The sequence below is a fragment of the Malus sylvestris genome, chromosome 5, assembly GCF_916048215.2.
Source record: "Malus sylvestris chromosome 5, drMalSylv7.2, whole genome shotgun sequence".
NCBI classification, from domain to species: domain Eukaryota; kingdom Viridiplantae; phylum Streptophyta; class Magnoliopsida; order Rosales; family Rosaceae; genus Malus; species Malus sylvestris.
This window is the reverse complement of record NC_062264.1, coordinates 8,415,636-8,558,960: the sequence shown is the minus strand read 5'-3', so window position 1 is coordinate 8,558,960 and position 143,325 is coordinate 8,415,636. Positions and strand designations below refer to the sequence as shown.

The 143,325-nt window shown below is 38.2% G+C and overlaps 9 protein-coding genes, 1 long non-coding RNA gene and 1 pseudogene across 16 annotated transcripts; 4 read left to right on the top strand and 7 right to left on the bottom strand.

Moving 5' to 3' along the window:
- Positions 1-16,463: 16,463 nt before the first annotated feature.
- LOC126621255 (GATA transcription factor 24-like) lies at positions 16,464-29,649 on the bottom strand. 2 transcript variants are annotated; one of them, XM_050289655.1, is made up of 7 exons: positions 29,146-29,649; positions 28,400-28,483; positions 28,161-28,294; positions 18,826-18,936; positions 18,452-18,557; positions 16,965-17,036; positions 16,464-16,859 (listed from the first exon to the last, which is right to left on the bottom strand). In XM_050289655.1, exons 1-7 carry the CDS (start codon positions 29,413-29,415, stop codon positions 16,752-16,754), a joined length of 885 nt encoding a protein of 294 aa, XP_050145612.1. In that variant the 5' UTR covers positions 29,416-29,649; the 3' UTR covers positions 16,464-16,751. The 2 variants fall into 2 exon arrangements, with proteins under 2 accessions (XP_050145612.1, XP_050145613.1); XM_050289656.1 differs by having other exon boundaries at positions 16,464-16,841.
- A 5,919-nt stretch (positions 29,650-35,568) lies between these two features.
- Positions 35,569-37,195, top strand: LOC126621256 (costars family protein). Its single transcript, XM_050289657.1, has 2 exons — positions 35,569-35,797; positions 36,854-37,195. The coding sequence occupies exons 1-2, from the start codon at positions 35,717-35,719 to the stop codon at positions 37,058-37,060; spliced, it is 288 nt and encodes a 95-aa protein (XP_050145614.1). The 5' UTR covers positions 35,569-35,716; the 3' UTR covers positions 37,061-37,195.
- Positions 37,196-37,583: 388 nt separating this feature from the next.
- On the bottom strand, positions 37,584-44,693 carry LOC126621254 (KH domain-containing protein HEN4). 2 transcript variants are annotated; one of them, XM_050289653.1, is made up of 7 exons: positions 43,879-44,693; positions 40,304-40,735; positions 39,920-40,195; positions 39,469-39,774; positions 39,312-39,376; positions 38,519-38,633; positions 37,584-38,022 (listed from the first exon to the last, which is right to left on the bottom strand). In XM_050289653.1, the coding sequence occupies exons 1-7, from the start codon at positions 44,515-44,517 to the stop codon at positions 37,882-37,884; spliced, it is 1,974 nt and encodes a 657-aa protein (XP_050145610.1). In that variant the 5' UTR covers positions 44,518-44,693; the 3' UTR covers positions 37,584-37,881. The 2 variants fall into 2 exon arrangements, with proteins under 2 accessions (XP_050145610.1, XP_050145611.1); XM_050289654.1 differs by having other exon boundaries at positions 38,519-38,630.
- Positions 44,694-46,838: 2,145 nt separating this feature from the next.
- On the top strand, positions 46,839-48,694 carry LOC126620702 (uncharacterized). Its single transcript, XR_007622605.1, has 3 exons — positions 46,839-47,084; positions 47,778-47,840; positions 48,618-48,694. It is a non-coding gene; the product is annotated as an uncharacterized LOC126620702 (long non-coding RNA).
- Positions 48,695-62,213: 13,519 nt separating this feature from the next.
- Positions 62,214-65,349, bottom strand: LOC126624039 (fructose-1,6-bisphosphatase, cytosolic). The gene is made up of 3 exons (XM_050293034.1): positions 64,731-65,349; positions 63,338-63,734; positions 62,214-62,910 (listed from the first exon to the last, which is right to left on the bottom strand). Exons 1-3 carry the CDS (start codon positions 65,181-65,183, stop codon positions 62,510-62,512), a joined length of 1,251 nt encoding a protein of 416 aa, XP_050148991.1. The 5' UTR covers positions 65,184-65,349; the 3' UTR covers positions 62,214-62,509.
- A 13,608-nt stretch (positions 65,350-78,957) lies between these two features.
- Positions 78,958-89,117, bottom strand: LOC126623613 (protein EXECUTER 1, chloroplastic-like). The gene is made up of 12 exons (XM_050292562.1): positions 88,605-89,117; positions 87,898-88,014; positions 87,735-87,800; positions 87,460-87,566; positions 85,069-85,150; positions 82,049-82,768; positions 81,823-81,946; positions 80,880-81,049; positions 80,556-80,630; positions 80,322-80,414; positions 80,061-80,208; positions 78,958-79,329 (listed from the first exon to the last, which is right to left on the bottom strand). The coding sequence occupies exons 1-11, from the start codon at positions 88,983-88,985 to the stop codon at positions 80,116-80,118; spliced, it is 2,028 nt and encodes a 675-aa protein (XP_050148519.1). The 5' UTR covers positions 88,986-89,117; the 3' UTR covers positions 78,958-79,329; positions 80,061-80,115.
- A 5,533-nt stretch (positions 89,118-94,650) lies between these two features.
- Positions 94,651-102,641, bottom strand: LOC126623786 (beta-ureidopropionase-like; annotated as a pseudogene).
- A 4,640-nt stretch (positions 102,642-107,281) lies between these two features.
- On the bottom strand, positions 107,282-118,050 carry LOC126620897 (probable DNA helicase MCM9). 3 transcript variants are annotated; one of them, XM_050289206.1, is made up of 20 exons: positions 117,709-118,050; positions 117,529-117,631; positions 117,333-117,432; positions 117,080-117,221; positions 116,605-116,671; positions 116,038-116,212; positions 114,368-114,467; positions 113,954-114,051; positions 113,721-113,786; positions 113,436-113,528; positions 112,746-112,862; positions 112,223-112,295; positions 111,131-111,197; positions 110,083-110,164; positions 109,636-109,757; positions 109,465-109,532; positions 108,554-108,663; positions 108,416-108,463; positions 108,179-108,331; positions 107,282-107,510 (listed from the first exon to the last, which is right to left on the bottom strand). In XM_050289206.1, exons 1-20 carry the CDS (start codon positions 117,843-117,845, stop codon positions 107,434-107,436), a joined length of 1,998 nt encoding a protein of 665 aa, XP_050145163.1. In that variant the 5' UTR covers positions 117,846-118,050; the 3' UTR covers positions 107,282-107,433. The 3 variants fall into 3 exon arrangements, with proteins under 3 accessions (XP_050145163.1, XP_050145164.1, XP_050145165.1); XM_050289207.1 differs by having other exon boundaries at positions 117,080-117,218; XM_050289208.1 differs by lacking the exon at positions 107,282-107,510 and having other exon boundaries at positions 108,240-108,331; positions 108,574-108,663.
- Positions 118,051-124,074: 6,024 nt separating this feature from the next.
- On the top strand, positions 124,075-127,075 carry LOC126624023 (uncharacterized). The gene is made up of 6 exons (XM_050293019.1): positions 124,075-124,417; positions 124,566-124,661; positions 125,447-125,487; positions 125,818-125,935; positions 126,552-126,632; positions 126,765-127,075. The coding sequence occupies exons 1-6, from the start codon at positions 124,214-124,216 to the stop codon at positions 126,819-126,821; spliced, it is 597 nt and encodes a 198-aa protein (XP_050148976.1). The 5' UTR covers positions 124,075-124,213; the 3' UTR covers positions 126,822-127,075.
- Positions 127,076-134,974: 7,899 nt separating this feature from the next.
- Positions 134,975-139,536, top strand: LOC126620665 (uncharacterized protein At4g38062-like). 3 transcript variants are annotated; one of them, XM_050288888.1, is made up of 3 exons: positions 134,975-135,118; positions 135,810-138,715; positions 139,269-139,536. In XM_050288888.1, the coding sequence occupies exon 2, from the start codon at positions 135,855-135,857 to the stop codon at positions 138,669-138,671; it is 2,817 nt and encodes a 938-aa protein (XP_050144845.1). In that variant the 5' UTR covers positions 134,975-135,118; positions 135,810-135,854; the 3' UTR covers positions 138,672-138,715; positions 139,269-139,536. The 3 variants fall into 3 exon arrangements, with proteins under 3 accessions (XP_050144845.1, XP_050144846.1, XP_050144844.1); XM_050288889.1 differs by lacking the exon at positions 134,975-135,118 and adding an exon at positions 135,141-135,400 and having other exon boundaries at positions 139,274-139,536; XM_050288887.1 differs by lacking the exon at positions 134,975-135,118 and adding an exon at positions 135,141-135,400.
- Positions 139,537-140,095: 559 nt separating this feature from the next.
- Positions 140,096-142,470, bottom strand: LOC126620653 (uncharacterized). The gene is made up of 4 exons (XM_050288869.1): positions 142,304-142,470; positions 141,461-141,632; positions 141,213-141,329; positions 140,096-140,484 (listed from the first exon to the last, which is right to left on the bottom strand). The coding sequence occupies exons 1-4, from the start codon at positions 142,411-142,413 to the stop codon at positions 140,305-140,307; spliced, it is 579 nt and encodes a 192-aa protein (XP_050144826.1). The 5' UTR covers positions 142,414-142,470; the 3' UTR covers positions 140,096-140,304.
- Between the last annotated feature and the right edge of the window lie 855 nt (positions 142,471-143,325).

Here is a 143,325-nt window from a genome sequence, read left to right as displayed (position 1 = left end):
TTTTTCATTTATGTCGGTAGCTACCATATAAGTGAAAACATCATCAATGGTAATCTCATTTCAATTCCATTTAGCTTATCTAGACTAGTATACTGGACTAAGAACTTCAAGTCTCGGGTGTAATCCAGATTAATCTCATGAGATGGAAATGATTTGAGACAGTGATCAAGTATGGATTCATTATTGTGCTCTGTCTTCCTCTTCTAGGGAAATGAATCCTACGAATCGAGTGATCTTTCGTGCTCCAGGCCAAGACAGATTGATTGGCTATCCGCTGATGTACCAGACCGTCCAACAGGGGCGGCATACTCTCCAAGGATATTGACTCGACGTCAGTTAAGTACGTGTATCCTTGCAGGCATGTTTGTAGCTGGTATATGATCTCGTCACTTTAGCTAGATCAAAGGAATGGGTCTAGAGCAACATTCTGAATTCTAGAATTCATCGCACTTGCTTATCACACTTGTGCGGTATGGGGATCGAGATGAGACATAGTGGGCAATGTCCACGCAAATTCGCGATGTTCTCTAGGAACATTGACGTTCTTATCTCCCCCTAATGGTTGAAAGATTGTCTCATTAAAGTGACAACCTGCAAACAAGAGGTAAAGAGATCACGTCTAAGGGCTCGAAGAAAGCTAGTGTGAAGGAGAATCATAATCGACAAAGATTCACATAATTCTTTGAGAACCCATGTTGGTACGTTGCGACGGCGCAACTTGGCACATGGAATGCTCACCCAAATGCGTAAATACGAAAATCGTCAAGTTCGTACCCAGTAATCAACTGTAACATCATATAGGTTAAGTGGCAATAAGCCTCAAGGTAGACTAACATAATTGCATAGCCCTAGGCAGAAACCGAAAACTTGGTACATTTACCAAAATCCGGGCGATCATTTAAATTGCACTTTATGATCACTAGGCGAGGCTATTTGGGGTGAACATGAGAATTCGATGTTCAATTATAAACCCAAAACACATGCAATACTTTATTGGAAACTGTCGATATAAACTTTCCGGCATTATCCAATCTCCAGGACCTTAAGGGATAAGTAGGGTGGTGAGCCCTTAATCGGCCTGGAGGTTTAGCAGCAATGTGAGTGGACAAACATGTGACTAGTTTGTCGATTCATCAACCAAAACCATAAGTATTTATATGGTCCAGATTTTGGTTGGATTAGTTCACATATATTCCCTTGAATCCACTGTGAAAATGGGTGATTTCGTATCGATGAATGATTTAGAAGATAAATTTCCCTAATGAGCAAGCTTGGAAAAGTGTGTTTGTAGGCACAAGATCCTTACTTCGGGTAAGAAGATGCGTCCTAGCATCATTATTCGACCTAAGTGTCCCAAAAGGTCATGCCAAAGAAAGTAAAATGCTCAATCACTAGTCTCCAAGCCGGCCACATATGGTGTGTTCCTAATTGGGAGACAACCCATTGACCCTAAATCAAAGTTTCAGGCTCATTCTTGGAGGTGGTGCAAAGATATTTCACTTTATTTTCTTTAGTGGTTTCATTTATGATCATTGTTCTCTCGAATATCCTTAAAAATTCAATCATAGGGAGAATTTAAGGTCCCTTAAATGGTGATGCAGTACCATTCATACAATGAGGAGCATGCCAATGCTTTTAATCAGGTTGGATAGACCTGAAGTCATTGTTAAAGATGTGATTTAGGTGTAAAGTTAGTGTGCGTAGCATCACATTCATCCATACAACTAAATTTCCCACATTCCAACCTAATCACGTGTTTAATTGAATTGGGCCACATGTATTAAGAAACATGATTCAATTAACTCATATTAGAGGACAATATCAATAAGTAAAACATATGCCAAACTTGAATATAAGAACATGGAAAAATGTTCACAAAGTAAATGGTTTACTAAGGGGATTCGGCCAACAAGGCCATCGATGTCAAAATTATGCTGTTTTGGTGGAGCAAAATTAATCTCACATATTGACTATGAGAATGTTACTCCTCAACAACATTGGTAGGGGCACAAATAGGTGCATAACTAATAATCTATTCCATCGAGACAGAAGTAGATTCTACAGGGTTGAGGTTTGAGAATACTATCCCTTATTCTTGAAGTTTTAGGTCTTAGATGCCAATGATCATGCTTAAGGCATGATGCCACACATTGGCAGGCCCTGATTCTACCATATGTTTTGGTAGTAATCAGATCCAAGAATTTGGTAAACTTCCGCTTTCTACACTATTGCTTCAAGGGCGAGTTAGAAACATGGAAGGACAAGAAAAGTATTCTCCAGTTAAAATTCGATCGGATTTATAAATTTTAGAATTGTACTCATTCATGGTGTGCTTCAGGTAATATTTTTCATGATTAGACGGTCTGTAGGAGCGAGCCAAAGAGCCATGAAATCCTTGTTCGGGAGGTAATTCCGTTTGTAATGCTTCGAGCATAAGTCTTCAAATGAAGATCATGGCGGAAGCTTATTAAGCTCTTCCATGCCATTGTTGGCGTCAATGGTTTCTCAGCTTCTTGATTGACAAATGGAGATTCATGTCTTGTACCCCACATAAAGTGGTTTCTCTTAGAAACGTCCAAATCAGGAAAATCGAATTTGTGACGCTTCGACAATTCAATGAATTAGAGGGAACAAGATTATGATTAGTGTTATGGGAATGAAACATCCATATGCATCAAAGTTAGAACATTTGAGTACTAAGACATGGTTTTCATGAAAAACGTCGGGCTTTCATGGGTGTATTGTTTTATGAAATCTTCGGGTTTCAAAGGCACTAAATTTGAAACAACAGGTTCAATTTTAGTTTATGAACGTTTAGTTCATAAAAGAGAGGTTCCCACAAGAACACAGAATGGAATATGCTGATTTAAGTGTAATGGATTTGGGTTGCTTCAGGAACTCAAGTGTGAGCGCTTCGGGACTACGAAAGTGAGTCAACGGTTCAAAGAAGAGAAATAAATTATTGAATCGTTAATGTCCAAAAGTGATCTTCAGGTTAATAATTTTGGATTCATTATCAGATTAATGGACTGTAGGTCACTTTTAATTAATTCAATAGATCAGGACCATTCATGGTAGATCGTATGAGCAAAATAATGACATTCGGGTCTTATTAGCTTCAATTGGCTTCGTGCCAAGTGATAACGAAATATAGCCTAATGTGGCTTTAACCAAAAATGTCCCAAAAATATTTGGGTATGGTTAAGAAGCGGGGAAACCAAAAAATTGGCATCGGGTAAAAAAAAAGAGGCCAAAATTGGCTTTGGGCTGTGTGAGGCTGCTGCAGGCAGCCCAATAACAAGTAAAGCAAGTCTGCATGCTTGCTGTGATGTTACGGGCCAAAGAAAAAGGGCGCATGGGTTAACAAGCCCAGCTTGTGCTAGCGTGGGCTGGTGCTCAACGAAGCCCAGAATGAGCTGGCTTCAAGTTTTAGGTTGGAGTGAGGTGAGCCCAGCAGCTTAGGTTCTGCTGTAGGCGGGCCATGACATGTGGTAAGGCCTAGCAAGCATCAGGCTTGCAAGAGTGGGCCAGAGTGGAATGGGTAAAGTCCAACAAGCAGCAGGCTTGCTTACTTGGGTCAGGGTGATAGGAGCATATTTATACGACTTTGTTAGCTTGTTTCTTTGCATTTAGTGAATTAGTTTCTATTTATTATAGTGATTTAAGCTATTTTCGTGTGTTTGTTGGTCCAATTGGCGAAGGTGACACGAAAGAGCAATTTAGAGCATTTTAGAGCAGTTGTGGGCTTGGAATGGATAGCATATGAATGGAGTGAGGTGGATGGACGTTTTTGAAGATCAAAAGAGGCTGGGAATGTGCTTAAGAATTGAAGGAATTAATTTAAGACATAGAAGATAAGGAATCAGCTAAAAAGAAGGAACATTATCTTAACCAACCTTATCTTATCCAACATTATCCAAACTAACATTATCTTATCTTATCCTATCCTAATCCTATTCTACCTAAATTCCAGTTGCAAGGGGGAATTATTTTCAAATTAGGACACCTAAAAACCTGATTTCTAGAAGGCCTTACCTTCTCCTAAAAGGGTGCCGCATACCCTATCCCTTTCCCCCTATGAATCTGTTGTGCCTATCCTTCTCCAAAACAACTTTTACGTCGTGCCCTAGCCCTATAAATACACCCATGCCGCACTATTCAGAACCACCACGCACAAGAGCCTAAAATCAGAAAAACGCACTTATGTTACAACTTTGCAATGAAGGAGAAGAAGAAGCTTGGAGTTGTGCCTGCCATTCAAGACCTTTGAATTGTTGGAGCATTTCTAGTTGTATTCTATCTTTTGTTTTCAATGTTTAATTTTAATTGTCTTTGTTTAATTACAAACATGTGGAACTAATTTTGTTTTCGCTAGAGGTGAATTCAAAGACACGAACATATGTGTGATATGAATTAATTACATCCAGTTATTGTTTCGTAAAACATGAATGCAATTTACTTAACTGTTTGATTGATAACTTATTCTTGTGTGTTGATTAAGGAGGCCTACTTAGTTTGCATGCAGGGATTTGATGCTAAATAATAAGGGAGTTTCACCTAATAGTTATGAACTTATATTTCTAAGTAGTGGAGGTTACTAGTCACGATCACATTAAGTAAATTCTTGGCAGGAGTATCATGCAGTTCATAGTTACGCATGCCTTGTCAATGCTTATGATTTTCATAGAACTTAATGATCTTTGATATGTATCTCTATTATGCAGTTCATGTAGGGAACTTGATAAGAATAATTTGGTTGTGTCGCTGAGTCCAATTCAATGAATTTAGGGAAATCTGATGGTTAATTTGTGCATTTCACGGTTAACTTAGGGCATTGTCGTTCATGGTTTATAGGAAGAATAACTGGAAATATGCATATGTGTCGTGTGTGGAGAATGACCCTCTAGCTAGCCTTTCACCCCCTTAATTCACCCAATTTCGTACCCTTTAGTTTGTTTCTGCATGTTTGTTTGTTTAAGTCTTAAATTCGTCAAAACAACCCTCATTTAGTGTTCTGAGTCTTTTTAGTTTAATTTTCGTCCAAATCACCCTTTAGTTCCTGTTTTGAGTCAATTTAACTTAGTTTGTGTGTTTTGAGTCAGTTTAGCTTATTTTGAGTAGTTTAAGTTCAGTTTTCTGTTTTTGAGTCTAGTTTAGTGATTTAGAGTTTAATTTGTGTAGATTAGCAGCCCTCATAATTCCCGACCTAGAACGATCCCTACTTACACATACTATAACTATCAAAAAGAGGGTTTAAGTTTGTGTGCTATTTTATATCACATCATAGGGACGCATGGACAAGATCCTACATGGCTGGAGGCCTGCTAGAGTTAGGCTAGGGGCTGTAGGCCCTTGTAGAACCCTTCTCAGGCCAAAGCGTGGTTGTCATGCGCACGCAGCAAGCCCAAAAAAAGGTTGCTGCCGTGGTGGTCCAGATGTCAAACGACATCATCCCAAGGTTACACAATGCGGCTTAATCCTTTTTTTTTTTTTACTTACAGTTTGAAAAAAAAAAACCTAATTACTTCTAATTTCTTTTGATTCTTTGACTCACATATTCCACATAGCATAATTGCGTATTGTATGAACAAATATATATATTGATAAAATATATGAAACATACACAATATATATATATATATCGGAAGGTAAATATAAATGTAGGGGGTTCATGTCGCAGCCCGTCCCGAATATTTAATTTTTGACGATGTGAAATGACAGTTATACCCTTGGACGTGAGTATTGTGGTGTGTGTTATACATGTTAAAGGGGTTCAAACTTGCATTATTCCTCTATTATTGGACCCAATTATAAAAAATGTGTTTCTTTTGTTTTGGTTGGTTGGACAAGTTTGGGTCACACACACACACCCCCACATCACCCGTGTACCCTCTTTCTCTCCTCTCTCTCGAGTTTTCTGCCATTGTCCATACAACCATACAGATAACTCTCAAACACCATCTACCATTCACAAATCGAGGGATTTAAGGCCACTATCGTCTTCCTGGTGACTTAACGAGTCGAGTGGTACCTGTAGTTCGAGGAGAAGTTCACGGAAACTCGAGGAACCAGAAGCTCCGGTGTGAGGTACAGTACCTTGATTTTGATCATGGTTGTTTTAACGTGTTCTAATTCTTAAGAAAAGTTCTGAACAACTTTATTTAAGTTTTTGAGAAGTTTTGAGGTGATTTGGACGTAGAGAACCCGAGAAACCATAACCCCGATCTTGAGTACTGTTCATGCACTAATTGATGCGTGGTTTTAGGAGTTTTTAAGCTCATAAAGAGCTTTAGGAAGTCCTAAAGAGGCTCGGAATGGTTCGTTGGATGAATTTGGACGTCAGAAAGCCGTAATTCGAAGAGTTGCAGAGGTGGTCAGAAATTCGAGCTTTCTCCGACGAGATCTCGTGGGTTTTAGGACTCAACTCAGGTATAACGTTGTTCCACTCATCGAGAGTTTTCATTTGGTTCAAGTTTCTTGCATTTTGGGTTAAAAATGGCCGAGATATCAAGGTTTCAAATTTTCCCAGTTTTCCGACGCTGGCGACGGTCGCCGGAGTTTTGAGGTAGGAGACGACGAAATATTCCATCAAGTCTGACAAAATATTCCGACGCCGTCAGTTAGTTTGGATGGATTCTGTTAGGACTTAACGGAATATTCTTGGTATATACCTGACGGCGTTGACTGACGCCGTCAGTATGCATGTCACGTGGCCGTGCGTGAAGGCGCGTAGGGCTGTGCCCTTGCCGGCGCGTGAGGGGTCCAAAAATTTGGGGATGATCCTGAGGTTGTGTAGGTCACTGTGGTATATTCATATACCCAATTTGAGCTATGTATGAGAAGTTATTAGCTAGTTTTGTCTATATGCTCTAAAATAACGTTTTTATAGTTAATTCGCATATAGGTGAGACTTATCCCGAGGACGAGCGTATCCAAGGGCGACTCAGGGGCTACGACCCTTCGACATACTAGTGAGTAGGTTTTGGTTTTCAATATATATTTATATACTTGATATTTTCCCAAAAATATGTGTTTAAATGATAGTATGCCCTAAATGCCATGCATATAAGTTTATAATTCATATATGAATTGGTATGTGATGCTTTATATATAATTGTGGTGCTATGGACGCTCAGGTAAGCTCAGTTAAGTTATGTTTGGTTATGTGAATCATCGATGATGTGATATGTGATTGAATAATGTTGAGCTCATAAGACTGAACTTAGGGTGATTGTGATTTAGCCAGAGTTATGGCACAGGCCTGTTTATTATGTCACCTCCCGCACCATATGCTCATATTGGATCCAATTTAGATGCACAGTCCTGTCGTATAGACCATCTTAGGTGGTTCCGACTCGTAGGTGACTAGCGATTTATCGCCCAGCTATTATGTGAGAGTAGTATTGAGCATGATTATATTACACCTATTATTGTCGTACAGACCTTTTCATTTGGTTCCGACTCTTGTGCAATATAGTGCCGTATAGGTCATTGTACTGACTCCGGCTAGATTGACTTTTGAGCTATGAATTCAGCCGTATAGACTACCACAGGGGTTCCGGCTAACATGTTATATTTATATGAAATTATTCTTACCTGAATTGCTTACTCTGTTATATCTTGGCATGGCATACATATGAATATGATTATGTGAAGCATGATTTGAATTGATATATTTATGTATATGCTTATATCTTGATTCTGGGAAAAATTATACATGTTTTACAGCGAGGGGTTATATATGTTGATAAATGAAATGGTTTTGTAAAACATTTGTTTTTGCCCACTCACATTTTCTGTTTTGCACCCCTCCAAGTTTTAGGTAAGTTTGTAGTTGCTGAGTGCGAGGACTTCAGCGGTTCTGACATATCTAAATAATTGTAGGATATCTTATGGTACTGTATAACTAGTCCTTGTCCTACTGGACTACACCTAGACTTTCTATGCTCTGATTAGGAATGTTTACTTCTGTATATTACTCCTAACACTTCCTGTTCAGTAGTGCACTCTAGTAGTTCGGTTTTTAATTATTCATATATTTCTTATCATTATTGCTTCTGCACTGTGCATATGGCTACATCACTCTCATGTGATGGCCAGCATGCCTTGATCTCGGTCGGGGTGTGTCAGTTCATGCATCATGGGGAATGTTAGATGGCACGACATGACGATTAACCTCGAATAATGTGCATGCCTCAAATGACATTTTTGTAAAATCCTTTATTAAAACTTTAAAAACTCTTAAAATCAGGGACGGGTTGTCACAAACATGAATATAAGTGATTAATTCGATACATAATAATAAGGCAGCATCACTAGAAAAACACAAAAAAAAAAAAAAAAAAAGCTAAAAGACTGGCAAATTGGAAACGTTTACTATTACTTTAATCAGACGTTCCTAACTCAGCCTGATAAATAACATAATCAATTATCCTAACAGCCTCATAGGAGGAGAGTTACAGAATACTACTTTCTGTTTCCAACCAAATTGGTCAGGAAAATCCTACCACTAATTAATTTAGACATTTAAAAGCAACATTAAGTTTATACTAAAAGAATAAAAATTAGGGGATAGTTTAGTTGCGGTCCCTAGTTACTAATTGTTAATTGTTATAGACTCAAACCTTATGCATTTTTGGTTTTTGATCGAAATTCCTCTCTTGCCACATATATAACATAATAATAAAAGAGATGCAATAATACCAACGAAGGCTCAACCGTTTTTTTTGCTTTCATTTACATTACCAATTCAATTTTTCAAAATTGGCATTCTAGATATATAAAAAAATAAAAAATAAACTGGGATTTTATTTTATTTTTATAAAATATGAGTACATTTATATAGTAAAATTTGGCTACATTTTACATATAAAAATTTGGTACATTTATATAAAAATGTGGGTACATTTTACGTACAAAAAATTGATACACTTTATACAAAAAAGGGGAAAGTTTTATATAACAAAAAATGGGTACATTTTATATTAAAAAAAATGGTACATTTTAGATTAAAAATAAATAAATAGATTTTACGTTAAAAAATGGGTACATTTTACCTAAAAAATGGTACCTACAATAAAAAAAATGATACATTTTACATATAACAAAATGGTACATTTGTAAAGAGAAATGGGTACATTATAAATAAATTATGGGTACAAATAAAAAGTTAAAAAAAATTATGAGTACAAATAAAAGTTTAAAAAATAAGGGACAAAAAGAAATTAATATATGGGTACAAATTAAACTTTAAAAGAAAATTGGTACAATTTTTAAAAAGGTTGCAAATTAAAAATGGGTTCAAACCCCACTGGTGACTAATCTAACATTTAATCAAACAAAATCTATCATTTGACCAAAAAAAAAAACACTAAATGAATATATTTAGAAATAAAATTTAATTATCTTGACATGTAAGAAAAAAATATTTTTGAAATAATTAATGACATTTATTAAAACCCAATGACCTTGAGAACCTAATTTCTCCAAAAATTAGTGTAGAATATGACTTATGTTATAAACATTCCTAGTTTAAATGTGATTGTGTAAATCCTAGATAAGATTTGATTCTAGTTATTCTTTCCTATATGGACTTGTATTCCTTGGGGATGAAGGATTTCTTCTCCCTCTTATTACTATAAATAAAGACACTACGTAGGAGGGAATAACACACACATTCCTCTACACAATTCTACAAACACATCTCTCTCTCTTCTCTCTATGCCGCCGGCCCCCTTTCCTTTGTCAAATAAAATAGGCCACAACACGTTATCAGCACGCTATTACCGCTACATTTAGGAATCTAACGTGGAAGTTTTCTGCATCAAACCAGTTCATCCATATCATCACACAATCAGGTTCTTCCAAAACAATAATTTTTATCTCGATATTTTTGCAGCCTTGATAGCATGATCCAACTTTACATTTTTCGAATTTTAGATTCTACATAAATTGTGTTTGCATTATATTCATAATTGTTGAATTATGTGAATTTGATATTGTCATGAATTGCATCAAATATATATCCATGCATTAAAATATTTGAATTGAATATGCATGCAAATTGAATAATTGAATTAAATTCCATAATATGGAATGTGATTTGGACAAAACTCATCGTTTTCATCAATGATCTTTGAAATTCCAAAAGAATTTCGTGAGTTTTTAATCAGATTCAATCGAATCCCTTCAGTTCTCACCCCCCCCCCCCCCGACATCAATTTTTCACCTCTGTCGTCCAATTTTGGTTTTCCGATGAACAAACACCGCTTGAAGAGGCGTTGTCGACCAGCTCCAGCGAATCCCCACATCCAGCACCGCTAGGGTGGCTTAAAGATCTAACCCGAGCCCTAATGGGCCTCGGATTCCCTTTGGTCCATTCGCACATCACCCTTGTTTTTGGGCCTGCTTGTGCCAAAAGCCTTGACTCATATCACCAACCTCTTGGGCTTTGGTGATGACACGGCCCGAGAACCAGTTGAGCCATTTTGGGCTTATGCCGTTTCTCCCAAGCTCTCGTGTTTGCATCACAGTTGATCTATGCCCTTCATGGGCCCCTAATGTCTGCATCACAGTTGATATGTGCCCTTCATGGGCCCCTAATTTGGGCTTGCGCATGCAACCCACTTATTTTGTGATGTTGAGCTAACCTGCATGCTCGGCTCGAGAACAAACTTACGCAATATTTGTGCTTGAGACGCATGTCACCTATTTAATTAGCCCACCCGTAGACTTTGGCCTACTATTTTGGGCCCCGAGTGTAATTGCCTAATTATTTTTAGGCTCAATGGGTTTTATATATTTTCACCCACCCTTTAAATTTGGCCCGAAGTCCAAATAATTAATTCAATTATAATTCTAGACTTGAAGTTCTATTTGCATATTTTCTTGTTGCATATTTATGTGTATATATTTACGTTTGTCTGCAGGAACTTGTGAACCTAAAGTTTATAATTATTTTGAAATTTGAAGTTTCTATAAACATGCCTTGTTTGAAAACCTAAAATTTTCGTTAAAAACATCACCCATGAAAACCCAAAGCTTTTTCATTTGAATTTTAACCAATACATGTCTATTAAAACTTGAATGTTCTACTCCTATGTGAATGGATTGATTTTCTTTCTCCATTACACTAATCACATCTTGTCCTTTATTTTGTGATAGGAACATGTCAAATTTGAACAAACTCGACTTCACCACTTTAGAGGTCTCTGGAATGAACTACCTCAAATGGGTCCAAAATGTGAAGCTCCACCTCACTGCAAAGAATTTGCATCCCTCCATTGAAGATGAGATGGACAACCCGGTTGGCGAAGCTGAGAAAGCCATTTCCATGATCTTCATCCGAAGATATATTCATGATGCATTGCAAATCGAGTACCTTGTTGAGGAAGATCCATGAGCACTATGGATCGCTTTGGCTAATCGCTTTGATCACCAAAAAGATATCTTCTTGCTTGAAGCAAGACATGACTGGCAGCATTTGTGCTTCCAAGACTTTAAGTCTGTGAATGAATATAATTCTGAAGTTTGTCGAATCCAATCACTTCTCAAGTTTTGTAACGAGACTTTGACCGAAGAGGATCTCCTAGAGAAGACCTATTCGACCTTTTCTGCTACTAATATTGTCCTACAGCAACAATATAGAGCTCAGAAGTTCACCAAGTTTTCAGATTTGATCTCTGTTTTATTTCTCTCTAAAAAGCAGAATCAGCTGTTGATGAAAAATCATCAAGCTCAACCTACTGGGGTAACTGTTGTGCCTGAAGCACACTATAGCATGAACCAATGCCCAAAACGCCAAAAGAGTCGTGGTAGGTGTGGCCAGAATCTACCCCGTAAAGGTCAACAGAGTTAAGGCCCATCTAAAGGAGGAAACAAAGCCTAGAAGTGCCCTAACCTCGCTCCCAAGGCCCCAAACTTCAAGAATAAGGGCAAAGCACCCGAAACCATGGATGCAAACATGTGATATCGCTATGGTTTAAAGGCCATTGCTCCCATGTTTACCATGCTCCTTAAAAGGTTGTAGCTGAATATTATTCTCGTCTTAAGAAGTTTGAATCAAACTTTGTGCAAGTGGATGAACCAGAGATTACCAAGATGGAGGTTTCTGACTTTCAGGAGTGTACCACCCCTATGGAAGATTAGAATCTTAGATATAAACTATTTTTTAGTTGAAATAAGACATAGGGGCCAAATTCCACAGTAGCGGCCGAACCCCCTCTTATTTTTGGTTAATTTTGAACAATTTTCCTTTATGTTTGGATTATTTGTTGGTGATTTGTTTTTTGGAGATTAAGTTTTTAATTAATTTATGTCCTTGACTACTTAAAATTATTTTGAATGGATATTTATTTTTTTAGAACTTTTATGCATGTGACCAATTCAAATTAATCTTTCATTCTAGGTATGACTAGTGGGGAAGTTAGTTGTCAGGCAGATAGTGCAACCACACACACCGTTTTGCGTGAATGCATCTATTTCACTAACTTCATACCTTGAATGCATCTCTGACAACCCTCTCAAGCCCATCTAACTTGATCGAAGGTTACGGTAAGGCACGTATAATGTTGTCAAATGGCACAATTTTGACCATTGATGAGGCACTTTATTCTCCGTGTTCCGGAAGAACGTTATTGATTTTTAATGACATTAGAGATAACAATTACCACGCTGAAACCCACGTAGAAAACGGAGTTGAATTTATGTGCATAACTTCCTATGAATATAGCCAGAAGCGTATTCTATAGAAGATGAAGCGTATCCCGAATGATCTGTATACTATGACCATACGTCCCATAGAGAGCCATTATGTGGTCTGCCTTACCTCTAGGATCGCACACGAGATTACACTTTGGAATGATCGTTTGGGACATCTTAGACGAATAGCGGTGCGCCGTATCCTCAAATCATCACACATGCATCCACTAACCCGAAGTTTAGGTTCGATTCAAGGAATAGCATGTCAAACATGTTCAATGGGAAAACTTATTACTAAGCCTTCTTATAAAAAAGATTCGTTCGAATCCTCCCATTTTTTCTACAAAGGATTCAGGGGGACATTTGTGGATCAATTCACCCTCCATGCGGACCATTTAGATATTTTATGGTTTTGGTTGACGCCTCCACACATTGTCCACAAGGAACACTGCATTCTTCAAACTGTTGGCTTAGGTTATTAAGTCCTCGAGTGTTTGGTTGTGTTGCTTACGTTCATATCCATAAGATTCATCGTAGTAAATTGGATCCTTGTGCTTTTCGGTGTGTTTTTCTTGGCTTTGCATCCCAACAAAAAGGTTATAAATGCTATCACCCTGAAATCCGCCACATGTATGTCACCATGGATGTGACTTTCTCTGAATCCAAGTATTTTTATACTCTCGTATTCTCACCTTCCAATCCCAAGGGGGAGAGTGTTGTTTGTGATCTTGATGGTGTGTTTGGGTGGTTGGATGTCCAAGATGTGCGTCCTTCAGGGGAAGATGACAATATTGAACTAAGAAAGGAAGCAGGGTCTCGGTTACTTCATGCCAAAGATGATATAGATGGGCAGCCACTGATTGCCGCCGAGGAAATTTGTACCGAGAGTCCTTGTGTTGCAGGTGGTGTTGAGCCAGCTGCTACCAATGCCGAGCTAGCCTCACTGTAAGCATCTGCCGAAGCTAACAGCCTGAGATTTGTGCCAAAGTTTCCCCCCTCTCTCTAGCTCGATCGTGCCATCGTCCAATAAGTCTTCTCTAAATATCCCTGAGGTAAGTAGTAGTGATGCTCATGTAACTAATGATGTTATAAGTACATATAAACTTCCACCAAGGCAAAATCGTGGTGTACCTCCTGACAGGTTCTCTCCAAAAAGAAAAGTATCCCATAGCAAATTATGTGTCGTGTGAAAACCTTTCACCTGGACATCAAGCTTGGGTGAACAATGTGGAGTCAATTCAAGTGCCAACTCGAGTAGAGGAAGCTTTGAAGAGTCAAGAATGGGTGGAAGCAATGGATGAAGAAATGAAGGCACTACAGAAAAATAATACATGGGAAGTAGTGGAGTTACCGAAAGGGAAGAAGTCAATTGGGTGCCAATGGGTTTTTACAGTTAAATAAAAAGCTGGCGGTTCACTCGACAGGTATAAGGCGCGGTTGGTAGCAAAAGGATATACTCAAACGTATGGTGTTGATTACCAGGAAACTTTTTTTCCAGTAGCTAAGATGAATATGGTACGAGTTCTTATCTCATTAGCTGCAAATTTGAATTGGTCATTGAAACAGTTTGATGTAAAAAAAATGCGTTTCTTCATGGACATTTGGATGAGGAAGTGTATATGGATTTTCCTCAAGGATATGATAATGGAGGAAAAACGGGAGTGTGCCGATTGCGGAAGTCTCTTTATGGGCTAAAGCAGTCACCTCGTGCATGATTTGGAAGATTCACTCAGACCATGAGAAAGAATGGGTATTAACATAGTCATTTTGATCATACTCTATTTGCGGCGAGTTCAAGATGAAGAGTTTGGGTGACTTAAAGTATTTTTGGGAGTTGAGGTTGCTCGTTCGTCCAAAGGTATTTTCTTGTCTCAGATGAAGTATGTTCTTGATTTGTTAAAGGAAATAGGTATGTTTGGGTGTAAACCTGTGGATACGCCTATTGTGGAGAAACATCACTTGGGGATTTATTCGGATCAAGAACTAGTGGATAAAGGCAGATATCAGAGGTTGGTAGGAAAACTAATTTATTTAGCTCATATACGTCCAGATATAGCCTATGCAGTGAGTGTGGTGAGTCAATTTATGCACTCACCAAGTGTGGATCATATGGCTATTGTTATGAGTATCTTGGCGTATTTAAAGTCGGCCCTAGGAAATGAATCTTGTATAGAAATTCTGGTCATCTAAAAATTGAGGGGTTCACTGATGATGATTGGGCAGGTGATGTGACTGATAGGCGTTCTACTTCTGGATATTTTACATTCGTTGATGGAAATTTGGTTACTTGGAGAAGCAAGAAACAGAATGTAGTGTTTAGGTCTTCTGCGGAGGCCGAATTCAAAGGTATGGCGCATGGAGTGTGTGAAGTTCTTTGGTTACGTAGGTTGCTTTGGGGTCTCGGTTTCAAACCAAATGAGGCTATAAAGTTGTATTGTGACAATAAGTCGGCACGAGAAATTGCAGAGAATCCGGTTCAACATGACAGAACGAAGCATGTGAAGGTTGATCGACATTTCATTAAGGAGAAGCTCGAGAAGAAGATTGTGTCAGTACCATTTGTGAACTCAGAAAAGCAGCTTGCCGATATCCTCACTCATGCCGTGTGTAGTAGAGTTTTTGTTGACTCACTTGTCAAGTTGGGCAAGTGTGACATCTATGCTCCAACTTGAGGGGGAGTGTTGCGTGAGTTAGTTTAGAATAGGAATGTAAATATTATAGTCCTTTATTAGGAAGATATTTCTTATGTCCTTTTTTAGTTTACCTTGGAGAACAAGGATTGTATGTATTATATTCCCAATTATGCAATACATGAAAATTAAGCCGTAAAATTCAATTAACAAACAAATGATCGCTACGAAACTACAAGTATTATTTATAACAAAGAATGTCGAGACGGCTATATGACTACATCTTCTCTGACTTGTCCACAAGTGAATAACAAGTATCATATTTATAATAAACTAATCTTTAATCTCTAAACGAAAACCTAATCCTAACCGGCTGGACCCAAATCCTAAATTAAACTTATTATTTTCCAACAATAAATACCAAACAAATCTAAAAGAGTATAGGGTAATTACGAGATGATTTGAGATTGAGGTACTTTTAAAAAATCAGCTTATTAAAAAATCTGGAACAACAGATGTGTTTAGTAAAACAAAAAAAAAGCGCTTTTTTTTTTTTAAGAATTGTTGTCAATGATGGGAAAAACATAAAAAAGTAGAAGCACAGTCTACCATGCTTCTAAAAAAATATTTTTTTTTTCAAAGCATAGTGATCAGTGTATGTTTAATGATATTTTCAAATAGCAAGTATACTCCCATATATTTTATAAAATTACAAACTTTACCCCAACATTATTTTCTTTGGCAATTATTATATCACGTTAAATACCACATATTTTTTAGTTATTTAACATATTTACAACAATTTTATATAAAAGTTTACAAAAGCCTAGGCGTAATTTTTATTTTTATTTTTTTGTTAAAAGCACGTTTACAAAAAAAAAATGTTTACCAAACACTCAGTAACTTTATTTTTTTTAGCTGTTTATTCTTACAATACAGCAGAAAAAGTTTTTTTTTAAAAGACACAGCAATAGCAAACTAGCCGAGGATATAAATTGGCAAAGTAACTGAAATACGTAGAGTGTTAGAACTGAATTCGAATTCCAAACTCAAAGAATTTAGTAAAAGCTACCGCATGCTATTTCTTACTCCATGCAACAAAACTACAAATGATTACATCGATTACAATGATCATTTGACGAACCAAAAAGAAAAGATTGCATTGATCACTATAAATCAACGTTCTCGATTATATGCTCTAGACAAGGAAGAACTGCTGCTACTGCAAATGCTACAATGCCATGAGCTTCTAAATTTGGTTCCAATACTTAAAATTACACAAAATAAAAGAGTTTTCAAACCAATTTATTTATAGCTCCAAGTCCCTAAACCGTATGTACTTTCGATAACATACTTCTTCAATCTATTTGACATCCTCTGTAATAATACAGCAAACGGAAAACCACCAGGCCACAGGGGACTTCACAATTTCCTGTCTACGGTCATGGCTGAATTATCGCCATTAGCTGAGGAAGGGGCAATGTTGGCACCCATGGCTACAACATCGGAATCCTGAACTCCACCATCAATCTGATTTAAAACAAAAACAAAATGAACCCATGAAGGAATTCCAGGCATAAAAAAAATAACAAGAACTTTCTTTATCTTCTTTCAGGGGTGCTTGGGGTGGTGTACCTGTTCAATTCCCTTTAAAGAAGGATCCTGGATACCGACATTTAGAACCTTAGGAACACCTGTTAGAGATCCCTGCAAAATGTTGAGCATACAGTGTAAGATGAGCAAATAATTACCAGCAATTACTTCCCATAAAGTTTTAGCATCCACCACCACAGAGGTGTCAAACACCATCATAAATATATACTACACAAATGAGATGCAAAGTGGCTGAAATGGTCTTAGCCTAAGGATTAGTAAACATATAACTTTTCAAGAACATTTAAATGGATTCAAAAACATTGTTTGACAATGCATTTTTTATAGAGGATAATTCATCTGCATGTCATGTTCAGTTTCGCTGTACACGATCTAATTAATTCACATGCTTATCTCTATCTATCCACACATTAGGGATGGAGTGAAAACATGAAGTCCCACATTGGGACATTCTAAACCCCTTCATTTCAGTATGTAACATTGAAAGTCTCTCCACTTATTGGTAATTGCTTTTGGGTCGGATGCTCTAACTTTAACTGGTTACGTATTTTATTAAGGTATCTACTAGGCCCTAAACCATGGAATAACAACAGAGTAGCAAGTTCATCCTATGTTTCCTACTAACCATTTGGATTTTCATCCAACAAATTCAACTATGAATGTTGTATTTATGTGTCTTAAGTGTTTTATTAAAGTATCTACTAGGCTCTAAACCATGGAATGATGTGTCTAAGATTTGAAAAACTCCTATGTACATATATGCATACACCCACAAACAGTTCTTGCAAGTAACGAAATTAGTAGCCAATCAAAACTGATATATCCATGATTACAATATACCCATCAGAAATTGCCAGCCAGCTCTTTCCTTTCCAGACTGAGACTTTGTAAGCTGACAGGAATTTTTGTTCTGACCTTGGACAACTTGTCTACTATTTAAAGAAAAACATTCCCACTGCAAGGCGTTTTTACAACAGTGGAATAAAATCTAGAGGAAAAATGGTTACTTATTTCAACTAAGAACTCGTAGACCAAATAGTTGCTCTCTGCTAAGGTCCCCAACAGGAAGTTCTTGGATTTGATATAAATGACTGAAATGCATTAAGATGCAATAACCAATCGTGTATTTAAGCCATCCATAAAAGAATCCAACACTTCTACCGAGGAAAAGTGACATAAGCAGTGAAGAAGAAAATAGAATTTAACCTCAACCTCTCAAAACACTTGTAAGTGAAACAAAAGAATGCAGAAGTGGAGATCATGGAGAGAGTCAATTTCTTATTGTGCTTTCATTACTTAATGTTTCATGTGTGGCTATAGGTATATTCTCTCACAATTAGATGGATCTGTTTTTCTCTCATTTACGTGATTGAATATTCCAAAAGACAGTTATGACAGCGCAAACAATATAATGTCTCATTGGCACTCATATATAACTTTTTAATTATGCATACATCGTAAAGAGGATCAAAAGACAAAATAACTAAGGATTTATAAATCCCACAAACCTTGTTGGCCCACTTCAGCCCACATGCATTACATAGTGTCCTTGGGCCTGCTGGCCCACGACGCATCATTGGAGTTGACTTTGAGCTTATCCCACAATGTGTACACCTGAAAAGGCATTAAGCATTATGTTTCAGAACACAGAGAATGTTAGTATTTATCTTGAAATAACAAAAATACACAATTTAGAGTACAAAACCTGCATCTCAATGTCAAAACAGCATCTCTTTGACTCTTTCAAGGAGAACGAAGAATAGACCGGAAATTCAAAAAAATTATATAACGGCCCTGAACCTTATGACCTATCCTAATAAAATAAAAATCTAATTGTACTCAAAGCATAATCAACAATATATGAAGATGGATTGACACTTACGAAGTTTCCTGCATGCTCTCATCTTGTCCAGAGCCCTGTGTTGATGAAGCAGGGCCTCCATCATCAGAACTAGCCTTGGACGATGTAAATTGACCCTTCTTACGCTGCATTCTGAAATATGTACACATCGTATATTATAAGATGGCCAGGACAAAAAGGATTCGGGAATAACACAAATGTCAATTCATTAAAAAAAAGCATAGGACTGAGTGACAAGTCCTATTCCATTAATGTTTTCCTTAAAAAGAGCTGTCCTTCAGGTCTATGATAACTACAGAAATCCTGACCTTCAATTTCGTTTCATATCCATGCCATTTGCACTGTGGTATAGAAACGCTTTATGAATGAGATAACCTTTACATTTCACTTTAAAAGTACTCGACTGAAGCAAGAAAAAACTTGTAAAAAAAGTTTCATATACAAAAGATCCACTAGAATTTCCAAATAGAAGACCAGTCTTTTGCAAACACATTCATATGCGCTACGAGCTTATGGTAATGTCCTGACACAATGTTATCTATTTATTTCCTCAATGTCCTATTGCTTTAGATTTGTGTATGAAGTTGTGTTTAGGAAAGGACTGAGGTGGTAATTCCAGCTGATCGTGTATCTATTTTCTGGGAGAAAATTAACTCTTTGGGGAAGGAAAAAAGGTAAAGGTTACATGGATCCATGCACTGTTGGCAGTGATCTAGTTTGGGTTGGAGAGAAGAAACATAAGAAATTTTTAAAATTATAGAGAAGCGGTGGAGGTTTTCTGGGATGAAGTAGGTTTTGATCCTTTGAGCTTCAGTTTCTACTGAGTTCTGGGAACTATTGTCTTTCATTTTATTTTTCAGACTAGACGGCCGTTTTTAATTAATTTTAGGAATGCTTTTTTTTTTTTTTTTTTTTTTTTTTTTTTTTTTTTTTTTCCTCTCTTACTTAATTTAACTCCGCCGTGTAAGTTTATCTTACATTGCCGGTCCCAAGCCCGGATAAAGAAGGAGGGGGAGGGCGTCAGGTAGTCGACAGCCGGCACTCCATGATCACGTCGAATCCTTATGAAAATGAATCCAGAACGAAATCGCGCTAAAGCTAGGGCGTCACCCGTAAGTGGCGCGCTGTATGGCCCGAGCACAGTGATAAGTGAGCAAGGGTCGCTGTATCTCCATCGGCACCCGGATGCAGTGTTAAATGAGCAAGGGGGCTATAGAAACTTCTTTTCGAACGACTCCACTCAAAGTTGTTTGGGAGCATATGCTCCTATCAACTTTACACGGGACACACAAAAGAAGTACTTTGATCCTATTAGAAGGGGAAGGGTGAAGAAGCTAGGACAGAAGGGTAGAGTTCAAGAGAGCAAAATGCGTTTAGGAACGTGGAATATAGGAACCTTGACGGGAAAATCTATGGAAGTAGTAGAAGTTATGGTGAGGAGAAGGATAAATATTATGTGCCTACAAGAAACTAAGTGGGTTGGGCGTAAGGCAAAGGATCTAGAAAACTCAGGGTTTAAACTATGGTATTCGGGCACAAATAGAACGAGAAACGGTGTTGGCATCATCGTGGACAAGACCTTGACACAAGATGTTGTAGATGTCAAGAGGGTAGGAGATAGAATCATGGCAATCAAGATTGTAATAGGACAAGAACTTATCAATGTGATTAGTGCGTACGCACTTCAAGTAGGGTTGGATACGAGTTCGAAGGAGAAATTTTGGGAAGACCTTGGAGACTTGGTGCAAGGAATTAATCAGACGGAGAAGTTATTTATAGGAGGAGATTTAAATGGACACGTGGGCAGGGAGACAGGCAACTATGGAGGTTTTCATGGTGGCCATGGTTTTGGGGAGAGAAACGAGGATGGGGAAGCTATCTTGGATTTTGCAATGGCATATGATCTCTTCTTAGCCAACACCTTCTTTAAGAAGCGGGAAGAACATGTGATCACCTACAAGAGTGGGTCGTCAAAAACACAAATAGATTTTCTTCTAATGAGGAAAAGGGATCGTATAACTTGTAAGGATTGCAAAGTTATACCAGGAGAGAGCGTGGCTAATCAACATCGCTTGTTGGTGATGGATGTACATATCAAAAGAGTGAGAAAAAAGAACAAGACTTGGAAGTGCCCAAGGACTAGATGGTGGAATCTAAAAGAAGAAAAACAAGCCATTTTCAAAGAGAAAATAACCACCCAGTGTGTGTGGGATAGAGAGGGGGAAGCTAACCAAATGTGGGATTCCATGGCTAGTTGTATCCGAAAAGTAGCAAAAGAGGTATTAGGAGAGTCCAAGGGCTTTGCCCCACACCAAAAGGAATCTTGGTGGTGGAATGAGGAGGTACAAACAAAGGTGAAGGCTAAGAAGGAATGTTGTAAAGCCTTATACAAGGATAGGACCGATGAAAATAGTGAAAGGTATAGAAAAGCGAAGCAAGAGGCGAAGAAAGCTGTGAGAGAAGCTAAGTTAGCGGCTTATGACGATATGTATAAACGACTAGATACCAACGAAGGAGAGTTGGATATCTATAAACTAGCTAGAGCAAGGGAAAAGAAGACAAGGGACCTAAACCAAGTGAGGTGCATCAAGGATGAGGATGGAAAGGTTCTTGCTACAGAGAACGCGGTTAAAGACAGATGGAAAGGTTATTTTCATAATCTTTTCAATGAAGGACATGAAAGGAGTGCTTCTTTAGGGGAGTTGAGTAACTCAGAAGAGTGTAGAAACTACTCTTTTTATCGTAGAATCCGGAAGGAAGAAGTGGTTGTAGCTTTGAAGAAGATGAAGCATAGAAAAGCAGTAGGCCCAGACGATATACCAATCGAAGTGTGGAAAGTTTTGGGAGAGACGGGTATAACATGGCTCACTGACCTTTTCAATAGGATTTTGAAAACGAAGAAGATGCCAAATGAGTGGCGAACGAGCACTTTGGTGCCTATCTACAAGAATAAGGGCGATGTACAAAATTGCATGAACTATAGGGGTATTAAGCTAATGAGTCATACAATGAAGCTCTGGGAGAGAGTCATTGAGCATAGATTGAGGCAAGAGACACGGGTTTCGGACAACCAATTCAGGTTCATGCCAGGGCGCTCAACCATGGAGGCAATCTATCTCTTACGAAGATTGATGGAAAGATATAGAGATGGGAAAAAGGATTTACACATGATCTTTATAGATTTGGAAAAAGCGTATGATAGGGTCCCAAGAGACATTCTTTGGAGGATTTTAGAGAAGAAAGGAGTACGAGTAGCATATATCCAAGCTATACAGGATATGTATGAAGGAGCAAAGACTGCCGTAAGAACTCATGAAGGACAAACTGAAAGCTTTCCCATAACTGTAGGATTACATCAAGGCTCATCCTTAAGTCCTTACCTTTTTGCGTTGGTAATGGATGAGTTAACAGGACATATTCAAGATGATATTCCTTGGTGTATGCTTTTCGCAGACGATATAGTGTTGATAGATGAAACTCAAGAAGGGGTAAATGCAAAGCTTAACCTTTGGAGAGAAGTGTTGGAATCTAAAGGTCTTCGCCTAAGCCGATCAAAGACAGAATATATGGAATGCAAGTTCAGTGCAAATGGAGGCCAAAACGAGTTAGGGGTGAGGGTCGGAGATCAAGAAATACCAAAGAGCGACCGTTTTCGTTATCTAGGATCTATCTTGCAAAAGAACGGAGAATTAGATGGAGATCTCAACCATAGAATACAAGCTGGATGGAGGAAGTGGAAGAGTGCATCCGGCGTGTTGTGTGACCGCCGTATGCCACTGAAGCTCAAGGGAAAATTTTATAGGACGGCAATAAGGCCGGCGATGCTGTATGGCACAGAATGTTGGGCGGTGAAGCATCAACACGTACACAAAATGGGTGTAGCGGAGATGAGGATGCTTCGTTGGATGTGTGGGCACACGAGAAAGGATAAGATTAGGAATGAGGATATCCGGGGTAAAGTAGGAGTAGCCGAAATTGAAGAAAAGATGAGAGAAAATCGGTTACGGTGGTTTGGACATGTGCAAAGAAGGCCTACTGACGCTCCGATTAGAAGATGCGACTATGGGACAGAGGTTCAGGGCCGAAGGGGTAGAGGAAGACCTAGGAAAACTTTGAGAGAGACCCTAAGAAAAGACTTAGAGTACTTGGATCTAACGGAGGACATGACACAGGACAGAACACAATGGCGTTCTAAAATTCATATAGCCGATCCCACTCAGTGACTTGGATTTTCCAAGTCTCCAACCGAGAAGTTGTCCTCGCTCGGGAAATTAAGGGAACACTACCTCAACCTACATGCTCCACTCACAAAGCTCCAACATACAAGCTTCAACAAAAGAAAATTCAAAGAACTTAGCGAAGAAGGCTTTGGTGATTTAACACAATACGTTGAAATGAAGGAAAGCTTATTTATTGATATCCCCGATAAATTACAAATATGTACATATACTTGAGTCAAAATAAACAAACAAGAGGGAGCCTTCACAAAGGTTGCTTAGGAGAAGTCTCGGCAGTCGGTAGAGCCCCAGAAAGAGAAGGCACCGGAGGGGGATCACTCGGAGCCTCAGTACTGGACAGAACCCTAGAAGGAGGAGGCATCAGAGGTTGATCATTTGGAGCTTCATTACGCGGTACAGCCTCAGAAGACGAAGGCAATAAATGCCTTTGGAACAAACCCACAAATCTCTGATGATCAAGTAAAACCTGACCATCAGATTCCTTCATCTGGTCAAGCTTCCTCTTCATGTTTGTAGCATAGTCATGTGCGAGCCGGTGCAACTGTTTATTCTCATGCTTGAGCCCTCTAATCTCCTGTTTGAGACTCATCACTTCAGCCGCCAATGATTCAACTTGGCGGGTTCGAGCAAATAGGCGTTGGGCCATATTAGACACAGAACCTGCACACTGAACACTAAGAGCCAGAGAATCCTTAACAGCCAACTCATCAGACCGTTTGGAAAGTAGTCTGTTATCTTTGGGAGTGAGAAGGTTCCTGGCCACTACCGCAGCGGTCATATCATTCTTCATCACGGAATCCCCAACGGTAAGAGGACCAGTAGGGGAGACGAAGGATGGGCGCCATATGTTGTCTGGAGAAGGCGGGGCTGCCTCTTCAACAAGGTTCAAGTCAAAACGACGGTCAGAGGGGCCAGACATTTTCAAAGGTGTAGAAAAGAGAAGAGGTCGGACAAATCAAGATCTTAGAAGTGCAAGAATGGAGCTTCTACTGGTGGATATTCAAGTGTGCTTTGGAACTTAATGTCAGCCTCTATAAAAATCTGCACTCGACGAAGCTTCAGAAATCGAAGAGGCGTTTGCTTTCTCAAAAGCTGGGCTGCTCAGAGACCACGAGGGTCGATCTCAGAAATCGAAGAGGCGTTTGCTTTCTCAAAAGCTGGGCTGCTCAAAGACCACGAAGGCCGATCTCAGAAATCGAAGAGGTTTGCTTTCTCAAAAGCTGGGCTGCTCAGAGACCACGAGGGCCGATCTCAGAAATCGAAGAGGTTTGCTTTCTCAAAAGCTGGGCTGCTCAGAGACCACGAGAGCCGATCTCAGAAATCGAAGAGGTTTGCTTTCTCAAAAGCTGGGCTGCTCAGAGACCACGAGGGTCGATCTCAGAAATCGAAGAGGCACCTACTTTTCCAGCCTTGTCAGCATCTGTCACACGCACACTCAGCTTTGCGGAAATTATGGGCATTCTGTCGAAGATTTCTGGCGAAGTAGAAAGCACATGAATCGTACTGTTCAATCACCCACTTCCCACACGCAACAGTAGCTCATGGGTACCACATATAACTTTGCCAAAGTCCTCTGACAAAGTTGAGACTACTTTTCCAGCCTTGTCAGCACCTGTCACACGCACACTCAGCTTTGCGGAAATTATGGGCATTCTGTCGAAGATTTCTGGCGAAGTAGAAAGCACATGAATCGTACTGTTCAATCACCCACTTCCCACACGCAACAGTAGCTCATGGGTACCACATATAACTTTGCCAAAGTTCTCTGACAAAGTCGAGACACGTGAAGCTTGCAACTCTCACTACATCGCTCTGACCAAGAAGGGTAAAAGAATAGCAAAGAAACAACACTAACAAAGTTTAGACACATAAATTTTGACGGCCTAGCTACCATATTATTACCCACAAGGGTAAAGGAACAGTACCACTGCTGGATAATTGGAAAGTCCCGGTGTGTCAACCTCTGTGCTTCATGGCAAGGTAGACTAGCAAACATGCCCAACCTTTACTCACATTCGAGAAAACACTCCCAACAAGATTGCTTGCCCCAAAATCGAAGAGGCATCGCCCTCCGAATCTCAAGAGCCAGACTCCCAACATGATTACTTTCTCAAAAATCGAAGAGAGGGTAAAGGAACAGTACCACTGCTGGATAATTTGAAAGTCCCTGTGTGTCATCCTCTGTGCTTCGTGGCAAGGTAGACTAGCAAACATGCCCAACCTTTACTCACATTCGAGAAAACACCCTAACAAGATTGCTTGCTCCAAAATCGAAGAGGCACCGCCCTCCGAATCTCGAGAGCCAGACTCCTAACATGATTACTTTCTCAAAAATCGAAGAGAGGGTAAAGGAACAGTACCACTGCTGGATAATTGGAAAGTCCCTGTGTGTCAACCTCTGTGCTTCGTGGCAAGGTAGACTAGCAAACATGCCCAACCTTTACTCATATTCGAGAAAACACTCCCAACTCCCAACATGATTACTTTCTCAAAAATCGAAGACACCGCTCTCCGAATCTCGAGAGCCAGACCCCCAGCATGATTGCTTTCTCAAAAATCGAAGAGGCATCGTTCTCCGAATCTCGAGAGCCAGATCCCCGACAGGATTGCTTGTTCGAAAACCGAAGAGGCACCACTTTCCCAACTTCAAGAGTCGGATCTCCTTGGATAAAGCTTGTCTGTAATCTTCACACGCAACATCAGCTTTCCAGATACCACAGACCACTTTTTCAAAGTGCTCTGACAGAGTTAAAACTTGTGAAGCTGGCAGCTCCCACTACCGTGCTATGACCAAGCAGGGTAAAGGAATAGCATTATTACTTGATGTTAGGGAGACTCCTATATATGTCGACCTCCATTCCCAACGGACAGGCAGACCTGCAAAAATGCTCAACCCTTCCTCTTATCTGAGAGGGCACTCCCAACGAAGCCTTTCGAAATATTCAGCTTTCTTTCCCCCCGATAATACCTCTGTAAACAAGCTATACTAGAGCAAGAATATCTCATATCATCAGGGTTAAAAGCAAGAGTATCCCATATCATGCTTTTTCCCTGTCTTTTCCTTTGGCCTTGTTCTTACCTGCAAGACAAGGAGAAAGAGAGCAATCAGTCAGCACTTGGAATCAAGCTTCCAGCCAGGAACTGACTGCCTGGAACCCCTTACCTGATTACTTACTTGCCATTGCTCTCGAGTACTCATCTTCAACATCTTATGCTTCCAAGGAAGATACCGCATCTGCCTGAGGAACAGATAGGGCAAGTGAGAAGGATACAAGGAAGCATGTGGAGACAAGCGTAACAGCACACGTGCCGATACATCCACTACTCTGTCAAAAGCAAAAGTATCCCATATCAGCAGGGTCGAACGTACGCTAGATTTGATGGACTTGTTTTGACCCTCAAATTCTTCAGTCGGCCTTATACTTTGGAGGAAACTTGAAAACCCTCCAGCCCAGTTCAAGAATAAGCCTGTGGAAAGTTACTTCTTCAAAAGCAAAAGTATCCCATATCATCTCTTCTCATTTTTCTTCTCTTTATCCTTCATGCTGCCTGCAAGATAGGGAGAATGTGAACAATCAGCCGGAGCTCTGATTGCTTACCTTGTCTGTTACCTCTTTCAGCAGATCCCCTAGCTCGGCGACTTGGGGGACTCCTACTACATGGTTCGTATCGCGCTTGACCAAGCCTGAAACTACAAGTAAGCTTCAAGTGACATTGATACATTACCTTGTGCATCTCCACCAGTTACAGATACCACCCCTGGATGGAGGAAGAGTACTTCCAGAGAAGATTCCACATCTACCTATGAGACAGATAAGGAAAGTCAAGCCGATACCACACTCCGGGACTTCGAAGTTTCGTGGTTACGAGATCATTCTCCCACAATATTTCCTAATGTCATTTGTACTAAATCATTCACTTGTACTCCCTAAAGGAGAGCTTGAACCTATGTACTTGTGTAAACCCTTCACAATTAATGAGAACTCCTCTATTCCGTGGACGTAGCCAATCTGGGTGAATCACGTACATCTTGTGTTTGCTTTCCTATCTCTATCCATTTATATACTTATCCACACTAATGACCGGAGCAATCTAGCGAAGATCACAAAAAGTGACCGTTTTCGCTACCTAGGATCTATCTTGCAAGAGAACGGAGAATTAGATGGAGATCTCAACCATAGAATACAAGTTGGATGGATGAAGTGTAAGAGTGTATCCGGCGTGTTGTGTGATCGTCGTAGGCCACTGAAGCTCAAGGGAAAATTTTATAGGACGGCAATAAGGCCAACGATGTTGTATGGCACAGAATGTTGGGCGGTGAAGCATCAACACGTACACAAAATGGGTGTAGCGGAGATGAGGATGCTTCGTGGGATGTATGGGCACACGAGAAAGGATAAGATTGGGAATGAGGATATCCAAGGTAAAGTAGGAGTAGCCAAAATTGAAGGAAATATGAGAGAAAATCGGTTCCGGTGGTTTGGACATGTGCAAAGAAGGCCTACTGACGCTCCGGTTCGAAAATGTGACTACGGGACAGAAGTTCAGGGCCGAAGGGGTAGAGGAAGACCTAGGAAAACTTTGGAAGAGACCCTAAGAAAAGACTTGATTACTTGGATCTAACGGAGGACATGACACAAAACCGAGCGCAATGGCGTTCTAGGATTCATATAGCCGACCCCACTTAGTGGGAAAAGGCTTTGTTGTTGTTGTTTGTCTCTTACTTAATTTAAGCAAACTGAAAATAATATGTATAGTTGAATATAAAAAGATATATATGTACATCAATCTGTACAACAAATTCCTCTAAGAAAGAAATCTTACTCTTGTTTATAATAATACAGATCGCTTGATGATGAGCATACCAACATCAAGACCATACAAACACTAATGACCGCACTTACATATTATACCAATTCTCATTCTTCAGTATATTTTGTCTCAAAATATAAAAATAAAAACAACCACATAATCAGAAATGGTTGTGGTAGACAACGTTAAAAATCATGATATACATTTCCAAAGGAGACAGTGTCTTTGTAAGAGGAAGGAAAAAGAATTTTCAATTCAGAAAAGATAAGAAAAATAAAATAATGAAAGTAAAGGATCATGCCATACCTGAGTGCAACTTCTTTCCGCACGGTGTAACGGATTTTCTTATCAAAACAACGTTCTTTTCTCTTCTCGCGAAACCGACTTAAAGAAGCAGCTCTCTGCGGTTGAGTTGGCTTTGCAGGTAAGTCATTCATACCCTGGAAGGAATGCCATTATAGCAGCAAGCAAAGTGAAGAAAGTTAACACAAAGACTACAATTTCTAGGAACTTGGCATGATTTATACGTATCTAAAAATACATACTTGCTGGTTAAGAGGAACCGGCCCCATGGAAGGAATGCCAGAAGGGATTTCATATCCACCCAAAAGTAGCAGTACTGCCTGCACCTGTGAAAAAGAACCACAAAAGCTCAAGCTTCTTATGTAACCCTCTCTCATTAACACCTGAAGCACCTATTTTGATTCGTACGACAGGTTTCACGTACATATAAAACGTAAATATATAAGCTGCCCAAACAATGCTCAGCAAACACTGAACCACTGAAAAATATATATATATTTGCTTGCTACATAACAGAATGAAACAAAGAACCGCTCCATTGTTGAAAATTTCATTGAAAGACTAAAAACTTTTAATTTACAAGCCATTGTCCAAAATAACATGTTTTCTTCCACAGGACAAGTTTACAAAAACCTCTCACACCATCCGTGATAATCAAACCAATAGGCCACATAACTCTTATGAAATTCAACTGCTAATAAATCACGTAAATGAACTACCTTTTTCGCGCATGACAAAGTCAACACCAAAAATGTACGCATTACGGAAGTGCAATGAAACACACATCCTTCATAAATGCAGCTACTTAAACAATAAAGCATGACTCACAAGTTCCCCTAATAAAAATCAAACTTTCAGAGAAGAACAAGACATATCAGGTATAGCATAGAACAAAACAACAAAAGAAAAACATATAAAGGAATGCGAAACTGCTGCAAGTGAATCACTACCGCTGCACAACTCACACAAGTTGAGCACTAAACCTTACCTTGTCGGGCGAAACAGCGTCGAAGACATAAACCTCGCCCTGAAACGAGAGAGTTAGCTGATCAGAGGCACCGTTTGCGGCGGCCGGCGGAGGGTATTCGGAGCTGGGAAGGTAGAGTTGATTTGGAGGAATGGCGGTACTATCTTCGAAGCGGATGTTAGGGTTGTCAATGGGCTCTTCAACGTCGTCGTCTTGGTCGTCAACTTGGTTACTCTGCGTCACTCCTCCTGTGCTGCTGTAAATTGAATTTTGGTGATCGGATTCTGCCATGTCAGATACGAAAAAGATAACCCAGAACCCCAACCTCCAATTCACACCCAAATAGTAAGTTGATTGAAAGCAATCCAAACCCTAATTTTGATTTCCTTAATTTTTTTAATTGAAAAAAAAAACAAGAGAAATTTTTGTCTGAGAGCAAAAGAGTGAGGACCGTGAATTTGGGAATTCAATCTGCAATGGGAGACGGAGCTAGAGGGTGAGGATGACGGGTGAGGGAACGAACCTGCAAGTTTTTCACATTTACAGATATGCCACTGACTTAGACAATTATTATTATTATTATTATATTTTTTTTATTTTTCACGAGAACAATGTAAATTAGTTTTACTTTGAACTTAATTTTTTTTAATACAGAATTTGTTATTTTTAAACTCCCACTCATTTATAGAATAAATTTTGACTTACTTAAAGGATAATATTAGGGAAACTAAATTTTTATTAATGCACGTAAGTCATGACCCAATAATCACACTTCATGCTATTTAGTTTATAAAATTTTATTTACAAATTTAATCTCTCTAATATCACTTTTATTAAAATTTCAAATTTATTTCCTTTATTCACACATAGTGTTAAGTTAATTAAAAAACATGAGGATTTGAATTTGCTCATACTGCTTGGCTAGCGGCTCCAACTGCTGCGGCTTGGGCCTCCTACCCTTGGCTCGTGGCTGGAGGACTTGGGCCTCCTGCCTGTGATCTGTGGCTGCCCTAACAGCGAAATGGGTTTGCTGCAGCATGCTGCTGAGCTTCAGCTTGGGCTGCTACTGTTGCACTGGTTCTTGCCGTGGGCTGCAAGGTGGTGGCCACGGCAGTGGGACTCCTCCTGTCGTTGTGTTGAGCCTCAAGGATCGCAGTCGTGGGGCCACATCGTCATCTCCGCGCATCAGTTCAAATCCTTTAACGCATGAGGTTCCGTTCGTTGTGGTTTCAGAATTTCCTATCATTGTATCATTCCTCCAGGGACTAATCAAGAAACTTTTCAACGAAAAATTAAATGGTACGACGTGTGAGAAATTCAACGTAACAAAAAATTCCAAAAACCAATTGCGGGAGTCTTCTTCGAATATTTGAATCAAGCTCTTAATGAAAGCACCAATTTGTGGTAGCAAACTTCCGCCGTCTTCAATCTTGACGAAAATGTACCTACAAAACAATCAACACCTTTGATAAAAAATAAAAATTAAAAAATAAAATTAAAAAAAAAAACCTAAGCCTCATGCAAGGTTAGGCCAATGGATCTTCGATGCTTAAGTTAGTTTCTCTTGAAAATAGTAAGCGCTTAGGGCTTTTAGGGTAGCTAATACTTGTCAAAATTTGGTGGAGATAGAGGTATATATATAAAGGAGTGACTGGCCCCAGTGTTAGGGTTTTGCCCTATACGTGGCGACTTCCTATTGGCCAAGGTGTGAGGAAAGAATATTCTCAAGATATTAAATCGAAAATATTATCTTGAGATAATGGTGGAAATATTACTAATTGATTGAAATATGGATTACTTACTTGAAGGAGTCAATCTTCAATTGAAAATGTATTATAGATAGGATTTGGTAACTAATCCCGATCTTTAATGCCTTTGAATTTTCCTTGCCACGAGCAGGAGAGCTATGAGTAGTCGTATTCAGCTACTTTAACCTTCAGAGGTGCTGAGTTGCATGTGAGAGTATTTGAGAAGCTTGCACATTTAATGAGGGCAATCTTGTCTTTCTTGAGCGAAAGTGCAAATGTTGTCTCTAGGATTTTTAGAATTATTTAGGCTCCACGATACTGCTATTAAAATTCTAAACTAGTGTTTTGATACCAAATTGGAGTTCAGGCTTAGTTAAATAGTCGAATGACCATTATAACAAATAGACATAAAGCTTTGCACATAAAACTCGACATGTTTCAGCATGATGCCCACTCACAATATAGATTTAAGGCCACAAGGGCTGAATGTATAAGTACTGAGAACTCAGAGGTACCCTGGTTAATCTCTAGTTATTTGTATGACAAACATTCAATTATAGCAAATTGCTCAAACAAAGTATGATTGTTAGTTTAGCAAGATAATAATATAACTACAATAGTTTTGGTATTTAGAAAATATGTTGTCCCTACATGAAATGTAGCCCAAACATTGTCCCTTTAAGCAATTTTTGCTAGAATAAATCACACAAAAACAACGAATAATATTTGCACATGCGTGTATAAGAAGCTAAATAATGGTGTTTTTTTTGCTATTAACCTAAGTTGTATTTATTATTTTGGAAATATGAAGGGACCAAAGAAAAGTGGAAATGCACCCAAATTTTGCGACGTTATCCGAAAATAGAGATTAAACAAGGCTTTTTTTTTTATTAGCACCCCACATAATGTTGAATGACACACCCCGACCGAGATCAAGGCATGTTGGCCGTCACATGAGTGTGACGTAGGCATGTACACAGTGCGGAAGCAATTAAGATAAGAAATATACGAATATTTAAAAACCGAAACTACTAGAGTGCACTAGAAAACATGAAATGTTAGGAGTCAGTTACAAAAGTAAATACTCATAATCAAAGCATAATAAGTCTAGGTGCAGTCCAGTAGGACAAGTACTAGTTATACAGTACCAGGAATGTCCTACTATTATTTAGATATGTCAGAACCACCGAAATCCTCAAGGCCACCGACAGCAAGCTTACCTAAAATCTGGAGGGGCGCAAAACAAGAAACGTGAGTGGGCAAAAACAAATGTTTTACAAAACCATTTCATTTATCAACATTTCTAATCCGTCACTGTAAAACATGTTTAATTTTTCCCATAATCAGAAGATAAGCATATACATAAATATATATATATATATATATGTAAATATATTAATTGAAATCATGCTTCACAATATCATATTCATATGTATGTCATGCCAAGATATAATAGAGTAAGCAATTCAAGTGAGAATAATTTCATATAAATATAACATGTTAGCCGGAACCCCTGTGGTAGTCTGTACGGCTAAATTCATAGCTCGAAAGTCAATCTAGCCGGAGTCACTACAATGACCTATATGGCATTAAACTGCACAAGAGTCAGAACCAAATGAAAAGGTCTGTACGACGATAATGGTTGTAATATAATCATGCTCAATACTACTTACACATAATAGCTGGACGACAAATCGCTAGTCACCTACGAGTCGGAACCACCTAAGATGGTCTATACGACAGGACTGTGCACCTAAATTGGATCCAATATGAGCATATGGTGTGGGAGGTGACATTATAAACAGACCCGTGTCATATCTTTGGCTAAATCTTAATCACCCTAGGTGCAGTTTTATGAGCTCAACATTATTCAATCACATATCGCACCATTGATAATTCACATAACCAAACATAACTCATCTGAGCTTGCCTGAGCGTCCATAGCACCATAATTATATTTAATGCATCATATACCAATTCATATACAAAATATAAATTTATATGCATGGCATTCAAGGCATACTCTCATTTAAACATATTTTATGGGAAAATATCAAGTATATTAATATATACTAAAACCCAAAAGCCCACTCATTGGTATGTCGAAGGGTCGTAGCCCCCGAGTCGCCCTTGAACACGCTCGTCCTCGGGATAAGTCTCACCTATAAGCAAATTAACTATAAAAACGTTTTTTAAAGCACATAGGCAAAACTAGCTAATAACTTCTCATACAATGCTCAATTTTGGTATTTGAATATACCACAGTGACCTACACAACCTCAGGATCATTCCCAAATTTTTAGAATATTTTTCTGACCCCCTCACGCGCGCCCACGCGTCTGCGAGTGCAGGGCAACACGCGCTGCCACGCGCAGGGAATCCTGACAGATTCTCTAACTGCCATTAGTAATATTCCCTGGAATATTTCATTAAAACCCAATGGTAACTGTTAACTCTAATTGATGGCGTCAGAATTGACGGAATATTCCGTCATCTTCTTCCTAAATCCCCGGTGACCGTCGCAGTCGCCGGAAACTAGGGATTTCGAAAAATCTTATTTTCTCACTCGTTTCTTCACCATTTTCTATAAAATTTGCACCATTGGAAAGCTGGAGATGAGAGGAACGACATTATACCTGTTTTAGGACCTGTAACCCATGAATTATTGCCGGAGAAATTCGAGAAAACCGGCCAACTTCGAAACTAGCTATCCCTACGTCCAATTTCTTCCAACGAACTACTCCGAGCCTCGTGAAGAACTCCTAAAGCTCCTTATGTCCTTAAAATTCCATGAAACACAAGATTTTACGTCCACATGAATAGTACCTCAAATCGGAGCTAGGATTTTCACGGGTTTTCGAGGGTTTCCTTACCTGAAAATGGGACCTTTGAACTCGTATGGTCCTCACGAACACAATGGTGATCTTAAAACCTTCAATCTACAAGGTTTGAGAGGGTTTTTGGGTTGGTTCGTACGAAGAAGGGATAGAGAGTGAGAGTCTGCGAGAGAGAGAGAGCACATGAAGGAGAGAGAAAAAGATGGGTGTGTGTGTGGTCCAAAAGCCACCAATCAACACTAAGAAAAGTCTTAGTTTTAATTGGGTCACCAATCTAAAACAATTTAACCCAATAATAACTCACACACATCATTTAACGTCCAAGGATAAAACTGTCATTTTACATCACCAATAATAATAATTCGGGACGGGCTGTGACATTGAATACACCCTCTGTTGATGCATAAAACCGGAGGTCTTGGAACAACGTAAATCCGACCGTGAATCTGCAAGAAATGTAAATAACACAGGATGTATCGTGGTTCACCCCAAGGTTTGGGTTACGTCCACACTGATTATATATTTCTGAGGGGGAGAGAGAAAGCCTCTGTAATGAATCTGAGAGGCTCTGAGAGTGATAGCTTGAGGGGGTGAGGAGCCTTAGGAATTGGCCTCCCTCAATTGTGAGGGTGAAAAGTCTTTTTATAGAATAAGGGCTCCTCACTTATTACATATTTGCCCATTCTTTTATTACATAATTACATTTAAGTCCCCCGAGTATTTGTACGAGATCTAAATACGGAGGCCCTAAATATGATATAAACACACCCCATATTAAAATTTAATGTTAAATGACTTGTATGCCTTAATATGCAATGACTATTTCGACCTCATAAGATTATAAAAAAAATTAAAATAATTTTAAATACACCCCAAATAACACATCCCAATATTATTTATTTTCTTCCATCTCAAAATCATTCCCTCTCCATTGTATGTAGAACAAAACTCTAATCAATAAAACTACAAAGACGTTGACTGAAAAAATTATTCATAAGAGAATCTTAATCCAAAACCAAATACACTTCACATTGATAATTGATATTCAATCAATTAATCCCAACTTTTGTCCCCATTTTCATATTCCTACTTGGGCAATTTTCATCTTTCTCAACCTAATTCCTTTAATCAAATCAAGTAACCCCTTAATTAGTCTTATTAGTTGGATGTTCAGCTTAGAGAAGCAATACAAAGGCCCTCATTTGCAAGTCTTGTTTTAAGGATATATGGTTTTCACATATTTTAAAGGAAAGCTCGGAAAGGTTGTCACTTTCTTTTGCGTACACATCTTTTCTGTTTTGCAACATTGTCTTGCTTATCCTGGGTTGAAGTCCGAACAAAAAGAAATGGAGGAACTGAAGCATTGGCCATTCCTTTAAATGTTGTGACCTTTTAATCAAAGGAAAACTAATGAAAATGACTTAAAAACTTTGAGTTTTAATGAAAGGATAAAATAAAGAGTAAAGTGAATAGTACCAGGATTGACTTTTTAGTGTAAAAATGTAGTTTTTCGTTAAAGTAAACAGTATCGGGAGCTTTTTGTTAAAATTCCCTTTAATCAAAGCAATGTTACTCTTTAATCAACATTTGGCGTGGCGTGGAAGAAGAAGAATAATTGTGGCTGGTTCTTGCTGGAGAAAGGAGAGAGCTAAATTTTTTTTCTTTTTTAAGATATGAGGGTGGGATATATGTAGAAAATGTGGGGAATATGTGGAGGTGTGGGATGTGAGGGTTTTATAAAATAGTAAGTGAGGTGTATTAAAATAAATTTTAATTAAAAAATAAATTTTAATTAAAAAAACAAATGGAAAATGTATTAAGATTGTGAGTGCATTGAGCTGTTAATAAAATATGTCTTAAACAATTGGTGGGTTGTGATCCGGTCCTGTCACTTGACTTGACGTTTCTCTGTGTTGTTGGAAAGGTTTTTGCTTTTTCCACACCGGACGCAGAAGATACATACAATACAAGGAGGAGTGCAGAAGCGAATCCATCAAATCATCAGCAATGAATGTAGAAGAAGAGGTCGAGCGTCTCAGAGAAGAAATCCAAAGGCTTGGCAAACTCCAAGACGATGGTTCTTACAAGGTTAATTAAATCTCTCCTCTTGCTTTTCATTTTCCCCGTCCTTGCTTAATGCCGCTCTACAATTCGATCCAGATTGAGAAATACAAGTTACTGTTTGGATCTAAAATTGTTGGGCCATGTCAATGGTGGATCTGTATTATTCTACTTGTTTACAAGTTTCTGATCGCATGATTGATCTAGGCTGTGTATTTGATCATTCATCAAAACTCACTACAATTGCAAAACAAGACTCGAATCGATTGGTGTTTATTTCGTGCAGGTATCGAAAATTCACTACCGTTGCTCATCAGATTGTGCTTGACCTCATTGTTTTTGTGCTTTGATAAGGTTTCTCTGCGTATCTACGCATTACCGGTTAACATGTTCTTTGCGATTCGTCTCGAGATGTTTGCTTCTTTTGTTTCAAGTTTGTGGATGTATTTGATCTTTGTCAGTTGAAGGTGGCATTTACCCCCCTATAAAAATGTGGTCATTTTCTCTGCTATATAAGCCTATAAGAATGTTGGTATAAGTAGAAAAACTGTAGCAGATGAGCATACGTTCTCTTCCTTCTGCATCCCCGTGTCGGAAAATTGTGATTTTCTTCCCATTTATCACTTGAGAGGGCCAAAAAGAGAAAGAAACGGACCTCGTCCAGACTGAAGGAAGTAGTTATAGCTGATGCATTTTCATGGCAATTGAATTATTTGGTGTTTGATATGTTGTAAAGTCATCATGTGTCGATTCAGCTCATTCAGAATTTCAGATTTCTTCAGGTTTCTGTTAGCTACTCCGCTGTTCGGGGTATGTCGGTTTAATTTCTAGGCTTCTGCTGTGACAAGAAAAATTAAATGGGGAAACCAGTGGAATAGGGCATACAAATTCTAACTTGCTCTGTACATTGAGCGTCGTTCAATGGCCTCAAAGAACACACATCTTTGACGCACACGCACACACCAAGAAGATTTTTAACTACTTTGAGCGAACGTTTTAAGCTTGTGATACCTTAATCTTCAATGCTTTTGTAAATCATCTTTGTGTTTCCTACAATGTATGAACTTTGATTTATCGCTGTAGGTCACATTTGGTGTGCTATTTAATGATGATAGATGCGCAAACATATTTGAAGCGTTGGTTGGGACGCTAAGAGCGGCAAAGAGGCGGAAATTTCTCACGTACGATGGTGAGCTACTGCTGCAGGGTGTCCACGACAACGTGGAGATCGTACTCAAACCAAAACCGGCAGCGGCGGCGGAGGCAACTGCTGCAGTCGGGACAAGTTAGGGAAGTACGATGCACTTGTTTCAATTTCATGTCATGTTATAGTCCATATATCATGTACTGTGTCTTTGTGTGAAAGAGACTAAAATACTTTTGAGAGACCCATGCTTGCCAGTTGAAAGTGTTTATTTCGCTTAATCTCGGGTCCATTTCCAATATTACCTAGCATTCTTGTTCCTGAGTTCTTATCCATATGATGCTGCCCATGATCATACTCTTCATTATCATCATAATCATCACTGTCAAACTTATCATCGTCATATGGCTAAGCGATATTGTAATCTACACTAGTTTACGAGAATGCAAACTTGAACTCAAGTGCAACCGTACGAATACTGTCCTAAATAACTGACTTAACTCACATATGTTTATCCCGCCCCTTAACCAAACGAAATACTGCAATTTAACACTTAACCCCACTTGTCATTTTAATTTACACACACATCACCTTGTTAACCTTGAGAGAATAATTGAAACACATTGTCTTCCTCTTCCTCAACTGTCACATTACAATAAACAGAGGTAATTGAGCAAAAAAGATTAATTCATTAAAAGACTGAGTTAACTAAGCAAACGCTCTCGTGTCAAATTCTTTCCTCTTTGTTTCTCAAGAATACATCAATATGGCAGAATGATTAACACCCTACAAATCATATTGGTAAGCCGATAGAGCAAAGTTTACTTTTGCTTAGCTCGGGACTGCATTAAAAAGAAACCCTCAAGGCTGAATCTTCCTATTGTACATTTGACAAAATCAAAAGCCGATTGATTACCAAGCGACCCACTGGAGTCTTCACCTGCAAACATGTCTCAAAACCAACTACTTAGTGTGACGGTCCAGTAAGAATGAATGCATGTAGAAGGCTTTGTGCTGCCTGGGTTTCATCTGGTGTCCCAGATATGACAATAATCCTATCAGTTGTTCCAGGACGGGGCTCATGCACTATGACCTTGGCACCAGAAATCTGATTGAAGGGGAGAAAAAGGCGAAAATGAAAGAGGATAAGTTCAGGTTGATGTATAATCAGACAATCTGTCAAGTTTGAAACAGTATGCATATGTGATATCCTCAAAGCTCACGATGGCGTGTTCACTACAACAATACTCAGCTCACCGCACAGCACCCCCCAACCTAACGGTCCCTATCATTTTATAACACAAGGCCCCTTCCCCCAAGCAACAACAACTATCCTCTGGGGAAGTAACTGTGTTCTTCCCAGCCACTTCAATGTGCTCCTCTGAAATTTTGCACAATTCCTTTATCAGGAATAATTCCGACTAGAAATTTAAAGACATGGGAATCCCTCAAATTTAATAAAGCCAAAATGGTTATTTGAGGTTTGATATCCAGCAAGCAAGAACTTGATAAAGATGGGGGGTGCTTCCTAGCCACACGTGAAGAGCACAGTTTCCTTAAAATAAAATCAAAGAAGCAAACTACTAAAAAATTATGACATATACCTGTCTCAGACGAGCCAAATTGGTACCATTCTCCCCATACACAGAGCCAATAACATTTTCAGGAACTATGATCTCTACGGTTGTATTTGTCACAATAGCAGATTTGCTCCCGCTGCTAATACACAAGGACATTGTTCAAGAAACAAAAAATATAAAGCACCAAACAAAAAATGATAAGCACATTCCATTAGTAACTTTAAGTACTTAACTGCACGAATTTTCAGTGTCCATTTGAAACCGAATATGGTGGGTTTTTCAATTGACAAATTGAGGTGGGATATGGGATAATAATACGAGAGGTAGCTAGCCTATGATTACTTTAGGTGATATTCAAGGGTACTTCAATTAGTTATGAAATAAAGGCTGTGCACGGCAATCAACTAGCCTGAGCAGTCAAGTTCCTAGAAAGAGGTGAAATATGAACCTAGATATAAATGTTTTTAATGAAGAATACCATTAGTTGATGTTAACTTCAAGAGCAAAGAGTGCAGTCAGTAAAAAATTACTAACCACGATGTCTGATTTGACTACTAGCCAACCTTAGTCCCAATATATTATTCAATTTTCAAGTTCACTTCATATCCATAAATTCAGACGCAGCTCACTAAAATGGTGGCTCAAGCCAGGACAATCATACCGAGATGACCTCCTATCTAACAAGTTTGTTCACACCAACCGGCTCAGATCTTGTGATCTGAAGCTATTTTATTCATGCTTCAAGACAACATCCATTTTTCATTTTCAGACCCCTTTATAGCTTTAGCGGTTTAGCCCAATCTCATTATTTTCTAACCTGCCAATTTCTGTGCGACTTTTTAGAGAAGTCAAACCCCTTCCAACATCTGTGAAAGCCGCCAACTGCAATACAATACATAAATCAACTAAAATAAACATATCAACTAAAATAAACATATAAAAATTACAGCTGAGATCATGTGAGATAGACTTACCTGTGATGCCCATGGTCTTGGTGGGGAAGGATGATCTAAACTATGGGAAAGACCAAGATGATCCATACTTTGAACTAGTGTTGTATGACGGCTGAGACCATGAGTAACACCAACTGATGACGATGGCTGAAATCCAATAAGAGCTGGATCCCTAGGTCTTCCATAAGGACTTGTATCGGTTGCCGTTAGCATGGATGAACTGCTCCTTCTTCCAGAATTACTTACTGTGCTGGAGAAAAGGTTGTCTCGTAATCTACCAGTAATATTGTACAAAGCATCTTGCACGTTTGAAAAATCTCCTGAAATCTGGGAAACAAATGTAACTAAATATATGAGAAAATTGCAAGTTCATATCATCAACTTTAGATCGCCAAATATAATGAATTTCACCAATGGAATGAAATGAAATCTAATTATTACACTTTCCTTAAAGAATGTGATAATACCACACCTGTACAACTTCATCATTCTCTAAGGCACATTTCGGGACCTGGTCACCCCCTATTATTCGTATACCAGTACCAGTTTGCTTCCGGATCTCTGAAACTATTGCACCCCCTTTTCCCAGCAAACACCCAACTTGGCTTGATGGAATTACAAGCCGTGCAGTAAGGGGTGAACCTTTATTTGAGCTTGAGTCTCGCCCCTTTTCTATGCCTGCCTCTACGGACCTTGAGAAGACAAGAACAGCAGCCTTTTGTGTTGGCGAGTACCTTGATTCAGGATTCTATAGAATATGAAGCAGATATAGATATAAGAAAAATATGCCTGCTTTAACAGATATAGATATAAAAAAAGAACGAAAAAGAAAACGAAAAATAACAGAATGACAAACCTCCGATGCAGAAACAGTAATTAATCGTTCATCACATTCAGCCACAGATGCTGCAATACTTATTGAAGCACCTGTCTCATTTTGAAGAGCCCTGACAATGGAACCCCCCCTTCCAATTACACCCCCAATCCTATCATTGGCACAAAGAATCCTGAAAGAAACTTCCTGTTGTTTTGTCTCAAGTGTGGGGATCCTTTCAGCCTCTATTGAGGATGGACGAACTCCTGTAGCATAACTCATGGAGCTGATTGGCAAATTAAGCATTGAGTTCCTCTGTGAAAGTTGATCTAAGCGCAGATCAGGTAGAGTTTCACGAGGAACTGCCTCAGGCCTGCTTCCAGTCATCCTTGTCTTGTCAATTGGTGGACAATCTTGGAGACAGCCAGAGACAGCAACAAGTGCTTTCTTTACTGCCAAAATATCTCCTTCTATCTGCCACACCATTGACACAATTTCCAGGGGAGAAAAAATATAATGTTGTTCTTTTTAATTACCAAAATACAATAAAGTGGAGGCAATCAGACAATTAAGAACTAGAAGCATTAATATAACACAAATGAAGGAATCCTTTGTTTCTATTTTCTTTTACAACAAATCTGAAAGGCAAGTGAAGTCAGAAGTTAAGCTACATAAAGGATACATACGTAAGAAGATCCTGAAAAAATGATGGCCTTTAACAGCTACCAAGTTCATTCCACCTATTTGGTACCTAATTCAATCCAGTCAACCGGCTACGGCTGAGGTCAAAATTAAGTATGCAAATGGCACATGCCCAACTAACCCAACTTAGCAGATCTACAACCGCCAGCCTTTGTATCAGTAACTCACAGATATTGTTAGCATTTATAACACCCAATAGTATTCATTATTTTTTATTAACAGCCATTAAAATCCTAATTATGAGTAGACATGATAAACTTTAGAACCTTCTAAACTAATCATACATATATCCACCTCCCTCAACACCAATATATGTAGAACCTTGCATGTGTTAGACCATTCTACATGATAAAATCAGCAGAAGAAAGGTGATCATATCACATTTGTCAATATCCATGGTCCTGAAGTGCCAGTGGCACCACTTACTCCAAACTGCTTCTATACAGCTTCTATATTTTTCTGCCAATAGGGATGTGGTTCTCATTAGGATCTCCAAACTAAACTTTTATTTCCAGAAATTACATTACCTAAAAAATAAAGTTGTTCCTATCACTTTGGACAACAAAACAGAGTATTCGACCAAATGTTTGCCTGTAAATGTTAAGCTTAGTCAGTATTCTATTTGTTGTCTTCTTGGTATACCAAGTCCTACCTCAAAACAATTAGCCTGGATACAATTCCATTGTTATATAAAGTAAAATTTCTCATATGTTACTGAAAACATGTGAAAAAACTTAAAAGCCCACAAATAACTTTTGTAATTCAGTATAATTACAGCCTGCCATACATACCATCCTACTCAAAGTTTTGGTCCCTATTGGCAACGAAATCAAGCAAAACTACACTAGACCTTCTAGACTACTAAATACGTTGAGTCACGTAAACATACACTGAGTGCGCCAACAAGTTTTGATTTCACATAACCCTAAACAGAATTTACTAAGTTCACATCAGCTAAATGAGACAAACTACATCATATACAAATATCAATAACAAAACAATGCAGAAGTCACTACTCATAAACAATCCGACTAATCAAAACCTAAAACTCAATTCCCATTTGAAAGGCAAAGACACAACCTTACCTCAATCATCTCGTCTGTGGCAGCAGCACATGCAGGTAACTTCTCATTCAAAACCCTAATTTTACCAGTTTCTTTCCTAATCTTCTCTACCACCTTACCCCCCCCCCTCCCCCTTCCCTATCACTGACCCGACCTGTGCCGCCTCCACCAAAAACCAGTACAACACCACCCTAATCCCCACCGCAATCGCCCCAGTCTCTGCCGCAACTTCCAGAATCCTCTCGAACACTCTCAGAAGCGCTTCCTGCACCTTGGAAACATCAATCTCCTCTTCAACACCACCGCCACCACCATTATTAACATTGCCGAGAGCTGGAGTTTTGAGCCAAATCTTTGACAGGATTGTGCTCGGAGCGATGACCACAACGACCCGGTCGGGGGATTCAACTTGGGGCTCTTCGATTTGGATCTTCGCTCCGGTGGTATTCTGGAGCTGCTTGATCAGGGTACCTGACTTTCCGATGACGCCACTGATGTGCGAGGCGTGGTAGAGCATGCGGAAGGCGATGGGGGCGGGAGGAATGCTGAGGGGAGGAGGGGGCATGGAACGCTTGGAGGATCTGTTTTTGAAGTTGAAGTTGGGGTTGGGGTCTGAAGACATTGTCGATAGGGAATGTTTCGCCGGTAGAGAGAGAAAGGTGCTTCCAATAATACTTTCTCTCACTACAAATAGTTTCCCCTTCACTCGCACTCTCTCTCTCTCTCTCTCTCTCTCTCTCTTCTCTCTCTCTATCTTTCTCTTTGGTACCTTTTTGGTACCTAATTCACTCCAGTCAACCGGCTATGTTTGAGGTCAAAATTAAGTATGCAAATGGCACAAGCCCAGCTAACCCAACTTAGCAGATCTAAATCTGCCAGCCTTTGTATCAGCAACTCACAGATATTGTAAGCACTTATAACACCCTACAGTTTTCATTATTTTTTAGTAACAGCCATTAAAATCCTAATTATAAGACATGATAAACTTTAGAACCTTCTAAAAGTATTTATACACGTATCCACCTCCATCATCACCAATATATGTAGAACCTTACATGTTTTATACCATTCTATATGATAAAATCAGCGGAAAAAAGGTGATCATATGATTCATATCACATTGGTTCCAAATTAGCAGTATAATTGTCAATATCTATGGTCCAGAAGTACCAGTGGCACCACTAACTCCAAACTGCTTCTATATTTGTGTGCCAATATGGTTGTGGTTCTCATTAGGATCTCCAAATGAAAACTTTTATTTCCAGAAATTACATTACCTGAAAAATCAAAAGTTGTTCCAATCATTTTGGACAACAAAACAGAGTATTCTACCAAATGTTTGCATGCAAATATTCAGCATAGTCAATATTCTATTTGTCGTCTTCTTGGTATATCAAGTCCTACCTCAAAACAATTAGCCTGGATACAATTCCTTTCTATTGTTATATATAGTAAAATTTCTCATATGTTACTGAAAACATGCAAAAAAACTTAAAAGCCTGCAAATAACTTTTGTAATTCAGTATAAATACAGCCCGCCATACATACCATCCTACTCAAAGTTTTGGTCCTATTGGCAACGAAGCCAAGCAAAACTACACTACACCTTCCTAAACTACTAAATAAGTTGAGTCACGTAAACATTCAACCGAGTGCACGAACAAGTTTCGATTTTCACTTAACCCTAAACAGAATTTACAAAATTCACATCAGCTAAATGGGACAAACTCACTACATCATACACAAATACGAATAACAAGACAATGCAGGAGTCACTCACTCACAAACAATCCGACTAATCAAAACCTAGAACTCAATTCCCATTTCAGAAAAGCAAAAACAAAACCTTACCTCGATCATCTCGTCTGTGGCTGCAGCACAAGCAGGTAACTTCTCATTCAAAACCCTAATTTTACAACCAGTTTCTTTCCTAATCTTCTCTACCACCTTCCCCCCCTTTCCTATCACTGACCCGACCTGGGCCGCCTCCGCCAAAAACCTGCACGACACCACCCCAACCCCCGCCGCAATAGCCCCGGTCTCCGCCGCAACTTCCAGAATCCTCTCGAACACTCTCAGAAGCGCCTCCTGAGCCTTGGAAACATCAATCTCCTCTTCCACACCACCACCGCCACCATTATTAACATTGCCGAGAGCTGGAGTTTTGAGCCAAATCTTTGACCGGATTGTGCTCGGAGCGATGACCACAACGACCCGGTCGGGGGATTCGACTTGGGGTTCTTCAATTCGGATCTTGGCTCCGGTGGTTTTCTGGAGCTGCTTGATCACGGCACCTGACTTTCCGATAACGCCGCCGATGCGCGAGGCATGGCAGAGCATGCGGAAGGCGACGTGGGCGGGAGGAACGCTGAGGGGAGGAGGAAGGGGCCTGGAGCGCTTGGAGGATCCGTTTTCGAAGTAGGGGTTGGGGTCAGAAGACATAGTCGATACGGAACGTTTCGCTGGTAGAGAGAGAAAGGTGCTTCCCATAATACTTTCTCTCACTACAAATAGTTTCCCCTTCGCTCTTCTCTCTCTCTCTCTTCTCTATTTTTCTCTTTCTCTCTCCAAAGACACATACATATTTGTTCGTGTATGCATCGATTCAACCTGCTGCCGCTGCGGTTTTTCTCTCTCTAGAATCAGAAGATGTGTCGAAAAAATAAAATAGGAATCAGAAGGAGTATTTATGATTTTCTCTCTCTAGCCTCTCTCTCTCTCTCTCTCTCTCTCTCTCTCTCTCTCTCTCTCTCTCTCTCTCTCTCTCTCTCGTGGGTGCGCACTTCGCACTGCAGAATTGGGTGTGCGCGTGACCCACACACACCCTTTGTCATTTTTTGGTTGGTCATAGAAATAAGTAAATAGAAAATATTAGCAATTAAGCTGAAAAAAAAATGGATAGATAGGGCAGCTTCATTGCATCTCTTTTTACAGGAAAGAAGATCGAGACTCGATAGCATTGGGACAAGTAAAATAATAACGGAAGTATGGATCTATTTAGCTAAAAGAAAAAGAAGAGAGAGAAGAGGGGGGAGAGATGTAATTTTTGTATTTTAATCCTGCCTTTTAACGGACGCTAAAAGAAAATCTCAATTCTGGGCTAAAATTGATAACGATATTCATCACAAAGATTTAAAATACTAATTTATTTATAACAAGAGTTATATTCCAACTACCTTATAACCACGAGGACCATATATCTTATTAAGCATTTTCTTTTGTTGAAAAAAGTTAAGTTAACCATACTAGAGCGTCCATCTCGTTGCGCCAGAGTTGACGTTCTCTTCACGTAAATTAAAATAGTTTAAAGTAAGATAAGTACTAATAACTATCCACTTTTTAGAGTGATGCTGAATCGATTATAACTTTTTAAAATGCTCTGAATAACTACTCAATGTTTTGAAAAATGGACACTCGTTGAGGAACCAATGTCAACTGTCAAGTGATCATGACACTACCGTTAATTTATGCTTGCATTAATGTTAAGTGATTGCATAGAAAAACATAAAACTTGTCTAGTTAAAACTTAGAGCAAGTCCAGCATGGGCAATAGCCCTGTGGATTGGCAACAATTGCAAGCCAATTGCCTCCCAAAGTGGCGCCAGCCTATTTGGGCAATTAGGCTGAGTGGGAGCCCGCGGGAGAGGTCAAGCGAAAGTCCAAGGCTGAGCACCTGAGAGGGGTGTAATGCAAGGTCGACATCAGCATGATGTCTGACGCCAGCCACGTTATAAAAAAAAAAATTGTGTCAGACACATGGACAACATAAGTGCGTGAAGGCCGTGTCTCCGACAATATTTTAGACGGTAGGGCCTGCATGGCAGCCCACTCAATTACTGTTGATGTGGCAAATTTTGGACTGTTTGATTTACAAATCAACGATCCACGTTTTTTAGCTTTAAATTTTTTATAAAAAAAATAGTAAAAAATTTGATATGTTATCGATAGGCCATGTGTCACAACATGAACTGTAAGATTTCAAATTTTTGGTAATCCAACGATTCATATTAATTAATTTAATAAAAAATTTAAAAATTAATTAAAAATCCAAAAAAAAAAATTATAAAAAAATTCTATAAATACCTTACCCTTATCTTCCACCTTGCACCGCATTTCCATATTTTCAAATACGTACAACCACATTCCAATCTTTATTCAAACAACATAAACACACCAAATAAAATTACAAAAACACACCAAATAAACCTCATACAAATCTTATCGATATTTATCCACAAAAATTGTACTTCTGGATAATGACACATGATGTGACGAGATCGGTTAAACATCCTATCCGAAATTAAAAAAATAAAATTATTTTTTATTATTTTATAAAATAAAAAATACTAATATTTTAATACGAATTGTCTGGGTTATTCAGTTTAGGGGTGGAGATGCAATACGCAATTATTGTTTATTAAAGGTGATTACTATTCACTTGAGGGGATTAAATTGCCTATTGCCAAGGGGGGCCTTTACACACTAGAAGTACTCTTAAGAGCAATCGGTTTGGGAATTTAAGCCTCTATAGATAACATTAAATTAAAAACCCACTTCAGTACTCGAAGGTAAGAACGTGTAGGCGTAAGTGGAATTGAATTCGGAGTTATGAAGAAGATTTTACGGAAATATAAACGTGAGGGTGCTTTAGTAATTTGTTATTTTTGAATTTTGGTCCTTGATTATTTTAATATTTTATGGTGGGATATTTTAATTATTTTAATAATTTTCTATCCTATAAGGCCCGCACCCACACCAAACTCTTCACTACTCTCTAGTCAAGTGTCCATTCTCCCGCTCCCTCATCACTCTCGGCACTCTATCTCTCAAACTCACTCTTCCTCTCTCCACTTTCCTGTCCTCCATCTTCTCTACATCACCGACAACACCATCACCCCGTTGGTGCGATCCGACAAACCTCACCACCACCGCAACACTACCTGAACACATACGTCACAAACTCTAGCCCTGGAATGGTTACTTTTTCTCTCTTCTCTCTCTAGGCACCGCCACTGTTCAATACTATTTCCGGTGATTTCTCACAGTTCCCGACGAAGGTAAGCCTAAAAAACCCCCCAAAAACTTCTTAAATCTTGTTTTGGTGTACGATTAGGGTAAATTTGAGATGTTTTGGCAACATTTTAATGTATAAATACCTCGAGGGAAACTTCCCCAATTTTCCAACAAGAGATCCAACGACTTCGAGCCATTTTTCAGCCAATCCCAACCATAACACGACTTTATTTTGGTATAAAATTCTTCTTCTCTCTATGAGATTCAATTCAATATATCATATGCTAGTTTTAGTCGAGATTCAGAGCTAAACAGAGCTTGGGAAGTTTCCTGGCCAAACTCGGCCCAGTTCTGGCCTTCTTCTTCGTTAGGTCAAGCAGACTTGTGAGCCCAAACGAGTAAACTCGACCAGAGAAAAAAAAATCCAAAGCCGAGATCCGCGATCCCGTTCGTCCCATTTCTTAATGGAATATTCCTTGTGCTGACTTTTTCGAAATTTTCTCAGAAACCGTCCCAGGTTAATTTCGACGTCCCGAGTCCATTTTTGACATCCATTTAGTGTCCAAAGTTTTAACGTAGTTGATCATCGGGGTGGCTTGGTTGACTTTTTTTTTCGAAAATTGCCCGGGAACCTTCTTAGCGTATTTCGACACTCTGATTCCAAATTCGCACTCTGTTTTCTCAAATTTAATCATTTTAGTGGATTTTTACTAATGGGTCCCAATATTATGCTTTAGGTGCAATTACTATCGGAGACTCCGGCTTTCCTAGCTCGAACGGATGTGACATCATAAGTAACTGTGAGTGGATCTTTGCTTTTGAATATTATATATTTATTTGTTTCCATTTATATATTTAATAAATATTTTTCTACGTTATGCCTAGATTAGACTAATGCTTTTAGAAATTAGCGCATTGACGAAACTTACGAAATTATGCTAAATCCTACGGGATGCACAGGTGGGCGAACTATTATGGGATTTTTATTTACGGCCATGATTAGTATTTTATTGAATAATATTATGTCGACTAGAAATTATCGATTTACCGTTGTATGATCATATTTACATTATCTGCTCATCGTGTGCTACACTGGTGTTGGTACTCGCCCGGGCCAGGGCCAGTTTTCACGTGTATGTTCACATCGCACCGTACGCTCACTATGGATCCATTGTTGGTGAAAATCCTATCCTAGATTGCTATAGGCAATTAGGACTCGTATGTGATGTGCATAACACCAGTTTTCATATGATTGTAGTACTAGGTCGTAAATCATTTCTTTACACCCAGTCTTGTTCATGTAAGAATACATGTGCATGAACTCGTGTGTCAGCATATCTCGATGAGCGCTCGATATGATATGTTTATTTATGCGAAGTTATATGCCTATTTACGAATTATTGTGAAGTATTGCATTTTTGAGGTATTGGTGGCTATAGTAAGTATTTTCATGCTATACGTAGTATGTTATATTTTGAAACTATACTTGTTTTACGACTAGGGGTTATATATTTTTGAAAAGGTTTTTACAAAGCTTTATTTTTAGGCCCACTCACCCTTGTTTTTCGCCCTTCCAGGTTTTAGTGGCAGAGCTTTCATGTCGATGAGGACTTTCTGGCAAAACGTTGTTATGGGAATACTCCCGATGGTATAATTCTTCTTCTACCATTACTGTACTTTACTTATGCTCTGACATCACATGTGAAATGGGTTCATTTTCGCTTACATGCATACTCTTTCATCTAGTCACTTTTAGACTTAAATTTACTCACATTACCACATCACTACACTTTATGGCTTCATCACCCTTTTGATGTCGGCCAGCACAACTCAATTCGAGTCTAGGTGGACATTCCGGGTCGGGGTGTGTCATTGGTGGCATAACGAATGTTCAATTTTTAATTGTTACGTAGTTATTTAGAATGTTTTAAAACATTTAGAACCAATTTGGAATCACTTCTAAAAATAACGTAGTTATCCATACTTGAACCCCTTTTAGAATAAAATGATATTTTGTAAAGAAATAAAAATATTACAAAGAGGTTGTATTTCAAGTGACACGCACGATCCTGATATCCTCTAAACACCAGGGTAGGCACGTGTTGGCTGCCACCTGAGGATGACGAAGCCATATTAACATGCATGTAAGTTATGAAGAAAGAACCAATGTAAATAAAACACGTAAATTTTACTAATCAAGAATACTGTAGAAGAAATATTATGAAAAGGTACGAACAAAGGAATAGGTCCTACACTAAGAGGACTCAAAGATACCAATGCGGGAGTGCTTTGACGTTGGGATTGTACGCCTCCATTCTAAGTCCTGAAGGGGGTGCAAAACAAAGCATGAGTGGACCAAGTTTATATATAAGCAATACTAAAACAATTACTCTTCAAATGTACTAACCCCCAGTTTTAGAAAAACTCATATAGCTAATATGTAATAGGATTTCCAAAAACCCTAGCATGCCATAAAACCTTCGTAAAACGTATATCGTATATAATGTGCTTAGTAGTGGTATCATAATCGCCCGAAGGCACTACATCGCCCGCCCAAAGACGCACACACACGCGCGCGCACACACACACACACACACATACACACACACACACATATATATATCCACTAAGTAAGCACATAAAATTTTGAACATAAACTTTCCAAAGTATATCTCATCGGAGCTTAATAGGTCAATCATCATATCATAAATCCATAGGAGCATTCTAGCTCAAAACATCATCAGAAACCATGTTCATAAGTATGTATATTCATAAATATTTCAAAAAGCGTCAATCCAATAACTCATAAACGTTTCATCTAACGTAGTCATAAAATCATGCTCTTCATGTATGCATATCTAGTAATAAAATCATGCATTTTAGAAGGGGTCCACTTACAGATACTCCATCGTCGAAGAGCCGTTCAAACAAGGGAAGACGAAATCGCCACTAATAAATGCACCTAAGCACATAAAGGGACCAATTAGTAAAATCCTACTAAAATGATTGAATTTGGGAAAACGGAGCACAGATTTGGAATTAGTGCATCGAAATACCCTTAGAGGAGTCCTAGGCAAATTTCCTAAAAGTCAACTGGAATATTCCAGAGAATATTCCCTAACTGAATATTCTATAAAATATTCCCTAACGAAATATTCCATAGAATATTCTCTAATGCAATATTTGGAAGAATATTCCATCGGGTCCGGGCCGGGTCGAATCTGAGTCAGATTCAGGTTTTAGATCAAGTTTTGGGTTGCGGGTCGGGTCAACTTGGTTTCAGGCTATGGGTTGGATGGTTTCAACAAAGAAGAAAGCCGGAGCTTTCCTGGCTCCGTTCATCCCCAAATCTTAACGAAAACTAGTCATTCAATATACCAAATTGAAACCCAAGGAACAAGGAAGAATGTTATACCTATCCCGTGGCTAGCCGTGGCCGGAGTTGGCCAGAAAAAGGCCTGCAAGGTGACAGTTCTCGCTGGAATTTGGGGAAAGTTTCCCACAAGCTATTTCTGCTTCCAACATGCGTACACAACTTAAAACCTACCTTAATCTAACCTTAAAACACAACCCAAATGGTTTTAGGGGCTTACCTATGTCAAGGGTGGCAAGAACTCGCCATGAGTTCGTTGGGGAAAACCAAAATAGTGAACTCTGCCACTGTCGGAGCTCCACAACCTTGGCTTGGGGTCAAGATGGCAAGGTTCAGATAGTGGTGGTGTTGTTGTCGTCGCTATTGTTGTTTGTGTGTTGTGTGTATACAAGGTACCCTCGAGGAAGGTTGGCTTCCAAGAGAGTAGAGGGAGATAAGAGGGAATAGAGAAAAGAGAAAATCGAAAGTTTTAGGGGGGAAAAGACACGGAACAAGAGGGAAGAAAGAGAGAGGACCAGGAGACCAAATAAAAGAGGTAGGCTCCATTGGCACACCAAACATGCCATAAAAGACAAACATGCAAAATATCTCCCACACATGAAATTATAAAATTGCCCTAGACGTTCCGTGTTTCGTAGAATCCGAAACAGGTTGTTACAATCTACCCCCGTTAAGAAAATTTCGTCCTTGAAATTTGAAATATCTTGCTATACACAAATACTCGAAGATAGGAAGAAGCATATATATAAAGAAGAAATCAAGTTAGAATAGTTGCATAAAAGAGAATGCCACTCCGTCGTGATCAGATTGCAGTGATTCCTTTTTCATGCCTCCAAGCTCATACTTTCTTCCCCAACAATATAATAGTAGTATCATATATATATATATATATAACAAAATACAATTGAAAATATATAATAACGTAAGGTCAAAAATATGTACACATAATAAGATAACGTCAAAATAGATATGTATTAACATGGAAGCCAAAAACTTGTACTGAATTTAAAATTGAAAGTTGAAATGACTCACCCAAACATTTGTAATGTCAAAATACATATATGTAACTAAAATAATGTAAGTTAAAATACTTGCACAAGAAATTAAAACCAAAAATGAAAATGGGTCTCGCCCAAGCATTCGTAACATCACGTACTCCGGAAATAGGTGTGTGTGTCTTTGGGTCGAGCCCAAACAATAATTAATTAGTAACTACTACCGTAGACAGGTCTACTTGCCCACTTACTTAACAAACTCAATGAATAAGCCATTGATATTACAGTCTGCAGCCCACAATATCGACAACTCATTATTGCCTTGATAAACAAGTAGTAAATCTCAAGGGTGCAAACTTACCATTTTGTCTAAACTCCAAGGAGACATCATCTGAAGCATACAATTTTCCATATCGAAATTTTGATCCTTCGAATACCAGTTCATAATACTCTTCTGTCTAACAAGTGTTGCCTGTAGAATCTCTCATACCATGTCTCAAATAGTGCCATACCTAAATCGAAAATAATAATTGTCATCGTAAACAATTCCAATAGGGAACAGTGCAATTTCTAATCATGCTAAAACCACAAAATGGATGAACACACCACTTCTTCCAAGGTCTGGATAGTTCGTTCAGACTGGGCAACAGTTTGAGAATGAAATGTGGTACTGGCCAACAACTTAGTACCCATGGCCTTCGAGAAGGCTTCATAAGACTTGGAAGTGAAACGGCGTATCCCAATGAGGTACAATAGTGATGGCACACCCTATAACCGAACAATGTGATTCACAAAGCCTAAGCGAGCTGATTTATTGAAATTTTCTCTCGAATTTAGTGAAAGGCTATGTCAAGAAGGCTAAAAGAACACTCAAGAATTTAAGGATCAAATCAAGTCCATCAAATCTAGGGTACAAGATAATTGGATTGAATACGTAACTTTGATGCAAGAACACATGTGAGTACCTAACTTGATTATGTGGTGACAAGTTGAGATGGTTGAGTGCAGAGTCGACTCGATTGGTAGTCTAAAGTAATCTAACAGGCAGGAACTTAGACTTTTTCCCATTCTAATATTCACAACAACTTGTTACAACAATAACCTTAGGGATATTCAATAACCAGTGGCAATGATTCGCCCAATAAGGTATTAATAGGTGATTGAATGACTAATGGTTTATGCTAAAACTTTCAAACTTGATTGGTTTTCCTGAACAGTCTGTCTGCTTTATAAATGATACAAAGTGTTGTAGGGTAAACACGAACTCAAGGTTGACTAGAGTGTCTTCGAGTACCATGAGGTGAATCTGGGATTACAGTCGAAATCGATATTAATCGAGACATCAGTCTAACAAAGACTAGAATGAAGAATTATGCCAAGCGGTCGAAAGTATAGTCCTCACGGACTGGTAGATTATATGCTAAGTGAGTTGATCAACCAATACAGAAACGTCATCATAGTCTCCACGTGTACAAGGTTGTTTGTATAGAAAATCTATGGTGGCATTTACCTGTTTCCATTCGCATCCCCAAAGGGTCGTCGACAACTAAAATAGACAACCATGGAAAATTCTTCCCACCTCCAAACAGGAATAAAGAGAAATTGAGATAAGTTTGATAACTTTCATCTTTCCGCTTCCACTTACTAGTAAATCAGACATTTCCTCACATATTCAACAATATCCAATTCATACAATACGAGTAATAAAATGGACGAAAACAGTGGTACAATTTAGTACTACCAGCATGCATAACATACGCTAAAATGTGAGCCTCATCAAGAAATTTTCCTTTTTCACAGCTTCATTACCCTTAGGCAAATACAATTTGTTTCTTATCAACAGAGTTCCAACTCCTTGGACTTTCAAATCTCATCTCATGTCACCTGACACTTGCTCCTTTAAACTTGCACATTACTGATCAAACTCTTGGGTTTCTTACCTGAAATCTACCGATACAGGTTTGACTTAGAAGTGAGCTGACAATACTCACCGTGGATTGGGCACCAAAGTGAAGCCAATTCCTCGAAAAGAAAATAATAATGGGACATGGATAGCTCGAATAAAGGTAAGTTGTCCATGGGATTTCTAACTAAGAGCATCAACTACGACATTTACTTGACCAAGATGGTACTAAAAAATGCAATCAAAATCACCGATGAGTTATGTCCATCTCTTTTGTCTCAAATTCAACTCCTTCTGTGTGAAAACACACAACAACTTCTTTAGTCAGAAAGGATGCAACACTTCTTGTTGTAGAGAAAACATCACCAGATTTTAGAGCAAGGGAAATTGTTACCTGCTCTAGGTCATGAATATCATAATTCTTTCCATAAAGTTTGAGATGTCCAAGAGCATAGGCGATGACCTTCCCATGCTTCATCAGAAAACAACCCCAAATATGACAAGGATGCAAAACAAGAGACTTAAAACTTATCACCAACTTCAAGAAAAGCAGGGATGGAAGCATGAGTAAGATGATGTTCCAAACTCCAAAATGTTCCATTCCCAATTTTTGTCCCACATAAATTTCTACAAAGAAAGGGTGTCATTAGGTTTTTCAAGTAAGATGGTAACCATTGGCTCAAGGTCGTAGATAGGATGGTTCACTTCACGTGGTTTTAACAGTCAAAAGGCACACGAGTTACTCTGTGAAATCGCATCCCTAAATTTCACTATTTAAAATTATGTAGTTATGAATTATTGATTTTGATGTGTTTATATTTGCGGCGCATAATTTTTTTGTAAAAGGACGAAAATGCCCTTAATGGACTAAATAGAATTTTCGAGGATATATTTGATGTGTATATATTTTTCCACTTTTCTTTATGTATTTGGATAGTACTCGTCGATACGAACGCGTGACCGTAAACGGAATGTGATTTGGAGCTATAACAAATGAAATATAAACGAGTAAAGGTTAAGGGTAAAATGGTAAATTTGGCCCATTTTGCTAGAAGGCTCTAGAAAATTTGGGAGCCTTCTCGTTAATTTTTAGCCAGGTGGATTAGGGGTGGGCCAACAGGTCCTGGACCCACGGGTCGGGGCTGTTGTTTGCGGTTCAAGGCTGGTCTAAAAATTATAAATACAAAAAGGGTCGGGCCGGTTCATTGTAAATAATGGGGCGGGCCAGTTCTAAAAATTAGAGAAAACGGACCCCCGACCAGGACCGTTTAAATCAATATCCTCTAATTTTATCACCCTCTTTCTCTTATTCTCAGGCCCACATCGATTCATTTCACTCAACTTTCCCATCACCCTATCCCTTTAATCCGAGTCTCTGACAGACAGCATCCGGGCATCGATCTCTCTTCCTTCTCATTCCTCTCTTGTCTTAGACCTCAATTTCATGCCCAGGCTCTCATCTTAGACCTCAATCTCAAGCCTAGGCTCCCAAATCATGGCCTGCGCAGAAGTCATCCAACAAAAGAACAACTTCAATCTCGCCAAAGCTCTGGTGACCTAGATCGACTACCTGGCAGGTTCATAAACAGGTGCCATGCGTAAAGTCGCCACCTTCTTCGCCGAAGCCCTGTCCCATCGAATCTTCAAAGTCTACCTTCTGCTGCCGATTGACCATTCATTCTCCGACATGCTGTAGATCCACTTCTACGAGACCCGACCCAGTGCAATTGAGAAGGTGCTATTAGTGGTGAAGAAATTGAAACAAAAAATTGTGACCGTGGTGGAGCAGGAGGCGAACCACAACGGTTCGAGTCGAAGATCTAAAGGATGAGGAAGTCGGGAGGCGATCAAAACCGAGAGAAAAAAAAAGTAAGAAGACCCGTCCTGAACCGGTCAATTTCAAATGGGTCGGGTCTGGTTCCAGTGATCAGAATTGCAATATCCAGCCCTGCCTGTCCCGTTTCCTTTTTAAGCGGGTCAATTCTAATCCTTCCAAATTTAGGCCTGGCCTGGCCCGTGCCCACCTTTAAGGTGGATGGCTGTGACTTGGGGGCGGGGGAGCTGCCCAATCAGGATGAGGGAATGAGGGAAAAGAATAGAGACCAATCAGAGAAGGGAGTGGATGAGTGTAGGGGGGTCTGCGGTATTCTACTCTCTCCCCATTTTCCTACCTAAACTCAACTTCTCCACCCACTATCATTTTCGATCTGCTTTGTTTTGTTCACTGATAAGGTGATAGTGATACCCTTATCATTTATCAAAGTCTCAGCCTTGGGTTTTGGTTTCAAAGAGAAACAAAACGAGTTCTTAATCCAGCTTCAACAGCATGGTATCTAAAGTTTCTAGCTTTCCAAGTTCATATTATTGGGATAAGGTATTCCACTTTGGTTTCTTGTCATCTATTGGATTTGGATTGCTTTGGTTCTGTTATTTTGAAATTTTTTTTTCCAATCAGTTTTGCATGCTTTAGTATGGATGAGAAGTAGTTTTTGAATTAAAGAATTAGAATTCCAATAATTAAGTAGAGATTGGAAAGCATATTTCTTGAGATACTATATATCTGCTGAATTGGGATTGTTAATTTACTGTGAGAACATACATTTGGTTGAAATGTTTGGTTGATTATCGTGTTGTCTTAGGGAGATAAGTGAAGCAACAAGGGAGGTGCTCTTTATTTAGTTGTCACCAAATCACAATGTCTGTATAGATTATAAAATTTGTGAGACATGAGCTGTAGTCTTTGCACCATGATGATGAACATGTTGTAGTAATGAATTAACTCTTTTAAACTATTGGGAAGTGGTTTTTGATATTAGTTGGAGTTAGACCTCATTAAATAACTTCTCTACTTTCTTTGCACCGAGCCCTAGTGGGTGTAAATACTTGTGTTATGTGGTAATCTAATGGTACCTTAGTGCATGTTGGGAAGTCTCTTATAGCTTTAGTTTAACAATGCTTCTACATTCCCAATCCTTAAAGATGTATATTGGTCTTGATTATGTTTTCCAGATGACTTCAATTGTGGTACGTTAGCTAGTTATTTTATAAGTCATGTGGGATTAAAAGTGGGATCAAGTTTTATTCTCATGCTCCTTCTAAGGTGGTCTTTCTTTCCTGTAATTGCTAGGCAGGAATGTGCTACAAATAATATGGATTTTTTTTTTATGATCTAGTTTGCTATTAATGAAGTCTAAACATTTATGTTTAAGAAAATGTTGTGTAGTTGGCATGGATTCACATCTCAATGATAGCTCTGATGGATCATTACTCATATCCTGATAAATATTGTTCCACAAAGGAACAAGATGTATGATCACCAATAGGTGGCATTTTACCATTTATGAAGACACTCTTTGCACAACATTTGGTTATTTCTAGTTTGGCAATGTTACAGAGTAGATGGTTTGACTTGATACAGGTTTATCATTTTTGTGAGTGACTTTAATATATGTGATATTGGTGATTACCCAGTTTTTGTAATTGTTATCCTGTGTGGATATGACTTGGTTTTATAAATATTTTTTTCTATTGAATTGTTATTTTTAATACTTAGCCATCGATTTATATTTATGAATGAGATTTGACTTGTATATTTGGAAATATGGTTTGTTTTGTATGATTGGCTTGATGTGATGAAATGTGAGGGCTAGTAGTGGACCGTTAACCCATTGTTATGGGGTTTGTTGCTTTGAGACTTGTTTCACCCTTTGTTTCATTATTTCATTTCTCGTTTCGTTGAGTCGTTCTACATTTAATACTTGTGTTTTGTTTCATTTCGTTCAACCCTTCTAAATTGAGTACTTGATTTATGTATTGTTTCCTTGAGCCTTTGTCATATTCTTGGACTTCTGCTCAGTTCCATTGAGTGATCCGGAACTGGGTATTCGTTGGGGTTCCGTTGAGTGGTTTGGTTCCTTGCTCCGTCTGGATTCCGTTGAGAGGTCCGGAATCGTATCCACTCGGATTCTGTTGAGAGGTCCGGAATCCCTTCTACTTTGTGATTTCGTTAAATGGTCCATAATCGTATCTTGATGTGGATTTCGTTGAGTGGTCCAGAATCCCGTTTGGTATTTTGGTTCCGTTGAGTGGTACGGAACTTGATGTTGTTGGATTTCGTTGAGTGGTCTGAAATCCTATTTTTCATAGATGTAGGCTTCGGCCGAATTGTGTCACTCTAGGCCTGCATTTCAGTTCATTAGATGTGTTTCTGACTGACGTGATCATGGAATGATGTTGGAAAGCATATGTGTGGGTGTGAATGACATACCTGTGTGAACGGCTATATGACAACTGTGGTTTGGCTTATGGTTGATGCGTACTATAGTACTTTATGCTTTCTACTAGAAGTATTTTACTGAAAGTTTAACTTTTAACCATGGACGAACTACGAATGGCTTGATCCATGTTTAGGGTATGTAGGCAGCCTAACAAAAAGGTTAGATGCAACCATAAAGTATACGATAAATCACTACGCAATTCGAGGCTGGAGTTGTGCTTGGTACATATTCCAGAGGCGGGATATGTTAGATATACAGGTATTTGGTGATGTCAAGTGTCGATCCTAGACGTATGTCGGGGTCGGGGCGTGACATACTCGGTCATGCTACATCAGTGTGCAGCCAAACATTCAATAAAACATCGCTGTAGAATTCAAAATTTATCGATGTCATCGAAAAATGTAAGAACAATGATTAACTGAGACAATATTTTAGTTGTTAGAAACTTCATTCACCTTCAACATCTTAAATAAAATTGACTTGTTTCTTAGCCAAAAAAGAAATAAGGGTATGCTCAAAGAATCATTAAGAACTGCAGATAGAAATTGACAAGACCAAAGATATTTCGTATTTCACAACACCTTGTGAGGATTTTCAATTTTCAACAATTGTAACTTTTTTTGGAAATTGATAAGAATAACGTATGCTACAAAAGAGTCTCCCAAGAAAAGAATCTAATCTAAACAAAATCAACGTTTGAATTTGATGCAAAGCTGACTGTTGATGTTTAGTTAACTTGACCTCGTTGTTGGAGTAGACAAGAAGGTTATCGATAAGAAAATCACGAATCTGTAGAAATATAGGTGGAATAACCGGTCAGTGGTTCATGAACGTCGCTAGAGCATTTGTCCACTTGTTAGGAAATGCAATCACCGAGAAATCTTCTGAGGGTCCACATGAATTTCGTCAGAGGAAACAACAAGCTCGAGGACATTGATTCGGTCCAACCAAACTAACACTTGCTAAACTTCGTATAGAACTAGTGCTTACTCACTTTCTCCAAATGAACTTCAAATGTTTTGACTAATCTCCATATAGATAAGACTCTGCCCACCATTCCTAGGGAATGCAAGTTGCAGAGTATCACCCTCGTTTCAGATCTTCAGCTAGTCTTAACCAAACTTCCTCTCACTAAGATTTTTCTATTTCATGTCACTTTAATGTAAATCTAACTCTGCCAGTCATTCCCAGGGAATGCATGTCGCAGAGTGTCGGTCCGTTGTTGAAAGTCATCCATCAAACAATTACAACGCTGATGAGGCCCCTACATGAATTTTCGTACTTCAAATAAGGATTTGGCAATTCAGACAGAAAGAAGATTACGCAACTGTTCCGAAAAGGTACCAGTAAACGGATGTCATGACATCCAGATGATATCAAAGTCGACAACTACTAGAGTAAGAGATGATCCTAAGTATGCTCTGAACAAACCATGCTCTGAGACCAAACTAACACGCTCAACCCCAATATCCTCCAAACACCAAGGTAGGCACGAGCTGGCCGACATCCAAGGGTGACAAAGCCATATTAACATGCATGTAACTTATGAAGAAAGAATGAGTGTAAATAAAACACCTAAATTTTACTAATAAAGAATATGCAAAAGTGGGAACATGTTCAGAGCATACAACTAATCAAGAATACTATAGAATAAATATTATGAAAAGGTACAAACAAAGGAATGGGTCCTGCACTAGAGGACTCGAATATACCAATGTAGGAGTGCCTTGACACAGGGATTCAAGTTTATATATAAGTAATACTAAAACAATTACTCTTCAAACGTAATAACCCCCAGTTTTAGGAAAACTCATATAGCTAATAAGTAATAGGTTTTCCGAAAACCCTAACATGCCATAAAACCTTTGTAAAACATATATAATATATAATGTGCTTAGTAGTGGTATTACAATTGCCCGAAGGTACTACATCGCCTGCCCGAAGGCATACATATCTTCCACCCAAAGGCATTATATCGCCCACCCGAAGGTGCGCGCACACACACACACACACACATATATATATATATATATATATATCCACAAAGTAAACACATAAAATCCTGACCGTAAACTTTCCAAAATATATCTCATCGAAGCTCAATAGTTCAAACATCATATCATAAATACATAGGAGCGTTCTAGCTCAAAACATCATCATAAACCGTGTTCATGAGTATGTATATTCATAAATATTTCAAAGAACGTAAATTTGATAAAGCATGATATTTCATAAAGCGTAAATCCGATAACTCATAAATGTTTCATAAAATGTAGTCATAAAATCATGCTTTTCATGTATGCATTTCTAGTAATAAAAGTCATGCATTTTAGAAAGGTCCACTCACAGATACTTTGTCGCCGAAGAGCCGTTCGAACAAGGGAGGACGAAATCGTCATTAATAAACACTCCTAAGCACATAAAGGGACCAATTAGTAAGACCCTACTAAAATGGTTGAATTTGGGAAAACAGAGTACGGATTTGGAATTAGGGCATCGAAATACCCTAAGAGGGATCCCGGACGAATTTCGTAAAAGTCAACGAAAAGTCAATAGGAATATTCCAGAGAATATTCCTTAAAGGAATATTTCGAAGAATATTCCATCTGGTTCGGGTCGGGTCGAATCCGAGTCAGATTTGTGTTTTGGATCGGGTTTTGGGTTGCAGGTCGGGTCGACCAGGTTTCAAGCCATGGGTTGGTCGATTTCCAAGAAAAAGAAAGTCGGAGCTTTCCAAGCTCCGTTCATCCCCAAATCTTAACTAAAACTAGTCATTCAATATACCAAATTGAAACCCAAGGAACAAGGAAGAATATTATACCTATCTCGTGGCCAGAGTTGGCCGGAAAATGGCCTGTAAAGTGATGGTTCTCATTGGAATATGGGGAAAGTTTCCCCCGAGCTGTTTCTGCGTCCAACATGCGTACACAACTTAAAACCTACCTTAATCTAACCTTAAAACACAACCCAAATGGTTCTAAGGACTTAACTACCTCGGGGGTAGCGAGAACTCACCGTGAGTTCATTGAGGAAGACCAAAACAGTGAACTCCTCCACTACCGGAGCTCCACAACCTTGGCCTGGGGTCGAGACGACAAGGTTCAGATCGTGGTGGTGTTGTCGTCGTTGCTGTTGTTGTTGTTGTTGTTTGTGTGTTGTGTGTGTGTAAGGTACCCTCGGGGAAGGTTAGGTTCCAAGAAAACAGAGGGAGATAAGAGAGAAGAGAGAAGAAAAAGAACCGATAGGTTTGGGGGGGGGGGGGAACATGGGGCAAGAGGGAAGAAAGAGAAAGGACCGGGAGACCAAATAAAAGGGGTGGGCCCCACTGGCACACCAAACAAGCTGTAAAAGGCAAACATGCAAAATATCTCCCACACGTGAAATTGCAAAATTACCCTCGATGTTCTGTGTTTCGTAGAATCCTGAACGGGTCGTTACATCAAATGTTTAAGAACATTCATTATTGCAACTGAGGTTTCGAATTTGACTTCCTATTTTCTTTATTGTTTGTATACAAAAAAATTAAAACATAAAATGTTTCTGTTGAGACCAATAATCTTAAAAATTAGCACTCTTAAACTATGAAATATGTGCTCATACCTAAAAAATAATGATTATAAAGTATGTGTCACGGTTTATTTCAAGTGAGTAATAGAGATATCTTACGAAAGAAGGATTCTCCTGCTGCGAATTATATCCTACTCTTTGCCCCCTTTCACAGATAATGGAGAGATGAATTGATCGATTCATCGGAACCTAGGTCAGGACTGACAAGGATCGAACTCGCAGCTTCCGCCTTGATTGGGCGGTGCTCTAACCGATTGAACTACAATCCCAAGAAAATTAGATATACTAAAAATTCTTTTTTTTTTCTAATTGGATTTCATTCGAACCTTCTTGTTTCGCCGTGTTGTAACAAGCATCAATATTTTGTTGGTTATCAGTAAAAATAACTACACGTTTGGATTTTCTTGAACGAATCTGATGATCCTCTACCACAGTTTCTTTGGTTCCCCCCCTCCTGTTGTTCAAAATCGCTGATTAATTTGTATGACCATCAAGGAGCTTTTTTATTAATTTCTTTTATTCCAATAGATTTTTTTAATCATTTTATTGTTGGGAACAATTCTAATTGCATCAAATAATAATTTTAAAATTTTGATTCAATACTTGGACCAAAAAAGAAAACTTTTCTTGATAGCAAATGGTGCTTTACCACATGACATATAACAATCATGTCTATGCACTATAGTGCAGGTTTAATCTCCATCTATTCTTTTTTGGGAGTTTTAACGAAAAACCCGCGGTACTGTTCACTTTAACAAAAAACCACATTTTTACGCTAAAAAGTCAATCCTGGTACTATTCACCTTACCCTTTATTTTGTCCTTATCGTTAAAACTCAAAGTTTTCAAGCCTTTTTCATTAGTTTTCCTTTCTTTTTTCCGCTAACAAGCAACCATTGAACACAGTAACGTTACCACTCTACTAAAAAAAACTATTTTCCTTTATAACTATTTATCTATGCGTCAATGAAATACCTTTTTGTTTTTTGGTCCTCATGAATTTATTTCATTCACTAATACTTTAGCCAAATATCATTTACCTGCTGCACTTCAATGAGATAAAGAAAGAGTCATCAATTCTGGGCAACTTTTTGCTCAAACAGGACTTCTTAATTACAAGAACATATCATACAAACTAGTCTTCTTTACATGATAAATCACATACAGAAGATATTCATGTCACCTGGTTTTTCACAGCTACACTCTTAATGACATTTAGTTTCCGAGGACACGAGGAATCACACACAGCTTCAGAAATCACAGTTAGACCTTTGTGACCAAGAAAATAAGCCATTCCCAGGTTTTACTCAGACGATATATCAACTGGATTTTGTGAGATCAGCCTATTGATGTTGTCAAACCTCGTATCCTGGGTTCACTTTCTGTTGCACATCTCCGTAACTCTCTAACTCTTCCATGTCCTCCAAACTCCCCAAGAACAGAGGCAGCCTTTGGTGCAGCTTGACTGGCTGAATCGATAGAATTCTACTTTTACCATCAGAACCTTTGCCCCCGGCTTGCTCCACCAGAAAACTAAGAGGGTTGGCTTCGTAAACCAGACGAAGGTGGTCCCTTGGATTCATTGTCACTCCACCATACAGTAGAGTTCGATGAAAATCTGCTACCAGAGAACAGATATAACGTGCAGAGTACTTCTTGGGGTATCTGCCTTTCCCTTGTCTCACAGTGTCTATGTATTGCCTTAATCCGTTGGGCCAGTCAAAATATCGAGCATCATTTACAGAATATATTTGCCCTGGAAAATGAAGAACCAGCGTAAGCACACCTAAATGCTTCTATCCTGCATTTTTCAGTATCATCGAGCATTATTTACAGAATATATTTTCCCGGAAAAAAAAGAGAGCCAGTGTAAGCGCAATCTAAATGCTTCTATCTAGCAGTTTTCAGTATCATCAATCACCATTTTACAGAATATGTTTTCCTGGAAAAATAAAGAGCCAGCGTAAGCGCAATTCAATGCTTCTACTAGTATTTTTCAGAAGACTTATATAGCAGTCAATAACCATTATAGTGCAATTTCTTTTCAAGGTGTAATAGTCATCGTACAGGTTAGATAATTTTGTGATGGTTTCTAAATAATCTGTTGTTTTTTCTTTCCGTAAAAATGTAATAAATTGTCAAATGAAATCTCATATGTTGAAGCATATTAGTTTGGAATTTACCTCGAGGAGGAATTTTTAAGCTTGGGTGTGTGAGAATGAAATCTCCTGTTGAATGATCCAGTGTGAATGCATGTGTTCCTGAACCAAAGCTGGTGCAGAATATTGTGGCAGATGAATAAAGAACATAGCCGGCAGCAACAAGATTAGTTCCCTTCTGGAGTGAATTCAGCAAAGCCTTCTCCTCCTTTGGTAGATGATCCAGCTCCGGAAGGCGTTTATAAATCCCAAAAATGGTTCCAGTGGGAATGGACGCATCAATATTTCGAGAACCATCTAGAGGATCCGTTACCACCACAAATGGGCCATCATCGGTTATCCAAATTGGAGTATCATCTTCTTCTGAAGCCATGACAGCTACTTTTCCAGAATTTTTAAGAGATGACAAGATGATTTCATTCTGCAAATAAGAAACTTTAGTTAATCAGAAATGTTTCTTCGATTTCACCATTACTAGATTGCTCCTGACAATAAGGCAAGCCGGTGTGAGAACTTACAGAGCAACGAAAGATCAGTGCTATATCACCAGAACATTAGATTTTTCATTTGGTAACAACACTGTACACCAAAGATGGAAAGCTCAAATCCCTTGGAACCTTAGTGAAGAAAGGATTTGATCCTACACCTCTTGTACAAAACAAGAAAATTTACCAGCTGAAGAAGCTAGTGTCCTTAAGCATTTCGTTTAATCACTATTATAAACAAATAATCTTAAATGACCATGCCATAGGTGAGTCATTTCAATGGATATGTCATAGATTTTCTCACCCATATTTGGTGCGTACAGCTTGTACCATCATCACGACGTTAGAAGAATAGATTGAATAGGCGTTTCACTAGATAATCATCAACAATACCTACCACTTCACTTCTGACCAAAAGTTGTGTTATACTGGGGCAGTCAGGTTCTTCCCACTCAATGCGGATTTGATGTGGCTTAGAAGAACAACATAGGTATACATATATGTATGGGAAGGGATGTGAGCATAAATTATGGAAATTTGCAAACCAAACACAAGCCCTTTGGCTCCGGTTTTGACCCCATTTTTTGATTTCAAAACTTACACCCCATCAAGCCAACCAAATGGCATTATGTTTCCTTTCAAACAAAACGAATAGGCACCCTCAATTTTGTCCACATCTCTTGTCAGTTTCCATACAGATTTGAGGACATTTCAACAAAATAGGGAGTTATTTTCTGCTAAAAATTTAACCCTTACTCACTGAAACTAGAGCTTTAAACAAATCAGTCCTACACAGCGTCCTCCAATGACTCAATTAAAATAAAATCAACAAAAAGCATTGGTTTATACACATGAGTAAACCCATGAGTATGCATGATTGCATAGAGAATACAAACTTCCTGAAGACAATTATATCTTGGGGTTAAACTTACCGAAACGATATCGAGAGGCTTCGGTGCATCCCGGCCTGACCCAGCAGCCGAAGCGCCGCCGCCAGCGAGACCCTTGTGCTTTCCAAGGCTGGAATTGAAAGGAGAAGCTACAAGAGCTGCGATTCTCTTGCAGGCGTACTGTAAGTGGTGGAACAGAAGCACCAGATCATCTCCTACAGTGGCACCTCCCTCGCCGGACGCATACTCAATCAGGGTGCGCACCTCATCATCGGCAACACTGCCACTAGTACCGGAAGAAGCCACCACCAGTCGGGACCCAATACTGAAACCGAACCCAGAAAGATTTGCCATTGTTGGTCTGTGGTTGTGGAGGATGGCTTTTGTAGTAAACAGATTTCTGGGCGGGAAATGAGGGCGATTTGGTGGGAAAATTGGAGCAGGGTAGGAGGTGGGCGGTGGTGTTATGGTTATGATTGTGGTGGGTAATGGCATGATAATATATATTGAGTTTGGGTTTGGGGGCTTTGAGCCTTTGATTAGAGTGGTGCCATTTTTGGACTTGATTGAGTTTTCAAGGAAAGGGGATAAGGGATTTGCTGTATATCATTCAAGAAAATAGGCAGCAAAGCATATACAAAACCCGGCTCAATGGGCTCGTCCACAATTCTCACCTTTTATAGTGCTGCCAGTTGTTTTTCTGAATTTTGATTTTAACTCATTACTCCGAACTTTTATAATTACTAATTTTCTTTTTAAACTTTAATTTTAATCGGTTACTCTTCTAAAATTTTGTACATTGTCAATTGCCTACTAGTGTTAGATAATAAATATCAAATATTTCTTTCTCAATATCCCATACAGTTGTCATGTGTCGTAGGTATGATCCAAACAAATGGAAAATTGTATGAAGATTTTAAACTCTAGAGTTAGAAGGAAAATTCGCTATTTATAAAAGTTCAGATGAGTAATTGGCTAGAATTAAAATTCAAGGAGAAAATTTGCTAATTATAAAGTTCAGGGGATCATCAGCTAAAACTAAGGTATTTAGGGAAAATTGACAGCTTTACATAAGTTCAACTTGTAAATCGACAAATATGCCTATTGAAAATAATACTTGTGGACCTCATCATTGGCAGCAGTGCCACTAGTACTGGAAGAAGTCACCAGTCGTGACCCCATACTCAAACTGTTTGGGTTAATATTTAAACTTTTGACATAAAAAGAAGAAAGCCCATAAGAGCTAAAGGAAGGAGAATTGCCCCAAGCCTAGCACCAGGCCCATCCATCAATCTCAAGACAATATGTCAGCTCCCCATTAATGCAAATGCTAAGTGCTTACAAGGGAAGTGACAACCGATGGAAATCAACCCACTCTCAGCCCAAAAGCACTTTCCGAATAGCAGAACATGTAAAAAAGATGATGACTCACTAAGTGCTTTCGGGCAAAGCTTGTAACAGCCAAGATGAAATGCCTATAAAAGGGAAGGCAGGGCCCAGAGACAATGACACTCAACCAATCAAACAAACAAGCATACAAACTCTGCTCTCAAGCTAGTTCGTACCTTCCAAACCCTTTTAGCAATAGTTCCCTTAGAAAGTCATCTTTTATCAAATGTAAAAGCTCTGCTACCTTCTCCAGATGTTGTAGTATCGATTTCCTCATGTAAACTTGTTTTCCACTTATCCCTTTTAACACACAAACCTCTGTAATCACAAAGAGAAGAAATTGCAAGACGTTCACCCTTGCCTGACAAGGTGAAATCTTGCCCGACTCTCTTTATTTTATCTTTCAATTAGTAGATTTTGTATTATGATGTACTCTCTAGTATATATTCAAGTCATTTCTAGTCATTTGATGATCAAATGTTCCATTAGCACTCTGATATGGTTCATTTAGTAGTTTTACTGTTATAAAAGATTGAACGGGAACTAGACTGATAGCTGAATCAGATCTGGACTTCTAACCTTTAAAGCATACAAGATAATAAAAGTCATTGATCTTAAAGCACAAAAAAGAACTTAGTGTAGACTTAACTCATCTACGACAATCCTTTGATAACAAGAAGTCAAAATAACTTGGGGCACAAGTAATCGACTTAAACACACTTGTTCTACATCTGCCATATTGAGATGGCAGTGGCACGCCTAAGCATTTAGTTAGTTTTGATTGCGAGCCTCAAGGCCTACACCTAAGACCCTACAAAGGCACCTTTCAAAACTAACTATGTCCTCATCTTGCAGCCTTTCAACAAGCAGGAGCCCGACAACCAACCTAAGTGCCAACTCCTTAAGGAGTTGTGTGCTCGAGCCAAGGGTCTTCTCCAGGGAAATTCCTGCCCAAACATAGTTTTGGCACGCCCAGTGGGACCCACAAGTCTTGTATGCCAAGAAGACGAAGGAAATAGCAAATCTTCAGGTGGAAAACAGAGCAAAACCACACCAGTATATGCCAAAGATCAAACATGATGAATCTCCCCGAAGATCTACAAGGACCTGTCTTGACGAAAAACCCGACTCATTCTGAAGAAACAGGAGCAAAGGTCACAAATGAAGACCTACAGGCTACATGGTTGCTATATTAAGAAGCATGGAGAAAATCTCTCTAGAAACTATAGGGGAAGTAAGTAGACTATGTTCCCTAACAGGGAATCTACAAAGAAGGCTAGATCTGGAGTACTCTACCCTAGAAAATAATCGTACTAGAGAGATGATAAGAGAAGCCAGTCATGTGATGAAGCCAGTTATTCCTCTGTTTTCTTTACCGAAGGAAAACGAGAATAAAGGAAAAAACAAGAAAGGGTCAAGAGTTAGTCAGCTAGTGTTGGAAGAAATTCTGGAAGCAGAGTTGCCCGACCCCCTATTTTCACTAAACAGTAGGGGGTAGAATGGTCAAGAAATGACGAAGTATGGGATGCCTCAGTTGATCGGGGAATCCGGCGAGAAATAGGAGCCTACCAAGGCAGACAAGCCTCCTCTTTATAGGCCACCACCCTTGGCCAGTAAAGGAGGAGAGGCCTAATGGAGGAAGCCCGAAGTAAGAAATGAGATTAACTCAGGCAACGATCGTAGCCCGAAGTGGGCACTTTCACATACCCTGCCTAATAATACGGCCAATCAGCAACTCAGAGATGAGTTGACCGAGTTTAGAAGGATGGTCGTGAGAAATGCTCAGCCACAAGCTCGCCCACTGTTTAAGGTTACCTATCAAAAGCCCTACCCAGAGTTCATTGATGAGCAGAATCCCATTCCACTTCAAGATGCCTACATTCCCAACATTCAGCGAGGAAGATAACAGTGTGTCCTCCAGGGACCATATCTTCAAATTCTCCAACCATTATGTGGCATTTGAAGATAATCCTAACTATAAGTTAAGGTTGTTTAGGAATTCATTGACAGAGTCAGTATCTCAGTGGTATTCTTTTTTGCCTCCAAATTCTATTGTTAACTAGGGGTAAATGGAGACAGCTTCCCACAAGTAGTTTTACAGGAAGGAGTCAGAAATGACCATCAACGATCTGGTTGAGGTAAAGCAGTACGAGCATGAATCTACCGAGGACTTCATGATGAGGTTTATGAAGACAAGAATGAGATGCCAATTTCCTATCAACCATGTCCAGCTTATAGCTATTGCTCAGAAAGCCTTGAGGTTACCCTTGAGGAATAAGTTTTATGATGTACAGTTTAATGAGTTGCAAGAACTAGTGATTGTTGCCACCAAGTATGAAAAATTGTTGATCGAAGAACAACAAGCAAATCATTCCTCTAAAGTACCTCATTTCTATAAAAACAAGGCTGACATTTATCAAATGGAGTTTAAAGGGATGAAGCTGGAAGAAAATGATGGTTATGGAAGAGATGGAATTGATATGTGTGCAGCAGAGATGACCATTCCCTTTAAGCCTTTGACAGTAAAGGAATTGGTCCAGCTGGTTAACGACCAGAAAGTGGTCATGAATGATAGTGGATTCGTACCAATGAAACCTCCCAAGTATCAAAGTTATTCCATTGATCTAACCAAGGTAGTTGAAATCTATGAAGAGCTGGTTCAGGCAAGAGTCATCATGCCCGATAGCACCAAAAAGTTTCCCAAACCTGAAAAACTGAGAAGGAAAAAGTATTGCAAGCTGCATTACACTTTCAATCACTCCATAACCAACTGTGTCCAGTTTAGAGATTGGATACAATATCTCATCATCAAAGGAAAGCTGTTGCTGGAAAAATCGCAGGCTAATATGATGGTTGATACTGATCCTTTTCCAGAAGCCCCAATAAACATGATCAACTTGACGTAGGCTGAAAAGGGGAAAGGAAAAGCTACTTGAGAGTTGAAAACATAACAAAGGCAAATTGCCAGGCCAACTAAGGGAGCCATCAAGTTGCCCGAGAAACCCAAGGCGACCATAATCAAAGGAGTAGTATTGTGTGGTAGATGTTAATGTGAGTGTGAGCTAGAAGTCCCAGCGTCAGGAGCCATTATTGATTAGGAGCTGATCAAAAGAAGAGAAAAAGAAGAGCAAGAGGCCCACAAAAATGATATGCATGCAGCTGAATGAGAGACCTCTAAGAATGTTTTCCAAAGATTGGGAAGAGATTCTGAACTAAAGGGCTTGTCAAAAGTGTTTAGAAATTATGAAGCTTCTGAAGAGGTAGAAGACAGAGAGGCCAAGGTACCAAAATGGGTGGATGTGAAGCCATCCCAACCAAGCTATTCGAGTGGAAATGTTAGAGTAAATGGGAGAACTGTGAATCCAGTTACAAAGAAGAATCCTACCCGACTTGGTCAGAAATGGTATGTGGTCGGAAAGGATGGGAAGCTCGTTAAAGAAATGGGAGCCTCCATGATTAGAAGAGTACAGAGGCAACATAAAGCCCACATGAACTCATTGAAGGTCCCTATTGCCTCAGAAACCTCTAAGAATGTAAAGTTTGAGAAGGTACCCAATGAGGGAAGGAATCAACTCCATTGGAGAACCAAGAAGGAGGTGGAGAAGGCTAATAGCAAGACGGAAGGGGAAAGAGACCATGTGCCGTAGTACCCCCATCCTGGGGAATATAGAATTCTAAGAAGGGCTCAAGAGGATATGATAATGATACCAACCCCGAGATGAAGCCCAGAGCCAATCAATTTTGGAACTATTTCGCCCGAGAGAGGGATACCCTCACCATTGCTGATTGATACCCTTTGTGAAGACATGGACCAAGTGCAAAATTTTGGCATAACTCAGGATCCCGTTTACCTAAACTAGTGCTATCAAAAGAAGCACATGATTGGTTGGATGAGTTCACAAAGCATATTCAAGCCAAGGAGAAAGACTTACCTAGACCCAACAACTTCCACGTAAACATGACATATGTTTTATCCACCATATTTTGTCCCAAGCACGATTAACCTGCCATGATATAGGGTGACTACTTGGCAATAGAACCCCTGATGGCACATGTTAGTGTTAAAGAGATAGAGAAAAGGAATCAAGCAAAACGGATGTGCCTGAACTGGCAAGGAGTGAGCCTAAAAGGATATATACAGATAAGATGATCTTCAGCTGCCCGAGTTTGGCCATGGCCAACCATCTCAAACCCATATACGTAACTGCTTATTTGAAAGGAATACCCTTCAAGAGGGTCTTGATTGATGGTAGAGCTGCAGTCAATGTACTGCCTTATAAGCAGATGAAGAAAATGTGCAGAAGTGAGGAAGATCTCATCCTCACAGATCTTATAATTTCCAGTTTCTCGAGAGCTATTACTAGGACTCATGGGATATTACCATTAGAAGTTGACTTGGGTTCTAAACAAATCATGCTGGCCTTTTTTGTTGTTGACAGTACTTCCACTTATAGAGCTTTACTGGGCAGAGATTGGATTCATCAGAGTCTCTCTATGCCATCTACCTTACACCAATAAGTGGTTGTTTACCATGAAGAATGAGAAGCAAGACCTGGATTTTAGGAGATAATAGAGGCCGAATAACGACCATTCCTTCCTACAGCCAACGTGGTAGAAGCTAATTTCTACAATCCAGTGTTAGAATTCTTCAATGATTAGGAGCTAATAAGAACGATCGCCTGACCAAGGTGATGGCCCAGAAGCCTCTAGAACAATGGATATCTCTTACAAGGGAAGAATGAGATCGACCCCATATCATCCCAACTCCTTAACATCAGTAATGTCAGAACAGAAAAGAAATGACCAAGTGGTTGCAGTCAAGTCCTTAATAAAAAAGTTGTTAGTATATGGGAAAGAGAGAAAGCAAGAGAGGGAGAGTTCAACCAGAGAAGAAAAGGAATGGGAAGAAGAAGCCTCAAGCAGCAGAATAGAAGATGAGTGTTTTGAGTTGGAAGCAGCCATATAGATGGCTGAGTGCATATATGATTTAGATGGGCCAGAGGATTTGCCCGAAAATCTGGAGTTAGTTGAATTTTTGTGTGCAGAACCTGACAAGCCGCCCTTAGAAGTACAAGACCCATTGGAGACCATTGATTTGGGAAACAAGGCGGATCCGAGGCCTATACAGATTAGGGGTTTGTTGGAAACCAAGGATCGGGCAAGGATTATTAGCATTTTGCACGAATTCAATGACTGTTTTGCTTGGCATTACACTGAAATGTCAAGTTTAGATCCAACCTTAGTAGAACATAGAATGCCTATTAAGGAAGGATTTAAACCTGTCAAGCAATCACCACGAAGGATGTCCAAAGAGATCGAAGAAAAAGTCAAAGAAGAAATCGAGAGGCTGGTGAAGGCTAGATTTATTAGGCCTATCAAATATGTTGAGTGGTTGGCCAACATTGTACCTATATTAAAAGCTATAACTAAAGCAGTTCGATGTTGTGTTGACTATAGAAACATTAAAGGAGCCACACCTAAAGATGAATATCTTATGCTCATGGCCAACTTATCCATAGATGTAGTTGCAAAACACAAAGTTCTATCTTTCATAGATGGGAATGCTAGTTACAATCAGATAAAAATGGCTAAAAAAGATATACATAAGACAACTTTTAGGTGCCTGGGTCATGTCGGAGCATCTGAGTACTTGGTGATGCCATTTGGGCTAAAAAATGCCTGTGCAACTTATCAAAGAGCAATGAATGCCATTTTTCATGACCTAATCGACCATAGCATATAAGTATACATTGACGACATTGTGGTGAAGTCTAAAACTGAAGAGCAGCACTTAGTAGACCTCAGGCAAGCCTTGACAAGAATAAGGATCCATAAGTTAATAATGAACCTAAGAAATGTGCTTTTGAGGTAAGATCGGGCAACTTTTTGGGATTCTTTGTTCACCAAAGGGGAGTTGAGGTCGACAAAAATAAAGCTCGAGTAATAATGGAAACACCTCCTTCCACCAATAAAGTGCAATTACAAAGGCTACTAGGAAAGATCAATTTCTTGAGGAGATTCATTGCTAACTTGGCGAGCAAGATTCATCCGCTAACTCATTTGTTAAGATTAAAAGACAAGGAAGAATTTGAGTAGGGCCCATCCCACCAAGAGGCTTTCGACAGAATAAAAGCTTACTTGGCTTCTCCACCAGTGCTCATGCCTCCTTAAATAGGGAAGCCTTTAAAGCTTTATACTTCCGTATCTGAGAAGTCAATAGGAAGCCTGTTGGCTCAAAATAATGAAGGTGGAAAGGAACATGCCATTTACTACCTTAATAGGATCCTTACTGAGGTAGAGACGGGATATACTCCAGTAGAGTGGTTGTGTTTGGCTCTATACTTCACTGCCTACAAGCTAAGACATTATATGTTACCTTGCCACATCCACATTATTGCCAAGATAGATGTGATCAAATACATGCTGTCAAAACTAATGCTGACATGGGAGGATTGGAAAATGGATCCTAGCACTATCCGAGTTCAGTTTCCAATATGTACCTCAAAAAGCGATCAAGGGACAAGTAATCGCAGACTTTTTAGCTAAGCATCAAAAGTTCCAAGAAGAAATTATCAACATCCCAGGAACTCTGAAGGTGGCCAGCATGTGGATCCTACCAAACAAAGCCTTCTAGAGCAAGGAATAGTGGATCTAGCAGGAGATAAAAAGGATAACCAGCCTTTAGATTACTCTCTGAAAACTGTATTTTGATGGGTCCTGCACTCAGAATGCTGTTGGAGCTGGGATTGTTATCATTGATTCTAAAGGTACTCACCACTGTTAGTCATTCCTCCTAAACTATCAAGAGACCACCAACAATCAGGCAGAGTATGAGGCATTGATAATTGGCCTGGAGATCTTGATAGAGTTGGGGGCAACTGGAGTTGAAGTATTTGGTGATTCAGAACTAGTGATCAATCAATTAAATGGAGAATACAAATGCAGGCATATCACTATAGCTGGTTATCACTTAGCGACCACTCAGTTGTTGAGTTATTGGGGCACGAAAATATCAGTTAGCTACATCCCTAGAGAATTAAATGCAATTGCCAATGAAATGGCACAATTAGCTTCTGCAATACCAATTCAAGAAAGGAACTTTGAAGGGAATATAGAAGTTCATAAAAGAAATCTCATTTCTATCTTTGAAAGGGGATTCAGCCTAGATGTAATGACTGAAGAAATAAAGATGAAGGATTGAAGGACACCTATTGTCCAGTATTTAAACGATCCATCCTTCCTCATAAGCAAGAAAAATAGACGACAAGCGACTAAGTATGTCATGTGGGATAAAACCATGTTAAGAAAGACTCCAGATAGACTCCTACTGAAGTGTTTAGACCAAGAAGAATCCATAAAGGTAATGGTTGAAGTACACGAGGGAATCTGTGGTGCACATTAAGCTGGAAATAAAATGAGGTGGTTGCTCATAAGATATGGCTATTTCTGGCCTCAGATGGAAAGAGACTGTAAAGTTTATGCCCAATGATGTAAAGAATGCCAAAGATATGGACCTCTCCAACATGTGCCCTCGGTAACCTTAAACCCCGTGGTCAAGCCCTGGCCCTTCAGAGGATGGGCGATGGACTTCATCGGGAAAATTCATCCAGCTTCTAGCAAAGGGCATACGTTCATAATCGTGGCAACGAACTACTTCACCAAGTGGGTAGAAGCTTCGGCACTGAAGACCATAACCTCAACTGCGGTCAAGAAATTCATTAAAACCAAGATCTTACACAGATTTGGAGTGCCCGAGATAATTGTCACAGACCGCAGGCCATTTTTATTTCAAAAGAAGTAGAGGAATTTGCGAATAAGTTCAAAATAAAGATGGTTCAGTCCAGTCCTTACTACCCCCAGTCAAATGACCAAGCAAAAACCAGCAACAAGATCTTAGTAAACATTATTAAGAGAATAGTGGCTAAGAGTCCAGAGAAATGACATGAAAAGTTGGGAGATACTTTGTGGGCTTACAGAACTTCCAAGAGGGCAGCAACTGGAACTACTCCTTATGCTCTAACTTTCGGGCAAGATGTCGTGCTCCCTATAGAGATTAATGTAAGTTCTGTTAGAATTCAAAATCAATTCGGGCTACACAATGAAGAGTACATTTAAGGCTCTAAATAAAATTCAACAAAGGAAAGAAGTTGTTGCCCGAGCATACAATAAAAATGTGAAGTTGAAGAACTTCAAAAATGTAGAGTTAGTGTGGAAGGCAATTCTCCCAAAGGCAATTCTTCCTTTGGGAGCTCAAGTTAGAGGTTTTGGGAAGTGGAGCCCAACTTGGGAAGGTCTTTTCATTATTCACCAAGTATTGGACAACGGGGGATATTACTTGGCAGATTTAGAGGGAAGTTTACAGAAGCATCCAATTAATGCTAAATTCTTAAAAAAGTATCACCCAACCTTGTGGGATGTTAGAGATTGTTACACTGAAGAAGTGTCGGCATTACATAGAATCTAAAGGCAGTTTCGGGCTTATCATATTTACATCTCAAGGCTACTCGGCTACTCCTTAATGTCATAGAAGTCTTGAAATAGAAGCTAGAAGCAGTGCGATTTCCGGAGATATTATAAAAAACTAATTTCTCCTTAGGCATGTTGTTTCCAATATCAATTGAGACTTGAGAAATACATACAGGTCCCAGTGAGTGTACTCAACCTTCATCAAAGAAAAAAGAAGTCTGCAGGCCTGCCCGAGGACGATAAAGGTCGTTGAGCAGAAAGTGCATGGTCGAATTTCCCTTACCAATCTTGCAAGAAGATTGGGTACAAACAATCTTGGTTGCTATAGGGTGATTTCGAGAGAAAAATGGGAAGAAAGTTGGAATTAGAAGGGCAAGAATTGAAAAGCAAAAGCATACTAGAAAAATTCGGTCAATTCTAGTGAGTTATGGAATTCAAAGGCTTAAAGAGTTTTTGATATTTGGTTGAGAGGTGAATTGGGATTAATATTGTGAAAGATCATTTAATGATGAAAGGCGTGGGTTAGTGCAAGAGTCTCATTGAGCAACAGCTGCATTAAATGACGCAAGTCTCGAGTAAGGGAGTGCGATGGTGGTTAATGTGAAGCGGCTATTCAATCATTATTTACTCCTCGATTTGCAAGCTCAACAACGATTGAAGGGGGCACTGTTTGGGTTAATATTTAAACTTTGGACATAAAAGAAAGAAAGTCCAGAAGAGCTAAAGGAATGAGACTTGCCTGAGGCTCAGCACCAGGCCCATCCATCCATCTCAAGACTATATGTCAGCTCCCCATTAATGCAAAGGCTAAATGCTTACAAGGGAAGTGACAACCGATGGAAATAAACCTACTTTCAGCCCAAAAGCACTTTTCGAATAGCAGAACATGTAAAAAAGATGATGACTCACTAAGTGCTTTAAGGCAAAGCTTACAACAGCCAAGATGAAATGTCTATAAAAGGGAAGGCAGTGCCCAAAGGTAAGGACACTCAACCAATCAAACAAACAAGCATACAAACTCTGCTCTCAAGCCAGTTCGTGCCTTCCAAACCCTTTTTAGCAATAGTTCCCTTAGAAAGTCATCTTTTGTCTGGAGTAAAAGCTCAGCTACCTTCTCCAGATGCTATAGTATCAATACCCTTATGTAAACTTGTTTACCATTTATCCCTTTTAACACACAAACATCTGTAATCACAAACAAAAGAAACTGCAAAACGTTCACCCTTGCCCGACAAGGTGAAATCTTGCTCGACTCTCTTTATTTTATCTTTCAATTAGTATATATGGTATTATGATGTACTCTCCAGTATATATTCAAGTCATTTCTAGTCATTTGATGATCAACGGTTCCATTGGCACTCAGATCTGGTTCATTTAGTAGTTTTACTGTTATAAAATATTGAACGGGAACTAGACCGATGGCTTAATCAGATCTGGACTTCTAACCATTAAAGTATACAAGATAATAAAAGTCCTTGATCTCAAGGTACATAAAAGAACTTAATGTAGACTTAACCCATCTACAATAATCCTTTGATAACAAAAGTCAGAATAACTTGGGGCGCAAGTAATCGACTTAAACACACTTGTTTTACATTTGCCATATTGAGATGGCAGTGGCACGCCTAAGCACTTAGTTAGTTTTGATTGCGAGCCTCAAGGCCTACACCTAAAGCCCTACAAAGGCACCTTTCAGAACTAACTATGTCCTCCTCTTGCAGCCTTTCAACAAGCAAGAGCCTAACAACCAACCCAAGTGCCAACTTCTCGGCGAGCTGTGTGCTCGAGCCAGGGGCTTTCTCCAGGGAAATTCATGCCCGAACAGAAACCGAACCCAGAAAGGTTTGCCACTGTTGGTATGTGATTGTAGAGGATTTTTGTAGTAAACATATTTCTTGGTGAGAAATGAAGGCGATTTGGTGTGAAAAATGGAGGAGGGCAGGAGGTGGACGGTGGTGTTATGGTTATGGTTGCGATGGCTAATGGCATGATAATATGCATATAAGATATTGAGTTTGGGTTTGGGGGCTTGGATTGCAGTGGTGCTATTACAAAACCCAGTTCAACAGGGTTGTCTACAATTCTATTCTAGTACAATTTTAACCTTGTGCAATTTTTTTTTAACAAACGATATTATCTATACTAACGAGGCGGGAGTGGGCTTAGCCTCACAATGTGCTAACAATAATGTGGTTCAAATTCACCTTTGCCAAAAATCAAACCTAAGATGTTTCACTTACAAGTAAAAAAAAATATTACTAGACCGTAGTACTAAGGACAAATTAGTCCTCACCACAAAGGAATCCTTTGAAAATAAGAACATCTTTGGAGAATCACTTATATCAACTGTATTTTTGTACAAAATAAGGGTATGCACTCGTCGTTAATGGTTTACTTCTTGAATGAAATTAGTTCTATTGATTTTTTTTAATGGTTGTCTTTTAAAATTACACAGCCTACACATGATGTACATGCTAAAGTAATTAGAAGCTAACTACGTCTTTTAGTGGCTTGATTTATGATGCGGGTGTGCTAATTTGCTACCGAGTTCGATTGGGCAAATATCTTTAACTGTGGTGTGGTGATACGCACTTCTGACTCCTGAATTGAGCAATTTCAGCTTAGGAAGGAACACTCTCGATCATTGGTGCTATAGACAAGGTTATGCCTATTTACTGTAAAGTTCAATAATGGTTCACCTGCCTTTTGATCCAAACAAAGAATGTAAGTTGGGTCACTTCGCCGAGAAAGATAGCTTCGTTCGGCAAAAAAATTCAAAGAGTCTTTCCGGCAGAGACTTGAGATAAGTAATCAATCAAACTTGAAAGACTTCCCGTCTAACCAGGCAGCCAAGACTCCTAAGCCCGAACTAATTCTACAACTTGGACGCCGTCTAAGCAAGCAGTCACATTTACTGGTTGCTTCTGAAAAATCCCGTCTAATCAGACAGTTGTCGTCCGCCGACTGTCGACCCAAACCTATCTAACGAGACTGAATTTGTGCTGGCGTTTAGTAAGCAGTTTCTGCTCTGGGAATCGTACAACTACCACCAAGATTTCTTGCGGATTTCTTCACTTGTCAGTCTTCACGAGTTATAAAGCCTCCCGCAACATAACATGTTCTTGATCCATCATAATGGGTTTTTCTTATGCTTGAAACAAGCAACCGAAACAAATAAGGCCCCTCGTTCTCTCATATATGCGTCCATTATTCTACTCAAATGCAGCTCTAAGATGGCTGCAGAACGAACCAAATGTAACGACCGGGCTCAAAGATTGCTGCGAAGGGTTCTTGGCTTCAATGGACCCAGATGGTTCGAATGTTTTTCTACAATGTATGGTGGTCAGGTTAATTGGTTGTAGGAGGATGCACGGACATTTGCGTGCTGGACTTTGTTTGCTCTACATTATCAGCAAGAAACCGCAGTTTTCTTACTCCTTTGGAAGATGTAGTCGTCCATTCGCGTGCCTGCACCACATTTGATGTTCCTCTTCAGGTTGCAAGAAACACAGAAGGAGCTTTAGCTCATCCTCAGGTAAATGAAACATAACATATGTCTACACAATGCTTCGGTGCTAGTCGATGAGAACGTTTTCTTTGAAACGAGATATTCGTGCACAGTTCAACAAAAGGACTTCTTGCATACAAGCTCAGGCCTAATTTTTCATGAACCACACTCAAAACATGCAAAAACAAAATGTAGCTCGGTCTGTTCAAGCGAAGGAAACTCGTACGCACTGTGAAACCAAGCAAAAACCATTCCAAATATAAAGCCACAAGGAACTTTAGTCTCAATTGTTAAAATGCACCACAAGAACACAAAGAACTACTCAAGCAATTTAAATGCACTACAACAACACCATAACAAGACTTTCAAATGACAACATTCGCGCAAATGTATTGTATCTAGTCATTTTCAAGTCCCTCTACCTAAATTTTGCATTACATCCTAAGAAATCTAGACTAAGTTCCATGGAACTTTAGAGTCTCTCACGCAAACATACCAAAATGTATGAATTCAAGCCGAAGATAGGTTCCAAGAGAAGAGACCAAACTTCGGTCACTAATTGGATTCTACTCCCACCATATACCAGCAGCTCCTTTGCTCTCAAATCATTTTCCCCAATAGGGAAAAAAGAGAGAAACACGGTTCACTCATCACTTAATGATCAATTTTGATAACCGTTTTATCTTCCTCTGATATAAAGGAAAACTAGAACCAAGAGATACCCAAAAAGTCAAACTCAACTCAAACAGAGAGAGACATATATATTACATCCACATTCCCAAACATTGCGACGACAGAAGAAACATGAAAATACCATGTAGAAACCATCACAAATTGTTCTTGCCAAAATAAAATCCAATAAATAACTGTTAAAAAAATTTGTAAAGCTAATTCTCGCATTAAAAGGAGGGAGAATTGAGATATTCATATTACCTTTGATTTCTAATTATTTACAACGAACGAGCCCACCAAATACCTACAGGAGTTAATTTGTCTCACCTGATTGAGGTATTTCACAAGCGCTAACTGCTTCGACACAACTCAAGCAAAAGCTAGAAAAAATAGACTGCACAAAAGCACTAACTTAAGCGTATAACAATTGAGCCAAAACGTTTGATGGATTGGCACAAGTTAAATACATACATTGATATCAAAAGAAATTTCCAGCGACAGACAGGTGAATATCTGTTCTATTGCATTCCAAAGCTTCAGCGCAGTTGCTTTTGAGTCAACATGCTTACAAATGCACCAGTAGATATCTAGTAAATATCTTCTAAACTGCACAACACAAGAGACAGCAAAGGAAACCTTCATCAGAGGGGAATGCATCAACTATCATACTGCGTTGTATTTAAATAACTTGTTATTTACACAACAAATAGCAATAAAATCACAAAGGAAAGCCTTCCAATGACGATTAGCAAATTCACGATGGATGTCCATACAAGGAAAACACAAAAACGTCTCTTCTTTCAAAGAGCACGGCTGGTTATAGTTGATAAGGTTTAAAATAAGGCCACTAATGCATACATGCATCAATCTTTCGAAACAAATCCTACATGATAGTGGTTGATCCATGCCTACAACTAACTGGATATATAGTCTAAGCCTTTCCCAAATATAATCTGCTGCACCAACTCATCTACTCATCACACCACCCCAAATTCATAGTACCCATCTTTTTCTGATTTTTTTAAAGTTAGGAAAGAAAATATATTTGTCCTCTCTTCCCTCCATCCTATTCAATTTAGTGTTTATTTGAAAACCCTATAAAGAACGTTAATTCTTGTAAAAAAAATTGCCACTGGAATTTAGAGAACTCCAATATATGCGAGCAACTTTCAGAAGAAAAGGGATTGGACAACCTCCCTATTTACTAAACATGATACATATGAGTGTGTGACAACTAATTGTAGACTTGATTAGCAGAAAACTTAACAGCAACATTTGCAGTATTACCCCAAAACTTCAATAGTTTAAATGGATAATTTTATTGAGAAAGAACTTACCCTACAAAATTTCATAACAATATCTACCAACTGCAATGTTATGTACGATGGAAAGTTACTCTTGAAGCCTCAATCGATTGAAGAAGACCAAGAAATGATACTCAGGATCCCAGTAAACAAATCCAACAACAGGTCCACCCTTTACGTACTGCAACAGTTTCATAAAAGTATATCATATAGTCACTATGCATTCTGGAGATACCGAATGAGTACTTTTTGAGATAAAAACACAGGAAAAAATATAAAGCAAAATTATAAAACCTTCCCATCAAGAACAACAAGTTCACCATCAACCCATCGGGGATTGCGAAACCCTGGCTCAGCAAGCCTCCCCTGTCCTTTATATCGAGCAACCTGAGTTTCAAAAATAAATAATAATGATAAAAGAAACTCTTCTTCAGAAAGCAAAATAAATGTATGCCAAGTGGACGCACGATAGAGAAAATTAATAACAAGTGATCAGAAAAAATTCGATCTAACAAGTTAAACATATACCACTCCAAATTCTTCTGGTATAATCCCTTTATGAGGAAGCTGATATCCTTTCCCAATCTTTGCACGAAATGCCACCTATAGAAATCAAGTGATGAGGTACAAGGACCAAGGTTTAGAAAAACCAGGTAACTAGTCGATGAAAAACAAAACTTAAGCCCAGATGTTCATTCCAAAGTTGAGAGGAGAGCTTTGGAAGAAATAAGGTGGCTTCCAGTCATCCAAGTATTAATAACATGTATCAGAAAAAAACATAGCCAAATGCCGCATGAGCTTTTATTTCAATAGAATATTATGAAGCTACCAACAATAACATTTTAAAATTACCTGGCCAGCTGGTACATAAGGATCCCCAGTAAGTTTTAAGGCTTCTACATATTCATAAAACTCAAGGTTTAGAGGTTCTTGAGTCCCACCATCCTCTTTCCATTGACCAAATTTACGTCTCAGGTGAATAACTTCTGAGGTGTAGAGCCCATGTGCACCAATGTAAAGCCCTGATAAAATGAACCTATTTTCAGTACATTCAATATAAGGTGGGCTGAAGAATCTGTCATGGATTAAAGCAAATGCACTTAAGGATTCTAGTGACAAAACAGGATGATCAACCATAAGAACTTCTGCACAGCATCAAACATTACTTTTTTTTTTCTCTTTTTTTTCAGAAGAGGGAGAGATCAGAAACCAGATTTCATTAATTAAAGGTGCAGAAGACTATAATCCACTGAATTCAGAGTCTACAAACTAACAAGCTTCTACAAATAAAAGAATAATACAAGCAAGATAGGCAATGCCTTTTAAAGAATAGCAGCCCTCCGGTAAGAAAAAATTATGTACAAAAATTTTCCAAAATTATAAGGGATATACCTAGAGTGATGGAAAAAGATGCTAGGGTGGGAAATTTGATGAAAAGAAATTAAGTGCTACTTTGGAGATGGTTGTGGAGACCTCCATTAAAGAGGGATTCCTTATGGCATGCTGACTTCAGATGCACATATGAGTCGCATGAAAATAGTTGGGATTCCAAGATAGCGATCAAGGGATGAAGTCTCTGTCCTTGGATAGACAATTCTCAAGGGATCACCTTCTTTTTCTTCTTCTTGTTGCTTTATGGTGGGACAAGGAGAAACGGTAAAATTATAGGATGGGTTTTGGGTTGGGGAAACAGGTTAGTGCACTTACTGTTCTCCTCATTATAGCATACTTACTTTTCTCCTCATTATAGCATCAAAAAGTGAAAAAGATAAAATATAATTTTGAAGGAAATCACCATTTAAAGGATCTAGAGAAGCTGGCATTTCAATGCGATTGAAAGTGGTTGATCCTGACAGTGGTTGATGGTTGTTAACCTGGCTGAGAGCAAGATTTATTAACTCGCCAACATCTTTGAGTACCTGATAGTCAAAACATAGAATGGCAATAACTTTAGTGTATAGGGAGTGGTGGATTTGGTAAAATACAGGTTGTTCAAATTGTACAGTGAAAATTCAGCCAACCTTAAGTGGTATCTTCTCTTTACCCATGAACTTAGAGAGATCAAACATAACATTGTCAATGCTTCGCTGACCTCCAAGTTTAGCTTTCTTATCTACAGAAGACCGTTCCTTTCCACGGGAATCCTGTTGGTTAATATCTTTCTCAACAGTAAAGGAAAATGATAAACGTCCCTTCTTCTCCATTTTAGCAGGTACTCGGAGCAAATTTTTAGTAGGCGGGCTGCTTGATAGTTTCTGCCCAAGATCACCAACAACAACTTTAAAGGCAATTTCACGTCGCTCTGCATTTTGAATAATTCCAGGATCAGCATCCAGTTCTATCACATCTGTCTCTTCATCACCTTCAACTTTTTCTTTATCTTCAGCATCTAAACTCTCTATTTCACTATCCTTATCTTCATCATCTTCCTCAATAATCTGTTCAATCACTTTCGATATTAGATCCCTGTCTACCTTCCCTGGTGAGGTCACTTTCAAGACCTTGACCTTCACATTAGGAATCATATCTCTCAAGATACTTTGAAAACCAGAGATATCCTCAGAAAGATCAGAGCCATCATCCCCATCATTACCATCTTCAGCATCTTCACTATCTGCAACAAACAGATCGCCTTTTTCTTCAGTTGAATCTATAGGATTCAAGCTGCTACTAGCATCCAATGATTTGGAGCTAACTTGTGGAGAATCCTGAAACACCCCTCCCCGCTTTAAATACACAGCCTGAAATTTATGGCATTAGAAATATTAAGTATATTAGCTGCACATCTTTAAGCATAAAAAATGATGCAATAAACAAGTATCAAGTAATTAATAAGTATCACTTCAAAATTGTCCTTTGTTGTTCCAATCCTATTCCAAACCAAAGAATAATTCAAATCTTCACTAATTTACACCAAATGCCGTTGCTTGTAAATTAAAAACCAAACTGGACTGCCACAAATAAAGGATTGACCAGGAACTAGCACAACAGTCCACTTCATTTCACCCCCAAACTATTGTTTCCTTAACTAAGCCCCAAAACCGGTTTGGTTAGTTCAACCAGCATTGGAAACACAAAACTGTTATTCAGAAAAGTAACCTCTTTCATATCTAGAGACTGATAGGCAACTCGAAGCACAAACTGTACAACTATAGTTCTTTCACCCCTACGGCTTTATAATCCACCAATGTCCTATTCCTTTCCAAACAAATGATCCACCGTCAAAAGGAGTAGGCCTTGTGTTTTCAGTCAATAATGCGCAACATCCTGCTGGAACCATGCAACTCACCCTGCCTCACCAAATAATTTTGATCATAACCTACAGCTAGTGGACAGTGCAAAGTAAGTTATCAGCACTTTCTCCCTTCTCCATACACAGATTTTTTCTGTTACTTACAATGTTTTAAAAGGCTCGCCTCAGGGCGCGCCTAGCCATCCTCTGAGGCTGGGGGTAAGGGTTGCCGCCTTTGTTTTGAGGGAGTGGGCGGAAGGCGTTGCTGGAGCTGCCTAGGCGCGCCTCAGGGGCATTTTTTTTTTTTTTTACTCCCAAACCCAAATTTTGGGTAGGTTTTAACTGCCTCATACCTCTTCCTTGCACTATCGTCTCCTAGACCTTGCGTAAAGCGGGAGCCTTGTGCACTGGGTACGACCTTTATATAATGGATGTGTGTGTTGTCTGCATGCATTGTTATATGTATGCTCATTGTGCTTTTCATCTACATATATATATATATATATATATATATAAAATATGTGTATATATATTTATAATATATGTGTATATATATTTATAATATATGTGTATATATATTTATAATATATGTGTATATATATTTATAATATATGTGTATATATATTTATAATATATGTGTGTGTTCAGGGTGATTATTAATTAATAATCGTTTTTTTTTTTATATAATATATGTGTACGCTTAGTGTATATATTAAAAAATTTAGGTCCTGTGAGGCTCTGCCTCACGCCTAGGCCGGGCTATCCCTCGGACGCCTCGCCCACACCTCATGCTTTTAATACATTGGTTACTTGACATAAAAGTCAAAGAATTTCTTTTTCAAAATTTTCATTGGAAAAACATAAAAAGTATTCAACAATCTAAATGTTTGTAGTTGAATATTCAACACTAGAATTAAAATATTGAAGTGTGCATATTATGATGTCATCTTAATTGAACCTCCAATCTGGTCCTGGTCAAACCTCTATGCTTGCCCCTCGCTCTTCTAATTTGATGAAACTATAGTTTGGCAACATAACCATATTATACTACGAATCTATACAGCACATTCAAATAAGTCAACAGTCCATACTCACAGTTTGTCAACATAATTATCTTATGGTGCCAGACTGTCTGGCAAGTTAAAATTCCACAATTCAAGATTTCATTATGCATATATGATAACAGATTCTTTATTATAAAGAAAATACCTAAATAAGAACTGTCAATTTGATGAAGAACACTCAGAGGCATCTTACCAAAATTTGTTTTGGAATCTTGTGTTATTGCTTAAAAATCTTAGCCCTTTTCATTATGGAATATTACCTACTATTTTTTATCTTTCATTATGTTTCACTGCTTTGTAATTATTGAAGATTAAAGGTTGCTCTTAGGGTTTGCTGCCTAAAAGAATTTTTTTTTAACGTAAGATTTTGAAAAAGGTGGTTTTGAGAAGCAATGCTAAAAGAGAGTTCTGTTCTATTGTCCTATGGTTCTAGACATTCTATGAAAACAAGAAGACCTAAAATGCCCTAACTTCTGGATTCTGTTTGAAAAATTAAAGAATTTTTGTCAATGTGTTTCCCTATCTAAGTTGGTATAAGAGCCAGCATGGTCATTATGATGCGCGCTGTGCTAATTCTTGTTTAGTTTATTTTTTCAAATGGATGTGAAGTCCAATTAAGATCAAAACAGTCCCAAGCATTCACTGGGAAATGCAAGCCTATTACCGCCCATTTTAAGTTTCGACCACTAGAAAGTTGTAATTGATGCATTAGATTATACTAAAAATTTAAACATTACAAAGATACCTGCTGTCTGTATTCACCATTCTTATTTGCTGTTAAATAAATCTCAAAGAGTGGAACACCAGCTGCAGCAGTAGCAAGCTGCCTGAAGAGATGAAAGTTAATAAAATTATACACACTGCAGGAAGCACCAGTAGCCTACAGAATGGAAAACTACATTTGAAAGAAATTAATTGAAACACAGAGTAAATTCATTGGAAACTACAAAATGATATATGTCTCAAGTACAATGAAAAATAAGACATGAGAAGCATTCCGTAAATATCTATTCTTCAACAGGCAACATATTATAAATCTGATGAGTCCAATATTTTACTATATATTTTACCCTAATCTTAGTATTAATTTATTGATTATTTTGGTGAGATTTTGATATTTTGAATTATATTTCTAATGTAGGACATTCAATTTCCTCTTGAGCATAAGGTAATCAAACAGACAAATTTTAGAGTGATTCCAATTGGAGGATGTTCGTGAGTCTTTCAAGATGATTGTACCAAAGTTTCAGATTTTTCTACTGAGCCGTTTGACCGTGGCAAAGAAATAAAGGCCCAGCTCACAGCTTTTCCAGATTGATGTTTTTGGACGTTTTGGGTATTTTGGAGGTCAAGATGGCATACTTTGAGGAAGATTCCTTTTGAGGATTTGTTGGGGACGACTTAAGCTTTCAAAAGAGACCTTTTGGGAACAAATCAGAGTTGATTTGGTTGGTCAAAAAGTCTGATTTTCTGAGAAGTCGAATTTCGGTTCAAATAGGAAACCTTTTATTTGCTGTTTTATTATTTTATTATGTTTCCTAGTTTTATTCTAAGATCTTTTCTGGGTAGGGTTTTATTTTATAGTAGAATAAATAAGGCTATTTAGGCATTAGGGTGAAGAAGGGGGAAACGCACTACTTTGGATTGACGATTCAAGTTTATTTTCTAGGTGTTTTCTATCTATTTTCTTGATAATATTTTGTTTAATGATTATTCATAACTAGTCTCTTTTCCTAGGGCGAGGCCACGAGCCTTAGCAAGAATATATAGTTTCTTTTCAATTTACTTATGATATTATGCATGTATGTTTTGAGTTATTAATCACCGTTTTAAACTATCTAAGTGTCTTAGTGATTTACGACCATTAGGATGTTTAGAAAAGTAATTTGATACAATTTTGGTCTGAAGGTTCCTTGAAATTGGCGTTGGCTTCTTGTGGTTAATAATTGTAATTTCACTTAGGATGAACACCACGTCTTAAGGGTTGCATGGTTTTTCAAAGGGTTTTCATAAAACTTAATGAGTCTTTCGTGTTCATATTTGTTCCGAACTTCCGGACGGATTGCATATTAGATATACGCTCTATGTTAGAGGTTCCAATTAGGATATATATTACGAAAACCTAACCTTCGAAATATGCATGGGTAATTCATAAGTGAATGGGAGAACTACATAGGATTGTTAAGGTGACGGCGGAACCCTAGTGCTTTTACAAATAGTGTCTCTGTAAATTGATTTTCTTTAAATTGTTTTCTAGTTGATTTATTTAATTGTTTTTATTTTAAATTCGTTTTTAATATTTTAAGTCACAAAATCAACCTTTTCCAAAACTTTGTTTTAATTAATTAATTAAGAATTGGTTTAAATACAAATTATTCATTCAATCCCTGTGGAAAAAGACCTTGCTTGAGCCATTTATACTACAGGTACCTTGTTCTCTTGCAAGTATTTTTAAATGTTTTTATCCCTATTTGTGCAGTGGTAAAAATCCTATCAATATCAAAACAGTGGATTTTGAAAATTTCTCATAATTCCAGTGCAAAAATTGCTGATAGAAAATTACAGGCTCCGATCCATCAAAAGTATAAATAGGTTCCATTCTTAGGCAGGACTTCTTTTGTAGTTTCCAATACTGACACAAGAAGTCACTTGGTACCATTTCAATCCAAGGTATTGATAAGTACAGATATAAACCCAGAATTTTTTTTTTTTAAAAAAAAAAAGTTATCTTGCTACTAGTACTATCACATCCAATTCAGTAGCATCCCTTGTTTAGTGTTATTTTTTGGCAAGAATATATGCAAAGCCACTCGGACAAACTAGCATCTAAAACGGTTATAGATAACAAAAGAAAAGGAAAAGGGGTTATCCCTGTCCCTCATAGATCTTCACAAACAATAACATGCGTCAACTGTTTGTCTTCTCAACCCCCATAATTCTTCCCATTTCTTCAGATTAAAACTTTAGGTCTTACAATTACAAAATAAAGTAACTAAACTATTAATTTTGAACTTTCTCTTACTTTTTATTGATTTAGAAGCTACTGTTACCAAATTATCAATGCTCTGCTGGTCATGGTCACAACAAAAAACAAAAGGTACACCCAAAACTAAACAAACAACGCAAAACAACTTACCGGGGACTGTAACTCCTTGCGACATATCTTCCATGCTCTGCAGTTACTCGAATAATTAAGCCACGGGGATCCTTCTTATCTTTAGAAAGACCTGCCCACCAACCCACCTACAACACAAAATCGGAAGTCCACATATAAATAAACCAGGTGCAATTTTATCAATGCCAAGTTGAAATTCTACAACCCAAACACACTTATCCAAATGCATTAAACTGAAAAACAGGTACATTTTCACATTACTAATCAGAAACTCATTTCCTTGTTGATTGACTCACCAATCCTGCACCAGCATTATCTCGAAAAAATGCAGCATCCTGGTATCGCTCTTCCTCTACAGCTCTCTGAAATATGAAAACCAACAAAATCTATTTTAAGAAAATGAAAACCAAAATTAGAGAGCAAACGGAGAAGTAAATGCAGGGAGGTAAAAGCACATACATTGAGATGAGATATGACTCTGCCCACGACGTCGTTTGTAGCTGCAGCGGCAATTGCCACCTTGAGCCTTGCAGCATCCTCGAAGTCCTCTGCATATACAGCCCGACCCAACTGTGACTGTTCAAGTTTAAAACAAAAAATTCACATAAATAAGCAAAATCATCATCGCTTTGACAAATGTGTGTGTGTATATATTGTTGTGATTTGGCTCGTCAAAATACCAAGGACAAACAGGTTTAGGTTTCCAATTGGTGTTGGGAAAGGAGAAAAGGAATGTGTACAGGTTATTGCCCATAAGAACTGGGAAATAGGTTTTCTTTGTAATCTCAATCAGTTTAGGCTTGTTGGGGGCTACGGAAAGCAGATTGAATACAAGGGTAGAGAGTCAAGAGTGACAGAGAGATCTAAAGCAAGGTTTCGGGGTTTAGCATAAAGGTTTCCAATAAGTTCTTGTAACCGAGTAGTTATTCTCTATAGTGCAGGTGATTAAGTTCGCTGAACTTCACCAAATTCCTTGTGATTGTGTGTGGCGTGTTTACTTTATTGTACATATATTTGCATGCATCATCTTATACGTTTGCATAACACCGGAGACTATCAATAAATAGGGATTTAAATCTTCATATATATATGCTTTGAGAGAGAGAGAGAGAGAGAGAGAGAGAGAGAGAGAGAAAGAGAGGAGGAATTGTGGTAAAAGGAGAGACCTTGAGAAGGGAGACAAGGCGCTCTTGTTGTTCGACCTCAAGGAAATGGTGGCGCCAGCGATCCCAGTCCCAATCAAGGTCTTCGGTGTGAGAGGGTGCGGATTGGGCGTCGGGTTGGGGTTTAAAATTGACGTAGGAATCGAAGCTTTTGATGGCGTTTTTGATGAGGTCCTGGACCGCAGAGTCCCATCTCCACTGGGTTGAGTCGGAGGAGGAAGAAGGGTTCTTCTGGCATCGGCAGAGGGAAGAATTGGGAAACCTGGAGGAGAAGCTGGTTTGGGAATGGGAGGAAGGTCTTTTGGGAACGGAGGAGGGGTATGATTTGGGGTTGGGGAAGTTGAACTTGTGAGCACTTGGGGTCGGAGAAGATATGGAAGCCATTGATACAGCAGAGAGAGAGAGGGAAGGAGGAGAGAGGATATGCTTTGCGATGGTGCGTGCGCGCGTCTGTGTGTTGTTTTTTGTGTACAAAAACAGAGGGGCTGGAGGCTGTGGCCAAACTTGGGGATAAGGTCGTCCTGTGCTTTATACACCCGTGATTGTTCAGGCGTTAAAACAAAACAACATGGAGAGGGCTAAGGCGATTTCTAACCCAAGAAGGCTCAGAGGACTCTCTTTGATCTTATAGTTGTTCAAAAAATTAATATTTTAATGAACAATATCAGATCATTTTTCTTACCATCTCCAACTGATGGGCCAGAGGGTTATAGGCCAAACATAGCCTTGTGACAAAAAATCATCTTCAACTGAGGGGGTCAAATGATCATAAGGCTAAACATATTTTATTATTTTAATTGAATTAATATGGTTATTTAAATTAAACTACCTCAAGAATTTTACGTTATGGATTGTCAATAATTTTTCGAGATGGACTCTCAATAATGATATGTTCCCGTGTCACAAACAAGTACCTACAATAGGATACTGTTGCACATCTTTGGGCCAAAAGAAGCATGGAGATAGGCGTTTAAGTTATATGTTGTTAAATGTTTTTTTTAATGCTGTTTAAGTTCCATGTTGTTAAATGGTTTTTTTTTTTTTTGTGTTGTATAAGTTTTATGTTGTTTAATGTTACGTAATGTTATTTAAGGTTGTTTAACATTGTTTAATGTTGTTCAATGTTATGTTATTTAATGTTGTTTAATGGCTTAGGTAGTTATAGGAAAAAAAAATAGAATTTAAAAAAAATATTAAATTTTGTAAAAAAAAGATTCAAATATAACAACTAGCTGACGTCAACAAGTAGCCGTTGGATTCAAACTGCTGGACCAGCCCAGGGCTGGCTGGTTGGTTGGGTTGGGCCAGTCAGTTGGCCATTTTCTCCTTTTTTGGCTCAGTGGGGCCCACGAGCCATTTGGCCTAACCCTCGGTTGGAGATGATTTTCATGTCATTTCGGGCTATTTTCTACCCTATGGCCCTCTAGCCGGATCTGTTGGAAATGGCCTAAGGACATCTCCAACCGTCCTAGCCAAATGGTCATAGGTCAAAATATAGTATGTTTTGACATGAAACTGTCTCCAACCAAAGGCAAGGTCAAAAGGTTTGTGGACCCCACCAAGCCATAATTCATCCACCAGGCCAACGGGCTAGCCAAAGGGAGTCAGCCAGCCAACCGGTTTGCATCAGCTTAAACCCATGCTAATTGACATGACGTCAGGTCACTGTTAGATTTGATTTCTTTTTTTTTTTTAAGACAAAATTTAAAAAAAAAATTATAATTTTTTTCCTATAAATACCTAAGCCATTTCTACACTATTTCTCACCTCCTTTTCACCATTTCATTCTATCTTACCTCATTTTATTTCAATTCTTCACCAATTTTTCACATCCTTTTCATTATATAAATATAAGAAATCCGGAGGCTTATTCATTTAACGACAAGTGGCACTCAAAATATGTCTGAAAACCTTATTTTAATATAGTATTTTAATTCAATCAACCTTATTAATTCAATTAAAATAATAAATTATTGAGAGGCTAAAAAATAACCCTCTTCGGTTGGAAATGGGTTTTTTGTCAAACGGGTTATGTTTTGTCCTATGGCCCTTTGGCCCCCTTGATTGGAGATGATACAAAATATGGCATGACATTGTTCATTAAAAAATCATTTCTTGCAAGGCTATAGGGCTAAACACGGCCCCAAGGCCATCTCCAATCGAAAAGGGGCCAAAGGGCCAGGTTTAACCCTATTGCCCTGCAAGAAATTTTTTTTTAATGAACAGTACCAGACTATATTTTATATCATCTTCAACCGAGGGGGCCAAAGGGTCATAGGCCAAAACATAACCCGTTTGACAAAAAACTCATTTCCAACAGAAAGAGGCTATTTGTTAGCCCCCTCGATAATTTATTATTTTAATTGAATTAATATAATTAATTAAATTAAACTATCATATTAAAATAAGGTTTCATACATATTTTGAATGTCACTAGTCGCTAAATGCATAAGCTTCCGGATTTCTTATTTTTATATAATCTCAATAATTTTTCGAATAGGATTTCAAGTGACATGTGTCGCTAAAGTGAATAACTCTCTAGATTTCTTATTTTTATGTAATCTTAATAATTTTTCAGATAGGATTTCGAGTATCACGTGTCAAAATGTAATTGGTTATGCAAATTTTAGATAAGATTCTTATATACGTGGCAGTTCATATCTTCAGCTTCCAATGTTAATAAATTGGCTAGATATTAGGGTAGAATTCACACACCTTCATCTTTGCCCTCTCCAATATCTCTTTTAATTCAAGTTTGCAATGAATTCCAACTTTGGATCCTCTTCATATTCCAACTAGGGTTCCTTATGCAAATCCGAATTGAAAGATAAATGGGCGGAGATGAGACTAGAAGATGAGGATGTGGCCATTTGAAAATTATTGAACAAATTAAAAGAAAGATTATTGGAAGAGGTAAGAGAATAGAATATGAAGAATTGAAATAAAATGTGGTAAGATAGTATGGAATTTTAAAGGATGTGAGAAATGGTGTAGAAATAACTTAGGTATTTATAGGAAAAAAAATTCAATTTTTTTTTTAATTTTCGTCTATAAAAAAAATTCAAATTCCAACGGTAACCTGACATCAGCTAGTCGTTACTACCTAGCGTCATGTTGACGCCAGGTTACCGTTGGAATGGGTTTGGGCTGGTGCAAATAGGCTGGCTGGCTGGCTCATTTTGGCCAGCCCGCTAGCCTGGTGGATGACTTATGGCCCGGTGGGCTCCCCAAACCCTTTGGCCTAGCCCTTGGTTGGAGATGGTTTTCGTGTCAAAACAGACTATATTTTGGCCTATGCCCCTTCAGCTGGGTTGGTTGGAGATGGCTTAAAGGTCCAAAAGCCAATGGAGATGACTAAAGGTCTAAAAGCCAAAAAATGGCCTAATTTGTCCATAAACTCATCTCCAACTGATGGATGGGTTAAAATTCTATGGAGCCCACCAAGCCATTATTGGCCAAAGGGACATCATGCTGACCAAATATAGCCCACCTCTTAGCCCTTTGTTAGGGTCTAGCTCCTCAGTTGCAATAAATTATTCGAATTCGACGGCTAGATTTGAAAACAATCAAAGGTAGTTTAATTGAATTAACCAATAAATTTAAAGTATAAACTAAAAACTAATAAATTATTAAGAAGGCTATGTTTAGGCCCTTCGCTTGGAGATGGTATAGAAGTATAGCCTAACATTGTTCATTTAAAAATAATTTTTTTGCAGGGCTATAATCCTGGACAAGGTTATAGTTTGCCCTTTCGGTTGGAAATGGCCTTAAAGCACTTTCAATGTAGAAAGGCACCCTAGGCAATATGCAACTCAATCTCTTTAAATGAACAGTAACTGCCTGCAATGAACAGTAACTGCCCAATTGCATTTTCACCCCTAAATTGAATAGCCCAAACAGTTCTTACGAAAATACTAGTATTTTTTATTTTATAAAATAATAGAAGATAACTTTATTTTTAATTTTGGATAATAGTAAAATATTAGTTGAAAGTAGTCAAAAATAGTAAAATTTCGGATTATTTTTTATATCTTTAATTAGTTTTTTTATTTATAATTTTAATAATTTCTATAATTTTTTAATAATTTAAATTGTAGCTAACATCATGATGACGTCAGCCTTACGTCACATAGGCAAGGAGCTAGCTAGGCGATTATTACCTGACTTTCCATCGCACTCACTTTGGGTCTAATTGCTCGAGTGGGCTGGAGTGTTTTGGGAAGAAGGGAAAGAGTGGATTGGGTTGCCTATCCCAAGGCAATAAACAACGTGGAGTTGCTCTTAATATTATGTGGTATTCCCTTCACTTGTAAGTGGGAGGATTCTCACCAAAGACGAATTTAAACCACATTATTGCTATAGCTCATTGTGAGGCTTAGCCCACTCATCTATCTCTTAATGTAAATAATATCGTTTTTTCAAAAAAATAAAATAAAATAAAAGGCTTTCGAAACTTTAACCATTGGATCTTTATTTTTGTATTTTTTATCAAAAGATCTAACAGTTAAAAGTTTCGCAGTCCCGATTTCCATAGCACTATAAAAAATTTCTTGGGTTTACAGTAGGATCTGAGAAATCCTTTTATACACCCGTCCATATACGACAACTTAATGGGAACATAAAAGATAGGGTAAATTACATAAAACTACCTTAACTATTGGGTCAGTCATAGTTTCATACCCCATCTTTAAAAAAAAAAATCAATGTCATACCTCATCTACGAATTTGTTACAATTTCATACATTATGTCAATTTTTCTGTTAATTCTCCGTTAAATAGTGACGTGGCTTGAGACGGGGCCCACTCTCTATTAAAAAATTAATTAAATATTAAAAACTAAAATCTTTTTTTTTTGCATGGGGGACCCACCCCTTATCCCCCTCACTCTTTCTTCCCTACCCCCGTCTTACCCAAACCCAAAACCAACCAGATCTAACCCCAAACCTAGATCCCACCCACCCCTTCGACCTCCCCCACCGCTTCTCCGGCTTTGCTAACAACCTTCAACTGTCACTCACCCACCTCACCTGCGCCATGCCATCGCTCGACTATCTCCCTCCCTCTTTCCCTCCGTCCACACCACCATCACTCGACTCCATCTCTGATTTCGGCTACGTCTCCATGGCGATGACTCCGTGTTCACCAAATCGAGTCAACCGGCCCTCTCTCTGCTCCAGTACCACTTCTGCTCTCTTCCCCTACCCCTCCAAACCCTCAAATCCCTCCCCCCCCCCCCCCCCCCCGACACCAAGATCCCAAATTTACTCTCTAGCCATACCTTACTTGTTTGAAACCCTCTTCAACTCCTCCCTTTCCATCCAAGACGACGTAGAGGACGCCACGATGGTGATCGCATAGTGGGTACGCTGCTCAATTTGTCCAGGTGCTGCAGAGAGAGGGAGTTGAGGGAGGAGGGGCTAAGAATAGTGGATGGGATTGCTGATGTGGTGGAGAATGGCAGCAGGGAAGGTCGAAAGGGTGGGTGGGATCTGGGTGGTTTTTGGGTTTGGGAAAGATAGGGGCGTGGAAGAAAGGGGTGGGTCCCCTATGCAAAAAGAAAAAAAAATAAATGATTTTAGTTTTAAATATTTTATTAATTTTTAATAGAGAGTGGGCCCGTCTCAAGTCACGTCACTATTTAACGGAGAATTGACAGATAAAATGAGTATAGAGAGTAAGCCAGATGTAGAAAGACGATATATGAGTTCAAATACAAATTTTCAAATTGTAATTAGGCCGCCTAAACCCGAATAAGTAGTTTTACCACGTATATTAATTTGGTGTTTAGTGATGCTAGTTTTGATCTCTCTTGGTAATGCTCAGCTCTCTGAAGCCAAAACTTGATGGGTTGATATTTTATTAAGGGTACATTGGTTAGTTCAAGGGAAATTTCTATAGATACATGAAACTTTTGTCTACGATAGTCAACCTATCAATAATCCAACTTTTGAAACAATCATCACCTTTCAATTCTTAGAGTCAATCTTCATCGTTCACTTCTTGGATTATTGAAGAAAAATTTAGTTGAAAGTATCTGATAAGAATTGGATTCTTTAAACTGATGAAAAATGTAGCATCTACAGATACCCATACTTTTATTCTTAAACAGATGAGTAATGGATTCTTACAAATGTACTTTATGAGATCACATGTTACATGTTCAGAATGCAAAACGAATACTCACGGAGACTTATTATGTAACCAAGGATCAGAAATGACTTGGGGCTCAAAATCCAGCTTCAAGTAACGAGCAAGCAAGTCTGCATACAAATCATAACGAGCAGTCATTTGGAATCCCTACTTGTCTTTATCTGCTTGCAGAGGTTGAGGTCCATGTCTGAGATCAACAAGCCATCCCTATGGCGTGACAAAGATGGAGTGTATGAGGCATCTGAGGCTGAAACATGGCTGCATCCGTAGAAATGCCCGAGATCTATATGCTCTGGCTTCCCATCACGGAAAGTGAATGGATTTGGGAAAACCTCAGTCCCTACATGGTTGATTGATCCAACAAAGTAGCTATTTGCAATTGCAGCGTTGCAGGCCTATAACATAGAACAGTCCAACCGTGTGTTAGTTGATGATTACGTGAAGCAATATGAGCAAATCATCATCAAGGGATTGAATAATAAAAAAATTATACGATCATTATATATATTTTGTAGAGTAGCTGATATTTGAAAATCCGATAAAGCTTAAAAATGAAGAATGAGCAAAATTCATTTTGAAAGCAGAATTTTGAAAACTCTAAGAAAGAAAGCTATTTGGAAATAGTGGACTGAATAAAATGAAGGATGAGTAAACACTAAACAGTAACTTCATTCAGGCCACACAATTTGTAGAGTTAAAAGAGAGAAATTATTGCAAAGCAGTGACTCGTGAAAATGAAACAAATGGGTAGTAGTTAACCTCAATGGGCCACATCGGTTCACTGAGTTCACTCACAGTGGTGGAAGGGTTCAAAACAATCTCTGCACCACTCAATCCAAATGCTAAGCAATTCAAAGAATGATGCCTTCCGTAGCATATATTAACAACAATTTTTCCATAAGCCGTCTCGAACACTGGATGCCCAGTATTCCCTTCCATGTAATAAGTACTCCCATTGAAGTCGCCAACTCTTGTTATATGGTTCTGTCCACTTATCATTTTTCAGTACGCATTAAATAGAAAAGATATAATGTATAAAATAACAACAGATAAACTAATTTTCTTACCTTTCGGTGCTTGCCAGTTATGTTTCCATTATTACCAATTATAACAGCAGTGTTCCAGAGAGTCTCTCCATGATTGACATCTCTCTCAAGAATTGGACTTATAATGACCATGTTATACTTCCAGGCAAGATCCTTGAGAAATCGCATTGATTTCCTATCCACAGGTTCTGCAAATTCGCACCACCTCTTCTCCCGCATGCAAAAGGCAAATGGCATCGTCTATACTTCCTCTGTAAAATTTAAATGGATTCGCTTGAAATTATCAGACACCAGTAGAAAGTAAATTAGAAAGTTTCACCCAACATGGCATGAGGCCATGACCAACCTGCAAGCATAACACGTTGACACCTGAAGCACTCACAGCATCAATTATCGGCTTTACTTTCTCAAAGATTGCCCTCTTCTGGTCCAAAAAGTGGGCAGTAGTTGGAAGAGCTATAGAGTTTTAAATGAGACCAACCCTAACTATTCGGGGTTCTCTCAACAACTCTTTGTCAGCAAGAAAGCAGTAGGCCTGAAAGAATAGATAAAAAAATCATACTAGTAGAGCAGCAATTGATTTTAGGATAGACCATATGAAAGTGCCCAAGTATAAAAACTCCATTACATTTACAGAAAAGGAAAAATCTCAATGACCTAAAGGGTGACAAAAGAGATGGTTTCCATAACAAGAATCAATATAGCTTAACAGATGGACACCATCACAGGTTTTACTTCTAGGGTCATAAATGCGGTGGGAAGTGATAAAACTTCATAGGCCCAACATGGTCCACCACCAACATCACGGTCCACGGATATAGTTCCAACTTAACCACATGTTCGGTTTTATCACAAAAGACCTCGGTGATATTAGGGGTGGAAATTGGAAACTCCCATATATTAATTGTATATTGTTTTTCCATGTGACAGATGTGGGATCCTATTATCCAACATGAAACAACATGGTATTAGGGGGAACTAAAACCTCTTCTTGGTGGAATTTTGGAAATCCCATAGCCGTGATGTGGGTCACTGACAGGCAGTTCATAAACCAAATAGTATAAAAAAGGTCGTACCCAGTGCACAAGGCTCCCGCTTTACGCAGGGTCTGGGAGAGGTGAATGTCGGCTAGCCTTACCCCCATTTATGGAGAGGCCGCTCCCAAGTCTCGAACCCGAGACCTACCGCTCATGGGCGAAGGCACTTGCCATCGCACCAAATAGTATGGAATAGATAAATACAATTGGAATGAAGCTTATATTGGAGACATATACGTAGGTAGGTTGATAGGAGGCCGCATAGGGTTATTTTGGTTGATGAATTCGATCTGTTCAATTTTTGGATTGAAATAAAAACAAATGGTGGCATGCATATCTTCTTAGAAACTACTTAAAACACATAAGTAGAAGCTGCAGCGTCAAAGTCGTCACAACCATTATACGACTACACTGTAAGTGGAACAATATGCCATGTCTTGGAAGAAGAAAAAGAGAAGTAGCTAGTTGAACAAAAGGTTGTGATACGAACTGTAAACTTAGACTAGTGGCTGAATTTGTATTCGGTTGATTGTGAATTGCTCGTATGTGAATGGTAGCAGCATGGCATAGCAAAAAAAAATGACAGTATAACTTCCTACCTGGAGGTCAAAATCATGTCCAGAAGAGAGAGCTTTAGCTGATTCTGGGAGAGATTGTTTCAAGTGCCTTGTCGCGATTCAAACCCTAAAGGATATGGTTGACTTCCTGGAAAAGTTAATTACATCATACAAAGAATATGGCATACAATGTCTGAGTCCAATCAATGCGAAAAATTAAAAATAAAACCAACAATCAAGGAGGAGCTATAATGATCCGACTTGTACAAGAATTTTAAATCGGTCTAGAATCAGCACGGAGAAATTCAATTCCACACGAAAAATGAAACTGAGATGGCATTTTCGAGGGACCCTTTGAACTGAATTAGGTAAATCTGAAAAACATTTGGCAAATGCCTCTCACATAAATGAGAAGAAAGAAAGTGTATGAACAAGTGGATTAGTTGAGTTATTTTCCTATTTGGTAACGAACAAAACAATCCAACATAAAAATACGAAAAACTGACCCTGATGATGATCCAATAGAATTTTACGGCTTAATTTTCATTGTATTGCATAACTGAAATATATATATATATATATATATATATATATATATATATATAAAGATACAATCCTTGTTCTATAAGGAAACGGACACACACATACATCCTTCCTAATAAAGGATTCCTAATATTTACAACATATTTACATACCCTTTAATTACTACTCACGGCAACACTCCCCCTCAAGTTCTACTACACACAGTATTTACATACCCTTTAATTAATATCACACATGCCCAACTTGACAAGGGAGTCGCCAAAAGATCTACTACACACGGTATTGAAACAATCTGTTCTTCCGAGTTCACAAACGGTATTGACACAATCTGTTATTCCGAGTTCACAAACGGTATTGACACAATCTTCTTCTCAAGCTTTTCCTTAATAAAATGACGATCAACCTCCACATGCTTTTATTTGTCATGTTGTACCGGGTTCTCTGCAATCTCCCATGCGGATTTATTATCACAATACAAGCTTATGGCCACTTTTGCTTTGAAACCTAGACCCCAAAGTAACTTACGTAACCAAAGAACTTCACATACTCCATGTGTCATACCTCTGAATTCGGCCTCAGCTGAAGACCTTGACACCACATTTTGCTTCTTGCTTCTCCAAGTAACCAGATTTCCGCCAACAAGCATAAAGTATCCAGAAGTAGAGCACCTATCGGTCACATCACCTGCACAATCTGCATCGGTAAATCCCTCAATCCTTAGATGACCGGAATTTTTATACAAAATTCTTTTTCTTGGAGCCGACTTTAGATAAGCTAAAATCCGCAAAGCAGCTGCCATATGATCCACACTCAGTGAGTGCATAAACTGACTCACTACACTTACTGCATAGGCTATATCTGGACGGGTATGAGCTAAATAAATTAGTCTTCCTACCAACCCTTGATATCTGCCTTTATCTACTGGTTCTTGATCCGGATAAATTCCCAAGTAATGTTTCTCCACAATGGGAGTATCCACGGGTTGACACCCAAGCATACATGTTTCCTTCAATAAATCCATAACATATTTTTGTTGAGACAAGAAAATACCTTTGGATGAATGAGCAACTTCAACTCCAAGAAAAAAAATTTAAGTCACCTAAACTCTTCATCTCAAACTCGGTAGAAAGATTTTTCTTCAGTTTGACAATCTCATCTGAATCATCACCTGTTATTATCATATCATCTACATAAATAATCAAGGCTGTTACTTTATCATTTCTACGCTTCATAAATAAAGTATGATCAAAATGACTCTGATAATACCCATTCTTTCTCATGGCCTGAGTGAACATCCCAAACCATGCATGAGGTGACTGCTTAAGCCCATAAAGTGACTTTCGCAATCGGCGCACTCCCGATTTTTCTCTGTTACTATACCCTAGAGGGAAATCCATATACACTTCTTCCTCTAGATGTCTATGAAGAAACGCATTTTTTACATCAAACTATTTCAGTGGCCAATTCAAATTTGCAACTAATGAGATAAGGACTCGTACCATATTCATCTCAACCATGAGAGAGAAAGTTTCCTGATAATCAACTCCGTATGCTTGAGTATACCCTTTTGCCACCAACCTTACTTTATACCCATCGAGTGATCCATCAGCCTTGTATTTAACTGTAAAAACCCATCGGCACCCAACTAGCTTTTTTCCTTTCGGCAACTCAACTACTTCCCATATATTATTTTTCTACAATGCCTTTATTTCTTCATCCATTGCTCGGTCCATTTTCGACTCTTCAAAGCGTCTTCTACTCGAGTTGGTACTTGAATTGAATCCACATTATTCACCCAAGCTTGACGTTCGGATGAAAGGTTTTTACTGGACATATAATTGGCTATGGGATACTTCATTTTTCCCTCCGGAGAGAACCTGTCAGGAGGTATACCACGATTTTACCTTGGTGGCCATTTATATGTACTTATAACATCATTAGTTACATAAGTATCACTAGTGCTTACCTCTGGGATATCTAGAGAAGATGTATTGGACAATAGCACTGTTGAGCTAGAGAGAGGAGAGAACGTTTCGGCAACAGCTGGCTGACCATCAATGCACTCATCTTCGACAGCACCAACACACGGACTGGCTGCCTCTTCTTCGGTGAGAAGCTGCTGACCACTTGCAGTAGGTTTGGTGAAAGTTGATGACCACTCACAACAAGCTCAGCAAGAGGAGACCGAGCATCAACTGCATCACTCGACACAGCACCGTACATTCCCCCTAAAACCGTCACCTCTTGTACATCCAACCATTCAAAATCACCATCAAGATCACAACTAGAACTCTCCCCATTGTGATTGAAGGGTGGTGATACGAGAGCATAAAAATATTCCAACTCAGAGAAAGTCACATCCATGGTTATATATATGTAACGCGTTATAGGGTGGTAACACTTGTAACCTTTCTTGTGGGATGCAAAACCCACAAAGACACACCTAAGAGCACAAGGATCCAATTTATTATGATGAATCTTGTGAATATGAACATACGCAATGCATCCAAACACTTGAGGAGTGAGAGTATTGGTAGAAACAACCGGAACGTGTTCCATCAACACTTAGAGTGGAGTACGGAATTCTACAACCCGGGATGGCATGTGATTTATAACATACATGGCATAGGTGATGGCGTCTAGCCAAAAACTCTTAGGCAAGGACCCACCAATAAGCAATGCACAAGCAGTTTCCAAAATATGACGGTTTTTCCTTTCAGCTACCCTATTTTGTTGTGGGGTATACGAACACGTTGTCTCATGAAGAATTCCTTGATCACGGAAAAAAGTAGATAGCTCAGAGTTAACATATTCTCCCTCATTATCAGTACGAAGAACCTTAATAACGGAGGTATATTGTGTAGCCACCATCTAAGAGAAAAACCGAATAATCATACTAACATCACTTTTATGTTTCAACAGATAAACCTATGTCATATGAGTGCAATCATCAACAAACGTAATAAACCATTTAATTCCCGAAGTAGTACTAATAGGGGAAGGCCTACACACATCAGAGTGTACTAGCGCAAATGGAGAATATGTTTTATTCATACTTGGAGGGAATGAAGCACAATGACTTTTGGCTAAAATACATACTTCACATTTCAATTCTGAGTCTTCAATACCACTGAACAAAGTAGGTAATATATGTTTCATATAACCAAACGATGCATGCCCCAAACGACGATGCAATAACAATACCTGCTGTAGATTACTATTACGTGACGCATGAACCAAATTAACTCTTCCAGGAACCACGTCATCCACATAATATAGCCCCTCTCTCTTAGTACCACGCCCAATGATCTCTTTTGTCTAAATATCATGAAGCAAGCAAAATGAATGATGCACTAATACAACACAATCTAAATGTTCAGCGACTTAAGGTACATACAATAAGTGATAGGACAATGACGAAACCAATAAAAAATTATGTAAGGGAAGAGAGGGTGTAAGAGACACTATTCTCGCTCCAACAACAGCAGCAGTAAAACCATTGGCAATTGCCACACACTTTCTATGAGGACGTGTCATAGATTGAAATAAGGTTTTATCATATGTCATATGATCTGTTGCATCGGAATCCAAAATCCAACCTGCATTCGTCATTGTAATAACTCATGAGACAGTAATACACGACAATCACAACATCACGCCAATTACGGAACCACATGCTGCAAGGAACACAAGTAGCAGCAACGTGTCACGCTGCTATTTAGATTGTTAGATTGACACAAAAACGGTGGACTGCAGACTTTTTTTTCATGGACTGCAGTAGCTAAGTATGTATGGCACAAAAAATGATTGTTGAAGTCAATCAATTACTCTAACAATTGTTGCAATTGCACAACCAAACTTTCCACGTAACAACAAATTTTATTGGAGAACACACCACCAATACCGTAGCAACCCCAAGTCTTCGTATGGTAGCAGACAAGCAGTAGACAAGTACACATTGCATGCCAATACACGGTACAATTGCAAAAAACACAGCAATTGTACACAATTTAATGTTTAGAATTCGAATCGAAACCAAGTTGTGCAACACAACCCTTACGGCATCAACAAGTTATTGCGCTGCACTAAAGAAATTCACGGCAGCAGTTAGACAACGTGCTGCAATCCCAGGATACACGGCCTGACCAATTTCTGCAACAACAGAGCAAGAAACCAGTCGACGGAACGCAGCATTGGAAGAAAAAATATTGTTTTACAATTTCTAGGGTTACGACAGCTTGGCTCTGATACCAAATAGAATTTTACGGCTTAATTTTCATTGTATTGCATAACTAAATATATATACAAGATACAATCCTTGTTCTATAAGGAACCAATAAACAATAAAGGACACACACATATATCCTTCCTAATAAAGGATTCCTAATATTTACAACATATTTATATACCCTTTAATTACTACTCACGGCAACAAATCCTCCTCCAAATTCCAGAAAGAATCAACGAATGAATGAAATTAACGAGGAAGAAATGGATTAGGAAAAAAGAAGGAAAATAACCTGGAAGAGATGGGGTTTGAGATTGGCGTTCAAGAGGCGGTGAAGTGAGTCATATCCACAAACGGAACCGTCACCGCCAAAACCCTCGCTGCCACTAAGGGCGTATGTTTTCTCCATTCTTCTTCTTCCTCCTTTTTTAGACTTTGGAGTTTAAACAGCAAATTGCTTACAAGTAATAGTTGGTACATTTCTTCAGGTGCTGCTGCTGCAGGAGATCAAATTATTGAAATTATAATTATATCAGACTTGAAACTAACAAAAAACTGATTCTATTTTTATAAATATTGTAACCTTTTAGACCATCTTCAAAGGAGATGTCAAATTGTGAACCTAAAATTTAAATTTGACAGCTTATGTGGCATTTTGACATATTTTTATATGTTGGTCTCCACCCGTCAAATTAAACTATTATTTTATTACATTTTTTTTCTTAATTTCTGTCTTATTTTATTACATTATGTTTTGCTCTCCTCCGCCGACTCGCCTTCTGATCCCCTTATGCGCAAGCTTGAGGACGTCATCCACTAGATCATCATCTGCCAATTCGAGCCCGATTGGCTCCCCGTTTTGCCCAGCGCTTCCTACTGGGTCCCTCCTCCACTGTTGAGATAGCACGGCCTGGCTCAACTGGTCGATAAGTTGGCCAAACCTTTGAGTGAGGAGGAGACCATGTCTATGAGCACCATTAGAGGGTGGCCTTCTTCTGCTTATTTTATCGAAGGTTTGCTACCCTTTTTTCGATTTTATTAATTGGGTTCTATTCAAAATTGGGTTTTTATCCTTCAAGCAATTGAGATTGGATTGAATTGTTTGTTGTGGTTACTTTAATTGGATCATCTAATTCATTTCTACATCTGGGTTTGTTTCTGAATTGTGTAATTTTCTCTCTTTAGGTGAGAATTGGAATATCGAAAATCGAAAACGTTTACGGATCGATCGTATTTTGAGGCATTGATCTTGTGTTGTTCTATGATGAAAGGTTGTTGGAATGATTAAGATAAAGGAATTTGTCTGGCCTTTTTTTTTTAATAAATGACATTAAAATATTAATAAAAGACATTTAATAATTAGTAAAAAAAATTTGAATCTGCTGTCAAATTTGATAGCAAGCCCCTTTGCTGCCATTCCATGTCATGCCACATAGGATTTGGTATTTTGGTACAATTAGTGGCTGTCTTTTTTTAATGTTATAGCTTATGTGGACAATTTGACATCTCCTTTGGAGATGCTCTTACACGCAGATGCATTATTGGATATATATTTTTTTATTCCTTATTTTCTATGAATAGAGTTGAGTAAATCAAATTAAAATAATAGGCATGATTTTAGAGGAAAAGAAATGTGTGTGTCTATTATTTTCCTCTTCTATAACAAAGATGTCAAACTCAATTGATAATGTTTTTCATTTGTTTATCTTAACAAATAAACTTTTTTTTTTTAAATACATGAGGTATCCCACCACATATTGATGATAGAGTAATCACCATCTCATGCAGCCTCAATATGGTGGGTGTAACGTTTTGTCCAAGCAAATTAAGAAGAAAATATACTAAAGAGACGACATTGTAAGACCAAGTGACTAATATCGGTGTGGTGTTAGACTTAGACCAAGACTCCGAAAAGCCTACATTGCATGCATGTGATCCTCAAGGGAGAGATGTGTTGGCGTTGTCAGTCCATCTCTAAAGGAAATGTTAAATTATAAGAGTCAAATTACAATTGATGGCTGATGTGACAATCTAAAGTCTTATGTCAAATTTTATACTTTTCCAATAGAATTGTCAAATGTTTTTTTAAATTTAAATAGAGCTTTAAATTATTGTAATTATAATACATGCTAAAACAAAATTTTTATTGGTTGAAACGTTAATGAAATAAGAGACCCACCATTAAAATGAATTAAAAATAAATTGACATTAATATCAAATTTAACTTCTAATCACAAAACCTTCAAATTCAATCAACAAATAACACTTCAATTAAATAAGCTTTTGATGTCAAATATGCACAGTGACATTTCACATGAGATTTTGACATCTCATTTTCAGATGCTCTCAACCACTCGTCTCTCGAAAGAGAGATGACAACTGCTTGTGACCCAAGTAGTCTGTTAGAGCAATTCCACCCCTGTGGACTTTGCGCCAGCACCCAGCGCATTTATCCACTCAAATGAACAGTAATAGACTGGAGTGAACAGTAATAGGCCAAGGCATCTCCACCCCTAAAAAAATGCGCTGGCACCCAGCGCATTTATTTGGTGTGTTTTTTTTTTAAGTTTATTTCGGATAAGATTTTTAACCCATTTAAAATAAAGAATAAAAAAATAAAATAGTTTTAATTTCGGATAGGATTTTTTTAAAATATTGGAATGTGGTGTAAAGGTAGAAGATGAGGGTTAGGTATTTATAGGAAAAAAAATTAACATTTTTCAAAATTTTCTGTAATTTTTTTAAAATTTTCTGTATTTTTTAATAATTTTTCTGTATTTTTTAATAATTTTTAATATAGTTAATTAATCTGGACCGTTGGATTTGAAAAATATTCAAATCCAAGAGCTAGGGAGTTGCCACGTGGCCAACGGTCATATTTCTGACCGTTGGGCCCTTTTTTTTTTTTTAATTTACTTTTTGTGAAAAAAACGTGGACCGTTGATCTTTGATCCGACGGTCTAGTTTAAAAGTAAAATTTAAAATTTTTTTACCGTTGGAAATCCAACGGTCTAGAAAACTAGCCGTTGGAAATCCAACGGCAGAGAGGTAGCCACGTCGCAACTCGGGGGGGGACTGACAGCGCCTGCACGCGGGCCCCGGCGTCTGAAAGCTTGTCGGGCACTCGCCAAACGGCTGCGTGAAGTGCACGCGCCAGGCTTCTTCCCCGGCTTCTGTCTCAGTCTCTTTTGGGCTGGGCTCTTGCCCAGCTCGGGCTAGGTACCAGTCAGTTTGTTGGGGTGGACTTGATTGACAGAGGCCTGGCTTGGTTTTTGGACTGGAGGCTGGGACATTTGGTCCCCGGTGGAATTGCTCTTAGAGAGCTTGGCAAGTGATTTCCGGCTGGGGCTTAGGACATGATACTTATGGGCTTTCACGATTCTTTAACATGCTGGTTTAGTTGGCCCATTTAAGAAATGTGGTATGCTCACACCATCAAGGGTATTTGTGCCATATTGAGCTATGATATGGTCTAGTCCAAGGTCTAAAATATCGATGATATCGGAAATATCGGTAGTCTAAAAACACGAAAATTTCGATGAAAATATCGGAATATTATCGAAATCGATAAAAATTGAATAAAAACCACGGAAATTGTAAGAAAAACTTGAAAAATTTTTATGAAACTTTACAGGATGTTTATTTAGTCAATTATCTATTAGTTTATCATAAAAAAATTGGAAGGAAATGCATTGCATGATGGATTTAACTGATTTAAGTTGATTATATAGCAAACTGGCAAACATTGTGAGTGTAGAAAATATGTAGTAATTAATAAAAGAAATTTAAACACACCATAATCATTTATATATAATGAATTAGTACAATATTTTACACTTTATACATTGCATGGTAAGATACATGAGTGACTTAGTACCACATAGAGTTCCTATCAAGGTCTAAAATATCGATGATATCGGAAATATCGGTAGTCCAAAAACACGAAAATTTCGATGGAAATATCGGTATAATATCGATATTTTAGACCTTGATCTAGTCTAAATGGTGGTTGTTAATTTATGTCTCGACAAATGCCCCCACATTTCCTTCTATTTGAGTAGAGATGTTATAAGGAGATAAAATAACTTCCTTTATATTGTATAACATCAAGTCACTTTATTTAGCTGCGCCTCTCTCTTATTAAGTAACCCCAGACGGAAACTTCGTCGAGAATCAACTACAAAGCCACTTGTTCATGATTTAATACAAGAGCCCAACTTTCCCTTCAGCATGAAAAAACCTTCCACCGTTGACGTACTTTACTACAACTTATAAGCAGAGGTGCCTTGCATAAGCAAACAGAACACAAGGAAAAGTGTAGTTGTATAGGAACAAATGAATCGATCAAATTATCACATTTATCTTTACAATGCCAACATTTCACTTCTCTTCTCATCAGTTAAGCATGTAATGGATAATGTAAAGAGAGAGCATGTCAAATGTCCGGTCCAAAACAATAAAATCCGGCTAAAGTACAGGAATAAAGTCCCAAAAACAAGCAAGGAGAAGATGAAGCATGACTCAAAGGTGGTACATTCGTATGGAAACCCTGAAAATGTTCATCTGGTGCAATGACAAATGTTGATTTCATGAGAGAGCACCAAATAACAGATGAACTACTCAATTAATCATTGCGGCAAATCCAAGTATATTAGAGAAAAGCAGGGTAGAAGTTTCACATTTTGAAACGGTGCAAGTATCCAAGTACAGGTAATGGCTCAGAAACACTAACAGAATAAAACCGTGGATTCCTAACGAGAAATCTTCTCTACAACATTGAATATTACAGAGAATAAAAAGAAGAAGCTCAGTAAACTTCTATAAAGCATAATCTGCGATTGTGAAGATCGGAAACTTGAATGCCTTTTCAAGTTAAGAGTCTTATTCTACTTCACACACCCACTGCACAATGTACATTTGGCATATACAATCGAAATGAACATTAAAAAAAAGGTAACAGTAGTTAACATTAACTTATGAATGAATGGACAACATCCGCACTAACAGCTAGAACACTCACATCATCAAACTTAAGTGTAAACGCATAGCAAAGTTCATACAACCAAGTGACCAACACCGAAAATTTACCCATAACAATAGTATTTTTTTTTGAGAAGATCCATAACAATAGTATTACTAGTTAATGAATGTACATTTATAATTTAACCAGTATAAAAACTTTAAAAACTGCATAATTGTTCCATAGATAAGCAGACAACATATTAAATTATCCTCTGTACAAAGGCTTTCGATACATCTCACCTGCAATAATCATTGCATGCTATTTGTGTCTGGGAACTCATCGAATGATCTTAGCTTCTCAAGGATCAGCCTTTCTTGCTTGGCATCTATTCGATGTGTCAAGAGATGAACATTATCTTTGGGTAAATGCATAATAAAACTCTTAAATGCGCAAATAACTAATAGAGAATTTGATTTTTCATTCTTCTGAATGCACTTATAGAACACATAAATCCAACAATATGATGACCTTAGGAAAAATTTACTGTATAATGCATACATAAGAATCTTAGGAAAAAATTAGTCGCACAAACTCTAATCACGTCCATGTTGACCGCCAACTTTCCAGCTATTTTTAATTACTCTATACACCAAACCAGTAACAAATTCTATAATACAGCTTTCATACATTTGACTTTCATCCTACAGTTCAAAAACATTAAGAATCTATAAAATTGACTTCAAATATTACTTTTACGAAATAGATCTCTGTTCAGATGAAGCACCAGGAGGAAACGAACACTGACTAATGCCCAAACACACTAGTAGACAGATAATTAATGGTGAAGATAGTGAAAGTGATCTCCACAAAAAACAGGACTACATATATAATATTTTGAGTCATACACGCCACACTCTACTCAGTTCGATTTTTCAGGGCATACCAAATATTACTTATCTGCTTCACAACAGTTTAACATGCATGTATAAGTAAATATGCAAGGGCATAACTTAAGAAAAGATAAATACATGCAGAAATGACTGGCAAGGATACATTCTTGATCAGGGTTTTCAGTGAAATTTGAATGCAGAGCATTTCCAACACTGTCTACTATGGCCGAGGTAGTCATGGATGATTCAATGCATAAAATGGCTGTTATGGCATCTAACCGTGTAACCTCATTTCTGAACATCAGTCTTGCGTGTGCTGCAATATAGGCCAAGTCAATATCTTGGGGAATGAAACAGGAGATTCACTTAAGAGAATAGTTCCATAAAGAAAACAATGTACCTTGAGCTAGGCGTATCAAACTTTCAAGCATGCGCACAGTTGTCCTAGCTGAATCACAAAAGACATTGCAATTAATTAGATAGAAGTATAGAATAATAAAAGACAGATTTAATAAAGGAAATTTACTTCAGGTGGAACCTGCATTGCCGGTTGCAGACCTTCTTTGCAGTTGATAATAGTTTGAGATGACCATCTCAGCCTCTTTTGTGAGGACTGGTCTGAAGTACCCTTTTACAAAGTGAATATATCTGCAAGATTTCCTCCAAAACTTGAAACTCTCTCTCAAAAAAATATGTATATAAAATTTGATCCAAGGGTTTCACAAAAATTTACTTCAAACGAAAGCGTAACACAAGAGATTACATTTTCAGTTACTGCACACAATAAGGTCAATTTCGTCTAGCAAGTCGTAACCCACTTGTTTTCAAATTTCAACACAGCCTGTTGTACGTGATTACTTATTTAGAATGCATACTTGAAATTAGTATTTTAAAGAGTGGTAGCCAACTGAGCGTAAGTAGTTGAATTGGTCACACTTCCAATTCTTCTTCAAGCTATTGCCATTCTTTTCCCTTTAATTAATTCTCATGCAAGTGTGGACTCCTCACAGCTCACCACTGCGAGAAGTTTCTACATTTTTTTTCGTTGGTTTTTTAATACTAACTAGTAAAATCCCAAATCTGCTTTGCATACTCAGATTTGAAACTTGTCCCCCCCACCAAACCCGACAATCTTTGGAGGTAGGTGGGGCACCTTGACGAATTGAGCCCATGACATGGGAGTAAACTACAGGCCTGACGAATCGATTAACGCCTCAATGGTAGTTTCTACTAGTTACTTGTACAAATAACAAACATAATAAACCAGAAAAATTGATTTTTTGAAACATTGGCCAAGCCTAATCCAACCTCATTCCCCACCCTTGCCCACCACTTGGGCTAAACCCAAGGGCTTACCCAGAAAAAGGAATTTATACATAGACAACTATTTGGGTAGAAGAAAAATCAGGATTTTAGGTAACTTTTCTTCAACTAAAGAAAACATTTTACCTACGCAGCATCGAAAATGGCCAGATGTTTGCTAAATCTTCCTCATGGTTGCCTTTGTCTGGTTCTCCCTGCAGTTGGTAAATCAAGAAAGGGGGACAAGGTCATCATTAGATTCATCCAATTATCCGCATGACAACAGGTGCAACTTACATGAGTTTACGAGCTGAGTACCTCAGAAAGAATGTGAGATGACACAACCCCATCCCATTCAGGATTCTTTGTATCCAAGAGTACAAGGACTATATCAAATCTGCTCAATAAGGGACCAGACAGTGCCGTATTGATTGACAGCGCTGACAAACGAAAAATAAAATTAAGGATCAGCTAAGTGACTAGTATTTTCGACCAAAAAATGTTACAGGCTAAAATTTAAGAATATCAATAATGATTACTGTCAAATATTCCCTAAGTGATTCAAGAAATAAGATGTTTCTAGCCTCCCCCCCAAACTTGGGCAATCAAGAAATAGAATCTCGAAAAATATATCTCTAACTAACAATATTTCTTGCACCTGATGTCTCGAGATCAATTTCCCTCTCCCACAATATTGATTGTATAAAAAAATAAAAATAAATAAAGTTAAAAAAAAAAACAATATCTTCTGAATGTAAGCAATACATTGATCAGGATCATACTGTCCCTTGGGATTTGTTGCACCAAAAACGATTGTTTTAGTACTGAGAGTTGTCACAAGACCCGCCTAGAGAGAGGTACATCAATAGTCAGTTTTGAGAGGACACACAATAAAAAGTTAAATAAAATACAAATTAAAAAAAAAAATCAATAATAGTAAAGGGAATTTTGGAACATGTACTTTACAGGGAAGAGGGGTAAGAATATAGAAATAGAACACATGAAAACAGCTGAGGCAATCCAATATCTGAGATCATAATAGCATCTATACTAAACGGCAACCCCAAGCGCCGCGCCCCGCGGGCGGGCGGGGCGGGGGGGGCGCGGGGGGCGCGGGGGGGGAGGGAGGGGTGGTGTTTGGTTTTGGTTGTGGATGTCTATCGTACACAGCCTTACCCTAGCTTTGCAAAGAGGCTGTTTCCAAGACTCGAACCCGTGACCTTTCGGTCACAAAGGAATAACCTTTCCGTTGCACCAAGGCTCGCCCTCAATCGCATCTATACTAGCAAATTTAAATAAAGTGTACCCTAAATACTTCTCAGAAATGCATTACAAGCGGATAATTCATCAGACAAACAGATTTCCTCTTTTTAATATTTGAAAAAACACAGAAGATTCAAGAGAAACAGTGAAAAGGACCAGGATAATGATAGAGAGGAACAGGCTCAGTGATGTCCTAAGAGTAAATGAAATTTGTACTTCATTGCCCTACGTGGGAGCCAAATGTACAAGGCCAACCTCATGCTTAACCAAGTCTGCACCAATAGTGGGACCATCAGAAACTCTAAGTCTACCGAGGCCTCACCTATATAAGTTAAAGTGACCTTAAAGATGGCTTGAAAGTAAACTTATGCTTAACCCAAGTGTGTATGTCCATGTTGCTAATCTTAACAAAAAGTATGTTGAGAACACTCTTAAATCTTGCCCAATTTTGACTTAATTAACAAACCAAATACATCTTACACAGTTTCGAATTCCCCATAAGGACCACATACATTCCAACTATTTATAGAACATAATCTAGGATGTTTACCTTCGCAACACTTATAGTCTGCTGCTCCATTGCTTCATGTATGGTTGCCCTATCATGTTCTCTCATGCTGCCAAAGCAGAATTAACTTGATATCATATGCCCAGAAGCAAGGAAATAACATCTTCAAGATCAACCATTAAAGTTTGAGTTTGTATTAAGCAAATGTCTAGACTTCGTCATCTAGACAGATAAAAACTAAAAATACTTGAAAAGAGAGATCATAATCCCCTTTCCTATTAATTTTTTTTTTTAAACCTGCATCCCGAGTACATACAGAGTGTAGTACAAATGCATATGTCAATTCCCACTGAATTATCATCGAAGGGAATCCAGGAGAAGGAACTAGGACATCTAAGATTAGAAATTTTCTATTTATCCATTGTGAAGTGACAGAGTTGCTTCCCTAACTAGGTTTTGTATTTAAATTATTTTATGGAGATAAATTAAAATATAAAAGAGAACTTCTCAGCAAAAGCATTATAAATATTTTTTTTATAAGAAATGAAATTTTAAGGCAAACGATAATAGAATTTCAAAAAGTGGACAAGATGTTCACTAGTAAAACAGAAAGCACAAGCCAAGTTCCATCTCCAGGATTTAAATTATGACAATATGCATCTTGGTTTGAAGAAAACCAAATACCCTCACCTTGAATTAGCATTAATTTCAACTGTTTCGCTCAATGAATCCTTATCAGTTCTACCGTTTCCATTATTGGCCTAGACAGAATTTTTCTCCTTTTTTTGGACAAGATATTGACACCGCTTCCTCAACAACGCCCAAGTGTATGATAATAAATCCAACAAAATGAATGGCTCAAATAGATAGAATTCACGTCTATCTAAGAATACGTACAGTTGAATATTAAAGTGTAGACACCTTATTCTATATGAATTATCATACATATTTGTCTGTCAAGCACACATAGCAATTATGATGGCTGGCGACTCAACATAGTGATATTATTATCAGCAATGAATTATTCATGACAAACAATCATGGCATGGTAACTTCATAACAGATAAGTTCATAATAAGGGCATAGTCAAAACAACTAGAAAGAAATGTTCCACAAAGCCATCAAAGAACATGCCTGTCAAATTCGTCTATACAACAAAGCCCTCCATCTGCTAAAACAAGGGCTCCAGCTTCCAGCATCCATTCCCCTAGATATTCCATAAATATTATTAATCCTTTTACTCTAATCTTGGACCAAACAAAGAAAGCAAAGCAAAATAGTGCTTCTCAACATAATGATGTAAGTTAGAATATTCTTGTCTCTTCTCAAAAATAAAAGTAAAAGTAAGTTCATGCTTAGAAGAGATCTAGAGGAGTCCATAACAGATCTTTCTATTTTTATTTTATAAGAAAGATAATTTATCAAAAAAGAATTAAACAGTATAGTAGTATACCTAGTCATTTCAAATGAGGCAGCAAAACCAAGCTAAGCAACAACGGAGATGGACAAACAAAAACTAGCCCCGAAATGACCTGAACCATTTAGAGGCCCTTAGTAATTTTTTTTTCTTGTTCACTATACCTTTAACCTATGTGAGCCACATGAACTTTTCTCTTTAGGAGAAACAGCTTTACGATTCAACTAGAGATATGCATACCTCCATCCTTGACTGCAGTGACTGTTAATCCAGCACTAGTGCTTCCTAATCCGGTTGTAATAACCGATCGGTTGCTCAACTTTGCAGCAAACTTCAAGAACTGAGATTTTCCTGTACCTGAGAGTTTTAACTATTAATGGTTACATATGGTCCATGATCTAATTCAAAGTCTAAAGGTTGGTCATGATCCAAAGTATTCTGTAAATAGAACAGACTTCGGTAGGAAGTGTCTGCATGTTCAACATGCTTGCATGTGCTCTTGTGTGTGTATTATCGTCTATGTTGGCTGAGATTTTCTGAATTTGGGGATAGTATCTTAACTATTTTCAAAAGTCTACTTTAAAATATCAATCAACTAAAAGTTTGCAACAGAGAGTCCCGTTCTCCTGGTCACCTGCCTTTGGACTTGATATCAGCCGGGAGAATAAATGGATGGGCTTTTATGTTTTAATCTCAATCCTTGATATCAAATCCAAAGGTAAGTGACAAGGCATTTAGTGGTCATCTAGTGACCAAGAGAACATTTCTGTTGCAATATATAGCTCGACTTTAGAATACACTAATTGAAAAAGTACATGCTTGATATGTGTTGAACCAAAAATGTATTAAACAAATGGCTAGATGTAGGTGACAGTGTAATATTCAGGTCTGAAACCCGCTAAAATGATAAAGAAATATTAGAAAAATAACCTGGATCACCAACCAAAAGAAAATGAGACTCTCCTCGAACCTTTGTCCCAGAAACATCCACATGTTGCACACCTCCAATAAGTGTTAATGCCACTAGTTTGAACAAAGAAAATGTGAATAAAATTAGGCAAATAGAAAGAAATGGATCATACACTTAAAGGTAGAATAAAGGAAAAGGACAACCAGCCAGATCAGTTTACTTTCTTTGACACACCTACACCTCCAAATCAGTACTTCTGAATGCTATTAGTAAATAGATTGAACAAGATGTGGATGTCCACATACCTGCAAGCTTTACAGTAAAGAGTCCAAATACTTGTGGGCAAATACCTCGTAGAATGGCATTCCTCCCTGTTTAATTTCAAAAGAAAAAAAAATGAAAAGTTATACTGGAAAACTCACGTTCACATCATAATATTATATGACTCTCAATGCTAGAGCCACAACAAAGAGAAGTTCATAAAATGCACCCTCTCATAAAAATTAAATTAGATATTTGTGAATCAATGACTTTTTACCTTTCAAAGGGCTATCTTTGAAGTCTGACCAGAACTGCTTAAATTTCACTATAGCATCATCAGGTATATCAATTTCCGACTTTAGCGCATTAGTTCTCCTAAATAATTAACAAATAGATATAAGGAAGAAAAACCAATACTAAGTGTTTTTGTATCCACCAGATTATACTTTTAAACAGTGAAGCTGCCAAGGCAGTTAATTATCCGTAAATTTGAAAATCCAAAATGTGAGCCATATGATTGTGTCATCTCTTTTTTGGAAGGATGGGACCGTAATCAATAGAAGCAGTCGTGAGCATTTTTCAGTAACTGATATCCATTTCAATTACAAAAACACACAAAGGTTTCCAAATATTACATATAGCACTATCAGATCAACTGATAATATAAATTCAACAAAATTATCAAATTTACCTAATATAATTAGCAATTAATATAGGATCGAGGTCACAGCGCACATCTTTTAAGTCTGGAGACCACTTTGCAGTTAATATCCCAGTAACAATAACACCATCTGTGTCAACAATTAATTAGTCATTTTCACCGCTGCACAAAATAATTAGGTAAAACAAACATGTATTACACATATTCTACAGCAAGAAAAGAAAAATATGCATTTATGCATCGAAAGCAAGAGAACTAAGAATGATAATTGAGAAATAGATGCTATATAACAATGCACAAAAGAAAATTATGCAGGCACAATTAACATACAAACCACCATATATTCCAAGAGGTGGTCCAAATCGCCATAAAAAGCAACTTTACTAATAGAAATGGTTATTAAGGTCAAGAATGAAGTTTGTGCCATCTTTGATGAAGTTGACACAAAAACATACTGCTGCCCAATTTTTATCTTCGAAGAATCGAAGAAAAGGACTATAAATTATACAAAGTTTTGTTTGGTCTGACTGAATCAGTTTGGTAGGACTCAAGTGACAAGCAAAATAGGTTATTTATAAGCCATCTTTCAGTCCAAGATTTTTTTTCTTCACAAACAAATAAAACAAACATTTATGTGAAAAGAAATAACGGAGTAAGGAGAAATACGCATAAGAAGCGTGAAAATTATTCCATAGGAAATATGTAAAGGTTTCATGTTCTATAAACCAAACTTATTTTCTTCTGGTTTTTCGAGTACAAAGTTAAGAATCCCCTTCACCCAACACACATATTTGAACTTGGTTTCATTACTCTAAAAGGCAGAGCAATAGCTTAAATCGATTACCCCGGAATTATGCAAACAGGCCAAGTGAAATGGGTAATTCCTGAAGGGTGCCACTCATTCCTATATGAAAGCCTTGGTGCTTTTGGTAGAGATAAGGAGGCAAGAGTGTTGCAGGGTTGCTGCAGGATGGCTGCTTTGGGGGCATTATAGATAAGGGGGTGGGGGTAGAAAATCTTTTGAGAAGGTGATATTTTCGTCCTTCCATGGGCTTCAGTTCATCTGAGCCCAGAGATTTAATATTCTCTTCTATTTTTCAAAATTGGAATGCTGGTTAACTTGGTCGTAGTAGCTTTTGGTTGTAACTCTTGTAGTTGTAATCAGTTTTCAGTTGTTCTTTGTATACGGATGGACTTCTTGTTCACTCTCTTAAATGTATTTTTGGTTACCTTATGAAATTTGCTATGTCAAAACAAAATGTCGGCCAAAAGATACATTAATCCTTGTAGTTTGCATTTAGGATGTAATGAAGCACTAAAAATGATCATTTTTTCATGTTTTTTCTAAGGGATCACCGGAAGAATTTGACACTGTTGTACATTAAGGTGGTCACTATTGCATTAAAAACAGAAAATCAAACATGAAAAGGTGAATATAGGTTTCGATTTGGATTGTCCTAAATGCAAAATACAAGGGTATAATAGAATATTTTTACACTAGGGGTCAAAATAAAAAATCCTAGCAAACACAAAGACCAAAGTGATACTTCTTTTCAATAATAAAACAGGAACAATTTTTAAGCTGAAATGAAGTTTCCAGTTCAAAATAAATTTGGAAACAGTGACACCGGAAGGTAAATTATTAAAAAACAGAAATGGAAAAATGAAAAACAAAAAAAGCAGATCGCAGGATATGGTACCTCCGGCTTTAATGATATCAACAAGATCGTCCTTTAAAATGACAGGGATTGAACGAGGAATTGCCCCAACACCCAATACATGTGTACTCTCCTGGATTTTGATTTCCTGATAATCATGGCATGTAATAGAACCTTCCAAATGCGTGAACTTTTTTCCTTCACAGGGGTTAGACCTCTGTCATCAGAAAAACAGATCAGATGTCAAACTCTAAAAGCATACTTATATCAAAGAGTCTGACTCTTAAAATATTTCCAATCAATTCAGTGAGATAAAATACAAAGTTTCCTCCTTCAGCAAATGCTAATCCAAACAGTGTTAAAGCCCACACTATACCACTTGAGCTAAAGCACAAGAATAAATACAGCAAGCTACAAGAATTCTATATCACCAAAATCAATTATCTAGATGACTGTTAATCTATTAAAAGTAAAATCTAGTACCCTTCATATGTATTCACATGACCTCATTTGATAGTTTCTAGTGCTAACTACTTCTTCAAAGTAGTCTCTGGACTTTCTTGATAATAAATATCAAATGACATTGTTAGACAATCTGAATTGGATTACCTGAGAAGGGCAATATGATGGTAGTTTTATGGAGTTTCTCGATTCCAGTTCGGGATAAACCAGGAATCTGCAGACAAACATAGTAATTCAACATAAAAAGGATTTTATACCAACATAAGTAGGCAGAATATGAAGAAGTGTATGTGTTCTCATATATTTTCCCAGTAAATCAAGTAATAAAGAATTTCTTCTCGACATAAAAGAACCAATATACCACATGAATTCACAAAACAAGATTATGGTTATTACTCTATTTTATTCTGATATCATTTGGAAACAAAAAATGGTGAACAGATGCAAAATTTATATTTAGACAATTCGTAGTGTAACTTTAAAAAGTTATAGTACAATAGCAATGCCTTATTAAGGCCCGAATTCTTTGTGCTAGTCAAGAATTCTTAAGCACAAAATCTCAAATATCATCCACAAGCACAGATGGGGAGTAAAAGTTTGGGTGAAAAAAAAAAAAACTCACTCGTGCTTGCATTTCTGACACACATACTTCCTCTCTCCTTCATACATCTTGATTGCTCCAGACCGAATCACCGTCCCTTTAAGGGTGAGCAGAATCCCTCTATGCTTAACTCTCACACGGCCAATGCTCGGAAAGGTCTCTACTTTTACACACCCAAATATAGACATCAACCAACGCTTTATGACAAAACTACGAATAACCAGTTGAAAGAAATGGCTAAAAATAATTATAGTGATCTTAAATAGAAACAAACCAGGGCATTCGAGCGGCGAACCACTGATATCAATCCGGACATGAATGAATTCCTTCTTTATCCCTTTATCAAAACCATCCAAATCCCTCAATGTGACTTTCTACACACAATGCCACATAACCCACATCAAATTCCACCATCCCAACAAGTTTTGTTCAATAAATTAAGCTTTCAAACACAAAATTTACACGCATACATGAGCCCAAAGAGCGGCCTCATCGAAAAAGCGCAAGTACTCAATGGGTTGAGAGAAAACGAGATGCGAAAGCGGAGGATCGGCATCCATAAGCTCTGCGAAACTAAGAAAGAAAACACAGAGAATATAGAAGTTCAAAAATAATGGAAGTAAAATGGGTTTAATGGGGGAATGCGGTACCTGACGTAGAGAGGGTAATGAAGCTTGGGGTCTCGGGAAAGAGCGATGGCGCGAAGCTGGTCTGAGTGGTGGCGTATGAGAAAGGCCGCCAAGTCTTTGACGTGAGCGGGCTGTTCATCCATTGCCGCCGAGTCCATGAGTAACACTGCAACTAGACTAGTGTTTAAACTATCGGCCACGAAATTGTACTGCGAACCAGAAAATTACAGGGAAGATATGAAAGAAATTGCCGGATTTCAGACTCCCTCCAACTGCAAGCAGCTAGCGAAGAAGAAGAAGAAGATGAAGAAAAGGAGGTGCTGTGCCTATTTTTCCTTTTGAATCTCTCGCCTGAAACGGTGCCCGCCAAACACTCTCCCACCCACCCGAGAGAACCCAATAGCCCCCAACCGAAATTGGTCGGTTCAAGTTTTTTTAAGAAACGGTACAATCTCTATTAATCTCTACTAATTAATAAAATACTTTTAGTCAACTAAAATCCTATGAGATTACCAGTTTAACGTTCTAATTAAAACAAAACATAAAAAAGAAATATGAGACAAAAATATAATTTCACACAACTAAATTTTGTTGTATTTTTTTCAAAGTCTCATCTACATCATAACATATCTCTAATTAAAAAAAATAAAAAATTATCACCCCCACGTTCTCTATCCCTCACTTCCTCACTCCTTCTATTTCAAAAACAAAAATAAAAAAAATTCTCACACACTTTGTGTGTGCCTATATGCTAGTATTCATTAAAGTAAATTGAAATATGTAGATAGTTGAGAACAAGATGCATAAATAGGCCTCGATAAAAACTTTACTAGGAATTTTGACCATGTCGAATATATGGATTAAAATTTGACCACCCGTTCACTATGTGAGTTAAAATTCAACCACCTATTCAATTTGTAGATTTGTTATTACTCTGATTGAAACACTCGACTTGAATATCAATAATTCTTAGACATACATGTAAGTAAAATCCAATGATTATTAAATTGTTGTAAGTATTGTTAATTATTTGTTGTTTACAAATATGTATTTGGGCCAATATGTAATATATCTTAATAATATGAATAGATATTGTGGTTTCTTCTCTTACTCTCTCTCTTTATTCCCTCTTTTTAATATTCAGTTTCTAACACATTCTTGACTTGGTGTAATATTCTATTTGTAAATTACCAAGTGTGTGGTGCAGATTTTTTGCTCAAGCTATTATTCGTTTTCTTTTATGCACGAAAACCTACACATTTTTCTTTCTACACAACTGCAATATGATACATTTGTACATGAATTTAAAACATAAATTGATGAATCATGATATGATAATGATACGTACGATTCCTAGCATAAAACATTAAAATGATTTTTCTCTTTCATATATACTTTACTAGTATATGTCCCACACACTTGTGCGTGAAAATAATTTTTATTTTTATTTTAAAATGGGAAGGAGAAAGAGAGAAAAAAGAATGTGGATTAAAGAGAGAAGTTTTCTTTTGGCCTTTTCTTTTTTATATTTTATTTTTCAAAATTAGAGGATGTTAGAATCATTGTGACATCCTATCCCAAATTTTACGTTTTATAATTTTAAAAGCGTGAATTTATAAAAATGCCCTAGAGGTAAGGACTTTCACTTTCGTTGACCATTGCCTAAAGAGACGTATGACTTATTCCTTTAGCATATCCTCGTAGTACTTGTTGGTACAAATGCATAAGTGAAAGTCGTTTGCGAGTCCGGATTATAACGGTATAGTTACGCACGTTTGAAATTGGTTATTCAAAGTTTAGTTTTAATTAAATTGAATTCCCATCTTGTGGGAAAGAAGCCCAATCAACTTTTAGCAAGGAAATAAGGAACCAATCATATTATTTCTTTTAAGGACCAATTAGACAAGGGGAGAAAGAAAAAGGACCAATGGGAAGAGGGGAGAGAAGCATCCCTCCCCATTTCATCAGCATGTGCACACCACACAACCCAGTTCAACCTCTCATTTTCCAAGGTCGATTTCGGCCAACTCCGATGGAGTTTTTCGACGCCACCATCGCCATCTTGAAGCTCTCATTCTCCTCTACCAAACCCACCCAAGAACCATCTTGATTAACCACGGTATATGGCGGTTTGAGGCCACGAAAGTCAACGAAAATCAACGGTGCTCTGGCCACTATTTTCAATATTCTAGCGAATCGGCAAAGCGATGGCTGATGCCACCACTTGGGCTTTGTAGCCCATCATCCCAGGAGAAAATCTCAACCAACCTTGACCCCGTTTGATCACTGTAGACGACGAATCGACGCCGAGAAGCTTTAGGCACCCGCCGGCTTTGTGGACAAAATTGACCACCTTCCGTCCACTTTTGACTTCGTGGCAAGTATGAAAGTTGTTCCTCTCTTCGAGATCTTCATTTTTGTGAAGTTTGAGAATTTTTAGAAATAGTTGGATTTTCTGGCGAGTTAGGGCGGCCAACCACCGTGTGCGGTGGCACGTGAGCCGAGTCACCCCCTGACCTTTCTAAACTAAGTTTGACACCCCAATTCCATAGATGAAGTCAAATTGATGAAATATCATCGTTTGAACATAGTTTTGATAAATACCGCTACTTGAACATTGTGTGAATTGACGATCCAACCATTGGATCGTCACCAAACTTTAATATATTATAGTATGTAATATTTAAGGATATTAGAAACTTACGGATTATGAATATGACGTACGGATCTTCCCAAATTGGATTTGTAAGTTCATAAAATAAAACGTTGACCGCCACTTGAATTGGCAATTGACAGAGATCCAACCGTTGGATTGTAATGAAACTTTAGTATAATATTTTAGAAATATAATGTGAATCTGTGGAAGTTACGTATTGGAAATCTAAGGTGTTGATCCCCCATATCGAGTTATGTAGAGTTATGGACCCTACCGTTGACCTTTGATCGACATATGACTTTTGGTCAATGAGTTACAAATCATTCTAGAACGTCCTTGAGGATATGTTTTATGTAAGTTACGTGTTCTATCGATAAAAACTCTGAGACGTGATTTGATAATTGTTATAGGTGAAGATCGTTCGTGACATCTCGATGTTCGTGCTAGAGAGTTGTAGCGGGGACCTCAGGTGAGTGGGTCTTTTCCTTTTATCGTATATATATATATATATATATTATATATATGTGTGTGTGTGTGTGTGTGTGTGTGTGTGTGTGTGTGATTGCTAATTCCACAAATTCTTTTAAATTGATTTATGCATTTTATGCCCTGTCATATATATTTATATATTCTAAAATTCTATGTTATGACTAAATTTTAGATTACATTATAGCATATCTATATGCATATTATCTACACATAATTACAGTGAATGCTTTGAAGTACTAAGTTGAACTACAAATGGCTTGATCCCGTTTGGGGGTACATAGGCAGTCTAACAAGACAGTTAGATGCAGCAATAAAACAATCCGAATTTAAAATGGTACTTGATTTCTTTAAAGAAAGAAGTTATGAGGGTTAACAGCGTAGATATTAACCTTGATTTTATTCTGGCCTATCACTGGGTATAGTTTCAATTAAGAATGTTGGGACGTTAAAGTGGTTATGCCAAATGACGTTGCGGACGCCAGGTAAGCTTCAGGTGAGTACATATTGATGATACTGATTGCAGTGTGTATGTTTATATTTATATGCATTTAATGCTCATTATCCTGCACCTCGGTGTTAATGCTCCGCCCGAGGACAGGGCTTAGCCTTCACGTGATCGTTCACCTCCCGCCCCACACACTCACCTTGGATCCAAGGTAGGTGCTAGCCTGTCGTACATATCACATTAAGTGGTTCCGACTCATAGGTGACTTGCGACACTTCACACAGCCTTCACGTGATCATAGCACTTGAGCATATTTATTTACACATATCATGTCGTACAAACCACTTTAGGTGGTTCCGACTCGCAGGAATTGATTGATGAGATATGGGTAAGTCGTACAGGTCACTATAAATGACTCTGACTTACGTGCTAGCATTGATTAATGAGATATGGGTAAGTCGTATATAGGTGACTTTGACTTACGTGCTAGAATTGATAGATGAGGTATGAGTAAGTCGTACAGGTCATTATAGATGACTCCGACTTACGTGCTAGCATTGATTGATGAGATATGGGTAAGTCGTACAGGTCACTATAGGTGACTCCGACTTACGTGCTAACATTGATTGATGAGATATGGGTAAGTCGTACATGTCACTATAAGTGACTTCGACTTACGTGCTAGCATTGATTGATGAGATATGGGTAAGTCGTACAGGTCACTATAGGTTCAACTTACGTGCTAGCATTGATTGATGAGATATGGGTAAGTCGTACAGGTCAATATAGGTGACTCTGACTTACGTGCTAGCATTGATTGATGAGATATAGGTAAATCGTACAAGTCACTATAGGTGACTTCGACTTATGTGCTAGCATTGATTGATGAGTGCAGTTGTACAGGTCACATTAGGTGACTCCGACTTACGTGCTAATATAGATTATTGAGTACATGATTATTTATATTGCTGATGAGATGTTGTGTCGTGGTATATTTATGGAATTACTGTTGATATACTTTTGATTTTACATGGATACGTGGTATGATTTTCTAGAAACTATACAGGTGTTGCAGCGAGGGGTAATATAGTTTAGAAGGTTTCTATTAAAATTTTTATTTCCAGGGCCACTCACCCTTGTTTTGTTTTCACCCTCCAGGTTTATTAGCTAAGTTTTCTTATCGACGAGGATTCGTGGCAAATCTTAGTATTGGAGATTTGTTTTGATAATATGATTCTCAACCCACCCTACGGTACTTACTATGATCTAACGTCACATGTGAGGTGGGTTCATTTCCTCTCACCAGCGCACTCTGGTTCTTAGGCACTCTTAGTTTTAAATTTATTCACATTTTCCATATCATCACTTTATGGCTTCGTCACCTTCCAGGTGTCGTCCATCATAGCTCGATTTGGAGTCTTAGTGGACATCCCGGGTTGGAGTGTGTCAATCATCCTTAGGTGAAGCTTTGAAAAAAAAATTATAAAATTTAGTTTGTGTGAATTGACTTTATTGCCCATGATTTTGTTTTGTTGTAGAAGACAAAATTATCTTTTTACCCTATTTTGATTGACAATGAGAGTTTTATTAATAAAGTTTTAGATTCGGATTTACACCAAATCATTTTTGCACTTCCTAGATACCAATTTAAGTAGGGCCGGATTTGTGGCACCACTTTTTCTTCACAACTTTTGGCACAATTTTTGTGGCGCCCACTCCGTAATGTATTTCAACAATCTAAACCGTCTATCTTATAGATCTTCCCTCAAAGATCATGTTTACAAAAAAAACACCCAAATCTGAAACCATATGACCTTTAGATTATGGGTTTAGTTTCTTTGTAGAACCATATTAAGCTATTTTATTCTATACAAATGAGTGTCTTGATGATTTTAGATTCATGTTTTTCCCCATCTTTCCCCCATCTTTCCAATCTTTTTCTAGCCCTCCTTCCCTCTTTCCCATCCATATCCACTCTTTGCATCTTCCCTCTTCCCCCTTATTTCCTTCATCCTTCCCCCATCCTTCCGCTCATTTTTTTTTTTAATATCAAAACTTTTTCTATTTAGGTCTTTCTTTTGGCTTTCCTTGAGCTTTGTTCTTTGAACTTTGTCAATTCCTATGAGTTGATCTCAAATCTGGACCTTCATGGCCTTTTCGTGCTCCGATGCTACTTTACATTGCGCGTCCTCAACCACCGACCTCTGCTAGTCGGCCCGTGTGCTTCTCCTCGGGTGTTAGGTGGCTGTTAAAGTGTTTTTAGCACTATTTGGTAGGATTATGGGGGTGCTCACTGCGTGGGTGGCTCGCTCATCCTCATTTTCCGTTGATCCAGTTATTCTGGTTCGTTTTCTTGGTGGTGGTGGTGGCCTTGCATGGAGGCGCATCTGGTGGCTGCTGGTTTTCATTCCAATACTAGGGGTTTTTTGTTATTGCTCAGCTGGCCACGTTTGGGCCTATTTACTGTATTTTTTTATTTGCTGTTAGACTTGTATTTAGATGTGGGTTGCATTTTCCTTATACTTGGTTTTTTTAAGGAAATTGTTATAAGCACTCCAAAAATCTCATTCTACACTTCAAACTTTATATATTAGCAAAGAAAAATACACTTATGAGGAGAGTAAAATGAGATTTTTGGAATACCTATAACACTTACCTTTTTTAATTAAGGAAAGTAATTTAGTTTGCCAGAAAAAATAAAATATCAAACTTGTACTTAAAAAAAAACTTGTAGACCCTACCACGTTGCGGTTGGATAGAGTTCTTTCCTTCGCTGTCAGGTCAAAGAAAAGAAAAGATCCCCCGCACACAGAGAGGGAGAGAGAAAGGTATAGCCCATTGCCAATAGCCATGGGACAAACCGAAACAGAAACAATGCATTCACATACGCAGATATAAGCTTCTACTAGTTCTCGGATCTCAGAAAGCGCGATAAAATGTCCACAAACGATGTAGTCGACGGAGAAAGCAGCCTACGACGGAGAACATCTCCAGTTCCGAGTACAACTAGACTGAGAGTGAGACCCGACCCTTTCTTGATCTGCTGCAGATGCTTCAGCGTCCTCACAGCTCTCACCGCCATTCTCTGCATCGTCGTCAACGTCTTCTCAGCCATTCAATCTTTCACAGATGGATCTGATGTACTTTCTTTCTGTTTTCTCTCTTTCTCTCTTTCTCTCTCTCTCTCTCTCTCTATATATATGTATATACACACACACACATATGAATTATGCATTAGTATGGAGTTAGTTATAAATTGGGTTGTGTGTGTGTGGTGGTGAATTGCAGATTTTCGATGGGATATTTCGGTGTTACGCCGTCGTGATTGGCATTATTGTGGTGGTGGCCGAGACGGAATGGGGATTCGTTATGAAGTTCTGGAAGGTTCGTTTTCACTTTGAAGCCCTAACTCTTTTTATGAAAATTAAATTTCAATTATTCAAAACCTAAACTGTTTAAGGCTTTGTTTGGTTACATTAAATTGTGGGGTTTAATTTTATTGAAATGCCGTATCCTTTCATTGTCTGAGTTTCTTTCTTGTAATTCTGGAAATCTTGGAATCTGGTATTTATCAGTAACATTGATGATGGCACTCTATCTGTAACCATAACTTGTTTCAAGGAAAAAGTGAGAGAAATTCTGAGTTTCCTGCTTGTGTGTGAGGAACAGCAACCTTGGAGTGATTCCAAGGCACCTACGGTGTGAGGCTGAAGGCTGGTGTGATGCCAGAATTTTTCTAATTTCACTATTGGAACCCTTTGGTGTGATGCCAAAGGCCGGAGTGAGTCTGGATCTATCCTGTACATCTATCTATTTTGACTGTCCTACATCAGGGGTGTTGTAAGATGCTATTATGATCCCCACACCAAAAATATCAAAACAATAAAAATGGAAAGATCTAACAGCGTAAGTGCGTAACAAACTATCTTTTTGAAACTTTATGTTTTTCTAGCTATGCTTATCTGCCGTCAACACAGGCACCTTATAATCTTTGCTGCTAACTGCTGTCATGATGAATTTTGTCTCCATTTCTCGTATTCTTACTCTGTTCAGGCTAAATCAGCAATTCACTATTGAATTGTAAATCAAAGTTTATGGAAATATTGGTGCTAGCGTGCCGAATTTTGCTTCCATGATCTAATTTTACTATTTGTATTAACTGTTTGCAGATATTGGAATATTGTGCTGGTAGGGGTATGCTGCAAATCTTGTAAGTTTGCCGATGTAGTAAAAAATATCATGTTTCACTCTCATAAGAGTATTTTCTCTGCACCGTCAGATTTTGGAGCACGACTGAATTCGTCCCAATCTGAATATTGCCTAGCTTTGTAACAGTATAATATTTGTAGTTATGACGGCAGAGAATAATGATGGATCAACATTAAAGTTAAGCTTGCTTTAGTTTCAGAATTTGGATAGCATGTGCCTGTATTCCTGTGAAGAAATTTTTTAATTTTTTTTTAATTTTTTAATTTTTTATGGTTGTTGCATACTAACATAAATTTTACATGGTTTCTGATGTCGTGATTCTTTGTAACAGCGTCGCGGTCATGACAAGAGCTTTTCCTAACGAATCTAGTACAAAAAAGGGGCTAGTTATTCTACAGAACATAGCAAGCTATATGCTCCTTGCTTGTGGTGGGATCTATTTTATTTCGGTAGGTTTAAGTAGCAGAATCCTGTAATAATTTTGGAAATTTGTGACTGTGCATGTCGTTTTGTCTTTTTTCTTCTTTTAATTGGAAGAATCCAATGTTTATTTGGTTTGATGAAGCTGATTTTAACCAAAACTCTGATTCTTCTTTAACTAGGATTCAGCATGGCTCCTATTGCTAGCTGAGGCTAACGTTTGCTCTTTTAGGAACACAATTAATTCCCTGCGTGATTGGGTAATTGTTGCTAAGCAACTAACCCATTCATGACATTACTTACTTCAGGGAATTTATTTTGAGTTGGGGATTGTAAAATTCTCGGAGGGGCTATGGCTCCATTTAGGCTAGCTATAGCGCCGCCCTTGTTCTCTGGTTCATGAATTATGATAAAATAGCAGTGGTGCTGCATGGGTGTTCCCTAAACTTTTATATTTTCTTTTTGGTCTGAATATATTACATCCATATGTTGAGAGTAATTCATGCAAGGGTAGTATTACAGGGGGAAAAAGCACGAAAAGCTTGAAGGACCAGAGCCATTTGGCCTGCCTTTGCCGTTTTAATTATAACTTAGGAGTCTATTGTACCCTTTTCCTTCCTCATTTTCAGTATTTGAATTTTAAAGGGAATCCTATGCATTGGCTTTCTCAAACGGGCTCGGCAGAAGACAGAAATTTCAAGGGAGCAAGCAGTAAAGGATCTTGAGGTAAGTTCTCATCATTTGTTAATCATGCTTGCTTTTCTATATGGTTCTTACGTTGTTCTTGTCAACGTTATGTATGTTTATCCTATCACAGAAGCTTGCTTACATTCATTTACCTATTTGCAACAATCACAGGACTTGGAGCGGCGAAGGGAAGAACTTGAACAATTGCTTATTGAGGAAAGAGATTAAGAAATAGATTGTACCGTACGTAGGCAGAAAGTGACACGGGTCAACCTTGCTCATGTTTACATCTCTGATTCTGTTAGTGAGTTGCATTTGAATTAGTATTCTTTGTTTGTGTAGTTTTTGTGAAAAGGCATGTTGGGTGCCTCTTGATTGTGTCCAGCAAGTATTTGCCAATGTAATGTACCCAAGAAAAGAAATGGTGGTCATTTGTGAAGACAGGACTCCGTCCATACGCAATCCATGAAATTTTATTTTTTCTGTCACTGTAAAACGTCAAATGTTAATTATTTTGTTAATGACGAAATAAAGTCCACAACAACAACAACAAAGCCTTATCCCACTAAGTGGGGTTAACTATATAAATCCTAGAACGTCATTGCGCTCGATTTTTTTGCCATGTCTTCTATTAAATCCAAGTAGTCTAAGTCTTTTCTTAAAGTCTCTTTCTAAGTTTTCCTAAGTTTCCCCTACTCCTTTGGCCCTGAGTCTCTGTCTTGTAATTACATCTTCTAACTGAAGTGATTGTAAGTCTTCGTTTCACAAGTTCAAACCATCTTAGCTGGAGCATTTGAAGAAATAAATTCCAATGAAAAAAAAAGGCTAAATTACTAAAAAAAACTACCTCAACTATCGGGTAGTTAACAGTTTCATACCTCATCTTTAAAAAGTTTCAATGTCATACCTTATGTATGAATTTGTTGCAATGTTCTACCTCTGTTATGTTGTTTGTCAATTCCTCCGTTATATGATGACGTATCCTCTCCACCTATGAACTTCCATGTTGGTTTCTGATACACATGGATCATCTAAAAGGATGACACGTGTATATTACAAAAAAAAATTAAAATTAATTTTTTTTGAATACCAAAAAAAATTATATTTTTTATATTTTTTAAATTTCCCTCGTGAAGAGTGCAATTCCATTCCATTTCATCATTCCAGTTCCCAAATCAAAGAACCTTAACCCTTATTTCAAATCGCCGGCCAAATCGCGATCAATAGTTCATTCAACGAAAACCCTTTGTTTAGGGCTTGTCGTCGCATACCTTTCTTTTGTTCGTTTTTGTTGAAAACCCTAAGTTCTTCTAGTTTCGAAAGATTTGACAGTATTTCGAAGGAATCAAAATGGAGTGGAATGTGCGTAAGGATCCTAAGCAAACGACGCCTACCTACTGTAAGTACAAATTTCAATTCGTTTTGTGCTTCGTTGGTTTCCTTTTTTTATTCCTGTTATTCTGGGTTTGTTGATTCCAAAATCTTTGTTGGCGATCAGTGGGTTTCATTGATTGTTTATTCGAAATGCTTACTAATATGTTATAGAATAGGGGTCGTGTGGGTGCTTTGTTTATTGTTGTAGAGAAAAAGGTTGTTTGGGTACTGGTGGTACATGGGGTTCGGTGGGTGCTTTGTATTTTGTTGTCGGGGAAAAGGTATTTTAGGTGCTGGTGGTCCTGGGGGTCTTTTGGATAATTGTTTAACAAAAGTTCAAATTTGGGTGCTTTTGTTTTGTTTGTTTATTCTAATGTTAGATAATGAAGGGTCCTTTTGTGTTTTGTTTGTTAGAGATAGGTGGGTTGTTTTCAAATTTATTCAAAATGCTTATGGATTTGTTGGATAATGGGGTCTTTTTAGGTCATCTTGTGCTTTTGTCTGTGATGTGCTTTGTGCTTTGCTTTGTTGTTGGCTGTTAAATATGTTGAATTGCAATTGTTTACATTTGGGGTGGGTGTGGTCCTAAGGTTTATTGGCTGCACTAACTAGGGTCCTTTTGTGTTTTGTTTTGTTGGTGAAGAAGATGTAATGTTTTCTTTGTTTAGGGCTTAAGGGTTAAGGGTTAAGGCTTAGGGCTTATGAGAGCTTAAGGCTTAGGGCTTTTCTCTGTGATGTGCTTTGTGCTTTACTTTGTTTACATTTGGGGTGGTTGTGGTCCTAGGTATGGGTGGGCGAACGAGTATAGGAACCACGGGGCAAGGCGGAGCTGGGCGATGAAATTTTAAGGGCGGGTCGGTTCCCGAAGTACAGAAAAACGGGTACCCGGACCGGCCCGTTTGTAACATAACAAGGCCTATGTATTGGGCTATTTTATTACAAATAAGGCCTATTTTATTACAAAACAAGGCCTAAGCATCAGACCCACGCACACAACCCACACCTCCCAACGCCTAATACCTCAAGACCTGGAACCTTTCATCATCTCCTAGAATTTGATAACAAGCATTCCCCCTCATCCCTAAACCCTCACATTGCAAACCCAGTAGCTTCAGTGTTCTCAAAGACCCAAATGGCAAGGTTATCCCAACTTTCAACCACGTCCTGATCGAGAAAATCATCCCACCCTCCAAAACCACCGTTGACATTTTTTTCCCCGAGTCCTCTACCAAGGTAAATTATATGACATCATATTCTTCTTTGCATAAATGTATTTAGGGTTTAGGTTTTATCTTGATTTGAATTTTAACGGTTGCGATTGGTCCAATCGGTGCAGCTAAACTCAGGAAAGGTGGTTGTTGTGGGACCAGGAGCCAAAGACAAGGTCGGGAAGTTGATGTCGTTGCAGACATAGCCATCGCTGGTGTTGTAGTGGTTGTAGCAGTCGAGCTGCTTGTTATCAACCAACAGCGTCGTCGAGTTATTGGGGGTCAGTCGGTCTCCATGAGCAGCCTCTTTGTTCTTTTCTGTTTACCTTCGCTATTGTAGGACCTGTGGGTACCCATAGGAATCGGCCTGTTTCAAAAGGGCAGGGTTAGGTCCGGATATAATTTTGCAAAATCCAAAACTCGCCCCGCCCCGTCCCATGTTATTTACAAACAGGTTTGGTCTGATTCCTTCAATTTTGGGTTTGGCCCGGCCCGTGTCCACCCCTAGTCCTAAGGTTTTAACTTTTTTTTTTGTTTTTGTTTTTTTGTTTTTTGTTTTTTTGTGAATATTAGGTTATCCAGAACTATTTTCCATTTGTTTGCATCATGGTGGGGAGCTCGGTCAAGAATACTACTATGGGGGAAAGTTGCATATATAGATTATTGCGACAATGACTTGATGTCACTCCTTGTGATAGATGATATGGTGGAAGCTGTAGGATATAGTGAGATGTTTATGAACTACTACGACAAGATTCCTAACATGGACATTAGTAATGGTTTGAAGCTCATTCAGAGTGATGCCGATGTAAAGAAGATGTGCAACTTTGTTTCAAAGGCTCAACTATTAGACATGCACATTGAAGAATTGTTTGCAAAAGAAGCCCTTACCAAGGAACAACATTTTATGGAGTCTATAGAGTGCACCGGTCCAACCATAGTGGTTATTGAGGAATTAAGTGATGAGGAAGGGGATTTTATGGCAATAACTTGTAAACCAAGAAAAATAAAGGGGTTGCTAGCTATTAAAGGACCTTGAGATAATAAGGGGGTGTTTGTTGAAGAATAGGTGATTGTTATGTGCTCTAATGATGGTTTTCACCAAGAAGAGGTGGCTGGTACAAGTGTGGCTGAGGTTGAAGATGTACAAGTTGGTGAAAAAGGTGAAGGGGAACACGGTGATACCTTTTTTGATGTACCTGTTGATTTTGAAAGAGACCAAGAAGGAAGTGATGAAGAAGACAGTGACTTTGTAGAGAGTGAATATCGGAGTGATGAAGATAACCTAAATTTTGCTAAGTATGATGTGATTCAGGAAGCATATGAGGTGCAATATGAACAAAGAACACGAAGGCAATCTCAAAAAAGGAAAAAAAGGCAAACTGAGGAGATCAATGAAGGAGAAGAAGAGCAAGTCAATGAAGGAAAAGGGAAAAGACAAGAAGAGGAAGGACAACAAGAGATTGAAGAAGCTGGAGATGGGGAGGTGAATCTGGTTCATGATTCAGATAATAATTTTGATGCTCTAGAAAGTGTACACTCTGAAGATGAGGAAAGAGGCAAAAAAAAGAGCATTATCCATAGTTTAATGAGAAAACAGACATAAAGAATCCAAAATTTACTCTAAGGCTTATTTTCAGGGACAATGTGCAATTCAAGATAGCCGTCATAATGTATTCCTTAGTGAATGGATATGGGAAAATTCATTTTCATAAGAATGAGAAGTTGAAGATTACTGCTAAGTGTCCAAAGGACTGCCCTTGGATGTGTGATGCTGGCAAGATGTATGGATCAAACATCATCCAAATTAAGACAGTCCTTGATGACCACACCTGTGGGAGGACTTGGGCAAATAAGAACATGACTGCTTTTTTTCTCACAGATTTATACTTGGATCGGATAAAGCTCAATCCCACATGGCCTGTCGAATCCTTTTTATTCATTGTGGAATCCGAGTGGAATCATGGGTGTACAAAGATGAAGGCTTATAGGGCATTGAATAAAGCTTTCAGGATTATTGAAAGGAAACATACATAGCAATATACAAAAATGTGGGATTTTGTTGAGTAAGTAAGAAGGACTAACCCTGGAAGCACTATGAAGTTGAAGTTTGATGGGGAAAGGTTTTAGAGGATATATGTTTTGCTTGGGGGTATGCAAAGAAGGCTTTAAGGCAGGATGTAGACCTTTGATAGGTTTAGATGGGTGCCACTTAAAGGTTTTACATGGAGGGCAGTTGTTATATGCTGTTGGCATTGATCCAAACGATGAAACATGGGTTATTGTTTATGCAATTGTGGAAATGAAAAATAAGGCAACTTAGATTTGGTTTTTACAACTGTTAGCTGATGATGTAGGTATAGAAAACCAAAATGGGTGGACATTTATCAGTGACAGGCAAAATAGGCTAATTCCAGCATTTTAAAAGGTTCTCCCCAGATGCCACCACATATTCTGTGTGAGGCATTTGTACACAAACTATAGGAATTTGTTCAAGGGGAAAACTTTGAAGGATGCTCTATGGGCAGTTGCCAAAACAAAAACGGTTCCACACTTCAAAAAGGCAATGGAGAAGGTTAAGAAACTAGATAAGGAGGCCTACAAATGGCTAGTGAAGAAGCTTGCAACTCAATGGAGTAAGTCCCACTTTGAAGCCTATCCAAAGTGTGACTTGTTGAATAATTTGTCTGAATCATTTAATGCGGTCATACTAGTGCCAAGGCAAAAGCATATTATAGCTATAACGATCCAAATTTTTTTATTTGTAAGCTAAATTCAATGATAGGCCAAACTAAAGTCATGGTTAATCTTTACACTATTAGCCATAATAAATTTCTTTCCTTAAAGAAATCAAGTACAATAATAAATTTGGGTTATTTTATGGCTGCATCTAACATTCGCGTTAGACTGCCTACGTAACCTACGAAGGGATCAAGTTATTCGTAGTTTACAAATTCAATTTCTAACTCATTTCCAAAATCATTCAAGTGACTAACAATCACTAACTAAGTTCAAACAAGCGATTCACACCAATTGCATATCAAGTATAGATTCAGAATATCAAAATTAGCTTAGAAAGACAACGTCAGCTCACTGTCCAAGCGCAGCCACAAGTGGCGGTTTCCGGCAAATAAAAACTTCAAATTTCGACGAACTCTAAATATTACCAAATTTTATAATGTTGTAGAGTTCAATGAGAGGAACAACTTTCATACCTAGGCCAAAGTCTAATTCGACTGGGAAGTGGGCATAAAAAAACCGCTGGAACCCTCAATTTGGGTAGTTGTCGATTTGCCACCAAAACGAACTCTGACGCCTCATCCAAGGCTTGGGCATTGTCCCTGGGGTTGAGGGGAGTCTTTTGGTGGTGGTCATCGACGACAATCGTTGTCGGATTCACTGGAAAAAATATAAAACCACTAGGACACCCGTGGGTTTGTGGCTTCGATTTGTGAATTTGGGTTAGAAATCTAGAAATCTAATATCACAGAGACGTTGGGCTTGATGAGAGCTTTCCATAGACACTGGAACCACCTTGAACGGATGTCGGACAAAGAAGATAGGAACGGGTCGGGTCAGTTGCATGGCTCCAAAAGGATCAAGTGCTCATTCACCTCCCTCATTTCTCTCCCTTCTTTCTCTACCCATTGGTCTTCTCCCCTCCTCATTTTCTCTCCCGCATCCCTCATTTCCCCTCTCTGTTGCTGCCACCCCATTTCTTTTATTTATTTATTTATTTCCAATAACGAAAACATCTCTAATTTCTTCGTTATAACACCGTTTCACGAACTGTTTTCGCCTACACGCACATAGGATCGAACTCCATCCATATATGTCAAGAAATAAAATAAAATATATAAGGATAAAATACGTTGTCGTAAAATTACGTTTAATCAACGAGGGGCATTTTCCACTTATCTATAAATTTTCTACATTTTCATATGTTTTAAATTTTCTAGGGTATTACAATAACTATGCTGTAAATGATTCACACTATGTTGCTGAAGAGAATTCAAATGAGGTGAGGTATAATGATGAAGCAAGTAGGAGATCTTTGCCCTAAGATTAAGAAGTTAGAGGAAGCCAAACTCTTAAGTGGCAGGTGCATTGCACAATGGTCAGGAGGGACCAAATTTCAAATGGATGCTGGAGGTGGGGAACAATATGTGGTGGACTTGGTTGAGAAGACATGCTCTTGTAGAAAGTATGACTTGACGAGAATACCTTGCAACTATGCAATATCTGCAATCCATTTCAAGAGAGAAAAACCTGAGGATTATGTGGATGCTTACTATTTAAGGGCACGGTACTCGGAAGTTTATTCTCACTTAATAATGCCAATGAATGGTATGTCATTGTGGGAGGATACTGAAAACCCACCAATCTTGCCTCTATTATATACAAGGCAACCTGGAAGACCAAGGAAGAAGAGAAACAAAGAAGCTGCTGAATTGGAGAAAGATGGTGAACAAACTCCCACCCACCCACCAAATAATCCTGAAGGTCCTTCTAAGCCACTTAAGCTAGGAAGAAAAGGGCAAGGTGCTTTAAAGTGTACTATATGCAAGCAAGAAAGACATAATTCAAGGACCCATCATCGACATCTTCCTCCAAGGGACAAACAGGTAGCATTTTGTACTTTCTTTAATCCTTTAATGAATGATTTGATACTTTGTTATATGCATCCACATCAGCACAAGGGAGAGCATCATCATCAGCCGAAGCTGCACCTAGAAAGAGGACAAGGAAATCTAAGGTAAAAACTTAATCCTCTCCTTTGTAGTTTACAACAACAAGTTTAGTTTAGAACCTTACTTTGCATCTGACCTTTTGTAATGAACATTGAAATTAGGCATCACAAATAGGGGATGGTTCATCTGCAAATCCTGAAGCTCATTCACCGAGACCCACCAAGTAGAGAAAGACAAGGCAAACCAAGACCTAAAGATGCCAGACATTGTAACAAATTACTATTTTTTAGTTCATGTTTTATGTGCAACAGGAACTGAAATTATGCTACATGGGTTCTGGAATTAGACATCACAAATATTGAATTTCTTTCGATTTTTTGAACTGATTTGGAATCCTGAAAATGCACTGTTTTGCTAGATGGATTTCAGTAGGTTTTAGGAATCAGTGCACTGTGCATTTTGGGATATTTAAGGATGTCTAATGGATATCTTTGTAAATGTTGGATGGATTAACGATGCCATATGAATTATGTTTTGTTTGAAGTGGACTTTGTGTTCATCTTTTGATTATATCATGTGTTTATGTAGGATTTGTGTTCATCTCTATCTTACATCATGTGTTGATGTGGGATCACGTGTTTATGTAGAATTTCCATTTGGTTTTTTTAGGTTGTATTATCTTCCAAAATTGGACCCTTTAAAAAATTAATTTTTTTTTGCTGATGTGGACTAGTTTTGGTGGGAAAAAATTATGCTGAATTTTGTTTATTTATAAAAATGACGTGGAAATTAATTTTGGCCGGAAATCTACGTAGCAGACCGTGTGGAAGTTCATATGTGGAGATGGTGGAACCTAGCTTTAGCTACGTCAGCATATAACGGACGAATTGACAGACAATGTAACAGAGGTAGAACATTGCAACAATTTCGTACATAAGGTATGCCATTGAAACTTTTTAAAGATGAGGTATGAAACTGTTAATGACCCAATAGTTGAGATAATTATGTGTAATTTATTCAAAATAAAATTACTTTTCGAATATAATATATAAAGATGGAAAACAGGAAAGTAAGGGAAAATTCTGAACGCTGTGTGCGAAAAGAAATAAAAAGCGAAATTTCCGATTTTGGCCCTCAAATCAAATTTTGCTTCCCGCTCAACTCAAAGATTTAAATCCCACAGGCACTGTACCACACATACAATTCCAGATTCGAAACAGAAACCCAACCTCCTCATTCCTTCCAGTTCCAGGTATTTCTCTTTTTTTTTTCTTTTAATTTCTTGCTTATCTTTTTAATAAATCCACTTCCAAGGTCATACTTTTGCTGTTCTAGGGTTTCTTCTTGCCCAAATCTTTCCAAAACCAAATTTGAATCTACAAAATCTCGAGTTTTGACAATCCTTTAGTTCTAGATTCGTTACCCGGTTCTACGATTCGGTGAAAATGTGGTACTCTGACAAGTGTATTGATAAGAAACCCTAATTTGGGTTTGCTCTATTGCCCTATTTCTTGATTAGTGTTTCCAGAATCAGGTTCGTGTTTGTGTTCTTCATCTGGTTTGTCTATTTCCAGTAGATACTTGCAAGTTTTTCGATCAATTACATTCGGCAAATCTGATTGAATTTATGGCTGAATATGCCTGTTTCAAAACTGACTAAGGAGCCCCATTGCATTCACTGTTAGCAGTAGGCAGCAATGAAGTCATAACCATACTATGCCCAATTTTGTACACCTACTAGTGTATGTGCCGGTATCAAAGGATGTCAACTAATCCCATATGCGGGGATGTGGGATTACGAAAGGCACATAATACTCATGGAATTCTTAGTCTTAAATACTTCAAAACCCCTTTTTTTCTTCTCATGGATCTTTCTATGTGGTTGGTTCTTTACAGTTTTCTATATGAAAATGCTCACGTTAACATGTTTCTTCGTGCTCCAGATCTTTACTGCATTAGAGCCGTGCACAAGTTGAGGATCAAGGGAAATGGAGGATGTATATAAAGAACTAGATGACGTTAAAGCAGAGGTCGAGAGGCTTAAGGCTGAAGTCCGGGTTAAGACGGAACTTTCCGATGTTCTGAAGAAAGCCAACACAGAGCAGTCGATCAAGTTTCAAGAAGCTAAGCGGGAGAATGAGAAACAAGCTCAAGAACTAAATGTCAAGCTTGACGAAATTTCTCAATTAAGGCAGGCTTCTAAAACCCTTCAGTCTTGTTTGCTTGAAAAAGAGTCGTCGCTTAGGCATTTGACTTGTTTGCATGAAAAACTTCGAGCTGATAATGAGAAGAAATTGCAGAAAATGGAAGAGGAAAATAGAGAGTTAGTATCCGCCTTAGATGAAGCTACTGAGAGAAAAAAAGAGTTGGAGCAGAATTTTGGTGCCAGTACTAAAGAGATTGAGGGCCTTAAAAGCCTCTTATCGACTACAGAAAGGAAGTGTTTCGAGGCAGATCAGAAGGCTCGAGAAGCCAAAGAACTGAGACAGAGAGATGACATCATAATGGGGTTAGAGGAGGAAAATAGAAATGCTCAAGATCAGTTGAAATGGAAGAACGAACAGTTTATACATCTTGAAGAAGCACATAGACGGCTCCAAGCTGAGTTCCAGTCGGGTAAAGAGGAGTGGGAGAGGGACAAATCAGCACTGTTTGAAGAGATCTCTTTGTTGCAGACAAGCTTGGATTCCCAAACGAGAATTCTTGAAGGTGTTCAAAAACTTTTGGAGATGTGCAACCAATCTTTAGCTCATGAAGAAAGCAGGAGGAAGTTTTTGGAGGTTGAAGTGTCCGAATTCAAATCACGTTATGAGAATGTGTTTGCCCGGTGTGAAGAAGAAAGGTCAAAGTTTGATAGCTTGGCTGTTCAAAGGGATGAAGAGATTGCTAAGCTAAGAAACTCACTGTCAACAAAAGAAGCACTCTCCAAAGAAACGGAATTTAGAATTGTTCACCTTGAGCAAGAGAATCGGGAATTGAGAGAATCTGTAAGGGAACTGCAGGAAGCTCAAATCAGAAATTGTGCCCCAGCTGCTCTAACAAAGCTACGCAACAAGCTTAGGGGCTTGGAGCAGGTACATAGCAACTGTTCAACAAATCTGAAAGCAAAAGAATCTGAATTGAGCCTCCAAATAGAGAAGATGAAAGGAGATGTAAATAGGCACAACTCTGAATTGAAGGGTAGAGAGAAGCAAATACAGGAGCTTCAGATGGAGCTAGAAAGCTGCCATTCAGTGATTGACGTTTCAAATGAAGAGATTTCAGTAGTACTTGCGATCTTTAAATCAGAACTCTCAGAGGCTTACTCCAACAAATCTGATGCAAAAACTGAAATAGAGCTGTGTGACAGAATGGATGACAAGATCTCTCTACTTCAAACACAGTTGGAGATGAAGAGCAGTGATTTACAAAATGCTCATCTTAAGCTAGAACAAGAACATGAGAAAGCAGAAATATTAATGAAGAGGATAAGGTCCTTGGAACTAGCTGAACAGCATCAGGTTATCATGGAGGAAGAGATTCAACAACATAAAAAGATGCTTGAGGAATCATCTGTGCATCAACTTTACATGAAAGAACAATTTGTGCAGATGGAAGCGGAGAAACAAGAATTTTCTTTGGCTTTAGAAAAGGCAAACCTTGAATTGGCTGAGAAAATTCGTGAAGCAAATCAGTTAGAATTCGAATTACAGAATTGGAAGTCTAGTGCCGAAAGCTTGAAACTGTGCTGTCAAGAAAATCAAGAAAAATGTAGACAAATGGAGAATTCACTTCTTGCACAAGCTGAGAATGAAGAAACCCTTAAGCATGAGAAAGACATGCTTATCACCATTACCAAAGAGAAAATTAATAAAACTGAAGTTCTGGAGCGGAAGATTGTCCTTCTAGAAGCTACAGTTGCATCAAAGAACGAGGAAGTGGAATTTTTCACACAAAACACTGAGTACCTTATAAGCAATGCCAAGGAGAAGGATAGCTGCATAGAAAATCTCCAAAATGATATCACGCGGATGGAGCAGGAGGCCATGAGAAGAGAGGTGGAAGCAGCAATTCTTGCAAGCATAGACACAGAGAAATATGTTGGACTAGAGAAAGACAGGCTTTTCAAGGTTATGAATGAGAAAGATGAGAATATAAAAGTTCTCCAAGAATTGGCGTCGTCATTAGAGCAAGACTTGACAAGTGCATTTATATCGTCCTTCTCAGAAGTTGTAGAAAATCTGGTAACAGTTGAAAAGCTTACTGAAGATTTGAAGAAGGCCAAACATATGACAGAGCTAGAGATTGAAGAGAAGAACATGAGAATTGTTGATTTGGAGAAGGAAGTATCTGGTTTGCGGAAAAGTTTGACAAATCAGGAGGAAGCCTTGTTTACTGAAAAGCAACAAGCAGATGAACTTCAAGCATTATTGGAAGTCAACAAACTGGAAAATGGTAAACTGATGGGTGAACAGAGGAGGCTGGAAGGCATAGTCAAGCAGCTTGAGTTTGAAAAACACGTTCTTTTTCAAGACACCACAAGTCTATCAAAAGATAGGGAGGAAGTTTTTGTTCACTTTGAAGAAATATGTGATCGTATGGGTGACTTCACTTGTGAGGATGTGGAGATGATGAATCTTTTGGATACAATGTTACAAAGGTGCAAGGAAGAGGTGAAACCAGCAACTAATTTGAAAGTGGATAATGAGCTCTATGATTCTACCTATGAGAATGCAAACAATTCTATTTCGGTGTCAGCAAGAAAACTTGAAGCGTATAGTACTGGAAGATCACCACTGAAAGAAGTGAATCAGCGGCAGTTGTAACTAATACAAGAGATACAAGTTTTCACCGAAGAATATGACACAAGGTAATTCAAAACCCATGCCTTTGTTTTTAGATGTCATCATCTACTTCTTAATTTTCAGAGTTATCGAAAAAGTTATTAGCTTATTTATACTGGAAAATTTAATGCATATGTGAATCGTTCTTTTACACAACCTCCCACTTATTGAGATATTAACCATATTATGCACATTCTGTAATCGGCTAATGGGTCAAGGGCAGGATGAAAAATTCTGCGCTTTAAGGGTTATGCTTTGGAGTTAAGAGAGCTGTTTCAGAACTTGTTAAATGCTCCAATGTTGTGAAACACTTTGCAAATTTGCTGAACATGAAACTTCTGTGTGCAATGGCGAATTGCTAGATGTAGGATGCATATTGTATAAAGGTATTATCCTCATCCTCATCCTACATCTAGCAATTTGCTGAACACAAAACTTCTGATTCTGCTGAGCGCGTAAGAAGGTCGAATGCAATCAATTGTTGAGGGCATTGATAATTGTTATAGTCTATAGAAATAGATTCTCGTGCATTCAATATCTGTGGGAAAAATTTGACTGTAATGTTTTCCGTTTGTGTAGAGTAGCCAGAATCGAAGGAATGTACTCCAAATGGGAATGGGCTTGAGACATCGTCGAGCTATCGAGCTTGAACCAGTTAGCAAATGGCAAGGCCAAACAAATATTTTGTAGTTTCTGCTGTGTGTTGTTGTATGAGTTACCACAAACCTCGTTTCTAGTCTTTTACTTTTCTTTTCTCCTTTCCAATTATTCTGTACTCTCCTTTTCCCTTCCACATTACGGATGTGACTTGAAGTTTAGTTCCCAAATGGAATCAGTCCCATTAAAATCCTTGTGCTGATGTTGAAAATTTTAAATTTCATTTCGTTAAAAAAATAATAAAAAATGTTGAAAGTAGTAGTTTTAGCAGCCAAATGTGAAAAAGTTGAGCACCTGTCATTTGATAATGAGAAAATTGTAGAAATGGTCCCTTAATTTGAATTCAATTGGAGCGACGGTCCCTTAACTAAAAATCCATGACTATTGGTCCCTTATCTTATCAAAATGTGCAGCTATGGTCTATTTTATCAATTCCGTCAGAATTCTGTCAAAATGAGTCAATGTTGGAAGGATCATTACTTAAATTGGATTTAAATTGAGGGATTATTGCTCCAATTAGGTTAAAGTTGATAGACCATTTCTTCAATTGAGTTAAAATTGAGGAACCATTGCTACAATTTTTCTTATTTAGTTTTTCATATTTGCCCATTGATTCAACCTCACGTGCGTGTCATGTGACTCATTTTAAAGGATAATTAATTGTGTCCGAAAATTATATTTCATCGGAATATACCCAAAAACCTTGAAGCTGCTACTACAGAAAATTACCTGAGTACTCAAAACTCATATTTGGGAAAGAAAATTACTATTTGGTTGACTGATACTGCTTCCTGAACATTTATCTTGCAATAGATGGGAGGAATGTAGCCGTCTATGGCGTTTCTTGGTAATTGATACAACAAATTATCACCGTAACCGGCATGAGGTTGTCACACAATAATCTCTGATAACGCAGGGAACCACATCACTGAGTTTCAAGTCGTACATAATTCAACATCTATGAATTCTCCTCGTTCTTTTCAGATGAACTTGAACCTTTGGAGAATTTCGTGCGCCATTTCTGCTTGTTCTTCTCAGATGTATTCACATTTTCGGTGTATTTAGTAAGACCCTGCCTCAACGCTCCAATGTTTACCCCATTATCCACCAAAATGCTTGTTACGCCCATCTTTGAAACCTGCAAATACCATCACAAAGTTTTGATAAATGGGTGAGAGATTACGGTCTCGTATAAATCGAAAATATACGAACAATTCTGGGGATAGTATAACAATAAAATCTCTTGGCACGGAGACTTGACGCGAAGCAACACTTGTGTGACACATTGTATGGATAACCAGTGGTTTCTGATAAGGAGAGGGAAGCAAAATTGGAAGGGGAAAAAGGGTGGGGCTATTTCCGCACCCAAAAAAAAGATGAGTTGGTTCAAACCAGCTTTTCTGCGTTGCAAAAGTTGCCTACTATTAGAGCTGTAAACTCTTCTTTTTCAGCTTTGGCCAAGCGTGCTGGAGAAAGTCATGTCACGCGTAATGTTGACACTTAAAACTCACGTCGTCAATCGTAATCATTCTCTTGAATTTTAGTCCACTTTAGCCAATACCAGGATTTCTTTTTCCACACATTTTGATACCAATATCCTCCGTCAGTATCAAAATTTAAAGCCGTCGTTAGTTGTTGACACTAGCAAATAATTCACACATATTTTCTTCATTATCTTTCAATCAAAATATTTTGGGCAAAAGTCATGGATTTGGAAACGATCAAGGGTCAATAGATGATTGATTCACATTTATTTCATAAAATTAAGAGGCGATGGAGACGGTGAGAATTATAATAATTCAAAAGATGACTTGTTATTATGATTAAGAACAATTGCCACAGAAGAAATGGAAGGGATAATCTTACCGCTTGGATGTTCCTATTTTCGTCATCAAAGAAAAGCATTGAGTTGAAGGGGACCCCGGTCCTTGTATGAATTCGCTGAAAATGGTCCGTCTTGTGTGTCCAACTCGAAAAAATCTCCTGTACAAACAGCAAGCCAGATTTACAAATCAAACTCAACTGACAGAGTTACAGTCAGCACACCTTTGGCAGCTCTCTTAATCCTAATTGAAACTGAAAAGATGAAAGGGCATTGTGCTCTGATGCGTCACCTGGGCGGCGAACATCGACTTGATACTCAATTTTTCAATAAAAGTCTTTGCTATATCCGCAGTTGGTGACCTAGAAGCAATGGCAAGACCAATTCCTTTTTCTTTCAGTGCATACAATACTCCTCTGGCATGGGGATACATCGATGGCATTTCACGTTTGGAGCGACATTCACTGAAAAAAGAACACAAATGTAAGTTGAGGCTCAAAAACATAAAATTGTCAAGAACATGTTAAACTGTGGCGTTACGTTAGAAGTAACTCAGTTCATTCACGGATTCGTTTCCCTTTTCGTTGTGTCCGTCCATGGCTAGCTTAGGCTACAAATGTGAACCGAGTGTTCGTACGTCACCACGAAAGATAACACTAGATCGATACAAGACATGAAGCCGTGAATAGGGTAGCGCTATTCACACACCCTTGTTAGTTTTTGTCCATCGATCTTTTTCAATTCATTCAATCCGATGGCCAAAAATTGAGACGTTGCATTAGAAGTAAAAATGGGTGCGTGGATAGCACCGTCCTAACTAATATTTTTCTCCTCGGTTTTATTTTGAAAACTGATGATCTATGTTGTTCAGCAAAGATCCACTTTCAAGAAAAATTAAAACTATATAATACAAATATGCGCAGTAATATTGATAACATCCCAAACCTCAAACCATCGTTTTGTTTCCAGTTCACAGGGAAAGTAGGATTACATATATTCATTAGTCGTCTGGGTTATCACAATTAATAGAAAATTTTCGCCGCTTCCTGGGAAAAGGAGAGAAAACCAAGATTTTCTCGGCAACCAAACAAGTTATAGTCGGAAAGAAAGAGAGAGAGATAAAGAAATGGCGTACCAATAGAAAGGCCAGAGAGTGTAATCAAGATCAAAGACAACCAATCGCGGAAGCACTTGGAACATTCCCAATATCTCTAAAGCATCTGCCTTCACCTTATCGTCACCCATTCTCTCTCTGATGTAAAGTTTCCAATTTGCCTGCGTTCTTGGATGAATGAATTAGGCAATATAAATAAACAGAAATTATATAGAAGGTCAATTATGGGTAATAATGTAATTTCATAGGTTTAAATTTTACTGTTTTTTATTATTAAAATCTCATATTTTTAATATTTAAAATTAATATAAAAAAAACAAAAAAAACCTCTCACTCCCCATGTTCTCTCTCTCTTCCTCCCTCTTATTTTCTAAAAAACAAATGTGTTCATACACACAAAGTGTGTAGGAAAATGCTAATTATTAATGGCCAACATGTTTTTATTTTAATTCATACAATATTTTGATCTCATTTCACATAGAGACAAAACTTATATACATGGGTAGATGATGCGATAGACGATACTTTCGTTGGAGCCAAAGTTATGAAACCCCTTCTTTATATTTTTTCTGAAATGTAAATTTCATTAATATGAAAGAAGGTTGTAGGCCAACACATAGGAAGACTAAATAACCCAAATACATTAAGGGGAACCGATACATAAAAGCCTAACCTAATTAAACAAGCAAAAACTAAAACCCACATTCCTAATCTCTGACTGCAGAAAGTCGTATTTGCCGCTGCCAGCGCCATGAAAGTCTTGCTAGCATCTACCAAAGCAACAACACTAGAGAAAACGACTAAGTGGTGAAATCGACCAAGACATCATAGCACAAAAGTACCAAATTCATAACCAAAAGCACACCACATCTACATTTCTTCACCAAAGATGCAGAACTAAGAGATAGTCACTAGATCCAAATCCCATCTACCAATCCCTGCAAATATATACAAACACAATAATACATGGATAGAAGGTGAAGCTAAGGGGTATGGAAAATGCCCTTACTTTGGCCGAAGCTACATAACACTTGGCCTCGAGG

What these genes read in the sequence shown, in the direction of transcription:
- LOC126623613 (XM_050292562.1), bottom strand. Translation starts at nt 88,985, where the DNA reads ATGGCTTCCATATCTTCTCCGACCCCAAGTGCTCACAAGTTCAACTTC. An exon ending in GCCTTGTCTCCCTTCTCAAG is followed by an intron (nt 88,015 to 88,604) that starts GTCTCTCCTTTT and finishes AAACTTGAACAG; the next exon opens with TCACAGTTGGGTCGGGCTGT. An exon ending in GCAAGGAGTTACAGTCCCCG is followed by an intron (nt 85,151 to 87,459) that starts GTAAGTTGTTTT and finishes TCATCTCTTCAG; the next exon opens with GCAGCTTGCTACTGCTGCAG.
- LOC126621255 (XM_050289655.1), bottom strand. Translation starts at nt 29,415, where the DNA reads ATGGCAGAATCCGATCACCAAAATTCAATTTACAGCAGCACAGGAGGA. An exon ending in CGGTTCCTCTTAACCAGCAA is followed by an intron (nt 28,295 to 28,399) that starts GTATGTATTTTT and finishes CATTCCTTCCAG; the next exon opens with GGTATGAATGACTTACCTGC. An exon ending in CGGAAAGAAGTTGCACTCAG is followed by an intron (nt 18,937 to 28,160) that starts GTATGGCATGAT and finishes TACATATTTCAG; the next exon opens with AATGCAGCGTAAGAAGGGTC.
- LOC126624039 (XM_050293034.1), bottom strand. Translation starts at nt 65,183, where the DNA reads ATGCCATTACCCACCACAATCATAACCATAACACCACCGCCCACCTCC. An exon ending in AGCCTCTCGATATCGTTTCG is followed by an intron (nt 63,735 to 64,730) that starts GTAAGTTTAACC and finishes TCTTATTTGCAG; the next exon opens with AATGAAATCATCTTGTCATC. An exon ending in CTTAAAAATTCCTCCTCGAG is followed by an intron (nt 62,911 to 63,337) that starts GTAAATTCCAAA and finishes TTCATTTTCCAG; the next exon opens with GGCAAATATATTCTGTAAAT.
- LOC126620897 (XM_050289206.1), bottom strand. Translation starts at nt 117,845, where the DNA reads ATGGACTCGGCGGCAATGGATGAACAGCCCGCTCACGTCAAAGACTTG. An exon ending in AGACTATAAGTGTTGCGAAG is followed by an intron (nt 110,165 to 111,130) that starts GTAAACATCCTA and finishes ACCTCTCTCTAG; the next exon opens with GCGGGTCTTGTGACAACTCT. An exon ending in TGAAAACCCTGATCAAGAAT is followed by an intron (nt 107,511 to 108,178) that starts GTATCCTTGCCA and finishes CACATCGAATAG; the next exon opens with ATGCCAAGCAAGAAAGGCTG.
- LOC126624023 (XM_050293019.1), top strand. Translation starts at nt 124,214, where the DNA reads ATGTCCACAAACGATGTAGTCGACGGAGAAAGCAGCCTACGACGGAGA. An exon ending in TCGTTATGAAGTTCTGGAAG is followed by an intron (nt 124,662 to 125,446) that starts GTTCGTTTTCAC and finishes AACTGTTTGCAG; the next exon opens with ATATTGGAATATTGTGCTGG. An exon ending in GTGGGATCTATTTTATTTCG is followed by an intron (nt 125,936 to 126,551) that starts GTAGGTTTAAGT and finishes TGAATTTTAAAG; the next exon opens with GGAATCCTATGCATTGGCTT.
- LOC126621254 (XM_050289653.1), bottom strand. Translation starts at nt 44,517, where the DNA reads ATGGGAAGCACCTTTCTCTCTCTACCAGCGAAACGTTCCGTATCGACT. An exon ending in TTACTGTTTCTGCATCGGAG is followed by an intron (nt 40,196 to 40,303) that starts GTTTGTCATTCT and finishes CATATTCTATAG; the next exon opens with AATCCTGAATCAAGGTACTC. An exon ending in ATTTGGCTCGTCTGAGACAG is followed by an intron (nt 38,023 to 38,518) that starts GTATATGTCATA and finishes CCCTTCAATCAG; the next exon opens with ATTTCTGGTGCCAAGGTCAT.
- LOC126620665 (XM_050288888.1), top strand. Translation starts at nt 135,855, where the DNA reads ATGGAGGATGTATATAAAGAACTAGATGACGTTAAAGCAGAGGTCGAG.
- LOC126620653 (XM_050288869.1), bottom strand. Translation starts at nt 142,413, where the DNA reads ATGGGTGACGATAAGGTGAAGGCAGATGCTTTAGAGATATTGGGAATG. An exon ending in ACTCTCTGGCCTTTCTATTG is followed by an intron (nt 141,633 to 142,303) that starts GTACGCCATTTC and finishes TTCTTTTTTCAG; the next exon opens with TGAATGTCGCTCCAAACGTG. An exon ending in AAAATAGGAACATCCAAGCG is followed by an intron (nt 140,485 to 141,212) that starts GTAAGATTATCC and finishes TGGTATTTGCAG; the next exon opens with GTTTCAAAGATGGGCGTAAC.
- LOC126621256 (XM_050289657.1), top strand. Translation starts at nt 35,717, where the DNA reads ATGAATGTAGAAGAAGAGGTCGAGCGTCTCAGAGAAGAAATCCAAAGG. An exon ending in AAGACGATGGTTCTTACAAG is followed by an intron (nt 35,798 to 36,853) that starts GTTAATTAAATC and finishes TTATCGCTGTAG; the next exon opens with GTCACATTTGGTGTGCTATT.